Source organism: Zingiber officinale, chromosome 4B, assembly GCF_018446385.1.
Source record: "Zingiber officinale cultivar Zhangliang chromosome 4B, Zo_v1.1, whole genome shotgun sequence".
NCBI lineage: Eukaryota > Viridiplantae > Streptophyta > Magnoliopsida > Zingiberales > Zingiberaceae > Zingiber > Zingiber officinale.
This window is the reverse complement of record NC_055993.1, coordinates 103,726,765-103,870,943: the sequence shown is the minus strand read 5'-3', so window position 1 is coordinate 103,870,943 and position 144,179 is coordinate 103,726,765. Positions and strand designations below refer to the sequence as shown.

Below are 144,179 nucleotides of genomic sequence, written 5' to 3'. Positions count from 1 at the left end.
GTCTGGCTTCACTCACCAGGACTTCCTTATTGTCTAGCTTCACTCACTAGGGCTTTTACTTGACTTCCTCACTAGGGCTTTCACCTAACTTCACTCACCAAGATTTCCATCTACCTAGCTTCACTCACTAGGGCTTTCACCTGACTTCACTCACCAGGATTTTCCATCTGCCTAGCTTCACTCACTAGGTCTTCACTTAGCTTCACTTACTAGGATTTTTTCATCTACCTAGCTTCAATCACTAGGTCTTTCACCTGGCTTCATCTTTCACTTAGCTTCACTCACCGGGATTTCCCTTCTGCTTGGCTTCACTCACCAAGACTTTCCCACCAAATGTCCGGTCAAGACTGACCCACTTGGATTTTCATCTTCTGTCAACCTTCCCGTTGGACTTCCCAATTAAGTATCCGGTTAACCTTCACCTACTTGACTCTTCTTCATATTAAACTGGTCAACCTTGACCAATCTTCCCAAACGGACGATTGCTCCTGTAATCTCTCTACATTGTCAAAACAATCTTCATATATTGTCAAACATTGAAACTCGCACATTACGACTCAAGCTTGAGCTAATTCAAGTTTAGTCAACATGGTCAACCTTGACTTAGGAAAATTGCACCAACAGTTATAATGTTGTAATAGCTATGATTTCATAGTTGCTATTGTAATTATAACAGTTATCATTTAATAACTACTATAACTTAGATTAATGTTATTCAATAATATTCATGTTTTAGCAGTTAGAAAACTATAGTTATAATATATTATAGTAACTACAATTTTATTGATGCTATTGTAGTTATAACGATTATTATTTCATAATTGTGACAACGTAAAATTTTTTAATAAGACAAGTCTAAATTATATTAATTATGAAATTATAATTACTATAACTACAATTACACTTACAAAATCATAACTACCATAATACTATAATAATTACGATTTTCTAACTTCTGCAATGCGGACTTCTATCGATTCAAAATTGAATGCATCCATCAAGTTTGTTAGGAGATAACAATATTGAACCGTGTACTCAAGAACTGTATCATTTTATGGGAGCGATGGGGTAGGATATTCTTTTAATAAAAAAAAGGAAAGGTGTGTCACCTTGATAATTAAAAAAAAACGCTCCTTCATTTTTCCCAATATTTTTGTCCATTTTATCCTTTGTCTAAAATATAATTTTCTTTCCCCCCAAATCAAATTACTCACATTCCATAAAAAAACTTAAAATATAATCATCTAAATCAAATATTTATTTTCATAATTCTATTAAACTTTGCTATTTTCTTTTCTTTTATTCATTGAGTAGAATTTGACAAATCTTTACTAAATTCATAAATGAAACGCTCAAAAAAAAATTATGACTTGTATATTAATTTTTTTTAACAATATGATTAATACAATCAATCAATCAACCATTGATGTATTATCGAAGGCTTTGTGTCTCCTCGGGACGGTGCGATGATTAAAGTATGGAGTGTTGCCACATGAGATCTTGGGGTCAAAACTCGGCGTGACCGAGCATAATTTCCCTCATGTCTTGGCCATTTGCACTAATGGCTAGTAGCCATCCGTGATTTACTTCCTCCGAGTTGGTCTAGGGACGGATTGACGGGGGCGCTAGGGGCGAGCGAATCGCCTTTTGTCACATTATCGAAGGCTTTGTATATAAATGGACAAATTCACAATACTAATTAATTGAATTTGTATATTACAATAATTTATCAGTATGTAAATTTTTAAATTTACTAAAAGGCATACGTTATTTTATTACTTATCAAAAAGCGTACATTTTCAAATGTCATTCCTATTTTACACTTTTGACAATCTGACTTTTTCTACCATTTTTCTTTTCTCCACTATTTTTCTCTCTTCTCTTTTTAACCAGCATGCAGAATATATGAATAATATGTAAATACAAGATTTAGTCAATTTTTTAATAGCATTTTAATACATTTAAAAAAGTCAAAATCAATAATGGATAGCATATTTGAACTCCTTGCCATCTCAGAAATCCACTGGAACTGAAATGAGTATAATCGGAGCTCTCTAGGTCCATTAGTGGATTTTGGTTCAAACCCACTGATGGACTTAGAGAGCTCCGATTATACTCATTTCAATTCCTATGGATTTTTAAGGTTACAAGGAGTTCAAATATAGTGTCCATTATTTATTTCGACTTTTCATAGATATTAACATGTAAAATAAAAGAATCATAAAAAATGTCTACGTTGGACTTGATATAGAATCATATTAGGTTCGACGTGGACCTGATATGAAATCATATTAGACCCAATATGGACTTGATATAAAATGAAGGTTAAAAATCTTTATTCGGATGAGCAAAAAGGACACACCTACTTACGATATTAGAGATAGAAATTGTATAGCAGTCCTATAAGTATAGACCGATAGGAATATGTCACGGCTAATTCGCTATATCCACTTAATATTGAACAATATATCACATACAAAGTATCCGCTAACGAATTAAAGTGAGTCAAATTTTATAATGTTTAAGTTTATTTGATAAAATAATTAAATTAAATCAATATTTAACTGTTGAAATGATTATTTAAGTTTGATTTTTTTTTTTTTTTTTTTATGAGCTTGAGTTTAGTTTAATTTGACAAAAGATGATATTATTCATCCTAAGTGGTCTATATCATCGGCCCCATGGTGAGATACAAGTATGTAGGTAATTAAATTATGGTACATAATGGCCTTCTTAGGTGTGAGAGTATAAACCAGGGCGATGAAGCCCCCAAGAATCGACTCATACCCAATTCGATAAGTCTACCACCTGAGCATCAATTGTGCTACATCTGTGGGGGCAACTTAAGTTTTGTTTATTTAATTGTTATTGAGCTATCAATTTAGGCATGTTTAATTATTTAAAATGTTTACCAATTTAAACTATTGATTATTAACTCACTATTTAGGAGAAGGGTAGGGAAAGAGAGAGAAGGGTAAACCGGAAGAAGGGAAACTAGAAACATATTTGGGAGGAAATGAATTACGGAAAGGAAAGGTAAGGAAGGGTAAATTTTAACCTTCCATACCCATGAAACGAAAGAATTTCTTATACTCCAATTTGAGGTGTAAGGAAGGGTAAAAAAATTAAAAAAATTTATGTTCCAATTTTATCTTTATTTTATTATATTAATTCCTAAAACTATTATTTTATGTATTCTTTACGTCGCAATGAAAAATACTTGCACAGTCTGACTCACACCACCCGACGCTCGCACTCCACCGATGCCAATGCCGACGCCGACGTCAAAGCCGGCGCCGAGGCTAACGCCGATGCCGGCGCTGAGGCTGATGACTACGTTGGCGCCGAGGCTGACGTCGATGCTAGTAGGGGTGTCAAAAAATGAACCCAACCCGAGTCGATCCGAAAAAAATCAAGTTCGGGTTGGGCATTTTCGGGTTCAAGTTTGAGGGTTACAAATTTTTGGATTGAGTCGGGTCGGGTTCGGGTTGACCCGGGACGACCAAAATATAGGATTTAGTGGATTTTTTTAGTTAAATAAAATTTTATTTTGAAAATTAAGATATTTTTATGTATATTAATATCATATTTGTATGATAATGATGAAGTATTGAGACAAAAGCGAAAAATTATAGGGAAAATAGCCAAACAAGTCATTTTGAATTGGATTTTTGGATTATCCGGGTCGGGTTGGTCGGGTTCGAGTTTAGGGGTTTTAGGTTGAACTCGGGTTCAAGTTGGGTTAAAAAAAAACTCAACTCGACCCACCCCACCCGACCCACCCAAATTGACACTCTTAGATGTCGGCACCGAGGTTGATGCCGATGCCGACGCCAAAGCTAGCCCTTGTAGTATCTCTTATGTGCAAATGTAAAATGTTATTAGATGTAAATATACTTTGATAAACAATTTCTACTTATCTCTTAATCATAACTAGCGTATCATATGTTTAGAGGGGGTTGGATGACCTTCCTAGTACTGTTTTGTTAATTTACAAGATTGTCAAAACTTCATTTTAAAAGTTTCATGATTAGAAGACTTTAATAAATGAGCTACAATTATTTGAACGCGTAAGTCTTAACCAATAAATGTATGCAAGATGCATTAAGTTCTTGAACGTATAGGTCTTTAACAAAAGTGAGGATAATTTTATAACTTTATATATTTAACCTTCATTACCTTCACTTTACTCCCAATGAATCTTCCCTCCCTCCCAAACAAGGAGAATATAAATATTTTACTTCCCCTCCCTTCCCCTTCTATTAATGAACCTTCAATCACCTCATCCCAATAAAGGGTAAGTTTGATAGTATGAGATTATTTGTTCATTTTAAAAGTTTTTTATTTATTTCTCATGTTGATAAAAATTTTATTAATGAACATGATTCGCAAGCTTTGTTTATGAACATTATTCAAAAATATTGTTCACGGATAGTTCATAATCCTTATTCATTGTTACGATCTAGAAATTTTACCACAATGATGCGGCGGTAGACATTGATCTCAGTATGAAGAACTATGACATTAAGGCTTTCTCCCGATATCTTCCCGTAGAGTCACGATTTCTGCAAAAAAATAACAAACATCAAAGGTTTTACCGGGAGGAGTCCCGGCGAAACCACTCTGATACCTAAATTAGCATGGAAATTTTGGTAGTAGCCGAAATAAGGTAGAAGAATAGAAAAAAAAAAAATCTAATTCTAGAATCCTCTCGTACCTTCTCTTTCCCTTACTTTTGTAGAGAGAAAACTCTAAAGTCTTTCCCCATTAAGGGGTCATAGGGGTCATGAGAAGAAAACCCTAGAACCTCCCCCCATTAAGGGGCCATAATTTCTATGTTGACCAAGTCCTCTTTGTGCAAGCAACCTGATCCCCTTTTGACCAGGTCAAGGGCCCATAACGTGGATCCTTACTTACCATCCACATAATAAATATTCCCATCAAGTCTAGTCGAAGGAAGATGTAGGCCGACTAACTGGACAAGTATTATGTTTAATGGTTGTCCGAGTCCATGTGGTTGAGTACTTTGAGGTAGAACTATCGATGATTAGAAGAGAAATCAATCCACGATTGAATCCTAGTCGGGGGAATAAGCGACGATTCCATCCCCAATAAAGGAAATACTCAATCCACGACTATACACAAGTCTAGAGAGAATAATAAAGTCAATCTCATGATTCCCAAGTACCGGTAGAACAAACTCACAACTCTCGAGCATCAATGGAGTCAGAGAGAGAATAGCTCAATCCGCGACTATGTCTAAGTAGAGAGAGAATAATAAGCTCGATCCTGTGACTCCCAATCGAGTACCAGTAGAGTCTGAGAGAGAATAAGTCAATCAATGGCTATGTCCGAGTCAGGAAAGAAAGCTCGATCTCATGACTCCCGAGTACCGGTGGAGTTGAAGAGAGAATGACTCAATCCGTGACTATGTTTGAGTCAGAAAAGAATAATAAGCTTTATCTCACAACTCCTAAGTATTGATGGAGTCATAAAGAGAATGGTTTGATCAATGACTATTTCCAAGTCAGGAGAGAATAGTAAGCTCTCTCATGACTCCCAAGCACCAGTAGAATCGGAGAAAGAATGATTCCATCTGCGACTATGTCCGAGCCAAGAGAATAATAAGCTCGATCTCATGACTCCCAAATACCAATGAAGTTAGAGACAGAATGACTCGATCCGTGACTACGTATGAGTCAAAAGAGAATAATAATTGCGCTTAGGAGAGGCTTACTGATATAGATAACAGCATGCTCGATCTGTGACCCCCAAGTATCCACAGAGTCAAGGAGCGGCTTATCAACATTTTACTTACGGGAGGCTTATAGGCATATATATGAGCTCGATCTCAACTATGTTCGAGTTAGGAAGAGAGTAAGCCCTGAAAAGGACAAGACGATATAGTAATCGCTCGATCCTTATACGAAAGGGAGTTTACTACCGTAACCTGGATCTCGACCTCGGCTATGTCTGAGTCGGGGGGAGTCTAGGCCCTAAAAAGGAAACGATGATATGATACTTGCTCGATTCTTGTGTGAAGAGGAGTCTACTATCGTAGTCGAGAGGATCTTGATCCCAACTATGTCAGAGTTGAGGAAGTCTGGGCCCTCAAAAGGACACGCTGCTCGCTCAACCCTTGTCCGAAGGGGAGTCCGCTATCGTGACCGAGAGGACCTCGACCCCAACTATGTTCGAGTTAAGGGAGTCTAGGCCCTAAAAAGAACACGGTGATATGGTATTCGCTCGGTACTTGTGCGAATGGAGTCCACTACTGTATCCTAGAGGATCTCAACCCCGACTATATCAGAGTCGGGGGAGTTTGAGCCTTGAAAAGTACAAGGCAATGTAGTATTCACTCAACCCTTGTGAGAAGGGGAGTCCACTACCACAACTGAGAGGATCTTGACCCTGAATATGTCCGAGTCAGGAGAGTTTAAACCGTGAAAAGAACACGACGATACGGTACTTGCTCGACCCTTGTGCGAAGGGGAGTTCGCTACTATAGTCAAGAGGATCTCGACCCAGACTATGTCAGAGTCGGGAGAGTCTGGATCCTGAAATGGACATGATGATACAGTACTCACTCGACCCTTATACGAAGGGAAGTCCGCTACCGTAGCTAAGAGGATCGCTATTGGAATGTGGTGGACCGGCTAGAGGGGGATAAATAGCCTGCAATTTATGTTAGATATTTCTCTTGTTTTCTATTTAGCAAGGACACTTAAACATTAATTAATCAAAATAATAAACAATATTAAATGAAATAAGAGGTCAGAGATTACCTGGTTACAATATATGTGGTTGTTAATCTAAGACAAGTGAAAGTGCACTAAAGATTTCCTTCGATGAAGGAGGAATAACCTCTTACAGACTTTGGAATCTCAAAATAGAATATAGAAATGAAATACAAGTTGTGTTGTTGAACTCCTAGCTCTAGGGTACTATTTATAGCATTCTAAAAAAAGTTACTATTTATCGACGTGGCTTGGAGGCACCTCCAAAGGCATCCAGGGCACCTCCAAATGAATAAAATCTTATCTTCACACAACGGCAGCTTAACGACTATTGTTCATTGGAGACGTCTTTGATCAGCTGAAGGTGTCTCTGCTACTATTCATCCAAGGCGCTTCCAAGCCATTAGAGGCGCCTTCAGCGCTATTCATCCAAGCTAAGGCACCTCTAGTCTGATATGACACGCCTCGAGTACTATTCTATATGTACCCCATGGTAGTTTGATGTGATCAACCAAGTCGATTTAGGTCCAGTTATTTTTTTATCCCTGTGTCTAAATGTGCAGGAACTTAGGAGCAGAAGAAGTCATGCGAAAAATGCAACTAGTGAGAAGGTGGCACCGAAAGGAGTCGAAGGGCTCAGTGCATCCGAGAGACGAGGTGATATGGAAGAGTACACTGGTTGACGAGAAGGAAGCACGCGATGTTTTTGAGGGACGAAAAGCTAGAGTGGAAGATTGCTCGAGAAGGTCGGAAGATGAGTTCGGGTGAACCTAATTTCGGATGATCTAAATCACCGAAGCGAGCGGAGTCAGAGTGGAAGCTCAGACAAAAAGTCAACTTGGAGTTGACTCTTGTCCGAGCGTCCAGAATAGCTCCAAGCGCCCAGACCACTTTGGTGCCAGTCGGGGTGCTTCGACTCCTCGGTGATATGGATAAGCATCAGCAAGGGTATGAGCACTCGGAGTGGGATAAAATTTTATTCTACGTGCATAGCTATTTGTGAGAAGATGAGATTTGACACGCTGGGGGTGCTCGGAGAGGGTCTAGGCACCCAGATCGTGCCACATCAGCAAACGGTCAGTTTCAACCAATAGGCTATAAATAGAATCCTGGTCTTCTCTATTTCGAACAACACACTCTGTACTTCGAATCTCTTTCTATTTTTCACTTTTATTTCAATGTACGAGGTTTCTCCACCTCCGATGTTTTGTTTAAGAAGGAGATTTCATAGTGAGCTTATTTTCCTTTGAGTAGCAATTCTTTGATTGCCAACCAAGTAAATTATTTGTTTCGTACTCCTTCCAACTAGGAGACCCAGGTGATAGCACTTCTCGCCGCCCCTCGGACCTGGCTCCCACGATTCGCCTTAATGATACACTTGTCAGGTGCATTCTTCCCCCTGCGAGTGAAGGCGATGTCCCAAATGGCATGGGGACCTCCCAAGGACAGTAGTAATCAGAAGACACCCGCCTAGATTTGAATTTAGTTGGCCCTATGGTTGGGCGGTGCGCAAAGCGTGAAGAGGCAACAACAGGACTCTCCTTCAGTAATCTAGCTGACGATCTCCTAAATATTAGTGCTGACCATATGTCCCGACTAGTTGTATTCAGTCAGCAACTCCCCAAGTTGTGGCAAGGTCTCTTAGAGATGTTACCATATTCTTGGAAATAAATAGTCATTTATTACCCCTTTATTTGGGAGTAAACAGCTATGTTTTTCACTATTTTCTCAATCATGGTTGCGTGATCCACGTCCCCCCCTGAATATCGATTTGTCTAGGAACTTAGTCAAGGGTTGGGAGTCGGGAGTTGTTAGCCGAGAGTTAGGAGTCGATAGTTGAGAGATTGAAGTTGGTATTCGGGAGTCAGTAGGTAGGAGTCTGGAGTCGATAGTCGGGAGCCAGGAGTCGGTAGCTGAAAAGTCAGTAGCAAAGAGTTATGAGTCAGTAGTTGATAGCCAGGAGCCTATATCCGAGAGCCTGTATCCAGAAGTCTAGAGTTGGTAGCTAAGAGTCAGTAACAAGGAGTCGGTAACCGAGAGTCTAGAGCTAGGAGTTGGTATCACACTTGATTGACTTTGCTAGCCAACATGATGTGATTGTTGACTCTTTTAACCACATGGCCTTGGGAAAATCCCCTGTCACTCATAAATCAAGAATTATCAATTGAGAATAGGATGGATTTAAAATAGTTTAAAGAAAATGAATATCTTATCTAGAGATGTTAAGATTTGACAAAAGACAGATCTAAACTTTAGCTTCTACCATATCCCTTTTAACAGATCCAAACTTTAGCTTCTACCATATCCCTTTTAAGCTTCAGGAGAAACTATAATTTAATATTTTTTTGATTGCTCCATCGGTTGCTTTCCCCATTATAGGAAACGTACCACACCAATACTCCATCACCATAAAAACTCATATGACCAGTATGTTGTCGCCACCTTGTTAATCCTTGTCTTGTATAAACTCTGGATTCGCCGGTTGCCATAGAAACCCAATTAAATAATCTAATAGATAGAATGTATCAGATAAATCTAAGTCAAAATGAAATAAACATAAAAAAAAAAAAAATCACTGCTACTGCAGCAGATAGATTCTAAGGTTGCGGAAAGCCCTGAGTTAAAAAGTAAGTCCGAAAAACAAGAACAAGGGCATCCTCGAGGAATGAGAAGAGGGCCACTGGCTCGGCATTGGCGTACCTCGAAAATCCTAAGACATGATAATCTAATCTCATAATGATAAAAGATAAATACGTTCGTTCTTAGTATTTTTGTCAATTCGTCCCAGGTTAACACGGAGGAGATAAATCACGGATGGCTACTAACTTTTGGAATAATGACTAACACATAAGGAAGGTATTATTTCGGTTTTATCGAGATTCGAACCCCGAATCTCATGATGGCAACATCACATTCGCTAGCCACTAGACCGTCCCGAGGGTGCATGATAGTCCAATCTCACCTATATGAGAGGGGATTGTCCAACGAAGGAAACTGATGATCTTTTTCACAGCATCCACTATTCGTGGAGAAGGATTTTTGGAACTTGTTGTTAGATCGATACGCACGAGTAATGATAATAATATAAATAATCTCTAAACAATTTCAATCAATTGAAATTTATTATATTTGGTACAATTAAAATCGACATGAATCAAATAGGAAGAATAATATTTTCAAATCTATTATATCACTATATTGATGCTCCACCAATTCATTTTTTTTCTACAGTTACTCCATTTTCTTAATTAATTCCTCTTAATTATTCCCTTCTTTTTTTTACTGTTGCTTTCTGTTTTTTTTTCCTCCTTTCTCACTAACAGTACCAACTACTATTTTTCTCTTCTTCTGATATTTTTTTTTCTTCCTCTCATAATCTCTCATTCCTTCCTCGTTTCTTCTATCCAACCACCACGTAAGTCTTCCTCTTCTCTATTCCTCCTCTATTCTAGCCAGCAGCCTTCTTTTTTTTTCCAGCAATTTGATCAACTGCCCTCACGGAACATAAGCAATTTCTTTCCAACAATTTGTCATTAATAGCAGCAGTATCTTTCGCTTCTAGCAACTTCGTTTCTCTTCTTCCATTTTCTACACTCACGAAACAGAACCTTTATCCCTCATCGTTCTTTTTTTTTATTTTCTTTATCTCTCGGTTTTTTTTTTTTTTTTTTTTTTTTTTTTTTTTTTTGCCATTCATCAACTGAAGATCTCGTTGTGTCGTTGGACAGCAAAGTTCAATGACAAGTATTATTTTCAGCTATCAAAACTTTTTTTCCAACCAAGTCTATTACTATCAAGGGATGAGTTATTTATTTTTGATGTCAGATACTCAACGACATTAAGCTGGCCAAAAGTAAAGTTTAAATCGATGTCAAATTTATCACATCGTTGGTCATACTGGTATTCATTGCTCTAGAAAATTTGATTGGTCTTATAGTCAGAGAAGATGTCAATTTTCTCTCTGAGTTGAACATATTGGTATTCAATATCCTAAAAGATTTGATTCAATTTTTGCTAGTTGTCCTGCAGCATTGGGACAACCAACTATTTCATAAGGAAGACATGCATCTTCAAATCGATCATCACCTTCTTGGCATTCTACAGCTCAGTCATCTCATTCTGGAGCATTCTCACATTCTATCTCTCCAAATATAGTTTCATTGACACTTGAGAACTCAGGATGACATTCGGATTCTGGAGCAACTCATCATGTTACACCGGAATATAATATTCTCACAGAAGCTTCGCCTTATGATGAATCCGATATGGTATAAATAGGTAATGGCTCAGGTTTGCAAATTATTTACATTGGAAACATATGTTTTCACTCATGCAGTCATACTTTTTGCATGTGCAACATTCTTCATGTTCCTTTTATTACTAAAAAATTACTTTCCGTCTGTCAATTTGCTCTTAATAATAATGTGTTCTTTGAATTTTATCTTCATCATTGTCTGGTGAAGGATCCCATAACAGGAAATATTCTACTTCGAAGAAATATTAAAGACGGTCTTTATCATCACTACAAGAAAACAGAGTTTCAGAAACAGATTTTTAAAATGGAAATAAGATCCGTTTTAAATTTTAGTAAATTATAAACGGATTTGACACAAAATTATTATCTATTTCATTTTTTTAATAAAAATAATATAGAAAAAAAATTAAAACAAAATTTAAAATAAATTAGAAACAGAATTTATAAATAAATTTTTATAAACAAAAATAAATACGGAATAACAACGAAATTTGATACAAAATTTTATTTGTTTATAAATCTGTTTAAAAATATTTTAAACAGAAAAACAATCTGTTTATAATTTATATAATTTGAAAAAAAAATATTAAGTAATTAGAAAAATACTTTATTTTAATTCATTAAAAACCCTAACCCTTTGCAATTTCTCCCAAATTCCACCCGACGCGTCTCTGTTCCCAAATCACGCACGCGATGCGATCTTCTTCTCCAGTCCCAAATCGCGCACGCGATCTTCTTCTCCAATCCCAAATCGCGCAGGACTCCAAGGTAGGCACGACTCCAAGTTAAGGCGCACGCGATCTTCTTCTCCTGTCCCAAATCGCCACGGCTCGAAGGTAGGCGCGACTCCAACTTAAGGCGCACACGATCTGTTGGTTGCTTCTCGGAAAACCTAGAGGTTCCACTGTACAAAAATTTTGTACAAAGGTCTGAACCTTTTCCTAGCTACCATGTGTTCTTTTAAATTAAATATTGGATCGCCTGCAGAACTTAACACGTTTGATCCAAAACTTAATTTATTTGTTCTTTTAGGTTTTGACTTGGATCTCCTGCGGAACTTAACACGTTCGACCCAAATCACCTTAAGTTATTAATTCCATTAAATATTAATTTCCATAATTGGTTCCCAGTACTGACGTGGCGAGGCACATGGTCTTCTTGGATATGGGAGCAACCACCACCGACTAGACAAAACCTTTTATAGAAAGCTAATATTTAATTTCCTAAAATAACTTTAGGTTAACCGAAAGGAACAATCAAATCACAAAGAAAAGAAAAAAAATAAAAGAACACAACATCGAAAAACATATTCGAAATCCTAGAATCGTAAGCCTCTTGTATTTGGTATTATTTCCAAAAATAACTAGTATGATGCGGAAAGAAAAATTACTAGTTATACCTTTTAGAAAGACCTCTTGATCTTCTACCGTATTCCTCTTCTAACCTCGGACGTTGTGTGGGCAACGATCTTCCGAGATGAGAAACCACCAACCACCTTCTTCTCCTCCTAGCTAGGTTCGGCCACAACAAGGAAGCTTTACCAAGGATGAAGAACAAAACACCAACCAAGCACCAAGAGATGCAAGCTTTCTCTCCTTCTTCTTCTTCTTCTTCTTCAAGTAGTATCCGGCAACCGCAAGAGCTCCAAGGGAGATGAAGGATTCGGCCACCACAAGAGGAAGAGAGGGAGAGGATGATGGCCGGCCACAACACCAAAGAAAGGAGGAAGAGAAATAATAGAAGTTGTAACCCATGAAGGCACCCCTACCCCTTCTTTTATATTCCTTGGCTTTGGCAAATAAGAAAATTTATTTATAATAAAATTTCCTTAACTTTCCTTGACAACAATTAATTAAGAAAAATTAAATAAATTTTCCTAATTAATTGTATGTGGTCGGCCACCTCATGTAGAGCAAATAGGATAATTTTAATCAACAATTAAAACTTCCTTATTTGTCTTTGGAAATTTTAAAAAATAAAATTTCCTTTTAAAATCCCTTCATGGTTGATAAAAATAAATTTCTATAATTTTAATTTTCAACATGTGAATAATTTTTCAAAGAGAAAAAATAAAATATCTTTCCAATCTACAAATAAGGAAAGATATCTAATCTATTTCTTTTAATCTTTTGTAGATCTTTTAAAGAGAGATATTTTAATTTTAATTCTCTGTAATAAATTATATCTTCCACATAATAAAAATTAAAATTAAAATTAAAATTCTTTTTTAATTTAATGGGGGCCGGCCACCTAAGCTTGGGTTCAAGCTAGGGCCGGCCACCCATGAACCAAGGCTTGGCCGGCCCTAGCTTGAACCACAAGCTAGCTTGGCCGTCCCCTTTCTCATGGGTATGAAGGTGGGTATAGGTGGGTATAGTACTCTATAAATAAGAGGCTACGATAGGGACCGAGAGGAGGAATTGGTTTTGGTCTCCCGATAAAATTAAGCATCCCGTGTTCGCCCCGAACACACAACTTAATTTTATCAATAATAATTCATTCCACCAAAGAACTATTATTGAACTACCGCACCAATCCCAAATTACATTTTTGGACTCCTTCTTATTATGAGTGTGTTAGTCTCCCTGTGTTTAAGATGTCGAATGTCCACTAATTAAGTGAGTTACTGACAACTCATTTAATTAATATCTTAATCCAAGAATAGTACCACTCAACCTTATCGTCATGTCGGACTAAGTCGACCTGCAGGGTTTAACATGACAATCTTTATGAGCTCATCTTGGGGACATTATCAACCTAGATTACTAGGACACAGTTTCCTTCTATAATCAACAACACACACTATAAGTAATATCATTTCCCAACTTATCGAGCTTATTGATTCATCGAACTAAATCTCACCCATTGATAAATTAAAGAAATAAATATCAAATATGTGTGTTTGTTATTATATTAGGATTAAGAGCACACACTTCCATAATAACTGAGGTATTTGTTCCTTTATAAAGACAGTATAAAAGAAACGACCTCAAATGGTCCTACTCAATACACTCTAACTGTACTAGTGTAATTATATAGTCAAGATAAACTAACTCCTAATTACACTATGACCTTCCAATGGTTTGTTCCTTTCCATTTTGGTCATGAGCTACTGTTTATAATTTATAAGGTATTGATAACATCATCTTCTGTATGTGACACCACATACTATGTTATCTACAATATAAATTAATTGAACAACTACAACAAATGTAGATGATTTGACCAAATGTGATTCTTTATTCAAAATAAATGTTTACAAAAGCTTAGGCTTTCAGTATACACTCTAACACGATCTTCTTCCCCGATCCCAAATCACGCACGACTCCAAGGTACGCAAGGCTCTTGCTTAAGGCGAATGCGATCTTCTTCTCCGGCGTTCTTTCCATGATCCACCTAACGTGATCTATTTTTAGTTGTAGGTAGATATGAGATTGATCGCATGGAGGTGAACCTAAGAAGGAAAGGGTCCTTCACGTCTTTGAGAGAGGATCTGAGGGAGACATTCTTGCCAAAGGATCCATTTCGGTACCGTTTGGCTGAGGCAGAGTGTCACCAGTCCTCGAGATCTACGCTAATGCTCACGTACTTGGTAACCATTCTGGAATGGGGGCCAAAATATAACCTTGCTAAGTTCCAATGCGATCTCCTCGTCGGCTTCACCGTCGCCATCCTCGCTATCCCGCAAAGGCATCAGCTACGCTTGCCTTGCCTACCTTCACCCTTTCATCGGCCTCTGTACTATGATCTACTTAATTAATTCGGAATCCATTACATGCGTGATTAATTAATTAAGTAATTAATCACTATTTGTCCCTGTTTCAGATTCGAGTTTCATCCCACCGTTAATCTATGCGATATTTGGTAGCTCCACAAACATGGCTATGGGGGGCACCACCGCCGTCTAGCTGTTTCTTGCTTCGGCCATCAGAGCAAAAGTATCGTCGGTTGACCACCCGGAGTTGGACACGCATTTGCTCTTCACCGCCGCCTTCTTCACTGGACTCTTTCAAGCGGTGCTCGGCATCTTCAGGTAATAAATTATAATTGACCATGCAGAGTTTCTATTTATTAATAGTTTTTCCTCGCTTGATGAGAATTAAAGTGCGTTAATTTCTAGTGTACGTAAGCTGCAAAAAAAGTCGATAATGTTTTCAGTAATCATATATATATATATCTCGATGGATGAATACGTGCATATGTAGGCTGAGTGGTGGAGTTCTTCTCACATTCGATGATCACTGGTTTCATGGGAGGTACAACGGTCATCTTCATCATGCAACAACTCAAAGGGATGCTGGGATTGAAACATTTCACCACAAACACTGATCTCGTCTCTATCATTTGCTTTATCAACTCCCACAGAGATGAGTTTGATACTTAATTAATTACTTGAAAATTAATTATAAATCATCTGGGACTGCTAGCTATTGCTGATAGTTTAAAGTTTCAGTGAAGATGGGAAAGCGCTGCTCATGGGAGATACTTGATTACCATTTTGCTCCTCAATAGTCATGTGGTTATGATAACATATGCTTCATATTCTTCAGCGACAGTCAACAAAAGGTCAACAAAAGGCACGCTTTAAAGCGTGTTAAGCTAGTTTTATTATTATTATTATGTCTTCTATTTAACTTGTTCATCTCCATTTACTGAACTTCATACTACAGTAATAAAAAATAAATATCATACATCATATACCAGCATTGCTTCTTATAACATTTTATATCTAGACTGTCATTAACATTCTTAATATGTTAATTGTCCTAAGTTTGATTATCTCATTTCTCCCCTAGGTTGTGGTCCAAATCTCAATGGAGATAATATAAATTTGTACTGTTGGTAAGTAATCATTTTTTTATATAGGTTATTTCATTGCATGCTTGTTTTTTATATTTATTAAACTTACTCATTTCATGTTTTGATTTTGCTAGATTGTCTCAACAAACTTGGTTGGTTCATTAATCCGTATGAAGTAATTCATCTCATGGAGTTCGAGACAAGGGAGGGCAAAGGGAAAAAATCATAGACATGCATGCTACTAGCAAGAGGATAGATGAAGACATTATTGAAAGTAAAAAAGTGTTGAACTTCTTATCACAAAAAATAGATAGAGGGAAGAAAAGTTTATCAACTAAGGTAGGCAAAGCAAAGAAAAGGAGAAGGTTTGTAAAATGATTTAAGAGGTGAAATATTCAAATCATTTATATCTAGGAGGATATGATCCTTGTGATCATGAGCGTCGTGATAGAATGTAAAGATTAGATTACTTAAGGTGAGATTTAAAAATTTATACATTTGATTAGATGATGTAAATATTTATTTATCCCAATGTTAATTTTATGATACTTTTGGATTAGAAATTAGTTATTTGAAATGTGTGTGTGTTTCTTGTAGTAGATAAGAATATAGAAATATAATATAATAAAAAATAGAAATAAATTTATAAATAAAATTAAATATAGATTTATAAATATATAATAAACAGATTTATAAATAGATTAAAATTATTTTTTATATGTTATTTAAAACAGATTAATGACGGATTTAAAACAAAATTTAGAGACAGATTTTGTATTTGAAATTTATTTTATTTGGTTAATTTAAAAACAGATTTATAAACGACTTTTTAATCTGTTTCTAAATTAGAGACGGAATATTTCCGTCTCTTAAATTAGCAACGGGGCTTTCAATAACGGATTTTAGATACGGAATATTCTGTCTCAAATTTTTTTTAGAAACTGAAAAGTGACTTTTAGAAATTGATTTTTTCGTCTCTGAAACCATGTTTTCTTGTAGTGCATCTTCAGCCCACCTATACTAATGCGTTTGTTGGAGAACACACTGATAAATTCTCTTGGCACTCACGTCTTGGTCATCCGTCTCTACGTGTTATTCAAAATATTATTAACACCAATTTCTTTAGCCTCCTCTTCTCATTTATGTGAAGCTTGCATGAAAGCAAAATCTCATAAATTACCTTTTGTGTCTTCTTCTCGCACTTCTAGTTTTCCTTTAGAAATTATTCACTCTGATGTGTGCGGTCCTGCTCCTATTCTATCTAATCAAGGTTTTCTTTATTTTATTATTTTTATTGACAATTTCAGCAAGTTTACTTAGATTTTTCTTATGAAAAGAAAGTCTGATCTCTTGATATTTTTTGTCGCTTTCAAAAACATGTTGAGCGCTATTTTGATCGTAAAATTCTCTCCCTTCATTATGATTGGGGTGAAGAGTATCAAGCGCTTCATCGTTATCTTAATCATCCATCGAGTCTCTTGTCCTCACACTCCTGAACAAAATGGATCCGTCGAGAGAAAACATCATCATGTGGTTGAAACTGCCTTAGCTCTTAATCATACCTCGGTTCCACTTAAAGTTTGGGATGATGTCGTCCAAACCGCAGTCTACCTTATCAATCATTTACCCACTCTCCTACTTCAAAATAAGTGTCCTTTGGAAAGATATTATAATTGTCTTCCAGATTACTCCTTTCGTATCTTTGGTTGTGCATGTTATCCATGACTACGACCTTACTCTAAGCACAAGTTAAACCCTCGCTCTTTACAATGTGTTTTCCTTGGTTATAGTAATTTACATCATAGGTATCGTTGCCTCCATATTTCAACCGGTCGAATGTATATTTCTAGACATATTATTTTTGATGAATCTCTATTTCCATTTGCAATTGCTACCTCAGATTCTCCTTCAGATAATCAAGACAAATATCTAATATCACCAAGCAATATACTAGAGCTCCACATATTGATTCATCAGGACATATTGAAAGTACAAGGCAGATGGTATCTTGGGTCATGCTCCATCTTAACAAGTTCCTGTAGATTCGGCGGCTAGTGGTGATCCACTCTCTAGTTCTGATTCTCATCCGTTTGACCACTCATCTCCGAGTAGCTCTGATGATGATATTCCTCGGCGGATGCTTCCTCTAAGCGATATTTATGCACGATGTTAACCAGTTTCCACTCATTATTCTCTTCCACGTGCTCTTATTGCTTCTTTAAATTTTGTTGAACCTTCTAGTTTTACACAGACAGTCAAAGATCCAAATTGGTGTGCTGCGATGACTACAGAATTTAATGCTCTTCTTCTTAATGTAACCTGGCGCTTAGTCCCTCGTACCCCATCTATGAATATTGTGGGCTCTAAATGGGTTTATCGAATTAAGTATCGTGCAGATGGTTCTATTGAACGTTACAAAGTTCGCCTTGTTGCTAAAAGCTTTAATCAACAGTCAAGTATTGACTTCAATGATACTTTTAGTTCAGTCGTCAAAATTACAACTATCAAATTGCTACTATCTATAGTTGTAAGCTCCAGTTAGCCAATACACCAATTATATGTTTCCAATGCTTTCCTTCAAGGATACCTTGAAGAAATTGTTTATATGGAGCAACCTCCTCGATTCATCCACCCGCAACTTTCAACACATGTGTGTCAACTTCAGAAGTTTATATATGGTCTTCAACAAGCACCTCGTGCATGGTTTCATCGTTTATCTACCTGACTTCATACTTAAGGATTTTCTAGCTCAAAAACAAACTCTTCCCTATTCTACAAATGTAATGAGAAATTTCAATATTTGTTCTGATTTTTGTGGATGATATATTAATAATTGGTAGTGATCAAAACGGCATTACTGCTTTACTACATCTTCTCCGTCAAGAGTTTTCTATTTGTGATCTTGGCAATGCTCATTTTTTCTTTGGCATAGATTTTTTCTCACATTCTGAAGGTTATCTTCTCTCTCAAAGAAAATACATTACTAGGCTCCTACAATGAGCTAAAATGGATGGTGCACGTCCTATCTCCACACCAATCATTGAGGGTGGTTTCACTGCACCTTTATCCTCCTCTTCGATGTTTGACCCCCTGATCTACCATAATATTATTGGTGCTCTACAATATGTCACAATTACACAACCCGATATTGGTTTTGTTGTGAATCGTGTCTGTCAATTATGCATACTCCTACTGAATATCATTGGAAATGTGTTAAGAGAATTCTTCGATATCTCAAAGGTACTATTCTACATGGTCTTCTTTTATATCGTCAGTCTTCATGAGAGTTGATTGTCTACAGTGATGCAAATTGGGTTGGATCTCCCGAAGATAGACGTTCTACTAGTGGATATGCTATATTTCTTGGGTGAAATATTATTTCTTGGCTTTCAAAAAAGCAACCTACAGTCTCTCACTCGAGTACTGAAGCTAAATATAAAGTTATCGCCAACGCAACGTCAGAAATTATTTGGCTATGATCTCTTCTTTCAGAATTACACTTTTTCCCAACTTCTACGCCTAAAATATGGTGTGATAATATTTGAGCAACTTATCTTGCGGCAAATCCTGTTTTTCATGCTCGTACCAAGCATGTAGAAATTGATTTTCATTTTGTTCACGAGCGTGTGGCGACTCGACAGCTTTCAGTTTCTTATATCTCTACAGAAGATCAAATTGCTGATATATTTACTAAGTCATTATCTTGACAACTTTTTACCAAGTTAGCACTCAAATTCAACGTTCAGGCACTCCTATTGAGTTTGTCGGGGGTAATGACAATAATGAAAATAATCTCTAATTAATTTAAATCAATTGAGATTTATTATATTTGGCACACAATCAAGATCGACATGAATCAAATAGGAAAAATAATATTTTCAAGTCTATTATATTACTATGTTTATAATTATTATAATTGTATGCCTTATTTAATCTTTCCATTATTATTTTGGATAATTTGTATAAATAAGTCTATATGCTTTAGTAATAAGATGATCAAAAAGCTTTTTGTTATTTCTTTCCTCTACCTATTATTTTCATCAGTGAGAGAGGGGTAAATCAAGTGGTTTTCAAAAACTTGTTTTCTCGTTTTTAAAAACGTGAGTATGCGCAGCGGAAAACATGAACGAAGTCGAAAGACACAAAAAAAAAACATTGGTGATTTTACTTGGTTTAGAGCTTTCAGCGACTCCTACACCAAGACCTAGGTCTCACAGACCTATCGATGGATAATTTACTAAAAATCTCTTCCGGTACCTCCGGAAGAGGGAATCGAGTACAAGAATATTAGAACAAGTGCAACACACTGCACTTGTCTTTTTGCAATAAATAAGTACACAAATCTCTAATTAATTTAAATCAATTGAGATTTATTATATTTGGCACACAATCAAGATCGACATGAATCAAATAGGAAAAATAATATTTTCAAGTCTATTATACTATTATGTTTATAATTATTATAATTGTATGCCTTATTTAATCTTTCCATTATTATTTTGGATAATTTGTATAAATAAGTCCATTGGCTTTAGTAATAAGATGATCAAAAAGCTTTTTGTTATTTCTTTCCTCTACCTATTATTTTCATCAGTGAGAGAGGGGTAAATCAAGTGGTTTTCAAAAACTTGTTTTCTCGTTTTTAAAATCGTGAGTATGCGCAGCGGAAAACATGAACGAAGTCGAAAGACACAAAAAAAAACATAGGTGATTTTACTTGGTTTAGAGCTTTTGGCGACTCCTACACCAAGACCTAGGTCTCACAGACCTATCGATGGGTAATTTACTAAAAACCTCTTCCGGTACCTCCGGAAGAGGGAATCGAGTACAAGAATATTAGAACAAGTGCAACACACTGCACTTGTCTTTTTGCAATAAATAAGTACACAAATAGAACTTGTTACCGACACGTAGGATCAAACGTGGGAACGTTCATGTACCGTTGTCGGTCTACCAGCCACGATCGGAAGTTCTCGGAACAGTTGTTTGGGCACAGTAGCTTTGCAACAGAGCCATAGTAGAAGCCCGGAGCAGTCGAAAGCTCAAAACGATGCGCAGAAGCTCGTATATCGATGTTCTTCCAATGCCTTCTTGAGACAGCCTTATAAAAGGCATGGAAGGTGCCTTCCATAGCCAAGGAAGGCACCTCCAATGAGGCAACTTTGATCTCAAATAGCCTGGCACTTATCCACGACTTCGGCAAAAATTTATCCTGCGGAAGGCGTCTTCAATGAACAGTATGAAGGCACCTTCATTGCGCCTTCACTGCTTGAAGGCGCCTCGGGCACTGTTTATTCGAATACAACTTTTCTCCTTTTGTCCTGCAAAATAACGTTAGCCCAAATAACCTGTAAAACAAGTATTAGGCCAATTTAATAATAATAAAGAGTAGTAATTAGTTAATATCCTCTCAGGACCAGGAACTAGTCAAGGTTTCAGTTTAGGGACCTAAATGTACCTAAACTGAACCGATGCCTACTGTCCCTCAAATCAGGACGCGTCCTCATAAAGACACTCTCCTCCAGTGACTTACTTTAACTTACCACTTTGCCAGTTGTCCGGTTCGTAGACCCTGGTCGGTCCGTTGATCTATCTGGATTCCCTCAGACCTGTCAACTCCTCCACACTGGGTTAGTACAATAGATAAAATAGTAAAGTAAAACAGTGTCAATATATTTCAGGATTCGTTGGCCCGGTCGACCGCACGCGGTCGACCGGAAACCAGTCGATCACACATTACCTATAGTTACCTCCCTAGGGTTGCTTAGCTTCACTCACTAGGACTTTCACTGTCTGGCTTCTCTCACCAGAACGTCCTCCACCTAGCTTCACTCACAAGGGCTCGACTTCACTCACTAGGGCTCGGCTTCACTCTCCAAAACTTCCATTGCCTGGTTTGACTCACCAAAACTTCCTCCACCTAGCTTCACTCAGTAAGGCCCGGCTTAACTCACCAGGACTTCCACCGCCTAGCGTCACTCACTAGTGTCCGGCTTCACTCACCAGAACTTCCATCACCTAGCTTCACTCATTAGGGTCCGACTTCACTCACCAGGACTTCCACTTACCTAACCTCTCGTTAGGACTTCTCACTTGTCTATCCTTCGATTAGGACTTACCCTTGCTAGTCATCTAGTCCTGACTAGACTACTCTCTTTCAAACATCAAGTCCTATTTGGATTAACCCTTGGTCAAACTATCCAAACTTAGGTGCATTGTTAAACATCGAAACCCTAGAGGCCAATTGCACCAACACTTGTCACAGCGAAGAGAAGAAAAATAGATTTGATAAAAATAATAATTAAATTCCATGAGATCTATATGAAGGATATGTTTTAGTTGGACGTAGGAAAAGATCATGAAAGTAGTCACTCAATGTCTCTCTCTTACATTTCCATTGACGATGTTAATTTGTTCGAATCGAGAAATCTCACCCTGATGATGCGACAGCAGAAATCCATCCTAGCGCGAAGAAAGATGACATTGAGATCTTCTTCCAGATTTCTTCCAGCGATGTCCCAATTTCCTACGAAGAGTAACATATATCAAAGGGTTCATCGGGAGGAGCTTCAGCGAAACTACTCCGATGCCTAAATTAGCATGGAGGTTTTCGTAGTAGCCTAAATAAGGTAGAAAAATAGAGGAAAAAACCTAATTTGAGAATCCCCTCGTACCTTCTTTTTCCCTTCTTTTATAGAGAGAAAACCCTATAGTCTCTCCCCATTAACGAGTCATTAATGGGTCGTTAAAGGGTTATGAGAAGAAATCCCTACCCATTAAGAGGTTATTAATGGGTCGTTAAAGGATCATAAGAAGAAAATCCTAGAACATCCCCCATTAGGGGCCATTAATGAGTCGTTAAAGGGTCATGATAAGAAAACTTTAGAACTTCTCCCATAAGGGGTTATAATCTCTGTGTTGATCAAGTCCTCGTTGTGCAAGCATCCTGGTCCCCCTATTGACCGGGTCTAGGATCCAACACGTGGACCTTTATTTACCATCTGCATCATTTTTTTTTTTAATCCAAGTATTTGGCTTGCGTCCAACTAGTCATGGAGGTGGACAACTTTCCCCTTGGTTCGTCCATTGGGTAAATCTGGAAATGTGAGTAGCTTCTGACACGACAACCCAATTGTCCCAATAGTTGGAGCACTACAGACATAGGGTATCATGTATGAGAATTGAACCCTGAGTGATTGAGTAATCAACCGTGCTTCTTACCACTATGTTGTGTCGGGAGCAAATCCTTATTCATGAACATTAACGAACTAAACACATGTATTCAACCTTGTTCATTCAATTTGCTAAGTTATTTAAACTTATTCATTTAATTGACTTTATGTGTACTGAATGAACATAAATAAACTCTTACTAAATCAAACACTAAATTTGCTCATGAATATTTAATTCATTTACAACCCTACTACCGGTGGGTACAAAAGAATTTGAAGCACATCACTTAAAAAAAAAATAATCCTAGTTAGTCTCATTGACTATCCCTGGAGTGATTGACTTGGCCCTATAGAAGTTTTCTACCGACCATCGGATAAATCGAGAAGCGCACCATGGTACAAAGAATTTGAAGCACATCATACCAGAGGAAGTACTATGTGATTATTAATATAATAATTAATTTTTAATAATAATTAAACAATTATCAAATAATTATACAATATTATGAATAATCCATACCAATTCTTATATAGTATCAGTTTTTTAATATAAAACCAATACCATACATACTACTAATAAATAATTTCTTATATATATTTAAATACTATTCTATTAAATATTTATAACTAATTAATTATCTTAAATACTCGATATAATACTAAGCAAATTAAAGCATATGGAAGATAGTTAATGATGTTAATTAATGTTTGTTAAAGTGGGAGGAGTTAGAAGATATATTAGGAATAAAACTAAATTACTATTCGTATAAAGTTAGTTTAATTTTTTATATTAGTTATTAAATTGATAAAAATAGATAATATATTTGATTTTAATCGAATTAAGAAAGACATATTTTTTAATATCATTGACCTAACATATTTATAGAAGTTTCTTTATTGTGATGTTAATTTTAAGATGAGGAACTAAAGATAATCATGACTATGTATATTTTTAATATAAAAAATAATTAGAAAAAATTATTAATAAATTTTACAGAATATTAATATAATCTAATTTTAGACTTTATTAGAATTAATTATTAAAAATTTAGACTCTTAATTAAATAATATAATAGTAAGATATATGAATACTTTTTAATAATATAATGATAAAGTTTATAATTTTTTTTATCTTCGTAGCAAAATTTGGAAATTTATATCTGTTAAACTGATCTGGTTCTTATCCGCCAAAAGCTACGCTTAACCCTTTGCTAGTGAAGATTTGGCAATCAAGGCAGAGGCGAGCGGAGAAAAGCCATCGATCGACATCGCCTTTCCGGTCCCCGCCGCCCTTCATCCTCCTGTGAGCGAGAGCTTGGGGCGAACCCCGTGGAGTTGGTGGTGGTGCGCTTGTTGAACGGAAAGAGGGGGAGTTGGGAGCGGAGGCGTAAAGGAGGTTCCTTTCCGGCTGGTTTTTGAGATCCCTGAATCCTTTTCCGACTCGAAGGTGAGGCCTTTTGGTTGGATGATTGGAACTACGCGTTAAGTATGCGATTTTTTGAGTCTTTGTTTTTGTTGCGTCCGTTAATTAGGGGAAGTAACGATCGCCGGATTTGTCTTGGGGTTTGATGGCGTGGTCATTGTTTTGAACTGCCAGTGCTATTTGTTCTTGATTGCATCGTTTCTAGATTGGGGTCCCCTAACCTTTTCAGAACGAAGATAAGAATCATGACTAATGGGAGGTGATCGCTTATTTTAGGTCATAGTTTGGCTCGCGTATACCTTCTGAGTATTCTTAATCTGGCATGTCATTGTGTAAAAGTTTAGATTGATTTTACATGAGAGAATTGGGCATCTGTTGTATTGTTTATGTAATGGTTTTTATGAAAGATCTATCTTAACTTTGGAGGTTGATCTAAGGAAAGATGTACGACAAACTTCGGAATATCTGATCAAATTATAGAGTTTGGGGTGATACCAATGTAATGGATATGGATATACATCTAATTACTAGTTAATACAGATACAAAGCATATTTTTTACTGGATAATTATCAGTTTTGTTGGGAAATTGTTTACAAATGGAGATGATTGTTATCATTAAGCTCATAGATCTTTTCCTCAAGTAGTCCACTCTAATTGTGTATGTCAAAACCAATTTATCTTAGGTTCAAGACCTTCAAACTTCATATTAACTGGATATTGAAAATGTAAGGAATTTGAGTCGTCATGAACATCTACCTAGGTAATGCGCAACATGGTAACGTATGCAATTTCAGTGAATGAGGATTGAAAATTTTACAATATTTTGTATAATGACTAAGGGCTGGTGACTTATTATAGGTCTAATGATTTGTTATCCATATAGCAATTGAGTCTAGGTTTTTCACAACAAGTATGTATGGATTTGCTCTGTACTTGGTTCAAACAATTTTGTTTGTTAGGTTCAAGCATTTATTTTGACTTCCACAAACTGATAAAAAAACATGTCTTTACGATTGAGAAATCTTATGAGTTACTCAATTTTCTTGAAATTGTTGATTGATGTCTTTTATTCCAATTAATTTGCCTTTTCCATATGTTCACCTTACAGGAAGGACTCTCTTCTCATATAAAAGCTTATTTATTGGTAGTGGTTAGCACATTTTACAGAGGTTGCAGTTGTGATAAGAAGCTAAGGAGTAGTTTTTAGCCCTTGGAGGTTTTTGGTTTTGATCAAGCATCCAGTTCAACCCACTTAGTGATGTATCAACATACACCCTTGAAGGGATTTTTCAATGATTCACAAGATAACCATGAGTTACATGGAAACTTACTGTCTCCCACCGACAATAACCTAGGTGGAAGTTTCACTGGTCCAAAAACTGCTAGCTTAAGTATATGGGATCCACTCGCGCCTAGCTCCAGCATGCCTCCAGCTAACCTAGGTAGCCATGAGCAAATAAAAACAGAAAGTGGTTTGGCACTAAGTTCTTCTACAAATAATGAAGCAACTGGATCGTGGATAAGAGAAAGTGTATCTGAAGCAAACAATTGGTCGCCTTTTGTTAGTGAATATGTAGGACTTTCCAACAGTTATGAAAACGATGGAGTGCCGTTCCCGCCATTTTATGATGTTAATGATCTCTGTGCCTATTCTTGCAGCAATGCAGAGCCAGTTGGAATTGGTAGCCAGGTTCTTGAACCAGGGCTTCCAGAAGAATCGTGTAATAGAGGTTTATTGCAAAGGCCACATGTTTCTCTCAATGAAAGCCCTTCAAGAACCTTTGAGAATTCTTTCAGAGTTACTGATTTCTTTTCCAAGGACAATGGAGGAAGACAAAATGTTAAACTTGGTGATACAAACTCTTCGCACAAGAGAAAAAATGTCGATGTAGTTTGTGGGGAGTCTTCGCCTATTATAAGTTCTACAACTTTCAATGATGGTGAGATTAATTTGTTGCCCTTTATCTTACTTTTTTTAATGTTATTTTGGAAAAGTATGTCTCATCTCTCTTCCTCATCAGGTATAACGGCTAGAATTGTAGCTTCTGAAGACCGGTCTTTGGTTTCTGGTGTTGGAAATGAAGTAGGTTCCAAGAGGAACACACGTAGAAGAATCACCCATGCAGATCAAGCTACTACATCTACACCTAATCTTTATCTAGAAGAGAATTCCTTTGCTCTCTGTGATCCTTGGCCTTCTATTGAAATATCCTTTTTAGATGTTCCATCAAATCCTTCAGTGCACTCTAGGTTGACTGGTAGAAATGTGACACCAAATAGGCAGCATCTTGCACATGCAATTCCTGGCTCAACTTTGGATCTCTGTCCTCCTTTCCATGTATTAGGAAGTTCCACCAGTGAAGTAGGAAGTTCTTCACAGTCTCCAATGCCTTGTATTGATGAAGCTTCTGAGGAACTAAACTTTGTTAGTGGTTCAAGTACTACCACACATCGATTTTTTACTTCTCATAACAGAATGGGACCAGTGCAAGACCAGTCAAACAGGGGTTTGGCCAGAAGTAGCACAATTTTATCTGGAAATGCAGTACCTACATCACAGGTTGGCACCAACTTGGCGTTCCATCAATTGACAGGAGAGAACTGTGCTGCTCACCTACACCATCGTCGTGCATTAAATCAAGGAGCTGTACTTGAGCCCTTTAACTTTGATCTGCATCATGATCATCCATCCAAGTTGGTGGAGAACGTGCATCATGAATTAGGACCTGTTAACCGTGTTTATCCTCATTCATTCACGAGAACACTAAATATGTTGCCAAGGCAAAATGGTGGTGTTTCAGGTGTTCCCTTGTCCGCAAGTGGTCATGCAACTGCAAGAAGAGAAGGAAGAAGCAGGATTTTAGAGGTATAAAATGAATGGATTATTGTTTTTAAGGCTGTTCAACTTCTGTTTTTCCTTTTCTACAATTAATCCTTTTATTCCCTTTTAAGTGCCAATCACCTGTTAGTTTTCATACTTAACTACATCAAAGCATAGATTTCATACTTCTATTTCTCCGTTAGCTACATGGATAGGTACACTCTAAAAGTATATGTTTTCTATAAGAATATTTTTCGTAGAATATTGGTTAGACAAATTCTTTCCCAGCACATGCATTTCATCAAAAGAATGAATCTTAGTTGTGTCGGACACATGTCTGAAAATAATGTATCTTTTGAAACATTTCTGTCACTGTAAATGATTTTGTTTCAATTATAACCAGTGTCAAACGGTGCCTGGTTGTGCTATAGTGTACTCTATCGAAACGTACAGAAAATAAATTTCAACGAGGAGGTTGAGACTTGCATAGTTGAAAAATAGGCATTTGCAGTCCTTTAACCTATGAACAAACACGGATGTCAGGGATGAATGTCACAATAAGGTTCCTTATAAATTGGTCCCTTCATTCATCTGAAAAAAATCTTTTTAATTGTAAAATTTTTGTTACAGTTTAATTAATCAAACCTTTATTTTGTAACTTGTAAATATACAAGGAAGTAATTGGAAAATTGCAATTGGGTGATATACATATATAGGGCTAGAAATAGGATCCCTGGATACGATGGCATTCGACTTATTAACATTTTTTGTCTGCAGGGTCCCCAGGTTTTTGAGTCGGCAGTCCATTGGGTCAGGCATTCGCATGACAGGTATCGAGATATGCGGATGGACATCGATGATATGTCTTATGAGGTAATAAACTCAGTCTTTTCTTGTTCCTTAGAGCAAGGATTATTCGAACTTTCAACCATAAAAACATCACACGTGCAGGAACTGCTGGCTTTAGGAGAGCGTATCGGTAATGTCAACTGTGGTCTCAGTGAGGAAAAAATCCTGAGCGGCCTACGGCAACGCAAGTATATATCTAGTTCATTGGAACCATCAGAGGATGCTGAACAATGCTCCATCTGTCGGGTATGATTATGCAATGCCTTCAGTGTGTTTGGCACCAACTCACCGGTTGAAGTATTTTCTTTCGAATAGCTACCTAAATCATGTTGCTCCCTTTATTGACAGGAAGAGTATGTTGAAGGACAGGAACTAAGCCGGCTCGATTGTGATCATGATTTCCACACCGTCTGCATCAAGAAATGGCTAGGGATCAAGAATTTGTGCCCTATCTGTAAAGCCACTGGCATTCAAGGTGCCTGATAAGTTTCAGAATGGATAGAAAAAGATGAGTTTGAGTGGCTTTTTCTTTGCTAAATTAATTATGTGACCGGCAGCATTTTTCTATTTCTTCCTTTAAAATGCATGCACAGTGGTGCTACTTTTTATGTTCATATTTTGTTTTGCTTGAAATGGATGTTCCTGATGAATTCCAAAGTACTTCTACACTGAATAGTGGATGCTAGAACTAATTATATCACCCACGGGTATTTGATTCTTGGTCATGAATGTTTATGCTGCTGCCTCTAATATACATGAAACACAAGATAGAATTGTAAATTACTTACCGTGATCTCTCGAGAAGAAATTGAAAAAGACGCCGGTAAAGATGTTGCTGCTATCGCTTAGAAGATCATCGTTTGCGGCTTCCTCAGATTTTTCACAAACCAAATTCCGATAGAATGTTCTCTTTGCCCACCATCGTTTCCACAGTGCACTCTCCGATCCTTCCTGATTGCTCTTGGACGAATCAATATATAGGAGGAGAATCTATTGATATACAATCGATGCATTAATGGCACATAATGGAGGAAGATAAAGGTGAATGGGCACCCCTTCATCTTCCTAACATTGTAACTCATGCAATGTCCAACATTTTTCACTCATCCAAGTCAATCCATAAAAGTTATATGGTCACAAAATCCATGTAAGTCACATAGACTACGAGATGATTATGTCACAAATTCAGAGCAAGACATTAATTGGTCACAAAAATCAAATAAGTCACATAGACTTTATGATGACCAGGTCACAAAGATCATAGCATCAAATAATTAGTTACAAAGACCAAATAAGAACATTCATTCCATATATTAGGAAAAATAGTTCGTGCGACAGCAAGAACAATGAGTATTCATTGCTAAGAAGATTGTTACACCTTACATAGTTGCTCTATAGAATGAATCAGGTCACCGGGCCTATGGTGCCACAGTAGGACATCCAGATTGTCACTCAGGCACCCGCGGTTCGAATCCCAGCTATGGCGTATTTGCAGAAATTTTTCCTCCAAATGGGGGCACAATCAAAAGGATGTTGGGTTTCTGGGCTAACCGCCGCATGTGCTTCCCTATTTACCTTGGTGGGCGGTGGGAAATTTTCGTGGGACCGGGCCGGTCACCCCTAGGGATAGTCAATGAGGCTAACTGGAATTATTATTTTTTTTATAAAACGAATCAGAGACATCAAAACTTGCCTTTACCTTAGATTAAATTATTTACATCAATATAAACATCTCTAATCCCTCATAATGACTATTTTGTCAAGAGCATGTTCAACATCTCCAATCAATACAATGATTCATTCCAAATAAGAACATCAAATATGAACAATTATTATCAGGACATCCAGATTGTCACTCAGGCACTCGCGGTTCGAATCCCAGCTATGACGTATTTACAGAAATTTTTCCCCCAAATGGGGGCACAATCAAAAGGATATTGGGTTTCTGGGCTAACCGCCGCATGTGCTTCCCTATTTACCTTGGTGGGCGGTGGGAAATTTTCGTGGGACCGGGCCGGTCACCCCTAGGGATAGTTAATGAGGCTAACTGGAATTATCATTTTTTTTATAAAACGAATCAGAGACATCAAAACTTGTCTTTACCTCAGATTAAATTATTTACATCAATATGAACATCTCTAATTCCTCATAATGACTATTTTGTCAAGAGCATGTTCAACATCTCCAATCAATACAATTATTCACAATTATATTTTATATACTGAACTAAAAATATAACTGGTACCAGTAAATAAATGTCATAGATATAAATCAGTCTTATCTTCCTTTTTAGCTAGAATCTAGTCATTCTAATCAGTCGCTTTCCTAGTTATGCTCCATAGACCGAATCACCATAGCCAATAGAAAACATGCTAAAGTAGCATACACTGATCAGAACTTTAAGTAAACAGCTAAATAGTCACTTAGGGCAAGATTGAAATTAACTTATAATCTCAAGGGTATCACATACTAGAGAAACAAAGATCTATTTTCCTACTACCCTTCTTGTCGTCATAGCATATGTGGTATGAATCACATGCTACGATGTTATTCTCTTTATTAAAAAGAGCGCATGTTTTTCTCAAAATTTAACATCGTATAGATTTCAACCTAGACATACCTAATATCTAATCCTAAATTCAACATATGAATTCTAATCTAGCCTTAAGCAGATTCAGTAAATGGTGGATTCATTTACTCTGATCATTACATAAATAATCTCATCTTGACACAATTATCAAGGCGACCTTAACTTATGGGTATGTCTCTATTCACAACAACATAAGTTGTCTCATAAGCAACGGTCTTACCTCTATTTATACTTAACAAACAAAGATGATTGTCCATGTGAGTGGACCAATCTCAATCTGTTAACATGTTTATCGAGACTTTTATTCAAATGTAACAAAGACATATACACTGAATAGATTATGACATTTTCATTTATCTAAATGTCTTTACAATATATTACATTCTTCGAAGTCCCAAAGATTTCACATGTCCTTGAAATGACTCTTTAGTCAATGACTTAGTAAAAGGATCGGCAAACATATCACGTGTGGGGATATACTCGAGAATTATTTTTTTCTTGTCAATAATATTCCTTACAAAATTATACTTAATTTTTATATACTTGCCTTTGTTGTGATATTTGGGATCCTTGGAAAAAGTTATAGCAACTTGACTGTCACAATACACTGTAACAGGACTCCCACTGTTCTCAGCAATCATTAGATACTTCAGGAACCTTCTTAGCCAGACAATCTCTTGCATAGACGTTGCACAAGTCACATACTTAGTTTCCATTGTCGACAAGGCTACACAAGCCTCTGCTTCTTGTTGTTCCATGAGATGGCACCACATTCAGCAAGAAGGTATAGCTAGATATGGATTTTCTATCATCAAGGTCCATGCCCAATCTGTATCTGTGTAGCCACTTAAGCTCATATCTGATCTTTGAAAATAGAGGCAATAATCTGCTGTCCCTTTGAGATATCTGAATATCCTCTTCACCACTTTCCAGTGTCTCGATCCTAAGTTTAACTGGAAACAACTAACTAAGCCAACAACATAGTTTATATCAGGACGAGTACATAACATATTGTACATTAAACTACAAATAGCATTGGCATATGATTTTTTCTTTATTCGGCTATTTCCTCTGGAGTCTGGAATACATACTTTTGCTCAAAACAGTTTCTCTCGCTATAGGTGTCTGTTCAATGTTGTAACATCTTAGTGATATAAACTTCTTGAGACAAACCTAAGAGCCTTTTTGATCGATCTCGAATGATCTTCACTCCTAATATGTACTTTGCTTCTCCCATATCTATTATGTCAAATGGTGATGAAAGCCAGGATTTGACTTCTATCACATGCTTTATGTCACTTCCAGCTATTAGCATATTATCAACATATAATGATATAATGACAAATTTTCTTTTTTCCTTTATTAAGTAAACACAATAATCCTCATTGATCATTTTGGAACCATAAGACAAAATGTCTTCATTAAATCCTATATTTCATTGTCTTAATACTTGTTTTAGCCCATATATAGATTTCTTAAGTCTACATACTCTATTTTCTTAGCCTTTAGCCATGTAAACTTCTGGTTGTGCCATATAGATTTTTTCATCAAAATTATCATTAAGAAAAATTATTTTGCAACCATTTGATGTAATTTCATGTCAAATTGGGCTACTATAGCTAGGATGACATGTACCGACACAAACTTCACAACTGGGAAGAATGTCTCTTCAAAATCAATACCCTCCAGTTGGGTATATCCTTTTGCAACTAAACGAGTCTTATATCAATTAATCGAACCATCTTCTTTCCTCTTTATCTTAAGAATCCACTTATTTTCAATAGCCCTTCAGCCCAGAGGAAGGTCGATTAAATCCCAAACTTAATTTTTTTTTCTTATTGACTCCATCTCCTCATCTATTGCAATTTTTCATTTTTTTTTTCTTACTGAGCTTCTCAAAGCTTCCTCAACTGTTCGAGGTTCCTTATCGTCAATTGGGAGAATCATCAATACCTCATTCTCAATATCAAACCTTCTCCAAGGAATAATCTGACGACTACTTCAAAGGTTAGACTGTTGAGAAACTGACTCATTCAGTGGTAAATTACTCTCATTAGGTTGACTAGATTTAGGCATCTTTTGATTTATTGATAAAGGAACATTATTTTCCTCCTCTATCTCATATAGAGGAATAGCCTTATCAACTTCACCTCGTGTTGGGAATTCAGTTTCAAGACAAGTAGCATCTCTTGACTCTATTTCAGATATGGTTTCATCTTGTCGCTCACCAATAAAGACATAACCCTTAGAAGTCTCAGAATACCTTATAAAGATACACTTCTTACCTCTGGGTCCTAATTTTTCATATTCGTGAGTCTTATCATAAACATAGGCAACTGACCCCCAAGGTCTCAAATTACTTAAATTCGACTTTCTGCCTGTCCAATGTTCATGTGGGGTAGATGAAATTGACTATAAAGGCACTTTGTTAAATATATAGGTCGCAACTAATAATGCATCTCTCCAATAGGAAATTGGTAAATTAGCCTGCGCCATCATAGACCTAAACATTTCAAGAAGAGTCATATTTCTTCTTTCAGCAACCCCATTGTACTATGGAGTTCTAGGGATAGTTAGTTGTTTAATGATCTCTTTCTCATTACACATTGTCTTGAATTGATCAGACAAATATTCACCTCCACGTTCAGTGCGCAAGGTTTTTGTTGGGACCTTGACGTCCGCTAGAGGGGGGGTGAATAGCGTCTCACCCAAAACTTTACTTCCTATAATGTTAGTGCACAGCGGAATACAAAAGCAAACTAACAAATACGAAAGTTAACCTAAAACAAGAAGGAAGAAGACAACAAACCCTAACACAAGGCGTGTACGTGGTTCGGAGATAACTTGCTCCTACTCCACGGCGTGTCCGTAAGGTGGACGATCCCTCAATCCGTCGGTGGATTAGTCCCCGGCAAACTCCGGCTAGCTCAACCTCCTTGTGGGTGGAGAAACCTCACCACAACTCCAACCAAGACCTCTTGGCACACAAAGATCTCTTGAGCACTTTGGTGACTACTAATTAGGCTTTAACCAAGTCTAATTTCGTCACCTTGGCCGGCCATCCCAAGCTCCTTCTTATAGAGCTTGGAGCAAATCAGAAAGCTGATTTGCCCGTTACCAGTCGACTGGTCAATGCACCAGTCGACTGGTGCTAACGACTATCTCAACGACTCTCTGCTACAGTGCATCAGTCGACTGCTACAATCATCAGTTGACTGCTACAGTACTGCTACAGTACGCTACAGTAAACCCTAATTTTGGGATTTTGCCTCGAGTACATTCACTCAGCACTCGTTCTCTCCCGACCAACCTAGACCTAGCCTTCTAGCCTCCTCCATCAGCCTCGCGTCCCTCGGATGTCTCCCCATCCTTCACGTCTTGCCTTCTGGAGCTTCCTTCGGCCTTGTCCATATTGTCGGGTCTTCCTTTGCCAAGAGGCTCCTCACCTCCGGGGCTTCATCCATTGCCAAGTCACACTTGGACTTACGTTGCCAAGACTACATGCTTGGACTTACACCGCCAAGACTCATTCTTGGACTTTCCTCCTTTGCCAAGATCACACTTGGACTTTTCTTGTTGTACTTGTATCCTGCACACTCACAATGCATATCAAATACAACAATAAACCTAACTTAAACCTTTGCCCAAACATCAAAACCTAGGGCACCTAGATTGCTCCAACAATCTCCCCCTTTTTGATGTTTGGCAACCTGTTTAAGTTAGGGAAACATAAATGCAATACATATGCAAATAAATATGCAAATCAACTCATGCATAAATAATAGAACCTAAATCCCTAGGCTCCCACTTCACCTAAGCTCCCCCTTGAGCTAGGATTTCTCGCAAAGGTAAACTTCTCCCCCTTTGCCTAAACAATCGCTCCCCCTTTACCTAAGCTCCCCCTTGAGTTAGGATTTCTTGCAAAGGTGTATAGATTTCCCACTTAAACCTAGACTTCTCCCCCTTTGCCATACATCAAAAAGAGCTCCAACAATATCCCAATTGTTGAAAACATGTCATCCAAATTGACCCTAAACTCATGTATTTATCCCCCATTGATCTCATACATTTAAACGAGTTGACACGGTCAAGAACAATGTCGAAAAACACTTTTAGGCTGGTATCAGTCGACTGAACTAGGTACCAGTCGACTGCCCCCTTCGACAGAACCTCACAGAAACATTCTGTGGTCGAAATCTACTGTTACCAGTCGACTGGTATCGGCACCAGTCGACTGGTATCAACAAAATGAGCTTACAGAAACATTCTTTGCTCAAAAACACTGTTACCAGTCGACTGGTATCTGTACCAGTCGACTGGTACCCTATTTCTGAAAAAATCAACCTTTTCAGGCCAACTTCAGAAATGCACCAGAAATTCCACAGACCTCCAAAAATTTCCAAATTTTGTGGAGAGGTCTATTGTACCCATGTCTACTTGGGAAAAATATATATAAAAATATATTTAGCACAGATCCCAAGATTGACACAAAATTCAAAACTAGCTAAATGGTTCAATTAAACCTTGACCTAAAGTCCTAGTTTTGGCTTCCTCTTGATGTATCTGCCCATACTAAACCATAATGCATTACTAGAATTAGTTTATATGGCATCTCTACATCAAAAACTAATTTTCATGCAATATGAACCCAATTCATATTTCTATGCATGAAACTCAACTCAATTGTGTCAACCCACTATGTTAGAGACTTAAGTCCGTCTCCTAACCACTTGGCACATTTGATAACCCATCTACCATGGGTCCCAAAGGCTCTTCCTAACCTTAGGAATCTTAACCTTAGTCACCTCCCTTGGTGATTCATCCACTATGGCTAGGCCACTTCGGTGCACCTCGGGTGACACTTGGCCTACAAAACTCACCTTCTTAACCTTAGACACATTGTCTTTGGTTAATTTCTTCTTGTCCTTAACCTTGGACATCCCATCCTTGCCATAATTATATGCCACCCTAGCATATTCCTTCTTATTGGCCTTAGATGACTCTCCCTTATCCTTGGTCACACCTCCTTACCAATGTCATGTGCTACCTTAGCACTTGACCTCTTTTTGGTCTTGGAGGGACCTAATTTGACATTTTTAGGTTTTTGACTACCCAAATACATGTCAAGTCCTTTAGGTCCAATAATGAACCTCTCTAGGACTTTCTCCATTTCCTCAAGCTTTGCTTTCAAGACTTGATTTTCTAATTCTAGGGTTCTAACCCTAAAGTCAACATGTCCACCTTGGACATGCCTAGACCTACCCACCTTCCTAGGCATATGTCTCCCTTTCTTGGGATTAATGCTTAGGTTTTCACCCACTTTCCTTCCCTTAGGCAAAGTGGTTTGGGTCTTAATAGGTCTACCCTTAGTGTATGATTTCTTAGGGTTATCTACCATGTTAACCCTATTCCTATCATTATACCTAAATCCATGATTATGCTTGGGTAAATAATCTACATTATTTCTAACAAGCATATAAGAATTAGAGCTTGGATCAAGCTTCAAAATAGAAATTACCTTCCCTTTTACCTTTGAAGCTCCCCCTTGACTTGTGCTCCTCTTCTTTTCCCATTTTTTCAAGTGCGCCAATTTCTTAAGCTCTCCTCTCCTTGGGCACTTTGTGTGGTAGTGACCCCACTCACCACATGTAAAGCACCTAATGTGCTTCTTCTCCTTCTTCTTCCTACAACTCACATTAGTTTCTAAATTAACTTTAGTGAGTTTAGGGTTTACCTCCTTTACCTTCTTGAGCGAAGAACACCTACTCTTGTAGTGCCCCATCTTACCACACTCAAAGCATTTGATGTGGTCCTTTTTGCTCTTCTTGGTAGTTGAGGTGGAGGGTTGAACTTCCAAGATCTCCTCTTCCTTGGATTGCTCTTCTTCCTCTTCACTTGAAGATGTGGATGGTTCCACTTCTTCCTCCCTTGAAGATGTGGATGATACCTCCTCATCTTCCTTCTCCTCCTCGGATGTTGAGCTTGTGTCAACATTCGATTGGTCCTTCTCTTCTTGGACCAATGAGTCCTTCTCCTTGGGTTCCTCCTCTTCTTGGATTTGTGTAGGACTCTCATGAAGCGCAATTACCTTTTTCCAAAGGTCACTTGCATTCTCGTATTCACCTACATTCAATATCGCATTAGGAGGTAATAAATTAATTAAAATTCTAGTTACCTCCTTGTCCGTCTCCGATTGCTCCCTTTGCTCCTTGGTCCAATATCGACGTCGGAGACGTTTTCCCTTCTTGTCAGTTGGAGTTTTAAACGGTTCCTCCAACGCAATCCATTGGTCCCAATTCATTTGGAACCACATCTCCATGCGCTTCCTCCAATAGTCGAAGTCCTCGCGCTCGTATGGAGGTGGGATTCGGATGTCCCATCCGAGAGGTCCCTCCGACTCCATCTTCTTCCTCTAGCCGCTCTCTTGGCGATTAGTCCAACAAGAGCTCACCTTGCTCTGATACCACTTGTTGGGACCTTGACGTCCGCTAGAGGGGGGGTGAATAGCGTCTCACCCAAAACTTTACTTCCTATAATGTTAGTGCACAGCGGAATACAAAAGCAAACTAACAAATACGAAAGTTAACCTAAAACAAGAAGGAAGAAGACAACAAACCAAACACAAACCCTAACACAAGGCGTGTACGTGGTTCGGAGATAACTTGCTCCTACTCCACGGCGTGTCCGTAAGGTGGACGATCCCTCAATCCGTCGGTGGATTAGTCCCCGGCAAACTCCGGCTAGCTCAACCTCCTTATGGGTGGAGAAACCTCACCACAACTCCAACCAAGACCTCTTGGCACACAAAGATCTCTTGAGCACTTTGGTGACTACTAATTAGGCTTTAACCAAGTCTAATTTCGTCACCTTGGCCGGCCATCCCAAGCTCCTTCTTATAGAGCTTGGAGCAAATCAGAAAGCTGATTTGCCCGTTACCAGTCGACTAGTGCCAACGGCTATCTCAACGACTCTCTGCTACAGTGCATCAGTCGACTGCTACAATCATCAGTCGACTGCTACAATCATCAGTCGACTGCTACAGTACTGCTACAGTAACGCTACAGTACTGCTACAGTACGCTACAGTAAACCCTAATTTTAGGATTTTGCCTCGAGTACATTCACTCAGCACTCGTTCTCTCCCGACCAACCTAGACCTAGCCTTCTAGCCTCCTCCATCAGCCTCGCGTCCCTCGGATGTCTCCCCATCCTTCACGTCTTGCCTTCTGGAGCTTCCTTCGGCCTTGTCCATATTGTCGGGTCTTCCTTTGCCAAGAGGCTCCTCACCTCCGGGGCTTCATCCATTGCCAAGTCACACTTGGACTTACGTTGCCAAGACTACATGCTTGGACTTACACCGCCAAGACTCATTCTTGGACTTTCCTCCTTTGCCAAGATCACACTTGGACTTTTCTTGTTGTACTTGTATCCTGCACACTCACAATGCATATCAAATACAACAATAAACCTAACTTAAACCTTTGCCCAAACATCAAAACCTAGGGCACCTAGATTGCTCCAACAGTTTTAACCTTACATTCCAATTGATTCTCAATTTCGTTCAAGTAACGAATGAAGCAATCTAATGCTTCAGATTTGTGAGAAATCAAATACACATGACCAAAACATGTGAAATCATCAATAAATGTAATGAAATAAGAACTCTCATTTCTAGCCTTCAGATTCATTGGACCACAAATATCCGAATGAATTAATTACAATGGTGATTCAGCCCTAATAGTCTTTCCAAATAGTTTCCTAGTTGTATTTCCAACAAGACAATATTCACATATAGACAAGTTAATCTTAGCATGAATGCCTAAAAGGCTCTCCTTAGCTAATCTTTTTATTCGTTCTTGTCCTATATGTCCGAGTTTAGCATGCCAAATTTCATCATTAATATCAGCATTACTAGTAAGAGCAATGTTTGAAAAACAATCATCATTATTATTTTGTTCTACATAAAGAACCATTAAACCATTTGTTAAATAACCATGCCCAATTAACACTGAGTTAATCTAAAGTTCCATACAACGGCTATAAAAAATTACATAATAACCTAAATCAAAAAGACAAGTGATGGAAACCAGATTTCGTCGAATCTCAGGAGCATACAGGACATCATGTAGAAATAAGGTTCGGCCACCACGTAGGTTGAGCTTGCAAGTGTCAATTCCTTTGACTTCAATTATTGTATTGTTTCCCACATATATCTATTCGTTACCAGCTGGTACTTGACGGTACTCCATATATGTAGCTCAATCACGAGCTACATGGTTCGTTGCTCCTGAATCTACAATCCACAAAGAATAAGAATTAACTAACAACACTGTACTTGCAACATAATGCTCATGGAAAGAAAATAAAGATGGATCTATATTTTTAAGCTCAGTACAATCCGGACAAAATAGTCCTTTTTGCCACAGTTGTAGCAAGTCAACTTGCTCTTAGGTCTTTGTCCATATTTCTTTCCTTTCTTCTTGATTTGATTTTTCGCAGCAACATCACTAGTCTCCTTTCCTTTCTTAAACCATTTTTTTTATTTTTGAAACCAGAACCTTCAGCTACAAAAGCTTGACCAGAATTTTTTGCAGATTCAATCCTCTCCGCCTCAAGTTCAACATGGCGTGAGGCATCAGTGAAAGTCTTAATACTTTCACTCTGAGTCAAATTTTGTTTCATCATTTCCCAAGAATCAGGAAGGGAACGGATAACTACCTGAACCTATTGTTCATTGGTCAACTCATAACCGACAGCTTTTAAGTCTCGAATCATGTTATCCATCTCCCTAAGATGTTGAGCCATGGTAACATTCGAGCATTTTTTACAGCTATCAAACTTGATTATTAGCTGACGGAGCTTATTTAGACCTACTCCACTGTACTTCTCTCTAAGAGATGCCCAGACAACATGAGCCGATAGTAATGACTCATATTCAAATACTAGGTCATTCACCATTGAACTAATCAAGATTTCCTTAGTAGTGGAGTCGTTCCTATTCCATGCCTTATAGGCATCAAGATCACGTCTGTGTTGTGCTGTAAAACCATCAGTCGGTTCGTCCATGAATTGATTTACAGTCTCTAGAACTTCTTGTTCATCAAGAACATATTATATCTTGAGGTGAATATTTTATAGTTATCCCGATATAATTTATCTCCTTTATTGAGTTCAGCTATAATGTTTTCACGAGATCCATCTCTAAATCCTCGGCGGGATCCATTACTGGACCCTCCTTCAATTCTTCAAGGTCCATTTCTGGATCCTCAAATTCTTCAAGGTCCATTTCTGGATCCTCCTCAAATTCTTTAAGGTCCATTTCTACAGAATCTGTAGGATCCATTTCTTCGAGATCTGGATCCTCTTCAGATTCTTCAGGATTTCATTACAATTAAAGTAACTATCGGCACATCTTCGAATATGAGATGCGCCTTCAGAGTAATCTCATAGTTGGTGTACTATATCATTGAGATGTTCTGGTAGTGACTGAACAAGAGCTCATCTTCTGTCTTTGTCCTAGAGTAGATACTCTTCTTGCTCAAGTTTTCAAAATAGTCTATCAAGTCGTCTAACATGTCCGTTGATTCCATAAGCAAAGTTATACTATATCTCTTGAATCTCCTCCCGGAGCTGGTTTTGCCGCACTTCGCGATGAGTCAATGCGGTAATCGTCCGTACCATCTGAAAAATTGAATTTAAACAAGTCAGTATAAAACTGACTAATCAGTACAAAACTAGTTTAATTCAATTTATACAAGCATAGAACCATCATTGTAAATCAAGAAATACAAATCTTCTCGATTTTCACAAGTTTAAGTCGACTAACCCATTAGATTAGTCGATCATGAATCTAGATCCTAAGCTTAGTTCATTGTCCTTATTAAAACTAATCTAATTGGACAGTGATTTCTAACCTATATTCTATTATTGTTTTAATCTAAGCTTATTTAAATCAATCTCAACCTTTTTGATCAAACTCAAGTCTGTTTGATTAATCAAATGTTCATTCGATTAACTTTGACCCATTAGAATAAATCTAATCTTTTTATAAAATATGACACAATAGAACTAATCTAATCATATTTGATCAGCCCAACTTATGTAATCAAAATCACCCCAATTAATTCAATAATAAATTGATCTGGTTAAACCAACAAATGATTTAAGTCGGATCTAGGTATTATTGAATCAAACTGATTTATTTAAATCAACTAATGATTTAAATCAGACTTGAGTTTGATTTGATAAGTTGGTCTCATTTAATTTTTAATTAATTGAACTATAAATTAATTAAATATGTATTTATTAATTAATAATATATTTCTATAGACATATAATTAATAAATAAATATATTTAATTAAATTTAATCAAACATGCAAAACACTAGTTTTTTAATTCATTACACGTGTTTTGAAAGAGGAATTTCTTTTTCTTTTTATTTAATAAAATCAAAAAAAATTCAAAGACAGTATTTGAACCGTAGTTAATACTGTTTTTAATCGATTACTTAGATCGATTAAAAATCCATTTAATCGATTATAGGTGTGCTTGAATTGATTACACCAATTGAATATATAAATTTATTATGCTTCATCAGTTTAATTGATTACATAGATTTTAAATCGATTAAGATCTAATTGCTTCATCTTTTTCTCTTCTCTGTCGCGATCACGACACTCTTTTCTTCTTCTGCGACGAGCGCGGTTACCACGACTATCAATCGTCAACCTCTGAACATGGTTGTCAACACTCTCCGGCCATGGAAGTCGATAGCCAACAATCTCTCGGGGCTCAATAACTGCAGTAAATCGCGACTGATCTCGCCTGACGACGATGGAAAAGACATTTCTTTTCAACGAAGAAATATGTTTCATGCTTAAACATCGCTCTGATAGTATTACTGCCTCTAATATACGTGAAACACAAAATAAAACTGTAAACCACTCACAATGATCTCCTGAGAAGAAATCAAAGAAGACGTCACCGAAGATGCTACTGCTGCCGCTGAGAAGATCATCGTTTAGAACTTTCTCAGATTTTCTATCAACTAAATCCCGATAGAATATTCCCTTTGCCTATTGTCGCCTTTACTGTGCACTTTTTGATCCTTTCCGATTGTTCTGGGACTCATCAATATATAAGAGAATTTATTGATATATAATCGATGCATTAATAATGTATAATAGAGAAAGATGAAGATAAATAGACCCTTTATCTTCTTAATATTGTAACTCATACAATGTCCAACATATGCAACGAGATAATGAAGTTTGAATCATTTAAGCCCAATGTAAACGATTTTTAAAATAGTTTATTATTTATGGTCTCTAAAGTTCCGATAATTGATTGACTGTGGAAGCGTGATTGATATAATAATTTGTCTTTTCGGGAGGATCTAATAACTAACGTATGAGGTGTTATCATTATAAGGTCTGAGATTCGAATCTCAACAAAGTTGAGATAAATATTTTCCTTATGTGCTAATCACTATTCTAAATATTAGTAACCGTCCATAATTTACCTTTTCTGTGTTGACCCTGAAATGAATTAACGGAAATACTGAAGATAAACGTATTCACTTTTTATCACCGTGATTGATATAATAATCAACTAGTATTATAAAAGTGGAGCATCTATCATTTTAGATGGTTCTTACTTGCTTCATTGTCAAACAAAAGTAAGAGGAGAATGGGATATATGAAACAAATGGTAAAAAATTAAGATTATTGACTATTTTTTGAGTGACTCGTTTGGTCTTATGAAAAGTTTTTATTGATAATTAGTGTAAATTAAGAAGTGCATGAGATGATCAATTCAGAAATCTAACATCTTTTGATTACATCTTTTATCTAGAGAAAAATTCTTGTAAATACGAAACACATAAGCCACCAGAGTTGGAGTAGATATTCATTAAAAATTGTGAAAATACTTTAAATTTTTTGATATATTCTACCAAACTTGGTGAATACATTAATATTCTAAGATTTGTGATGTCTTGTAAAAACAAATTGATGTTTAATGATATTTTTTATGTTACGTTGTTAAGAGTTGGTGTGACTAAATTTTTTTTCAATTTGAATTTTTTTTACGGTTAATACTATAATTTAATCTATAAATCTTAAAAATAAAATCGGATTGTCATGAGCTCAATAAAAAATAATAAATAATAAATATATAGAGAGATTTGATATCTTATACATCCTTATCTTGTACATTCATAAGCGATTGAATATAAATCCGGCCACTTAAAAGCCCATCTAAACGCTCCAATAAAAGTAAATCGAGGGTACATATTTACACTCAATTGTCAATGCGACAAAAGGTTCACCCACAACGCCTCCATCAATCTATCCCTAAGTCAACACGAAAGAAGTAAATCACGGGTGACTATTAATGTCACGCCCTGGGGGAGTCCCTACCGAGGAAATTTCAGCAGTATCTCTTCTATGCAGATGATAATCTGAAACATTACTACAAAGCCCTCAGGGCTCACACTCATCAGCCAACATGGTTGGAATATATATGACATACAAAAATAAACAATCCACGCAGTTATAATATATCAGCCTCCGAATGTCATCACAATATGAAAAGAAATCGAAAACAACATCCAAACTTACCTCTTCTGCCTACCGGCTGGTGCGTAGCTAAACATACCAAATAGAAAATCCACCAAGCAAGCAAAAGTTCAACCATTACAATGCCTTAAAACAAAACACCCAAAATCCAGAGTGCAAAACTAGAACAAGTCTGAAACATAGCTCTAAGCAAATAAACAGAAAACCAAAAGACCAAAGCGAAAATCCTTGTGGCAAGGGGACTAGCAACTAGAACCTCCTGACAGTTTCAACCTGAAATAAGAATAATCAACAGGGTGAGTTCAAGAACTCAGTGGATACCGGATAAACATGCATAATAAGGCATAACTAACAGTAATAATTATGCGGTTCAGTTTCTTGAACAAAAGTAGGAAATGAAGACTGAAAAGACTGAAGAAACTGTACCAGAACCTCCTATCCGGAAATAAGGGTCGTCAGACCAGATACAAAATATCACCTGTATGCATGTCATTCATATGCAACCACCAAAATGCATCATACATAATGCAGCAAGCACAAATAATAAATGTAATTCATACATATGATATAAAAATGGCATGGTCACCTCTGACACCAGTCAACCATCTCACACGCGATGGTGAGACTGGGTGGGTAGGGCTATGATAACTGTGCACTCTGTTATCACTGTTCCTGAGTGACCGAGTGGATAGGATGTTGTCGGAGTACACCTATCCTCCTACCCCAAACGGAGTGGGGGAGCTCAATGCTCTCATCTCCCTGTATCATGGTCAAGGGGAGGAATCCGTGCCCGCTACACGCTGCAGTCATCGCTGCCCATGAGTGGACCAGCGGAGCCCTGATAGAGCAAACTGCACACACCCTGCCTGATTTACAACTAACCCATAAGTGGTGTGTCTAGATTATGTAACTGGCGATGTGCTCAACAATAATAGAGCCGACAATCGCTCAGCATGCAATCATGCAAGATGGTGCATGACACTAAGCATGTAGATACTGACAGTATACACCTCCATATAAAATGTACAAAAAGGAAATAAATCATATAATGATTTAGGAATCATAAATCTAAGTACACAAATCAGATATGGCAAATAACAAGTCTACTACACAATAGGTCAATGTATGTCACTATTTCTAAGAACAGGAGTACACATGGCAACAATCAATATGATATAAGCATGAATGTATAACAGATACGAATATAGACATACTACAAGAACCAAATAGTGGCATACTAAAACAAATGCAAACATAATCATTGTTACTAGCTATATACTATTATGCATATTTAAAACGACTATATCAAAGAGATAAGTCAGAAGTATTCGTCTTTATCAGTCGATCATGACCAGAAATCTTACGTCAAGACGCCCATCTAGAATCAATATCCTGCGATGACATAAATGTATTTAGCTAATTACACATATAGCAAATAGCTAAATAAAATCTCAAAACCTATATAGGATAACTCCAATCAAAATATGATCGTCGTTTAACCCCCAATATATGTTTAGGTCTCGGTAAAACAATTTTACCGCCTAAACTTGAGTTAATCCAACTTTAACCCTAAGCATGCCATAATCAACTTAGGATAAACAAACTTGAATCAATTCCAATAACTCACCCAAATCTCAAAGCTCTATTGTAGGGCTCGCAGCCGAAGAACCTTGCTGCTCACCTTTCCTTCTCCTCCTAATTTAACAGCCCCAAATTCTAAACAGAATTAAGATAGAGCAACAATGCTTAGGTTAAGAATTTGATTACCTTCTGTTTCTTGTTCTCCGATGAGTAGCGACTACTCACGGTGACTAGTGAAACCATCTAAGATATGGGTTGTGACGTCCCGTGGCAAAGAGAGAAAAGAAAGGCAATGGCCTCACTGGATTCGGGTTAGGGCACAGGCGATGGTTGCCGCCGGTAGAGCAGTGTCCGCGGTGCTCGCGTGGACGATGGTCGGCTTCACACGGTTCTGTGGAGAAGGGTGGGCGGTTGCAATCACAGGGCACCTGCGTCTCACACTCAGCCGCTGACTACGGCGATCGGAGCTCGTAGCTGTCGACGTCGAAGCTCTCGATCCTGGCCGGGGAGAAGGTCGGCGGCAATCGGGAGCTAGGGTAGAGGGAGGCCGTCGGCGCTAGGGCAGAGGAAGTAGACGGTGGTGGCTTCGGTTTCCGGCGAGTGCTTGGCGTCCGCGATGAGAAGAGGAGGCAGCGCTGCGGCTTCAAGGTTCCAAGGGCGTCGTCGGCTGAGGAGACGACGCAAGGGAGAGGGTAGTGGCTGGATCCGCGCCGGTGACGCAGAGGAGGGGAAGAGATCAGCCGATGAGGAGGACATCGGGGAAGGAGAGGGGCTCGACGTCGAGTTGGGAAGGAGAGTCGGCTACGGCACGATGAGGAGGGGTCGGTGCGCGCGAGGAGTCAGGAGGAAAAAAGTGGAGGAAATAAAATGAATTTAACTTAGGTTTTGCTTAATCAAACCTTAGGTACATTCCTCAATCAACTCTCACTTATTAGTATTTCAAACAGATTTTCCCATGACTAATAATTGATCCCCTTAAATTCGTCATACAAGTTTCGAAAAATTTCGAGAAAAATTTTTAAAAATTCTTAAAAAAATCCGTTAAGATTATTTTCAAATTATCTTATTATTTTATTATTATTTGAGTATCGTATTTTATAATTAACTATTAATACAAATGGTCAAGGTATGGAAAAAAAATATACTTAAATTTCATAGGATAATATTAAATTAAAATTATATATGTTATAAAATTTTAATTTATTTCAATTTTAGCATTTTTAAGAAGCTTTTATATTGCATCGAGTTTTAATTTTATTTCAATTAAAGGGCATACTTCTTATTTGTATTAGAAAATGTTTGTCTTTTATTTAGGAATCATAATCCTAACATCCGTCAATCCAGTCACTAGACCAATTCGATGACTACTAACCATTAATATATATACCCCTAAACTCTAAACTGACAACACCCAGGTTTATCTTGTTAATTTGTGAGAAACCAATTTCTGCCATTTCTTACGTTAACACATTTAACATAAAGTAACCATTTTTAAAAAAAATTATCAACATAAATTGGTGAGAATAATGACATTTAATTTTAATTACAATGTTTTTGCCTTAAAATTAACTGATATTGAAGAAATCGAAATATTCAAATTTGAATCTAATTAATTAAGCAGTATCATACACCAGCAATTAATTTCTACTATTTTACTAAGCCACAATTAAAATACAATAATTATGAAAAAAAAAAGGATCAAAGAAATAAAATCTAGCACATAATCCTTATTCGTAACAGTTGAAACATAAAATTAAATTATTTTTTTATTCTTTTAAAAACCAAAAATCACAGTGGTAAATAACTAGAGTAATTTGATCGAAAAAATCACCAGAAATCATCATTTATCACAACTGGAAATTCACGAACCACCAAAAAGAGTATTGAGTTCAAAATCCAAAATGGTAGAATCAGCACTACATGGAAACATTCCACGGGTTTTTCAAAATAAAAACTACTCAACAAGTAATCTAAAGAACCTTGGTGCCTAACCAATGTCTGAAAAGTGAACATTAAAAACTCAGCGGTTGAACTTAAGCAAATTACACAATTGCATTTGCTGCACTTGCAATCCTTGGCCACAGGTCTGCGCATTCCTTGCCAATTGGTCCAGTGATTGCAGATCCTGACACAATCAAACAGTTAACGAAGTCCTGAAATGATCAAACCACAAAGGGTTCAAGAACCAAACAGCATGGTATAGTACCTTTCATTTCACCCTTTGGATTAACAATCACTCCCGCATTGTCTGTATGATTGGAAAAGCAAAAGCAACAGATAATTGAGAAAATGTCAATGAAAACACTCAAAAAGCAGAATAAAATAATAAGTTACTGGTTTGGAATCAGTCCATGAATAGTTAACAGGCTATAGTGGCAGCAAAAATTAAAAAGAGACAATACAACATGTAAAAAGTGTATCCTACATAGAACAGGGATACATACAGAAATAACTATAACAGAGACGCAAAAATGTAATATTTGGAAAATGGTAAATAAGCCAATGATACATAAAAAAATAATTTACCTATCAATGTGACAAATTGCATATCATACGGATAAACAAACACAATTTATGGGGGAAACCAAGAGTCAAACAATCTTCAGAGTGTAGGAACATAAGCAGTAAACTACCATGTGAAAGGCAAGACGATATTAACAGCACACAGATACGGAAGGTTCAGGGGGTGACGATCCAAATACATATAAAAGCACTATTGGAAGTAGTTTAGGCTTGACCCTCCTATCCCAGACCAGGACACCTTGTCGTTCTTAATGCCAGTGTTTTGTCGCCAATGTTACCAGTGGAAAGAAGTTAAAAAAAAATGATATATTTTCCAGTGTAGAAGCACACACTACCATGTAGAAGTCAAGGTGATGTAAGCAGTAGACAGATACTGAAGGTTGGGGAGGAGACTTTAAAACCTACATAATAACATTGTTGGCAGACACTTATCCTTGTTTCTCCCATCCCTAACGGTAATTGTTACAACCAGGAATCAGCAAACAAAATTATTGCCCTTGAATTAAATCACATCACTACGATCACAAACTTCCACATAAGCTAACTGTAAGAGAGGGTACTTCAGTAAGAAATTGCATAGAACCGAATAAGAAATTAGAGAGAAGACTTAAGGTCATTATCAACTTGTTATTAATCAACCACGTTCAATCCAAGCATAGTGGCATGCAGTCAGTGGATTAAAAAACTATACCTTACAATAAGTTATGAATCAAATATATACAAAAAAATCTACTTGAATATAGAGATCAATCAGCATACCTTCGAAGTACATGTATACGCCGTCCTTTCGGCGCCACGGCTTCCGCTGACGAACAATGACAGCAGGCATGACCTTTTTCCGAAGATCAGGCTTCCCCTTCTTGACGGTAGCCATAACCATGTCCCCGACGCAGGCAGAAGGCAAACGGTTAAGGCGGCCCTTGATCCCCTTCACAGAAATGATGTAGAGGTTCTTCGCTCCGGTGTTATCAGCGCAGTTCACCGTCGCCGCCACTGGTAGACCCAGAGACATCCGGAACTTGTTCCCCGCCGTTCCTCCGCGACCTAAGAAAGGCCGCAAATAGAAATAAAAAACGTCACAAAAACTCAACTTTCTCCACGACGAAGATAATCAACAGCAGATCCCATCAATCACGAGCAGTCCGCAGAGAGATCGAGAGGATTACCTCGCTTCGACATCCTGGAAGAGTATGAAGCGCGGCTGCCACCACGAGAAGATAACAAATGTTGCGCCCTCGCTGGATTTTTATAGAAGGAACGGAATCGACCTAGGGTTTCAATGTTGCATGAATTTACGACAATGCCACTGGGCCTTTGAAATGGTGGGCCTAAGTGGGCCTGCTGATGAAATCGGATCAGTTTATATCAGAAATAAGACCCGACCGACCCGATCCAAAAATTACGTTAACCCACATGTTTTGCAGTTGCATAGGCGGAACCTCATGTTTGACTTTGATTCAGTGGTCACAGTCAATGCCGGAAACAGAAGGGGGTTTCCAAAAAATCGGGTTCGGGAAGTAGCTAGACAATCCAAATCCGATATCGGGTATGAATTTTAGGATCCGATAAGGACACGCACAAAAGGAGAGATCCATCCAGCTTCCGTCTCTCCCCGTGTCCAGCCATGGCGTCGTCTTCCATCTCCTCTTTCGCTCTCCGCCGCGTCGCCTCTCCCAAGCTCCTCCCAAATTCGTCGTCCTCTTTCCCTTCCAACGCCTCCTCCTTCCTTTGCCTATCAAGGTCGCTCCTTTTCTCCTCCCCAATCTCCTTCCAATCTCTCCCAAGATCCTCCCCCATCCCCCTCCGAGCCCAGCAGCAGCAGCAGCGGCAGCAGGACCAAGATTTGGAATCCGTGGACGCCTCCCTCCTCCCTCCCAAGCTGCGCGACATCATCGCCCTCTTCCAGTCGGTCCCCGAGCCGAAAGCCAAGTACCAGCAGCTGCTCCACTACGGCGCCCGGCTGCCGCCGCTCGACCCCGCGTTCAAGACCGACGCCCACCGCGTACGCGGCTGTGTATCCCAGGTCTGGGTCCGCGCCTTCGCCGACCCTGACGACCCGACCGCCGTCCGCTTCGAGGCCGATTCGGACTCCGCCCTCACCAAGGGCCTCGCCGCCCTTCTCGTATTCGGCCTCTCTGGATCCCCCGCCACCGTCATCGCCCGCGTGCCGCCCGACTTCGTCCAACTCCTCGGCCTCCGCCAGAGCCTCACCCCGTCCAGGAACAACGGGTTCCTCAACATGCTCAAGCTCATGCAGCAGAAGGCCGTCCAGCTGTACATCGAATCTGCCGAGACCGGCGAAAGTAAACCTGTAGAATCCAAGACTGCAAGCACAACAAGTAAAGAAGAGAAAAATTCAATTTTGGGTGGCGAAGCCGAGGAAGTCCCCGGAGAATCGGCCTCACGGGTCAACGGTAACTCAAATCTCGCTGATAAGGATGAGACATCGGAAAGGGATGATATTGGTGGAAGAAAGAAGAGAATCGTTAAGAGATTGCAACAAGGGCTATCTCCGTCTGAATTGGAGGTGGAGGATGTATCTTATCTCCACGCAGGCCACGCCGGAGTCAGGGCAAGCACTGATGGAGAGACGCATTTCAATGTCAGGGTGATCTCGAAGGAGTTCGAAGGGAAAAGCTTGGTGAAGAGGCACAGGCTTATCTATGACCTGCTGCAAGAGGAGTTGCAAAGTGGATTGCATGCACTGTCCATTGATGCCAAGACTCCATCAGAAGCTCACTCTGGCTAAAGGTTCTCACTATTCATTTCTTCTTTCTTTTTTTCTTCGTCTACATAGTAATTGTTATTTCTTGTAGATCTCTAGCAAAGAAAAAGAGAAAACGAGAGAGACTAAGCAATAGATGGTATGCATTTAGTGAATATGTGATGTTATTTTCAAGTTTAATGATTGTTGATTGTTGTAATGTTAGTTCATGTTAATGTGCGTTGAGTTTCCAAATATGTATCTTTTCCTTGTTTCTGCTCCAGTTTGTGTATTGTTCTTCAGAGCTTAGTCACTTGCCAACAGCTATGAGATACCTTTGCTGGAATTCTCTTTGGACATTGTAAAAGAACTCAGAATTCATTGAATAAACGCTTCCACGAATGGAAGTGTTCAAATAATAGCCAAAAGCATTCACTAATGATGATACGTTCATTATATGAGCAGTGTGTTTTTGCAGTGTTCTTGGTAAACTCTCTTTTCAGAAAATTTCAAATAAGAACTTCATCGCTTGATTGCAAAATCTTCAGTTGCATAGGACAACACCAAGGTATCAGATACACTGAATAGCAGAGAAGTTTGAAAGCTTCAACTGGTAATGCTAGAAATTGATGCTTGTTTTGAGAGTTTTTGTTCATCAGGGATACATGAATATATGTCCTTTTCTGCAAGAAATGCAAACTTAAGTCAGAATATTTCGCAGTCAAGCACAATGATGGCCCAGATAGTTGATGATCTTTGGGAGACAGTTTATCTGTGTGGAACTCACTTGAAAATGAATTATAAGGCTTAAAGAGCATAACATTTTGAAAGATTGAAGAAAATAAAAACAAGCATGGGTAGAATAAATGGGCCAATCTATGACCAAGATAGACAGAATTAGTGATTCATGAATTGAAATATTATAAGCAGATTCCTCCAAGCTTTAGAATTATTATCGGCGTTATAGTAAAACAGATAAATTGCCTCGTAAACATGTGTTGATGTACATGGAATTTTAGAAGCAAAGCTATTGATCGAGTAGAGAGACATTAATACGGTGTACCATCACACAAGTTGATTTATCAACCATCAAAGTGAAATAAATTTCCAAATAAAGAGAACATGTAATGAGAGTGAGTGGCCAGATCCATCACCAATCAATAACTAAAGATCTGCAAATAAGCCTAATATCAACCATCAATTGATAGAATTGGTCAAATCAAAAAGTACCTTAATTGGTGCAACATGTATTAAGCCTAATATCTCTGACTGGCCAACTGCAACAGCAACACCTCTGTAATGCTGATCAAGTAGTTTCAATAGAGCCTAATATACGAACAAGCATCTTCTCTTTTGCCTTCCCCAAATTGCATCATCGAGCAATCCATCTGTCATTCCTATATGGAAGATAGCATAGAAGGTCCAATTGCTGCTACATTGACTGGGAGGCTTAGACTGGTCACCATACCCACGTTTGTCGCATAACTTTTAGAAAATATTGTAGATTGTGCTCCACTATCAACAAAAGCCTGGAAACATAAGGATAAGATAACTAAAATCAGTCTGAAAGAACAATGATTGTAATACTGAAAAATAAACCATTGTCAAGCCTTCCAGAAGAAAGATTGATGGTTTTTCTATAGGGTAAAATATAGGAGGTTCCATCAGATTATTCAAAGGCATTTTATCTCTATATAACTTTATCACCTGTCAATTATTTTGAAGAAAGTTTAGAGCTCACAGAATTCAAATTAGTACAAGATAAGTATTACATGTCGTTTGAGACCTATATCTCAAATTTGTGTACCAAACACTACAATTCAACAGACCAAATGTATTTTAACTTGAGAGTGACAATGGAAGTGAAGTGGCACTATCTTTCATCCCATGGACAAAAATAGATGGCATATGATTTTCCGATCTTTCCTAGTGATAAACTAATTACGAATGGGTTGCTTATCATTGTAATATGATCTATCCAAAATCCACTTATTTACTGGATTCATCTTCTGCAGAACTAAAAATGAACAACTAAGTCTTTATAGTTTACATTACCTTCAAAGGCACTCCATTAACTTCCATATCTACCTAGAGCATAACCTACAGAGAGACAGATTTGATCAAATGTAAATAGAAATTGATTCTCATTCGATAGCAAAAGTATATAACAAGCATGCCTCATACCACTCTTGAAAAAAGCTTCAGGATCATGTCCTAAAGTGGCTTCCCAATTTTTCATCAATTCCTTTCTGCAATTTAATAATTGATCAGAAAACACTATAGAGAGAAAAAAAAAATCAACAGTCATACATACTATAAGGCGATTAGCAAAGAAAAAGGCGAATGAATAGTTAGTGATCCTCTAGTTTCTAAATTAACATGAAGCTAATATCAAGTCCATATTCTATTTTTGTGCAACAGGTGTGGACCCATGAAATTCAAGAAGTCCAAAAGGGCTTCCACTTAACCATGTGAGATTAATGGGAGGTGGTGACTTTATACTCTCTCATGCCCTCTACATTTCAGCATTACCTGAGGTGGTGTTTCGTTAATTAGTAAAATACAGTTGGCATAACCAGATGAGAAGATACCAGGATGGTTGTCTATACCATTACCGAATTTGTATGAGGACTTTCTGAGAGGTTGCAGAATTAATGATTTTGATTTTTGTATCACTATCATAAATTAACTGGCTCCAAATAGTAGGGACAAATATGGCTTGATGTTGATGACAATGATGTTGTATCATTATCTTAAATGTGATTTCTATTGGTAATGCAAACTTTAGAGATTTCTCCAAGAATATAATACATTAATAATGCAAGCAAATTTTGCTAACGTTTTCATGCAAAAGTTGGATATTTCAGTGATGCGCCTTATGTCCAGAAGAAGATAATTTTCCAATCACCTTGTATAGCCACTAGACTAGCTCAAAATAGCTGAAATTCACAATTTACCCTTGTTGTTCTAGCACCAATGTGCGTGATCCCTAGGTCATTTCCACCAGACAAAAGTGAACTGCCTTCCACTTTTAAGGTTTAAAGATTATAGAAAGGGAGGATGAATAAGAGAAAACTAATGGCTAGGACTGTTAGCAGTTGAAGCAAAAGCAAAAACTAATGTAAAACTTTAGCTGACATCTAAATGAAGAGGATATACTATGAATTGTGAACTAATTGATGTCCTCGAGCTGACTGAGTGTCGCACCGTAACAGTGTGCTTTCGAGGATTGATGGACCCTGTTTAATTAGTACAGCCCCATGGATATTACAAGGAACCTCAGGCTCAGACCATTAATTCTTGACAAACACTGGAAGCATCAGAGATCAGGTCACCAAGGTAAAGTCAGCTGGCGTCAAAAAGCATCAGGATTTTGTGCAAGTTTTATGATCTACAAGCTACAGGGTTTTTGGTCCGTGCCAACTCTGGAACAAGGCTAAGTTTCCACTTCCAAACAGATCCAGGAATGTCATAGGAGATATTGGAGACTACAGCTGGATTCTTTACGTTGAAATATAGACACCATACCTGGTAAAGTTTTTACTTCACATTAGGATTGACTCACTGCACAAAATTTAATCCCTTGCAGAAATTATTACCCAACAAAGTGTTGCAAGGAGCTGAATGAAAACAGTAAACAAAAATAGTCTCAGCTTCCCTTATCACTTGTCCATTAGCAGACCAAAACCTACAGAAAGGTCCTGACTTATCAAAGAGTCCCAAGTGGTTGACTGAGGACTTTTTTTTTATCTTGAAGCATTGCTCTGATTGCAATGTTAGCCTTCTGCAGGTCCCCTCTGCCACATAAGAATGAAATCGTAGAATAGTAGGTAGCAAAGTCGTATCCCTGTGGTTTTACTATCTGATATTCATGAGCTTCCTTGTCTTTGTCTATGTTGAATTTCAAACTAAGTTCATGTTCTGGCCTTGACTCCCTATTACTTTCTGGGTGATGAATACGTGTTCCCTCTGTCTTTTCAGCTTTCATGTCTAACATATCAGAATCATGCAGCTTATTCAGTTTTGTAAACATTCTGTGGCCGTTAAACCTTGTTGAAGAAAAAAACATACAAGAAATTTCATTTAGAATAGGTATGACTTCCTCAATTTTTCCTTGCTCACATGCAACTGATAGAAGATTCTGCAAGGACTCTAGATGGAGTTCATTTCCAGCAGCATTTATCAGCTTTGTAATTTCTTCAGACTTCAACATTTCCCGCAACATGCCTCTTGCTTCTTCCTGCCTTCCCTTGGCAAAGAACCCTTTTATAAGGCTCATGAAGCCCAAGAAATCTGGAAATTGCCCTCTACTCTTGCACTGAATAAAGAAGCTTAGACCACTTTCAACATCCCCTTGTTGACAATATCCACTCATAATAGAAGCAATTGTAAAAGCATCAGGATTCAAACAACTCTTTTCTAGATCTGAGAGAAGTTCCATGGCTTTATCAACCAATCCAAAGCTGCAATAGCCATTTATTAGCTTGTTGTAAACATATGTATTAGGAATAACACCCTTGTTGATCATCCTTTTTAATAGTTTGCTTGCATCATCCAGAAAACCTTGTCTAGACAGAGCACCTATAAGAGTAGAATAAGTAACAATTGTAGGAGGAATTATAAGTTTTTCCAAAGAATCAAAAACCCTAAATGCTTCAGTTAGACATCCCTGTTGACATAGCCCATTGATCACAGAATTGTAGATGACTATATTTGGATGTACTCCTTTCTTTTTCATGATTGCACATAGGTCTAGAGCTTTTTCAAGATAACCCGACTTGCAAAGTCCATCCACCACGATGGAGTAAACAAATAAATCCAACGACACACCATTTTCTTCAGATTGCAATAAAAACTTGTAGGCATCTTCAATTCTACCCTTCTTCTTAAGGGATTCAATTGTTGTGGCAAGGATCCTTCTGCTCTTAAACTTCAAAAAAGGAATAGCTTTGTCTACACTTTTCTTGCAAAGGTAAAGGAAGATTGCATTTGACCTATCAGATGCAAAGGTTCCATATTGTTTGATGAATTCACCCATTATTATTTCAGCTGTGTGTTCATCTCCAATTCGCGAAAGACCTTCCAGAAGCATGTCATATGATTTGCTCTTGACCGGCAAGTATTTCATTCTCAAGAGCATATACACATTCAATGCAATTGGAAAACACCCCTTCTTGCACAAAAAAAGGACAACATCATTACATATTAAAGAGAGAAGCTCAGGGTCTATGTTCTCCACTCTGTGAACAAACCTCCACAAACTATCACCATTACCTTCACTAAATATAGTTTGAATTAGCATCCTACAAGTAGTTGCATCAGGAAATACACTTTTCTCAACAAGGTCTTCAAACACTTTGATAGCAGCTTTTGTCATACCATGCCTACACAATCCTTTAATCATATAATCATGGATGGAAGAACTAGTGAATGTTGAATTCCTTTGGTACTCATTGAACAACATAAGAGCCTTTTCAACCAAACCTTCTTTGAAGTAACCATCAATCACAGTAGAATAAGTAATTGAATTTGGAACCAAACCCATCGAAGGCAATTCATTAAACAGCTTGCAAGCATCTTCTACCATACCTACCATGAAAAAAGACTTGATGAGTACATTGCAAGTAACAATGTCACAAATAACGCCAGATTCATCTAATCTCCTTTTTACCTCCAGGATACCTCCTACATTAGTTTCCTTGAGGTACCCATGTAACAGTATAGAATAGGTAAAATTATCGTTGACAAACCCATTTGAGATCTCATTTGCCTTGTTTATCTGACCAATTTTACACAGAGAATTGATGAGCGTGTTATAGGTCACAGACCCAACCTTTATCTCTTTTTTCTCCATTTCCTCAAGCATATTGAAAGCACCATCTAAGTCCCCCCTCCTACAAAAGCCATCAATCATGATAGAATAAAGGAATTCATCTGCAACAAAACTAAGTTCTTCAGCCTTCCTCAGTAAGCAAAGTGCTTCTTCCAACTTATTCCTCAAGCAGAAACCACGAATTATAGTTGTGTAAGTCACTAAATTGGGTTGTATATCGTGATTCTCCATTTCAGTCAGAAAACCAATCACTTTCTCTACACTCCCCTCCTTACATAGACCGTCAATGATGCTAGTATAACTAACTGCGTCTGGATTTATTCCTGTTTCCATCATGAATTTATGTTTCCGAAGTCCTTCCATGATCTCACCTCTCTTCATATACCCATCAATCAAGCAGGTATATAAAACGACATCAAGCACCATTCCATTGTCTTCCATCTTCCGAACGAGATTGCAAGCCTCATCAATTCTCCCTTCTCTGCATAAAGCATCAACCACCGTAGTAAAGGTGACGAGATTAGGATCCAAGCCAGCAACTTTGGCCCTTTCATAAAACTCCAGACCAAGTGCAGGCACCCCATTCCTTGAAAATCCAGAGATGATGGAACTGCATATGAAATTATCAGTCAAAAATAGATTTTTCTCATCGCCTATGGCCTCCAAGATCTGTACTGCTCTATCAAATCTACCTTGAGAACCGAAAGCCGAAACGACCGCACGATAGATTCCGACAGAGGGGCAAAAATTATGATGCTGAATGCATTCCTGCAGGATCGCTAGGGCTTCATCTGGATTTTGTTCGGCGACGCAAAGGCCATGGATAAGGGACTCGAAGAGGGAGCTCTTGGGAGTGAAACCGAAGTCCGACTCAGCACGGAAAATGAAGCGCTTGGCTTCCTGGAAGCGGCCGGATTGGAGGAGTGTACGGGTGACAAGGGAGTGAGCATAGGGATGGACGAGGATGGAGTTGGAGGTTATTTGAGAGAAAAGATGGAGAGCAAGGCTTGGCTTGCCTGCCCTATGGAGGAAGAGGAGGAGGAGATTGAGTGAGCGAACAGAGGGCCTGAGCAAGCCAGTCTTGATTTGATTCTGTGGCGTTGAGAGCCTGGGCATGTTCGATTGATTTGAGCGCCTTCGCCTGGGTGCCGAAGTAGCAAGGCCGGCGGACGGCGGCGCGACCGCGATCCGTGGTGAGGAGACCGAGGCCGGAGTGCAACGGCGGCGGGGATCAGATTAGGGCCTGTCGTTGGTCGGCCCAAAAATTTGGCTCCATCTATATTTATTCGATAAAAAAATAAAATATGTTAATGAACTATTTTCAGCTCACTGATAGTCCCCCAAAAAAAAAAACATAAATTCTTCACATGCATATGTTGTATAGATTTTAAATCCGTATTGCTTGAGAACAACATCCTATAACTCAGGAGATGGAATCGTCTGTCTCGAAATTTTCGTGGCCTCATGTTTCACGATGTGTTTCACTCATCGTAGTTTGTCCATCGTCGGCATCCATTGACTCCGATTCAAATTATATCCTCAGAAGGTAAACCTAAGAAGATCACTGTAAGCATGATCGTGACTGAAATCTGGACATAGGGTAGTCAGGTTGTAAATTTCTGATCCCCGTGTCTTTCTTTTCATTGCATGCTAGTTTTTCTAATTATCGTGATTAATTTCTCTCATGATGACCTTAGATAAAGTACGATGGGAACGCTGCTGAGACGAGTGTTATGAACTTTTTGCCCAGTGACTGAAATCCGGTCGCTATCGGACCCACTTTCCTCCACTATCGACTCCAACTTCTCCTCTGCCGACTGCCGGTAGACTCCAGTCATAATAGTGTTGACTGTGATCTTCTGGATTCACCGTCCCAGGTATATTTTGGATCAGGCTAACAATCAGATAGATGCCACTGATGGTAGCAAGCTACGGCGAGTGGGACACGTCACATCATATCCTGCACGGGACGGCCAAATCATATTTTCTTCCTAGAAATGGCAATTTGGCAAGGTTTTTAAATGGAAGGCCGAATTTGATTTCAAGACCACGTGAGGTAATGTGGAGCTGTTAGTAGTTCATCTCTAGTAGAATAATCTAAGAAGAATCTTATGAATATGCTAAGCAAAGATTTATCAAGAGACCAAATTATATTATTTATCTTCGAGGATGAGTTTAAAGTCTAATATATTAGAGCAAGTTACTTATAATATTTCATCCCACAATTTATTTTTTTTCATTCATCATTTTCTTAATCTCTCCTTTTTCTTGGTTCATTTTAAACTTAGAGTTTAAAATAAATCGATTTTTTATCAAAAACGAGTCATCATATTTTCTTATTTACTCGCATCCTAATTTTAAAACTATCAAAAATAGTATTATTCTCTTTCTACATTTTCCAGCGACCTCTTAAATTCTCATTTTCTAATGTATCCATCTCTCCAAGATTAAAAAAAGTCTGATATTTTTTTATATCAGACCCACTATCTCATATCAAGCCCACGGTGGGTCTGATATTTTTCCATAACAAGTTAAGTGTGAACTTAATATTTTCTCGGCCCAGCGTGGACCTAATATTTTTCATATCATGCCAGTTTGATATTAGACCATATCAGGCTCACACTGAGTCTAATATTTTCTCATATCTAACTCATGTTGGAAAATAGCGTGGAGAGAGGGGATTTAGGAGATTAGCGGGAGAGGTGGGAAGGGAATAATACTATTTTTATACTCTTTTTGGTAGTTTTAAAACTAGAAAGTTTCTTTTGGTAAATAAAAAAACGTAGCCGCTCCTTTTGATAAAGAACTGATAATAAATTCAACTATTAAATAATTATTCCTTAATCATTAAAAAGATCGATATCTTATTGATTCTGTTCGAAAGTAAATGCGATGGAATGCTAGCTTGCTGACCACTTGTAGACTTCGCTCGGACCTACAACACAAACTATGTCAGTGTCGAGCCAGGGAAAGGATCCTCGGTGTTGGCCTTCCGACACTCAAGTCAGTCATCGGTGATGAAGTATAAGGTGGAGCAACAAGAGAACTGTAGCGCAAACAGTGAATATTGCATACCTCCGTCGATGCTTAAAACCCCCCCCCCTTATATAGAGCTACTGTAGCGCGCGTGAACGCTCCCCGAGATGGGCTTGCTTCCCAAAGTTTTCCATGAAAGACTTGTCAGTAAAGTGTCCCTAACACAATACCTTAATGGGTCGAGCATATCTCTAAAGTGACAGTGGAAGCTTCCGTCGTACAATCTCCTGGTTGTCCATACCCGATGTCGACGACACCAACTCCCAAAAGGATGTCGATGGATATTAGAGGGAGTGTACTGCTAGGTTGATCGGGTGGCGGCTCGGCCAGAATTTCACTGCTCTGGTACCCCGTCCGGTTGGCCAGAACCTCGCTACTCCTGCGCATGTGTCTGCTAGACCGAAATTCCACTTTGCCACTACCGAGTCCTGCTGCCAGGCCGAGCGGGGTAGCCGCTCGACCAAAATTGAACTCTGCCAATGCTAGCCCTGCTCCACTCGGTTCGGCTTCTATACATCGTTTCTATTGAGTGTAGGTCGTTTGACTCCTCCCTCGTGTTGAACACGGGATCGAGGCCTTCTCCCCCGGTCGGGGCATGCGTCGCCCGATCGACTGAGGATTGTTAACCGCCTTGACTTTGACCTCCACCATGGTAGCTATCTTCCGTAGGGTGGGGCCCTCCTCATCACCGCATCACATGCCTCCCCCTTAAGTCTAGTCGAAGGAGGTTGTAAGTCCGATTAACTGGACAATTGTCTGAGCAGTTCTCCACCCGATAGGCCTTCGGCACTACTTGGTCTCTGATCTGGATGTGATCGCTCACTGCCGGTCGACCTGTTGAAGTTTGTGGTTCGACCGTAGGTATGCTCCTTCAATCCGATCGGCACAACGAACATCTATACTTGCGAAATCTTTTCTTGGGTTGTCTCGGGCGAGCATGATCCTGGCTTACGTCACCTAGATTTTTGGAAAATCGTGCAAATCTCTTCGCATTAAGGCTAAGTGCGCCCTCATGCCCTCATTAAATGTCGACATGTAGCGAAGCGCCACGTGTCAGGCCCATTACCGCGCGCACGCCTGACGTGATAAACGGATATCAATTGGTGATGTGACGTTTGACGGTTCAAATTCAACGATCAAATCTCGGTCTAGGTTTCTGCGACCTAGATCGGACGGCTCCGATCGGGCGACCTCTAGGTTTATAAACCCGTGTACATCGTCGCCTTCGGACACTTTGTCTTCAAGTTCTCCGGCAACGCTCCATTTGTGCTCCGGCTACGTTCCTCCTCTCCTGCTCCTCCGGTAACCTTTTTCTCGTAAGCTTCCTCCGACGGCCATTTTATCGTAAACTTCCTCCCAATCGCACCTATCTCAAGGTTTTTGGCTTTTCTTTCTATGTTCCGGCGATATTTCTATCTGTAGGCTTCCTTTCCTTCACATCTCTTCATTATCTTTATTTTTTGTGATGGTGAGTTCCTCACAACCTTTCGTTGACATCCCTGGGCTCTGTTATACCTCTAGCGAGTCTCGGTTTGACGCCGACGAAACTGAGAGTTTGAAAGCCGCTTTTGAGCTTCCTCCTGAATACGAAGTCATCCTTCCTTCTCCTTCCGATCGACCAAATTCTCTGTCGCCCGACTGTATTTGCTTCTTTAGGGACCATTTTACCGTCGGTCTGCGGTTTCCCGTCCACCCCTTTTTTCACCATGTGTAAATATTTCCGAGTCTCCCTTCATCAACTAGTACCGAACTTTTTTCGGCTATTGTGCGGGGGTGGTGGTTCTTTTTCGCCTACACGACATTCTTCTTACTCCCTGACTCTTTCATTACATTTATTATCCCAAGTCATTCGAGCCGGGGACTTTTCTTTTCCAAGCCCGAGTGAGCTTAGTTTTTTTTTGATAAAATGTCGACCTCCAACAAACACTGGAAGAAGTACTTCTTTTTTATGCGCTTTCTCGAGCGGTCGGACTTCCCAACCTTCTGGCAGCTCGACGTGGTGACCCAACCTCCCTTAAAGATGTACAAGAGCCAATCGGACTACCTCAAGGCAGTTTCGATGTTGATCGGTCAGAATTATGACATCCACAAGCTGCTACTGAAGGGTGTCCTCTATATTTTCGGCTTGAGTCTGATCCGTACCCGACTTCCATTCAGCGTAGGTATGCGACTTCTTTACTCCTTCCTTTGATTCTAATTGATTTTTCTTCCTCTTTTGCAGCCGAAGTCATGTTATGCGCACATCTGGCCGGCAAGGCGAAGCTTGCAGATGCTACGATCAATGCGGTTGCTGTGAAAGAACTGGAGAGCCGCGCCTTGCAGTCGGTTGCCTCACAAGAAGAGTCTCAAGATGAAAGCGAAGCGGCTCCCATCTTGATAAGTGGTGGAGCGACTGGTGGCTCACAACCTCCTTCCGAACGACTGCTAGTCATTCAAGTTGAGGGGGCTTCAGGCTCAGCCTCCTCAACTAAGCCACTGATCAGGCACGAGAGGCGCCGAGCGGAGCCTTCATCACGCTCCACCACTTAGGGGGGTGTGGTCTGCCGGACGGGTCGAGACGTCAACCCCCGCTACCGTCCAAGAGTCCGCTGCTCCTGAGTTGTTAGATCATACTCCCTCCCTATCCGGTTTGCAACAAGGTACAGTTTGCACCCCTGCCAGTGGCTTTCATGCCACCAAAATCGAAGGCCAAGAAGTTGGACATTCGGTTGACATCTTCATCACGACCATTTGGGCGAGCTACTTTTGCACAATCAACCCCGAGCGGCCAACGCCATATTACGGCGATTCTTCACCTACCGACCGAAGAGTGGTGCGAGTCTAGAGCCGAATCTCGAGCTCCCGAGCACCAAATTATCATCCAAGGGCCGCTTGCCCAAATCTGGGATGATGCCCCGGCCCATGTAGCGATGATGCCTCCGGGGGCGCTCGCAGACAGCCATACCCAGATATCTACTGGAGTAAGTTTTGCATTTTCATAGTTTATTTTTGATCGGTGCTTATATTCTCTTTCCTGCTTGCAGTACTGAGTGGAGAGTCTGACCATATGTCAAAGGCTAGCATTTTTGGAGGAGGAAGTGAAGAAGATGAAGACGTCGAGCGGCCAATCCTCCGTCGCTCAAGAGCATACGAACGCCGAGGTGGCTAAACTGCGGACCGATCTAGAGAAGAGTAACCAGCTCCTAGAAGTCGAGCGGGATAAAAGCACAGGGCAGACCACTATGTTGGCTCGACTCAATAAGCAGGTCGCCACCTTCGACAACAAGATCGAGTCGGCCAATGCGAGGAAAAATCGGGCCATCGAAGACCTCAAACTAAAGAATAAGGAAGCCCGAGCTCTCGCCCAGAAACTCAAGGAAGCTAAGGATTTCCTAGTCGCCGAGCGAAACAACTGATTGGCCGAAGAAGTTGCTCTTCGAGGCCAACTCACGACCAAAAACAATGAGCTAGCCACCGTTAAGGATGAGTTGGAGGCCTCTCGAGTGGCCTTGACAACTTATCAAGATGTCGAGCCCAGCCGCTTTGAGGTTATGAAGAAGAATTACATCCATTCAAACTCTTTCAACAAGAAGGTCACTGATCATGCTCTGCACCTTTTTGATCTGGCCATTGACGGGACGATCAACCAACTCAGAAAGGTAGGTTACTTGTTGGTAGCTCTGACCAGTAACATCATAAGTCGAGACAAGCTTATCACGTCATTGCCTGATGACGTCCTGGATTACCTTGAGTGAGATTAAGAGCTCTTGTAAAATTTTTGAAGTTTTAATAAATGCTTGTCCGCTTAGACAAGCTTTATCTCCTTGTATGTTTTTTCAACTCTTCTTTTGAGCATTGCAAGAACTCGTGGTCTCGTCACTCCGATCGCCCATGATTAGTCCATCCAGCCGACCGATCCCTTTTGTATTCAGAGTTCCATTATAATTTTGCGAACTTCTGATCGACCCTAGGAGCATTCTGAGGAATAGTGTCGAACGATACTACACTTTGAAGACTTCGAGCTTTTGAGTAGCCCGGGTTCACGATTGGTTATTCATCAACGCTTGCCCGCTCACTGAGCTAAGGGTTTAAGGTCGTCGCTCGACTGTTGAGGTGGTTCTGGGTTTAAGGTCACCCGCTCGACCGTTGAGGTGGTTTAATTTCGGGTTTAAGGTCGCCGCTCGACCGTTGAGGTGGTTTCAGGTTTAAGGTTGCCGCTCGACCATTGATGTAAACCCGGGTTTAAGGTCGTTGCTCGACAGTTGATAGAGACAAGAGTTTAAGGTCGTCGCTCGACCGTTGTTATAGACCCGAGTTTAAGGTCGCTACTCGACTGTTAATGGAGACAAGAGTTTAAGGTCGCTGTTCGACCGTTGATAGAGATAAGAGTTTAAGGTTACCGCTCGACTGCTAACGAATACTAGAGTTTAAGGTCGCAGCTCGACTGTTGACGATGACTCGAGTTTAAGGTCATCGATCGACCGTTGATGGAGACAAGTTTAAGGTCGCTACTCAACCGTTGATGGAGACAAGAGTTTAAGGTCGCCTATCGACCATTGATGGAGACAAGAGTTTAAAGTCGTCGCTCGAGCTTGAACAAGCATATCGAGCTCTTCCTGGGTGAGCGCCACGGTGGTGAGTCGCTTAGCGTCCTCCATCTTCTCGGCTCGGTTGCAGACTACCTTCCCACAGACGACGCTAAATATGATCCTGTCCGAAAGTCGATGAGATGGAATGTTGGGGATGTGGCGCTCCTGCTAACCATCTGTAGACTCTTCTTAAACCTACAACACAAACTACGTCAGTGCCGAGCCAGGGAAGGGGTCCCCAGCGTTGGCCCTCCGACGCTTAAGTCAGTCACCAACGATGAAGTATAAGGTGGAGCAATAAGAAGACTGTAGCGCAAGCAGTGAATATTGCATACCTCCGTCGATTCTTGGACTCCCCTTATATAGAGCTCCTGTAGCACGCGTGTACGCTTCTCGAGACGAGCACACTTCCTAAAATTTTTCCTGAAAACTTGTCAGTAAAGTGTCTCTGACACAGTACTTTAATGAGCCGAGCATATCTCTGAATTGACAGTGGAAGCTTCCGCCATACGATCTCCTGACTATCCATATCCGGTATCGACGACACCAACTCCCAAAATGATGTCGATGGATATTAGAGGGAGGTATTGCTAGCCCGAGCGGGTGGCCGCTCAACCTAAATTTCGTCACTCTGGTGCCCCATCCGGTCTCCCAGAACCTTGCTACTCTTGCGCGGGTGTCCACTTGACCGAAGTTTCACTTTGCCACTACCGAGTCCTACTGCCAGGCTGAGCGGGGTAGCCGTTCGACCGAAGTTGAACTTTGCCAATGCTAGCTAGCCCTGCTACCTCACTGAGCGGGGAAGCCGCTCGGTTCGGCTTTTGCACATTGTCTCTATTGAGCGTTGGTCGTTTGACTCCTCCCTCGTGTCGAACGCGGGATCGGGGCCTTCTCCCCCGGTCGGGACATGCTTCACCCGATTGCCCGAGGATAGTTGTCGCCTTGACTTTGACTTTCATCATGACAACTATCTTCCATGAAGTAGGTCCCTCCTCATTACTGCATCACTTATATTATCTGTGTTTAATTATTTTTCCCGTTCACTTATTTTAAATCTCAATGGGTAACTCTAAAGATAAATTCCTAAAAATTCTCATTAATATATATAACTATAAAACTCATCCATTCACAACACTTAAACTTTGTATGCATAGAAATTAAGTAGGACAAAGATTTATTACCGCTCATTCTCACACAAAATTTCATCTTCTCTTCACAATTTACTTGACTTTTGAATTGCCCAAAAATATATTTTTTTAAACGGCTCTAATTTTTTTTAATCTCTTATCGATTTAAACCTTTATTTTGGCAGAATTTTTTGTTATATAAAATTTTAATTTATTATATACATCGTGGAAGGTATTAGCATGGTAAATACTGATTTTTTTTTTATGATGCATGTCTTAGAAAACTTTGTTAATTAAAATGATTAATTTTAAATTACTTATGGGACTATGGGAGTATAAGTAATGTGTTAGGATCGATGATCACGGCTAGTGAGGGGGGGTATGAATAATCATCCCAAATCGTTCGTTTCTTTCTATAAATCAAGGTTAGCGCAGCGGAAAAATAATAACAGAAATGTAAATGGAGAAATCAAACCTCAAACACGATGATGTAACGAGGTTCGGAGATGATACTCCTACTCCTCGGCGTGTCCGTAAGGTGAACGAAGCCTATCAATCCGTCGGTGGATGAGACCCCGGAAAACCGGCTAATCACAACTCCTTCTGGGTGGAGAAACCTCGCCACAATAACTTGCAACAACAAGATGGAAATACAGCAAGAACTACAAACAATATGAATCTAAAACACATTGCTTGCCTTCGACTGGTTTCCGTTATCGAAGCAGCAACTTCACGGAAGAACAGCAGCAGCTGACCAGCCGGGGAAGCTCACACGAAGCTTCACGAATCAGAGAGCTCAGCAAAGCTCAAGTGCAGCAAGAATCAGGGGCAAGAAGGAAGAAGTAACTCTTTGAACAGTAGCTCCTCAACCCCTTTTATAACCTGCGAAGAAGACACAGAAGAAACTAGCCGTTGCGTAGCAACGTCTAGAACCATCGCTCATCTCGATCGGTCCACAAGGGTCTGATCGGTCACAAGACCGATCAGGCCCTTCCGATCGGTCATGGTGATCGATCAGGTCCTTCCTGATCGGTCCCATGACCGATCAGGACCTTCCCTGATCGTCGGATCCTCCCGATCGGTCCACGACCGATCGAATAAGCGAGACAAGTTCAGACACTTGATCGGTCACCGGACCGATCGATAACCCGGTATCGGATCGGTCACGGACCGATCGGTTTAGAGCTCCGACCTAAACCCTACTTGGTCACGAGCGAGCTGAGCCCTCTCCGACTTGGTCCGGTCCAGAGAGCTACCGAGCCCTCTCGACCTAGTCCGGAGAACGAGTGCCGAGCCCTCTCCGACTTCCCGGTCCCAGAACGAGCTGAGCCCTCTCGACCTAGTCAGGAGAACAGTGCCAAGCCCTCTCCGACTTCGTCCGGTCCAGAACGAGCTACCCTCTCCGACCTAGTCAGGAGAACGAGCTACCGAGCCCTCTCCGACTTCGCATGCCAAGCTTCCATACTTGGACTTTTCCATGCCAAGCTCCTGCTTGGACTTTTCCGTGCCAAGTCTCCATACTTGGACTTTACCTGCGCCAAGTCTCCATACTGGACTTTTCACCGGATGTCCGGTCAACCTTGACCCATCTGGATTTCCCTTGGCTTCACTCACGGGACTTCAACCGCCTAGCTTCACTCACTAGGTCTTTCCCCGGCTTCACTCACTGTGTCTTTCCCAATTGCCTAGCTTCACTCACCAGGACTTTCCCCTCACTAGGACTTCCATTGCTGGCTTCACTCACCAGACTTTCCAACATGGCTTCACTCACTGGCTTCACTCACCAGGACTTTCCGAACTGCCTAACATCCCAGTTAGGACTTCCTAGTCAAGTATCCGGTCAACCTTGACCTACTTGACTCTTCTTCATCCAACCTGATCAGACCCTGATCAGTATCTCTCCGCATGGACAACTGCACCTGCATTATCCATGTCTACATATCTTTCTGTATTGTCAAATATCGAAACCATGATCAAAATTTACGCTTGGTTAACTAGATCAACTTTGACCTACTGAAAATTGCACCAACATAATGAACTCCTAAAGTATTGTTAAATAAATAAAGAAGGCGTTTGTTTTTTCAAATCATGGCCGTCCTACTTGATTTTTTAACTGCCTTTCATATTGTTCAGTACGTTTATTTTACACATAAATTTTCCATTTAATTTTTTAATTAATCGGATATGTTATGAAAATTATAAAATAGTATTAAATACTATTAGAGAGCAGCCGGATAATTATCCATCACTTCCCTTTATAGAAAAAGATAATTAAGCTCAACTTAAATACTGTCGCAACTCGTCAGTAAATTATATGAAAAAAAATAAATTATAAAATAAAATAAAATTATAATTGATCGAGTAATTTTTTTTTCAAGAATAACTTTTATTAAAGATTGATCTATATTTTATTATAATAAATTTCGAGGATGTTAATAAAAAAGCTTTGTTAAAATAATTATAAAAAAAATTAAACCCCCTAGTAAAATATAACTGTTCAGCAGCATTTCAGATTTTTGTTTTGAAGATATTTATTTAACGTTTTTTTCTTAATTTTGTTATTGTATAACATTTTTGAAAACTCGTTTTTTTTATTATTTACATAAATTTAAAAGTCCGGTAAAGGGTTTTAGGAGATCCTCCCTCAGCCTTCTCCTCCGTCTATACATCTTCCGCCGCCGCCTACACTTTAACTTCTGCCGACCGCCGCTTCTGCCGACCGCCTGTTTACCTTTCTTCCGCCGCCCACCTTACCGCCGCGACTTCCCCACCTGCGACGTTTCCTGGTGATCGCCTCGCCCAAGCTTTCTTCACGATGACCGACGCTCGAAACGAAGAGGTTTGTTTTTAAAATTCCCTTTCCATCTTCCCACAAAGTAGTTTAAAAACTGATACTTTGGAAAATTTGATCTAGTTTATTGTTATTTATTTGCCTTTACATATTTATTTGTTTTCGTTTCTGTGTTTCATATCCCTTTTGTTCTATATTAGTTACTCAGTTCAGGAACCGATATTTGAATTTTGGAGCAAACAGTTTGTTTCTTTATTTTTTATTTTTAGTTTTTTGATATTGTACAAAACAAACATAAACTGATGCTGTTCTTAACTGGTTCAGTGTTGTTTCGTCCTTGAGAATTTTTGTCTGTTTCTGTAAACTCCTGTTCCTTTTTGCTCGAGAAATTAATGCAATTTCTTTCTTTGCTTACACGCAGGCAGCTTCAGCAGTTATTGATTCTGTTCATTTTAGTTTTTACACCCCAGAAGAGGTACGTAGGTTAAGTGTCAAAAAGATCACCAATGAATATCTCCTTGATGCGAAGAATAGTCCTATTCCAGATGGATTATATGATCCTGCAATGGGTCCACTTAATGATACTGACCCGTGAGTATTACTTCCATTGATCCTCTATTAAGGAAAAAAGAATTTGTTGTACAGTTGATGTTTAGCTAGATTGTTAATAAGTCAAGTATACAATTTATATTTAATAACATACAACATATTAAAAATGCAACTATTAATTAACTAAATGTAATATAATTTAATGAATATGAAATTATATGAAAATGGTTTAGGTTTTTTTTAAAAGAGCTGAAAACTTGCCCTAAATTGAAATATAGAATATTGAACCCCTGAAATCTGACTTGAAAAACTTTGAGTTTTTCTGTTTAGTTTGATTCAATTTTTGGTTCATATTGTTAGGTTCTTTTGCCCATCCTTGCATATAAGACGGAAGGGATTACCTAGTGTTCTGATTTTACTCACTAATTCACATAATTGAAGGAACATATTATTGAACAAGTGTCTCATATTTCTGGTGGATGCATTGTTACTACGAAGTATCATGTTTTGAGTGACTTCTCAAATTGCCTAAGTTTGCAAACACTTTTACTTTTTGTTTTTGGGATGAACTAACTTATCCTCAGCCACATTCATTTTGTATTTTGTATTTTATTGAATTAGTGTTAGCACAAGCAAGTCTATTATTTTTAATTTATATCATGATACTGAAGGTGCCTGATTTTTGCTGCCTTATATCTAAGGAGATAGAGATGTAAGAATTGACATTTCCTTATTCTGGAGAAAATCCTTTGTAATTCATCTTTGTGTTTCTTTATATATATTTATTTGATGAGTTCCACATTGCCCTTTTATCTTGTTATAGCCTTCTTTTATTATTGTTCACCACCAGATGTTGCTTCACACGAACTTGCATTTTCATTTGATTTTTTTTCTGTCAATCCTGATTTGCTGCTGTCTTGTTATGCGCATAATTGTTGACAAATATTTTTCAAGTAACATAAAGTTTTTAATTTGTTCCTGGTTGATGATTTTAGTTGCAAGTCCTGTGGGCAGCTTTCTGTTCGTTGCCCAGGTCACTGTGGTCATATTGACCTTGCAAAACCAATTTATAACCCATTACTATTCAAGATCCTCCAGAACCTACTTCAAGTCACCTGCTTCTTTTGTCATAAGTTCAGAAAAAATGAAGACAAGGTGATTCCATATTATTTTAATTCTACTTCCCTGTTTATCTGCCTGTTTACTTTGTGTTTTTCATATTCTCATAGGATATTTCGCCTCAAAACTATTTTCAGGTAAAGCACTGCGTTGAACAATTGCGTCTTATTGTGAAAGGTGACATTGCTGGGGCTAGAAATTTGGAAGCCCACTCATCAAGTGAGGCATTTTTTTCCCAAGAAGAAAGTGCAGAATCTGTAACATCAGTTGCATCAGATATTGAAGTAGCAAGTTCAGAGCATAAAACCTGGACATCACTTCAACATTCCGAGTCTCGTGCTGTTTTATATAACTTTATGAGTGATAAGCGAAAAAATTGTGATAATTGTGGTAGAAAGAATCCATCCATCACCAGTCCTGTTTTTGGTTGGTTCAACAAGGTATACCTGATGAACTAAAACTTTATCAACTTAGATATTGTTGTTATCGTCAAAATTTGTTCCACATATTTGTAGTCTATCTTTGATGTAGATGTATATATACTTTCAGGAAGGTGAGGTTTTTGAGAAACTTGACATAGGAACGTGATTATCACTGAAATATTGGGTTTTTGAATTGTGAGTATAAACTTCATGCAACTTTAGATCTGTTAACTTCACAATCATTCCTCAATAAGGAAGAGGATGACAAAACAAACATATATGCAGATGGGTTCAATTGTGGAATCCAGATGTCTATGCAAAATACTCTCATCTCATGGACGTTGGACTTATTTCACTTTCATGATTTCTGTATGTTGTTGTTGGCCTAATCATCTTACTTCTCTCATTTCTTTTCATTGAGACTATGTAAGCCTTTTCTTAGTAGCTTATCCTGTTGAGGGAAGTACCACCCAATCAAAATTAATTTGGTCAGACGAGGTTGTGTGCTTGCCGGAGCCAGTAATTTAAAAATATAGTTTGGTTAGTTTGAATTATTGCATATGTTGGTTTTAGGCCCTAAGCCCAGTCCACCTAATCACATGTTAGGCGCTGTTGAGATATACAGTTTCACACTGTTGTTCCCTTTCACACCTTTTTCAGTTAAGTGGTCACTCTATCAAAACTTCAGAAAAAATATTTAGTTAACATTGGTAGTAATTGCTTCTAAGCATTTTTGCTGATTTATTACTTAGCATCTATGCTAGTCTTCTAGAACTTGACTTACCTGATGATTTGGACCAGTTTTTTGTTTTTTTTTTATGTATTAACTAACTGAAGTTGGAGTGGGGGATTTCTTGTGTAGTTATGTTACACATTTGCAATTTGAAAGCTAAATAAAAGGGGAAGGTTCTTACAATAATAACCTTTGCATTTTGTAGAGGTGGGCATGAGTTAGGATGGAAAAGCAGAGGCCAAAACCTAAATTCGAGAATATTGACATGCCAGTCACATTTCAATTTCCCCAAATTTCATATTTTAAAAGTACTTATTAAGTTATTATAAAATGAATTAAAGTTGGAATAAGGTATCGTACTAGGCTGTTTTTTTTTGTGTGGCATTGGTTTCACACCCAAGGGATGAAGGAAGTTCACTGGCGGGGAAAGGGGGGCTTATTGGAATGGACTTGTTGATAGGCCATGTGTCAGTGCTCTACACCATCTTCTTCCCCAGTCAATGATGGCTCGTGTTACATTGCCAATGGGAATAAGACGATGAGGTTCCATTGTGAAGGAACTCATCAAGGTGTAAATTTGATAGATATTTGTGCTAGCACAATAAAGAATGCGCTGAACTTTTTGAAACATCACTGCACAAATTTTTAGCAGGAAATTGCTTACCAATTTCCCACATGGTTCATAATCCCATTCAATTCATATATTACACTAAAAATTAATTTATGAAAAATCATCTCATTCAAATTTGGAATTAATAATACAAAACCACAACCCTCATAGTAATGGATCCTCAAATACCCTCATTATTAATCTTCTTCCTTTAAAAGGCATGCATTGCTTGCATTGCATAATATGAAGGAGTGAATTGTGAATGATTGCTGATGCAAGGTGACATTCAAGAAGATGACACTCAAGACGATGAAGAAGGTGATCATAAAAAATGTAAGCGAGTTGAACACACGATCTGACATGAAGTGGCACATGATTGTATATGGGCTACCAGGGGAGGAGGTGCAGGTGGTGGAGGCATGATTGCTGATGCAAAACTTGATGTGGGTGCTTGGGCGACTGAGATGGAATTTGAGATGGAGCAAAGCAAGAAAATGATGAAATCAAAAGGCATTTGTGTGGTGACATGTCCGAAAGCTGTCACATTAGCAACACGTTTGCTGTTAACAAGACTCACCAACAGCAATCTAATGTGGAGAAAAAACATGTGTTTGGCTGCTGAGAATGGTCACAAGTGTTGTCTCCAAGATTACCCAAGTCTACTAATGGACCATGAAAGTTTAGGTAGGAAAGGCTTGGTTCTTTGCAAGTTTGATAACAAAACCCCTAAACATGACATGAAATATCAAATCAGAACAAAGGAAATATAGACTTGTCATTGAAAACCATTTTTTTTTTGGTTGTTGCCCTTTTATACGTAGATTAGAGCTAAAGTTGGACAGGTTTTTTTGAAGCCCTTTTTGGTTGTTAAATTGGTAAAAATGAAATAATTTCTCCTTATCTTGAGATTTTAATTTGCACATATAATGTTATTTTTCTCATGGGGTTTCCTGCTAACACCTTGTTTTGGTTGGATCAGTAGTAGTTGATCAAACATCTAATGGTGTCTCTGCTTTGCAATAATACTTGTAGGGACTACGAGCTTCTGATATAAAAGCCAATATTCTATTGGGGTACAATGTGGGTCCAACATCCAGTGAGTCAAAAAATTCAACTGTTACTCATTCAAGGGGAGAGAGTGGCTCTGAAATGGCTGATGAACTTTCTTCACTGGAACAAAAAACAAAAGAAAAAATCAAATTAGATGATTTGCCTCCTGAAGTCATCAAGCTGATGCAATCTTCTGGACCAAAGCATTTGCTGCCTTCTGAGGTTTAGCACCTAACCTGGCTTCTTTGATATATCTATTTTAATTCAGGTATTCTTGATACTTGTTATAATATCTTCAGGTAGAACTTATTTTAAAAGATCTGTGGAAAAATGAGGCTGATCTCTGCCTACTAATGTTAGACCTTCAATGTCGAAGCCAGAGTCCCATGGAGAGGGGCTATGAGATTTTTTTCCTGAAGGCTATTCTTGTACCACCAAACAAGTTCCGTCCTGCTGCCGCCAGTACTGCTCGTGGGGTAAGCTCTTGCACATATCTTGTTACTTAGTAGAACCTTTTGGTTATGTGTATGACTAAGAAATATAAGTGTCATGATCTTATGAAACTGTAATTATTTTCCTAGGAAGTATGTACCACTAATTTGTAATATTATTTATAGCTCTCCCATACATTGCAATGAACAGTCTGACATTTGTTTTTCACTCCCCTGTTTTTTTGGAGCAAGACTGCTGTTATTTGTTTTGGGCCTTGCTTAAGATCTTTGCTTCTTTTCTGTCTGTTTTTGTATGACCTTTGGATTTCATATTAGGGCTATATAAATCAGAGTTTCATTGTCAATAAAATGTGATCATGTAATTTTTAATTTTTGATCTTTTGTACATGTATATCAGTGAATCTTTAGATCCTGCTGGAAAGAAGACCCTCAGCTCTTGGCTTGAAGGATTTTTTCCCTTGATTTTTTTTTTCATCTCATTCAAAATTAATATCTGCTTTTTGTAATTTTGTTTTGTTCTTCCAGAATGCTACCCTAAATGTATATTCATTTAGATAAATCTGTCCTCCTTTTGTATTTGAGATCTTTGATCCAAAACAACTGGTAGCTCGATGATGGTTCATTCTTTTATTGTTTATTTTGTACTTGTGATTTATATCCAGTATCTCTTCATCACTGTAGGTAATGGAACATCCTCAAAATACTTTGCTGAACAAAGTCCAACAAGCTAACATTGCTTTAAAGAGTTGCACTGGTGATTCTAATAATACTGATATTTTGCGGAGGTGGATGGATCTTCAAAGAAGTGTGAACGTGTTGTATGATAGTACCAAGGGTTTAGGTGCGCGTGTTATTCCCGTATTTTTCATCAAGTTTTCTTACCTTTGTTGAACTTCTTTTAGTGCTTATGAGAACATAAATTAAAAGGAAATATAGCTCCTATCTAGTCATGTAGGAAAATTTTCTGACCTTAATCCCTTATGGAAGTGGACTGACTATTGGTGCTGATTTTGTGAAATTTGGGTGGCAAAACTGAGAATTCAAAAGAATATGTAGACATTGCTAGTATGTATTCTGTCCACATCAATTTCATTCACATGTTGTTGGTCTGGAAAGTTAGTTTGGAACAGAAACGTCCTAAAGATTCAAATTTATACTAGATTAAAGTTCAGTTTTGGTGATTATAGGTGTCTACATCTTGTATTCACAATTTATTTAAACTTAACAATCTAGATTTTAATTTCACTGAGGCATAGCATGCAAGTGCCACAGTGTGAGCAGATGATAACACCAAGGATCAAGGTAGTAGATAATGGCTAGCAATTATGTCAGGGTTTTCATATTTGTGAGGTTGGTTGGAAGGGGAGGAGATGCAAGAACATCAGTGGCAGAAGATCCATGCTAGATGAACCCATAGGACACTTGAGTTGGTAACTTAAGCTGACAGTGGTTGCCAGTGGTGCAATTGGTCTTTGGCAATGACAAAATGACATTGTGGCTCAAGAGTTGGTGTGTGTGTGTGTGTGTGTGTGTGTGTTGTCAATCTATTTTGCTATGGAGCCTGCTGAACTATGTCCACTCGAAGCTCGTCATGGGGGCACAAAGTATTCCTGCAAAGCTCGTCATGATGCACTAGAGCACTATTCTTCTGACTTAATTGGCAATCTCTTGGTGAAAGAGAAGTACTGAATAAAAGAGGCTGTCATTTTGCTTGAATTAACTACAGAATGAGGTGGACTCAGCCAAAAGTATGCGCCAAATAAGATCTTTGAATCTGTTTATTATATTAGGCTAGTTAGTATTAGATCAACTTATTTTATTTGCACCGAAAGGATCAGCTCTCAAAATATTCTATATTAGTACTAGATCTGTTGAAAATCAGCCTGGAGTGACCCATTAAACTGTCTGAATAGGAACTGATTCATATCTACAAAACTGTAATCTTAAACCAGTGAAACTGTATCATAAAAGGTGAAAACTACTCTAAGCTGATCAACTCCATATGGAATGATTGACACTTGTTTTTTATTTTTTTTTTTACTTTTTCTATTTTCAAAGGTGGTATGACCAGATTCAAAGAAGACCAACATAGAGATGATAACATTTTCGATATCATTGTTCATTTTTTATTTATGATAATTCATACTATTTTTATTATTTATGTTCATATTATACTATTGTTGAATAAAGAATTAATCAATTCTTTTATATCTTGAGATTACTTTTATTCAATATATATTATTGCTTAATAAATCATATCGATGAATTAAAAATGCATTATCATCGTTAAGCCATGTTTGTTCTAACTATTTAGCTGTCGACTATATGAATTTCATCTTTTCATTCGACTTTATGCAAGACTTATTATTCGTGTATATAGATTTAGCCAATTTCTTTGCTAATGCAACCCTCAACCTTTTTGAGGATTACATTTTTGATATCATTGTTCATTTTTGATTTTATGATCACTCATACTATTTTTTATTATTTATATTCATATTATACTATTGTTGAGTAAGGAATTAATCAATACTTTTATATCTCAAGATTACTTTTATTCAATATATATTATTGCTTAATAAACCATATCGTTGAATTAAAAATAGCATTATCATCATTAGGCCATGTTTATTCTAACTATTTAACCGTCAACTATATGAATTTCATCTTTTCATTCGACTTTATGCCAGGCTTAAAATTTGTGTATATAGATTTAGCCAATTTCTTTGCTAATGCAACCCTCAACCCTTTTGAGGATTGGGATTAACAGTGTTTAAAGTTATGCATTGGTCTGAATAATTTTATGATTTATTGTTATTTATTTTTGAATAATATTCTAATAAATAATATCAATAATAGCACATTGTTAAGTATCTTTAGTTGAGTCAGTTAGGTATATTTATTGTTACACTTCTTTTTAAATTTCAATTTGTATGTATGATACATATCATTTCCCTGGTGAATCATAACTTATTGTAAGAATTGAATTGCGAAGCATATGGTTCTACTTCTAACCACAATGCTCACGTGCAAAAATAAAATCCTTATTCTGCCATCATTCCCTTCATGCACTAAGAAATCTGCACCATGCTTTTCCTCTTCTCAAATGTTCATGGCTCACTCCTGAATCTTTTCCCTCGCTACTTTACTGCAGATAAACTTCCTCTGTTGATCCTCAGCCTTTTTGCTACCATGCCACAACTTGAATGACCAAAAACTCATATTTTTTCTTGCAACATTATGCCTCAACTTTGATTAAGCGCTCAAGAAATCTGGAAATATTAGATCAGATATGACCAATCCCGATAAAATGTGATTGATCCATATCTAGGATGAGCAAATTTGTCAAACCACTACCTGTATTACAAGTACATGTTTGTCTCACTTTCTCTATCGCATCTCTTCTTATTCCACTGACTTGAAAGGTTTGGATTATGTATCAAGGGCATTCAAGTTTTCTACATGGTTTTCTCTTTTAATCTCTGTGTCTACGTGTGAGATAAACTAACAGTTTCCTTGAGAAAATAACTTGATGGGCAAATCAATAGTGGTGAATTAGTCAATATAGTGATCATCCTTCTATTGCCTCGTTCGACATATAAATGGGAGAAGGCAAATATTTGAATTGATGAATTTGAGCATTCGTTCTTCAAAATAGATCTGTGAAAACCAAGAAAAGACTAATTAAGAATTTATTGTATTTTAAAAGTTTTTAATCCTCTCAAGTTAACAACTAAACAGGTAGCTTCTTTCTCATCCTCTCCTTGCTTCCATCATTCGTGTCTTTACATATGTACACCTTTGAAGTATCTTCCCTCTAAGAAAACCGACCATAAAGGTTCCCTCACATGTTGCTGCATATACTTTTTAAAGTTTGAGTGCTTTCTTTAACCTGGTTGCAAGCCTGCATATCCTTTTTAAAGTTTCTGAGTGCTTTCTTTAACCTGATTGCAAGCCTGCATGTACTTTTTAAAGTTTCTGAGTGCTTTCTTTAACCTGGTTGCAAGCCTCAATGTTCTGTAATGATTTTGATACTTGACTGCAAAAAATTTAGGAACTTGTATACAGAACTTTTCTTTCAGCTCTAAATTTCATTGCATTTATCAAGTTTATCAGGTTACTGGTTGTGTAAGCACACATGTTTTATTATATGTTCTTTTGTTTGCAGGGAAAAGCGAAAAAGAATCTAATGGTATACGCCAATTGTTGGAAAAAAAGTCAGGTATCCTACGACAGAAAATGATGGGGAAGAGAGTGAATTTTGCATGTCGTTCTGTCATATCTCCTGATCCATACTTAGCTGTCAATGAAATTGGCATTCCTCCTTACTTCGCATTGAGATTGACATATCCCGAGGTATCTTTTAATTAGCTTCAATTAATTAACATCTGTAGAGATTTTCACTTTCTCTTTAGTCCGCAATGCTCATTTTGATATTTTGTAGTGCACAAATGATTTCGCAAAAAAAAAAAAATTAAGATCCAGTTTGAAGACTGAGGCATGTGCCTTTTTCTCTTTCATTTGTGGTTAACTGTTGGTTCATATCTGGAGGTTTCTTGTTTTGTTCCACTGTATGTTAATCTAAGAGACATCTATGAAGATCTACCATTGTTGAGGACAAATACTGTTCCTTGTTCTTCTGTGTTTTTTTTTCCAGTTAGAAAATTATGTGAATTGCACTATTGAATGATCTTTTTCCTTGTTCTTTCACATTATGCTCTGAGTAAACATACACCACTTCTTGTTTTCAGAGTTACTGATTTCTTCTCCTTGTTATCAATATACTTGTTCTTGTTATCTCATTGTACAGTAATATTTTTTTCTTTAGCGAGTGACACCTTGGAATGTTAAAAAGCTGCGGCTTGCTGTAATGAATGGTGCCGATATTCATCCTGGAGCTACACACTACAAGGACAGGGATAGAATGTACAAGCTGCAAGCAAGCAAAGATATGCGCAATGTGATCTCAAGGAAATTGCCAACATCAAGAGCTGTCACTGCCCAACATGGAATGGGTCCAGAATCAGATTTTGAAGGCAAGGTTGTCTATCGCCATTTACAAGATGGAGACATTGTGCTTGTTAACCGACAGGTATAATCATATTATATATTGCTTTCTTAATAATCACTTTTCTCAAAATGGTGATCGAAATAAATTACGGCTTCTAGTGGCGATTAGAACTTGCATTGACTTTTCTTTATACTTTGTTTACTCAATCAATTTTTTTTTCCTAAATCCCTTTTCCATTACTCAATCACTGATTTTCTCTAAATCCCTTTTCCATTAGTGTCATTTTTTTCCCTAAATCCCTTTTCCATTACTCAAATCACTGATTTTGTCTGAATCCCTTTTCTATTGGTGTCAATTTATTATTATTTTCACTGATTTTTCAAGATTTCATTTTTTTTGGCATTCCTCAGTTTCCCCACCTAGTGGGAAAAGGCTTGGTTATTGTTGTTGTTGTTGTGTATTCCTCAGTTTCCATCCACAAAATCTTACTGTTTTTTAATCAACGTGTTGCTGTTAGTAGTACATTGGTATTAACTTTTACTTGTAATGGATGATGACAAGCTTAATGCCATGGGTGACACATTGTCTAGGTTACAATTTATTAGTATTGTGATGCCTGCTTACTGAAGCAAACCCGCATAATTACATTGCTTGCTTAGTGAATTGCTTGACTTGTGAAGTTTTGATTTTCGAGGTTCTCTGTTAGCTTCATCTGGTTACCTTTTATCACTTCATTTTGATGTGCATTTTGGTATGGCCTCTTGTAGGTAAAACACCATGCATGTGTATTTTGAAATTCTGTATCAGAATTTCTCCAGATAATGACATTAATAACAGAAATGGTTAATTATCTGTCAAGCTAGCCTTGTCTAAATTATAGATGAATTCTACAGAAATTATAGGAAATGCTTTTGTAAAGAAATTGAAAGGATCTTTTAAAGAACATGTCTTTCTGTATGTTGATGAAACCTATTTTCTTCAAATTTGAAATATTTGATCCCAAGAACATTGCAAAGAGTCAAATTAGTCCTAACAACAAAGCTATCTAGGGAAGGCACATTGGTACTTTGATAAATTAAGGGTTGTAACTTGTAAGCATTTTGGGGGTTAAGCAGGGTTTAAGTAAAAGTTAAAATATTTGATTCTAGGCAAGTTGCAAAGAGTTTAAGTAGGTCTACCAGCTGATCTAGCTAAGTTTCATTAGCAACTTTGATGGATTAAGACTTCATAGTTTTAACTATACTATTCTAATTTGTAGCTATACAGGGGTTTAATTTCAGATCATGCTGCTTAGTACAGGCAAAATTTACTGATTTTAAATTGGGCTTTGCTTTTAGCATACATTTGAATTTGTTTTTTTTATTCATTTTAGTTTGTTTTTATTTTTTGCCCCTGTAGTTTTGCTATGTGACTTTTACTTTGGTTTTTTTACATGACTTCATGCTGTTTTTGATTTGATGTTGGTATTCCCTTTGAGATTAATATAATCTTTTGTGAAAGCCATTTGCATACCTTTTTTTCTTGCAAAATATCTGGTTGATTCATATAGTTCTAGTTGTTTATTGCGAACTTTCTGAATCTACATCCGGTAGCTTTCTTTCTTCACTCTTTTCTGGTTTGTTCAGTAACCTTTGGACAATTAACACTATATTATCTTGATGTGCATTATACTATGATACCACAGTTTCTGTAGAACTTTTTGAAGCACAGTATAAAGTTTAATTGTTGCCTGAGCCTAGCTTACTGGAACATGTTTCATTTAAATGAATCTGCAACTTAATTAGAACATCAAGCAAATGAAACTGGTAACCAAAAATGAGACTACTTCGGTTTCCAAGATCATTATTGTATCTAGATAAAATTTTCTTCCCATGGACTTTTGGTTCTGTGGAAACTCTGATGTAGAAGTACAACATTCAAGAAGTTCAATACTCTTTGCATATAGCATTCAAGAAGTTTGATATTCTTTTGATTGTTTGAGAATGGGATTTTGATGGTAAATGATTTTTCAACTCACGATTTCAAATGTCTAATATTTTGCAGCCTACCCTTCATAAACCGAGTATGATGGCTCATGTCGTTCGTGTGTTGAAAGGGGAGAAGACAATTCGTATGCACTATGCAAATTGCAGGTTCCATAACATGTTAATTATAATTTGAGATTTACCTTTTGGATTGGTATTCAACCTGGAAGGTATATATTTATTGTTGCAGCACCTACAATGCGGATTTTGATGGTGATGAAATGAATGTACACCTCCCACAAGATGAAATTTCACGTTCTGAAGCTCTTAACATTGCTAATGCAAACAAACAATATATTGTTCCCACAAGTGGATCCCCTATTAGAGGACTTATTCAGGTAGAGGAGTTTTATTTTATTTTATTTTAAAATTATTCTGTATGAATCATTTCAATTTGATTTATTCTTTTGCAACTTGCATAAATGTGTATCTGATGGGTCTTCAGGATCATATTGTGAGTGCTGTCCTGTTGACAAAGTTAGACACTTTTTTAACCCGCGAAGAGTATCATCAACTTATATATGTTTCTTGTATGCCTCCTACATCATATGCTCAAAATAGATATGGTGAAAAGGCTTCTCTCTCATGGTCTGAGAATGAGATTCAGCCTCTTCCTCCTGCTATATGGAAACCAATACCATTGTGGACAGGAAAACAGGTTTGTACTACATAAAACAACACACTTTCTTTTCAAGCTTCTTAGCATGACTACACTCTTACCTAAATGCAAAAGATTGGAAGAAACTGCATCAACTTTTATGCTGATGGTTTTGTTATTTTGTAGGTTATTACTGCAATCCTTAACTATGTCACACGAGGTTGCCTTCCTTTTACTATTGAAAAGAAAGGAAGAATACAAAAAGAGTATATTGGGAATGATAGTGCTCAACTTGTTTTGCATATTTACAATAATGAGCTAATACACGGAATGATCGATAAGGCTCAATTTGGAACATATGGTTTAGTTCATGCAGTCCATGAACTTTATGGTCCAGATGTTGCAGGAACTCTGCTTTCTGTATTTAGCCGATTATTTACTTCCTTTCTTCAGGTACATTCTCCCAAGTTGTTTCATTGTTCTTCTAGTATTTTTTTTAAAAAAAATCGGAGGTATAAAAAGTGTCTATTCTGTTTTCAGATGCATGGGTTCACTTGTGGAGTAGACGACCTTTTACTTAAAAGGAGTTCAGACATGGAAAGGGATAGGATATTAGAAAAAAGCGAAATGTTAAGTGAAGAAGTCCATAGGCGCTTTACGAGAATGAAAGATGATGATAAAGGTGTTTACTATAAGTCCTTTAGTATACTGTAGGCATAATAAATATCAACTATATGGCAATAATTGCTATTGATGATTTCACATTCATATACTGCTCTGTCTCTTTTCAAGTCACCTAAAGTCAGAAATATGGGTCATCTCAAACCACCTATTTGTTCATCTGGTTTGTATAAAAAAATATAAGTGATACTGATTACTAATAACTTTTGGCCTAAGATTGATACCATTTTTGCTAATATATATTTGATTTATGCAACAATTAAGAGTTTAGTTTACTGATTTACTTCTTTACATCCATGTATTCACATTCTTCATATACTTCTGTCTTTGCATGCACAGATCCTATGAAGTTGCAAGGTGAGATTGAAAAAGTTCTACGTGGTCATGGAGAATCAGCAACTGCTCTTTTGGATAGGATGATGTCAAATGCCATGAATAGTCTGACTTCCGAGATAAATCAGACCCTCTTTCCTAGTGGACTGTCAAAGTCATTTTTAACGAACTGTCTCTCTCTTATGACAGCCACTGGAGCAAAAGGTGGTCTGGTGAGTTGTTAACTATTGTCTAATCTAACCATGATTTAAAATGTTGTTCTGTGCCAGTCAATATCTGAACTTCCACCCTGTCGTGTAGTATCCCTCCCTGACTCCCCAATTCTTCTCACGTGGGTTAAGGAAGTACATCATGGTCCTTGATTCGCCTTCTCCTTAGTTTCTTTAGTACAGTGTGTCATTGCATCTGACACGGCTCCAATCTAGTATTGTCTTGTTCGGGTAGGGACCAAAGCCTCAGCTCGGAACAAATTTGAAACCTTAAATCTTACCACTATCCCAATTAAATTTAGTTTGCTAATCTGTTAATGCTAAGAAATTTTCATTTCAAATCTTTTTTATAATGCAATGGTAGACTTAGGTTGTGACCCTAAGCATTAACTAAGCTATTTTTGTAGCAGCCATAGAACGATTCTACCACTGGAACATTCTTTACTTGTTTGTTGGCTATATTGCATATACGCATTCAATTCCCAAAAGCCACACTGATCTTTTTGATATAATATCATTTTTGTGTTCTTTATTTACATAATATATTGGTTATCTAAATGGATTTCAGGGTTGCTCCAATGAATGATAAAATGAGAGAAATTAGATTGAGATGATATAGAGATGTGTGAGGCAATCAATAAGTTGATGTCACAAAAATTATTCAATTGATTTAGATATTATTAATTATATAGCCCTGCATTGAACTTAATGAGTAATAAGATTTATGTAGCTGATCCAAATATTTGAGACAAACATAGTTTTTTTTATTAATGTGATGATGTTGGTTATCTTGATTGTTAATATTTCATTCCTTACAAGCATCTTGCTTTTAACTCTGTATCATCTTTCTCTTTTTGCTCATTCATCCCTATTTTTTGTCATCTTGCTTTGAATTATTTTTCTCCTACATCATTTTACACTTCTAATCTTGTTTTCTTAATGAATTGTGATTTTAGATAAATCTCGATTTCTTGATAACTTGCTACAGACCTAAACACTTATTTTTATACATCATTTTTGCTCATTATTATGGCTCACAAATGTAAACCTGTGCTATTGTATTTGCTAAACAATCCTATGTTTCTTATTGGTACAGAAGCACCTATCTTTCTTGTCATTTTTTTTTCCTTGGCAGTTTGAGGAGTAAAAAAATTGATGTGACCTATTTCTAGTGGGAATTCGATGCACAGCAGAGTGGTCTAGACTTGTCTGCAAAAAAAAAAAAAAAAGAACTTGAAGTTTTGTAGCTCTTAACTTGCTTTGTAGATGTTGTATCATGGAAAGCCAGTTTGTAGATTTGTTTGTTTGTTCAAGGAAAAGCTTTTTCTTTTCTCTATTTATTTTTTCTGACAGATGTATATATCCTTTGTAGGTCAATATGACACAAATATCTTCTTTGTTGGGCCAACAAGAATTGGAAGGGAAACGGGTGCCACGTATGGTATCTGGTAAAACTTTACCTTGCTTTCCTCCTTGGGATGTTTCAAGCCGATCTGGAGGCTTCATTAGCGATCGTTTTTTGACTGGTCTACGACCCCAAGAATACTATTTCCACTGCATGGCTGGGCGTGACGGGTATATTAATAGTTATATTTTATGCAATTCAAACCTTAGTGGTAGCATCCCAGTTAATTTAATTTTAGTAGGATACTTTTCTAATTCATATTTTTTCCTTCTTTATCTAATATACTTCTATGAATATAGGTTATAATAAATGATAATAGTTTTCATTTGGACATCTATTCTTATAAATTGACTGCACAAACAACCCTATGTCATGGTTGTGTATTCAGAACCTGTTTTCTTGATCCCTACCTATAGATGAATGTATTCAATGAATTCAATTTTCCTAACATATTAATTAATGAATGTATTAATTAACATATTAATGGATGTGTGGACATACGAAGATGGACAAAATAAGAAATGAGAGCATTAGAGAGAAAGTCGGAGTTGTATCTATTGAGGAAAAACTCCGAGAGACACGTTTAAGATGGTACGGACATGTACTTAGACGACCAATAAATGCTCCAATTAGGCGATGTGAAACTATGATAAACATGCATATCAAACGAGGAAGAGGAAGACCAAAAAAAATTTGGTTAGCAACAATAAAACAAGATAAAATTTATTTAAATATAGATGATGATATAATAGGAGATAGAGCTCAATGGCGTAAAAGGATTCATACAGCCGACCCCACCTAGTGGGAAAAGGCTTGGTTGTTGTTGTTGTTGTTGTGTATTAATTAATTTACAATTATATAAATCTCATGAACATCCTGCTCTTTAATTTATCTTCTTGATATCTTTTCACATGTTGACATATATGTACTTGCAGCTTGGTGGATACAGCCATCAAAACATCGCGTAGTGGGTACTTGCAGCGGTGCCTTGTCAAGAATCTTGAGTGTCTGAAAGTCTCATATGATTATACAGTACGAGATGCTGATGGATCTGTTGTCCAATTCATTTACGGGGAAGATGGGGTTGATGTTCTTAAGTCAAGTTATATTTCTGAGTTTAAAATGCTTTCTGACGTAAGTAATTACGTTCCGTAGCTCCTATGCATGTTCTTTATGTTTAGTTTTCAGCTATATCTAATATAACAATCTTTAATTACAGAATCAAAAAGTCGTTTTGCAAAAGTTTAATGACCAAATGGTGGATGCCACTTTAGAAAAATCAAATATTTTTATAAACAAATTGCCAAGTTCTCTGAAAGAGGGTGCAATTGATTTTATTTCTAAGAATCAAAAGAGGTCTCCTCATCAAATTAAGAAAAAGACCTTTATGAAGTTAATGAAGCAAAAGTACCTCACAAGTCTTGCCGATCCGGGTGAGTCTGTTGGTGTCATTGCCGCACAGTCTGTTGGAGAACCATCAACACAAATGACGTGAGACATCTAACTTTGTTCGATAAGCTTTTAAACTGCTTGTTTATTAAAATTATTTTTAGTGAGAAATCAAATTTAGCTCAACATTTTTGAAAATATTTCTCTACTATTGTAGGAAACTACAAATTAGGAGTGAAGTTGCAGTTAACAATACACATCCATTTCATGATTGTACTATAACTAATGTTTAATGTACATCATAACAAATTTGATGGTATCCATTATCGCCATATGGCACATGATAACAAATTATGAATTCTTGTTTACAGGCTCAATACATTTCATTTGGCTGGCAAGGGAGACATGAATGTTACACTTGGAATACCCCGTTTACAAGAAATCTTGATGACTGCTTCAAAGGATATCCGAACTCCTCTCATGAACTGTCCCCTACATGCTTGGAAGACGAAGTAAGTGAAGAACCTCTGCCTTGGTGTCTTTAACTAGAAGTAATCAAGTGTGAATGTTCTGAAATGGATTTTTTATAAATGATACGATGATTTATCTATCATCTTTTGCAGAGATGACGCTGAACGTCTTTCTGCCAAGTTAAGGAGAGTCTATGTGGCTGATGTTGTGGAGAAGATGGAAGTCTGCACTGTTCCATTTTCCATTTATGGGAATGAGATCGCAACTATTTATAAGCTGAAAATGACTCTTTATCCAAGCAAACTCTATCCGGCCTTTTATGAGCTAACATTAGAAGATTGCATGGAGGTTATTAGGACAACATTTGTTGATGCCATGGAAGAAGCCATTACAAAACACTTGGATATGATACACAGGATCAGCGACATCAATGTTGCTTCCGGCAAGGAAGAAAATGATTTCGAGGAAGGGTTTGAGGAGGATGAATCTAGAAACGTAGCAACGACCGCAGAGGCAAACAATGATGGTGGCAATGGCCGTGATGACGATGACGACGATGATAGTGATGATGATGATGGAACTGGTGCTAAAAAGTCAAAACAAGCACGTGATGAAGTGGAGTATGAGGATGGTATCGAGAATGAGAAATTTGCCACAACAACAGGTGAGCATGATGACGAGATCCGATCAGGGTTTGAGAGTGGAGTTGATCAGATTGAAGAAGATGAAGATTATGTTATGGGAGGTGAAAACCCTCCTGATTCGGACACAGACACTGAAGCTCCTGAAACTCCGACTAAAGGACATTCTACACCCATGCCAGTTGATAGCAAGAAATCAAAATTCACAAACAAAGGAGAGGAAAGCCTATCTAAAGCCGAGTCTACTACTGTGTCAAAAGATAAAAAAAAGAAATCAAAAGGGAAGAGTGAAAAATTAGAGGTGAAAAAGAAACTTAATAAGCCCAAAAGAAGCAGCAAGAAAATCAAAAGAGCAATTTCTTGCAAATTTGAGGGATTGAACTTTGAGGTTCAGTTTGTCTTCAGAAAGGAACCCCGTATTCTGTTGGCTGAGGTACTTTCAACTCGAGACAACAAAAAGCTGTGATTTGTCTATTGTCTATTGTCTATTGTCTATACTTTCTGGAAGTCCTAACTCATTTCCTCTGTGCAGATTGCGCAAAAGACATCAAAGTGTGTGTACGTCAAGCAATGCAAGAACATCGACAAGTGTACAGTGAAAGAAAATAAAAACAATACCGATCCATTCACACTGCAGATCGCGGGAGTGGACTTTGCTACACTTTGGAATTTGTATGAGCATCTGGATGTCAATCAAATTTATACGAACGATGTACATGCAATGCTTAACACATATGGTGTAGAAGCAGCCAGAGCAACCATCATCAAGGAGGTCACTAATGTGTTTGGGTTATATGGTATAAATGTAAACATCCGGCATCTGAGCCTAATTGCTGATTTCATGACCTTTCACGGTGGATACCGACCTATGAACAGACTTGGTATGGGTGGGTTCAACACTTCGCCCTTTGGTAGGATGACATTTGAGACCGCCACCAAGTTCATCGTCGAGTCAGCCTTGCACGGGGAAGTGGACACATTAGAATCTCCATCAGCCAGTGTATGCCTTGGCCAGCCCGTCAAATATGGAACTGGTTGTTTCGACTTGATGCAGAATTTGCCTATGTGAGGACCTCCCCACTGCTATTTGTCATTGATTGGCTGTCCTATTGTATGTTTAGGTCGGTCACTATCATAATCATATCGAAAGGCACATGCTTAATTCTGTATGATTGTTCTTTTTGATAGAAATATCTGAGCGTTTCTTATTGTACTGAGGCTTGTTGTTGATATGGGTATGTGATTTCTCACAAGTTATAATATTTCAAGACAGTAATAGAGGTTCAGTAGAAACCTTTTACTCCAACAATGTTGAAAGATAACATTTTTATAAGTAATCACAATAATGTAATGTGTTGTTCACTCTTTCAAAAAGGAACACTGTAGCTGGAGATCAAAATGGTTAAGGTGACACAATAGCTTTTATCGACCACATTCACTACGTAGTGAATAAACTTATCAAACACAATGGCTATAACGTTACTCTGTTGGGAAATTATCATAATACTAAACTTTCAAGCTTATCTTTGCCATTTTGACTTGAGCTCAAAAAACTTCATTGTCATCTGAACATAGATCCAGTCACAAATCTTGTCCAACTGGAAGAGAGCAACTCTTATGGACTTTTTCATGATAATCATGCCAAAACATGCCCAAAAGCCAACTACGAATCCCATGAGAATGAAGTCATAGTCCAGAATGGTTTCATGATTGTCACCATCTTCATCATCTGCTGCTTGAGATGGTGAATGATTAGCTTCACCAGAGGCCCTTGTTGCTAGCATAGATAAAAGCTGTTGAAGGTTGAAAATTGAACTCCTGTTGAATTCTTCCTGACAAGTGTTGGCAGAGATTCAAGGAGCTGATTTTTTTTTTTTTTAAAGCAGATAGATTGGAAGGAATTTCTCCTCTACTGTTCATCGACAAGTCAAGAGACCACTCTGCCACGATGTTGATATTTTCTGGAATCCTTTCTGTCAAATGGTGGTTGGATAAGTTGAGGAAGCACAATTCATGTAGCTTTGTGGTCTTTTTTGGAATTTCATTAGAAATCTTATTGTTTGACAAGTCCATGCTTCCTCTAGAGGCCATCTTTTGAATTGGTCACCAATTCTTTTCAATGTCATTTAGCCTCACTAATGCTTCCACTTTACACATTTGACGAACTAGGTGGTTCTTGAATGAATTCATGATTGTTTCTATCAATGATATCCTGGTGTGTATCGATTTAGCCTCACTATATCATGATTATTTTTTTTTTACAATCGAATCAGGGGTGCTCTGGTTATAACATTATATCCTTTGACTGAGGTGCCAAGTTCGAGCACCCCTTGCGCAGGATTTTATCAATTAAGTGGTACTGTTCACCCAAAAATCCCTTCGGGGGTTTCTGATAAGGGGCCGTTTCGGCGGTGGTATCGGTCACTATAAAAAGTTTATCCATACAGTTTTGACCCCGCGGGTCATCTAAGTTGGTATGTGGCGGGTGTTGCCACAATGAGGTCGCAGGTCATCCGAGTTGGTATGTGGCGGGTGTTACCACAATGAGGTCGCAGGGTCGATCCTCGGGGCAGCTGAGAAATAAATCCCCTATCCCTGTATTACACCCTGTCAGTCACATGCTCGCTCGGATGCTGCGATTTACCTCCCTCGTGATGACCTTGGGTCGAATACGACGGGGACGCTGGGGACGAGCGTTTCACCTTTTGTCACAATTTAGAAGTTGGGTACGTGGAGTACCTCCGATTGTTCATGAGAAGTTGCTAAGTGTTCTCTTTCTAGCATCAGTGGTCTCCAAAGGATGATATTTCTAGTAATCCACAGAAAATAGAGGTCATCATTAAATGAAGACAACACAAGATAGTGTAGGTCAGTAATTTCTTAGGACTTCTAGGTTATTATCTCTTCGTTGAAGAATTTCCTAGGATACCAACACCCCTGACTCGACTCTAGTGACAAAGAAAGGGATCAAGTCAACTAGGATAAACTCTTGCAAGATAAGTTTTCAAGAGCTAAAGCCCCCAATGCCTAAGATGGTTTTGTTTTGTACACCAATGCTTCTAGTGGCAATTGCTGAAGATCTCATTTCATTATTTATACAAGGTGACCTTTGAGATCTTCACTGTCGATGCTGAAGATGTTTCCAAGTAGGAAGTCCAAAATGAAATGTTGGCCCACCTGAGAATTGCAGTGTTAGAGGTAATTAGTTAGTCAATTTTCACAGCTAAATCTAGTGGCAATTGCTCAACTTAGCATCACATTTTAGGGCCACTTGTAGCACAATCACCTGTGGTGCTGGTGCAACACATTAAAACCAACAAGTCAGACAGTCGTCACGTTCATATCATCAGCACATAAAGGATCTAGACCACTATCATTAATCAGTTATCAAAAACTACATTGATTCAACAAATCATGACATCTTTTTTTTTCTACAGCCAGTAGCATACAAGGTGCAGAGGTCCTAGTTGCTGTGAATCTTTCAATTATCAAGCTCATTTTTGCCATTTGGACTTCAACTGTGCAAACTTGAGTGAGAGCTTCACACAGATCCAGTCGTAGATCTTGTCCATCATCTGGAATAGAGTATCTCTTATCGACTTTTTCAGTATTATGATGGCAAAGTATGCCCAGAAGCCAACTATAAATCCCATCACAATGAAAACAAATTTAAGTAATGTTTCAAGCTTTTCACGGTCTTCATCTGCTACCTGTGGTGTTAGAGATTGATGACAGGCTTCATCACAAGGACACTCTGACAGTGGCACACCACAAAGATCCTTGTTACCAACATAGATTGAAGGGTCGTTAAAGGTTGAAAATTGATTGCCTGTTGGGATTCTTCCCGACAAGTTATTGTATGAGAGATTTAAGTGGCTGAGAAAGTCTAGAACAGATAAGGTTGAGGGAATGACTCCTATGAAATTGTTCATAGACAAGTCTAAAGATTCTAACTCTGTCAAGACACCAATAATTTCTGGAATTGTACCATTCAAGCGATTGTCAGACAAGCTTAGGAATTGCAAACCAAGGAGATTCATCATCTCTTTTGGGATCTCTCCGGAAAGTTTATTGTGTGATAGGTCTATGCTTGTTACAAGTGCGAGAATCTTAGTGTACTCGATGGTTAGCCCTTTTGCATTTATTATCATCTTATCATTGGGGGAATACCGACTCGAATTCATTTTTTTGGGTGACAAAGGATGACCTGAGTTCATACACTGAATAGTATTGCTGTTGCATGCATTGGAGTAGGTATAATTTCGTTTGGCAAACATTGAGCTAAAATTTCCTACAGATGGAGGTATCCTACCACAAAGACTATTGAAAGAAAGATCCAAAACTTGTAGAGAAGTGAGATGTCCTATATTCTCTGGGATGATACCGGTGAAAAAATTCGACCTTAGACTTATGAACTTCAAAGATTGGAGGTGTTCTCCTACCCATGTAGGTATTTCACCAGAGAATTTATTCTCACTGAGATCAAGAGTGAGCAACCGGTCACAAGTTTTCAGGAAAGAAGGAAATCGACCGGAGATGCTATTGTTGTTCAAATGCAATGACTGCAAAAAGAACAGGAATACACTTTTGCATTGTGGTAATCTACCTGATAAGTAGTTGTTGGACAAATCAATGACAATTAAGGAAGTTAAATTGCATAAGAAGGCCGGAAAACTACCATCGATATGATTATTAGACAATGTTAAGATTTGAAGGTAGTTTGCATTTGCTAAGGTCAATGGAATTGGCCCTTCAAACAAGTTATTAGAAAGATCTGTAAATGGAGAAAGAGTAGAAGGCAACGGACCATTCAAATTATTTGAGCTCAAGTCAAGATTTTGAAGTGAAACTTCTGAAATGAAATTCGAGAACCAAAGTGGAATTGTTCCTGAGAGTCCTACACCGGAAAGATATAGCGTATCCAAATGTGTTTGGGACCGTATCCATGAAGGAAACATACCTCCCAGATGACAAAAGCTCATATCAATTATATAGGCACTGAAAGAAGCATGCCAATCATTCGGTAGAGCTACATTCAAGGAATTGAAAGATATATTCAAATGCATCAAATTCATAAGTCGGGAAAAATGAGCTTCAGTTATGTTGCCTTGCATAGAATTTGAAGAGAGGTCTAATTCCTCTAAATGAGCCAATAATCCAAAGTTCAATGGAATAACTCCACTCAATTCATTGTCAGCAATGAGTAAAGATGATAGCATTGCTCCTTGTGGACAATTAGATAAGCCATCAAGTAGATCTGTTAACTCTCCATTTAGATCATTTATCGACAAATGTAGTGTGCTTATGTTACATAGGCCACCAAAAGTCTTCGGTATTTCTCCTATTAAATGGTTCTCCGATGCATCCAAATACCACAAGGTGGGAATTCTACCAATCATTTTCGGTATTTGCCCATTGATAGAGTTGGCATGTAAATCTAGAACCAACAAATTTTGAAGTTCTCCGAAACTTTTTGGTATTTCACCAGAAATATTATTTTCAGAGATATCCAATTCCTCCAAGTGAACAAAATTACCAAAACTCTCAGGTATTGATCCATTGATATCGTTCCCCCTCAAATATAGAACTACCAAATTTGTAAGGTTTCCGAGGTTCAATGGTATCTCTCCTGTTATATGGTTTTGAGACAAATCAAGATACTCCAAATGGACAAGTTCCCCTACTTTTCTTGGAATATCTCCTGTTATTTGAGTGTTTCTCATACTCAAGTGTCTCAATCTCGTGCAATTCCCTAACATCTGCGGAAATCTTCCATATATGTCATTCATTTCTAATGATAAGAACTCCAATTGGCGCGGAAGGCTCCAAAACATTGTTGAAATTTCTCCGGATAATGAATTCCAGCTCAAATCTAGATGTTGCAACATCTTGCTAACGTTCTTCATTATTATAGAAATTTCTCCTTGTAACTTATTATCAAACAAAACTAGCTTCCTCAAATTATGTAGAGCTCCCAAAGCAACTTGTAGCCCCATGAAATCAAGAGTACCAAGGCCGCGCCGAGATAAATCAAGTTGTTCTAGGTTGCTAGCATTAGACAACCACCTCATCATTGAATCACTGATGTTCCATTCATATTGAAAGAGATCGAACACGACGATGGATGTGAGGTTGAAGGCGGGCAAAGGAGACGGAACAGGCGGGAGCATTGCAGACTTCAAAAGTAACACTTGTAGAGTAGGAACCAAATTAATTTGGTGGAGCCAAGAGCTTGCTCTATAGAGATTCACACAACTCATGTCGAGATATTTCAAAGAAGTTATGTGGGAGAGCCAACTCAGATCATCTGAGCTTAGTACCGAATACGAATTGCAACATCCAAGGTCAAGGGAATGGAGTTGGGAAAGGTTCCCAAGTTGTGGAGGAACTGATCCGATAAACAAAGCATTTGACAGGTTGAGATATTCCAAGTGCACAAGTGAGACAATCATGTTTGGCACAGGGGCAGAGAAGTTGTTCAAGCTCAAATCCAAGTATTTTAAGTACTTCAATTCAGCCAAAAAAGTGTTTACCTTGCTCACGCCGATAATTTCCTCCAGTGGATCATATTCATAGGGGTAGTGCAGGTCAAGACTAGTGACATGACCGTTAGAACTTTCACAAGCGACTCCTCTCCACTTGCAACAGTCATGGCCGATCCAAGAAGATAACCAATCGGCAGAATCATACATGTCAGATTTGATGGCAAGCAAAGCTCTCCTTTCAGTTTCTAAGCAATTGTTGCCCACTTTTTCTCGTCGGTGATCGTCACAACATACTCTTACAAGTAGTAAGGCAATTAAGACGACAATAGCTTGCTTTGAGGAATTAGAAATGCTCCTGAAGTAGCACATAGGAGCCATTTATCGATTGATTCCCTCTTTAGGAAAAAGGGGAAGAGTGGCTAAGTTGTGTAATTAAGTCGGAGGAAAGACTATCTATTGTGTATATATAATGCAAAAATAATGTGATAAGAAAATTGAATGAGTCAAGTCAAGTTAGGCAACTAGAAGAAACATATCTAACAATAGCTAAGTATGTAATGGACGAGAAGTTCCTAACAAAGTCATCTCCATCTCTAGTTTCCATGTGAAATAGTTAGATTTTGGCACAGACAAATGTACACCAATTAAGACATCGCGGTGCATGCTTTGAGGAAATTGAAACACCCTTGCAACCCTTGTCATCCGCCATTTCTTGTATGGCCTAACACTCGAGAATAAAATTCAAACAAAGGGGTTCACATGGAGTTTTCTATGAATACGAGTGAAGGCCCCGTTTCAATTAGTCGATCAAAATCTCTAAGTGTGAATACTAGTGAAGGTAAGTCAAGCATTAATTGAATATTGACATTAATGGTGACATTGATAGTTTTATATGTCGATCTTTAGCTACAATATGATGGTGTTGACAAACCAAGAACGTAACTATTCTGCTGGCCATGTTAGAGATCGAACTTCCCTTGCTCTTTAATTTCACAAATTTCTTAAAGATTTTTTTTATTAAATCCTTCCTACAACTCTTTTTATTACTAATATACATACTACTCATCCCAAGCATACATCATCCCGGGGCCCACAGCGATATAAGGGAGTAAATCATGATGACCGAATATTAATCAATTAGGTGGGAGTAATTTTATTCTCCAAGAGATTGTACCTTGGAGATTTGATTCTTGCTCTCATGTGAAAATCTATCATCTAAGTACCGACTTGGTTATGTCCGTGGGAGGTAATATTCATTGACTCCTGCTCTAACGCTTGATTTCAACGATTTATTTATTTATTTTCAACTTAAATCTAAATTCCTTGCCAAATACCAAATGTTGGAAATTTGAATGAAAACAAGAAAGGTGGAAAAGATAGAGATTCCATTGTGGATTGAATTTTAGTCTCATATTGATAGGTTCATGACTTTATGGTTGATTTAAGATGTATCACAAGTATTAAAATTGTGAACCTATGCATGAGAAGAGTCTCTCTGACTTGTAAGAGTACAAATTTCGGGCTCAGATTGTACTAAATTAAGTCAACTCATGTGCGAACACAATTTGCACGAGTCAAATGCTGAAAGGATATTTACATATTTGATATTGTCCACTTTGAGCCGCTCTTATGTTTTATTTTTAAGTTCTACTCAAAAGGTTTCATGTCAATGAAAATATCTTACATCATTTTAAACTAATAAATCGCAAGTCTCAATTTTTTTTCCTGACTTGGTGACCCGCTCTAACTCAGTCGACTTAGTAATTGGGAGACGACAAACCGCTCGGCCATTCGGCAATTCGGTCAGATATGCTCTCGACAATTCGACCGACTCGACTTCCCACTCGAACTTGGAAAGCACTCGAGAGCATTTGACACTCAGTCAACTCGACACTTGATGACTCGGGTAAGTCGCTGCTTGACGTTTGGTAGGTCAGGCACTTGGCAGCCCTCCCAACTCGACAAACTTGGCCGACTCGGACTTGACACTCCGATCCACTTTCTGCTTGAGCTCGGGAAGCAATATTTGAGAGTGCTTGACTCACCAACAACGACGTCTCACTTTACTTGGACAACTGAAAGCTCAGCTGAACCAATCTCGTTCGTAATTTAAGATTATGAGTTCATGCCTATTTAACGGATAAGACTAAATTATAAGACTAAATTGATCATGTAATTTCATATTCCTTATATGTAAAGATTGTCTAACACCATAATCTCTGTCTATTTGGTTTGTTAATCGTCTAACAAAATTATTCAACTTCTCACACGTCGGAAGACTTCAGGTCAATCTAAAGGTTGAAATGTGGGGAATCCACGACGTTGATAAAATGATTGTTAGACACCAAATAATCCGTTGTCGGAGATTTTATGGGGTATTAGCTGAATTTAAATTACATTAAATTAAATTCAACTTACAGTAGAGATGACCTGAGCGGATAATCTCAGGCTGCCAGCAGGGGCTGGTTTATGCTTCGAGCCGAAGAATTGCAGAGCAAGAAGATCGGCTGAGCCACTAGTCTGTGTTGCCGAGATGAGATCGGCCGGTCGGTCGGCCGGTCGGTCGGTCGGCCGGTTGGCCGGTCGGTCGGTCGGCCAGTCGGTCGGTCGGTTGAATCGGTCGGATCGGCAGGTCGGGTCGGTCGGTTGGCTGAGTGGAGGTTAGATCGGCAAGTCGGGTCGGTCGGTTGACCGGGTCGGTCGGTTGACCGGGTCTGTCAGATCGGCAGGTCGGGTCGGTCGATCGGTCGGTCGGAGGTCGATTCGGTCGAACTGCAGGTCGGTCGGTTGGTCGGTCGGTCGGTCGGGTCGGTCGGGCAGCAGGTCGGTCAACCGAGCAGCAGGTTGGGAGGATGACCGAGGCCTGCGAGTCGCAGTTTCCTTGAAACAGATTCGCCCCCACCTCCGGCTGTGCTTCGAGGCTTAGTTGGGTAGTCTGTTTCCCAGGATACAACGGTCTGACCGTGAACTCCACCAAGCACGGATGGTCACGGCGAACTGAGTGGTACCCGAATGAGGAGAAGGGAATGAGGAGGAGAGCTTCTGCTTGCTTTCGCTGTGTTATCAACGTAACCTTTTGCCTGTGGTCGCAGCCTCTTTATATAGGAGCTCAAGACCAAAGGACAATAGTAATAATCAATTAATGATCATTACTCAACGCCAGCTTTTCACTTGGCCGTTTTGATTCTGTATTAATCTTTCTTTAATGCATCCGTTACACAAGCAGCAAAAAGATATATGTGGCAAAATGTTGGTTGTTTCACTTGGACAAATTTTGCCCCGACCGGTCCGACATTCGTGTGTACAGTCAACTTGGTTCAGTACAATTCGGGCCCTGGATTTGCACCCTCTGTGCACCCACGCGTGAGAGAGAGTCTCTCCCCATGCATTTGTTCACATCCTCAATGTATGTGAATCAATATAAACCAACAAAGATGTCAAGAAACTCCCAATGTGGGACTAAAGTCCCATGCACAATAGAGCTTCTTCTCTTCCTTCTCTTCTCTATTCACACTTATTCAACAATCCCCCACATGAATGGAGATAGGGTATGTGATAACATTCAGCAGTCGAGTCAAGTATAGGATAGGTAGGTTTTAACCTTTGAACCTTCCCTTGTGAAGATCTAGTTGCTTATTAGCTGATAGTAGACACGATGTCCTTGAACTATACTGTCGTTTGTGTAAGCAGTGACAAATCTTACCCAAGAATCTCCCTGATACAACTCAGTTCTCATGAGTGTGTTCATTCTTGGCCATGAACACGCCTGGTTCTGTGAGAAGCTCTAAGAATTATGCCTCTAATTCTCTTCGAAGCGGCCCCACTTCTTTCTCACATAGGTGATCCCTCAAGAGTTCCATCTACTCTTTTTTATCATTAAAAACCCATTGGCTTACCCTCGTCTAGTCACTGTTTCATTGGGCTACCCCTCACAGTGTGTCTAGTCAATGCAGATTAGTTGTCCATTTGAACCTAGTTCTTGGGATCTCCAGTCAGCATAGGTTGAGTGTCCTCTGCACTAATCGCTGACATCGACATCAAACCCATTCCTCTTGATGAGCTTGCAACTAACTCTCGATTTAACCCCTTAGTTAGCGAATCCGCTAGGTTATCCTTTGACTTCACATAGTTAACAGTGATAACTCCCGTTGAGAGTAGTTGTCTAATGGTATTATGTCTATGATGTATATGTCTAGACTTACCATTATACAGATGACTTTATGCCCGACCGATTGCTGATTGACTATCGCAATGTATGCAAATCGCCGGCACTGGTTTCGGCCATCGTGGAATATCTTCTAAGAATTGTCGTAGCCATTCAGCCTCTTCACCACATCTGTCAAGAGCTACAAACTCAGATTCCATCGTTGATCTGATTATTACGGTTTGCTTAGAAGATTTCCAGGAAATGACTACACCTGCTAGAGTGAAGACATATCCACTCGTAGACTTAGAGTCTTTTATATCAGATATCCAACTCGCATCGTTGTATCCTTCGATCATAGCAAGATATCTTGTATAGTGCAGTCCATATTCACGAGTATACCTCAAGTACCTCAGTACTCTTGTTATCCCTTTCCAGTGCTCAACACCGGGATTACTCGTGTATCTACTCAGTTTGCTTACTGCGTAGGCCAAGTCTGGTCGTGTACAACTCATCAAGTACATCAGACTTCCAATTATTCGAGAATACTCTATCTGAGAGATACTTTCACCTCGATTTTTCGATAGATGTTGGCTCGTATCTATCGGCGTTCGTGCCAACGCAGTATCACCCTTGGTGAATTTCTCAAGAATCTTATCCACGTAATGGGTCTAACTAAGAACAAGTCCTTCTGTCGTTCTAAGAATTTTGATTCCTAGAATCACATCAGCTAGACCCATGTTTTTCATGTCAAATCTTGAGTTCAACATATCTTTAGTGGATTTGATTATCTTATCATTGCTCCCAATGATAAGTATGTCATCTACATAGAGGCACAAGATGACATAGTCACTCTCTATGGCTCTCATGTAGACACATTTATCACATTCATTGATCTTGAATCTACATTCCTTTATGGCATTATCGAATTTCTCATGCCACTGCTTTGGTGCTTGTTTTAAGCCATATAATGACTTCACCAATCTACAGACCTTGTTTTTCTGTCCTGACACAGAAAACCCCTCAGGTTGGTCCATGTAGATTTCCTCTTCTAAATTTCCGTTTAGAAAAGTTGTCCTTATATCCATTTGATGTATTTCGAGATTCCATAGAGTGGCAATAGCCAACAATACTCTAATGGAAGTTATTCTCGATACCGGAGAGTATGTATTGAAGTAATCAAGGCCTTCTCGTTGTCGGTATCCTTTGATTACCAATTTGGCCTTGTATTTATCGATTGTGCCATCTGATTTCATTTTCTTCTTGAAGATCCACTTGCAACCTAGTGGTTTACTTCCCGGAGGAAGATCCACAAGTTCCCAAGTGTGATTTTGTAAGATAGATTCTATCTCAGATGCAATTGTCTCTTTCCAGTGAGATCCATCAGAAGAGCCTACAGCTTCTGAGTAACTTCGGGGCTCACTCTCCAACATGAAAGTGATCAAATCCGATCCATAGGATTTTTCTACCCGAGCTCTTTTGCTCCGTCTAGGCTCAACCTCCACGGGTTCCTCGTCATCATCATCTTCTTCTTTGCCTTGTGTTTCGGTTACCCGTTTTGAGGAGTTAACATCCTCACGGGTCTTATACGGAAACACATGCTTGAAGAACGAGGCATTTCTCGATTCAATTATCGAGTTCTTGTGTATCTCTGGTATGTGTGACTCATATACACAAAATTGATAGACACTGCAGTTATGTGCATATCCAATAAATATGCAATCAACAGTCTTTGGTCCTATCTTAATCCTTTTCGGATCAGGCACCAATACTTTGGCAAGACACCCCCATATTCGTAAGTATTTGTAGGACGGTTGTCTTCCATTCCACAACTCATATGGGCTCTTATCTATTTTCTTTCGGGGTACCTTATTTAAAAGCTAATTAGCTGTTTACATAGCTTCCCCCCACATGGACTTTGGCAATCCAGAGCTCAATAGAAGAGCATTCATCATCTCCTTTAGAGTTCGATTCTTTCGCTCAGCAACTCCATTTTGCTGAGGAGTATAAGGAGCTGTTGTTTCGTGTCTGATCCCATGTTCAGCACACAACTCAGCGAACGGTGACACATATTCACCTCCTCGGTCACTTCGAACCACCTTAATTTTCCTATTAAGTTGGTTTTCAACCTCATTCTTATAGAGAGCAAATTTCTCTATAGCTTCATCCTTACTTTTGAGAAGATACACATAACAATATTTTGTGTTATCATCTACAAAAATGATGAAGTATTTATTACCACCACGTGTTGGTGAACCTTTTAGGTCGCACACATCAGTGTGTATTAGGTCAAGTGGTTCATTACTTCTTTCAATATGTTGAAAGGATGACCTTGTCATTTTCGTTTCAACACAAATCTCACACTTGTGTTTTGGGTCAAGGTGGAATGTAGGTATGCTTTGCATATTAATTAATCTACGCAATACATCGTAGTTAACATGTCCTAGTCTACCATGCCACAAACACGAAGACTCAAACATATAAGTGGAAGAGCTTTCAATTTTATTTATCTTAGGCCTAATCGCCATTACATTGAGCTTAAACAGGCCATCAGATGCATAGCCCATTCCTACAAACACTCCATTCTTGGACAATACAACTCTGTCCGACTCAAAGACAATGCGAAAGCCATGCTTGCTTAACAGAGATCCGGACACTAGATTCTTTCGAATCTCCGGAACACACAACACATTGTTCAGAGTGAGATCCTTGCCTGAGGTCATCTTTAGCACTACTTTTCCTTGCCCATGATGTCCGAGGTTGCTGAGTTCTCCATGAACAGTTTGTCTCCAGTGGCTTCCTCGAAGTTGTGGAGCAGCTCCTTATTGCAGCACACATGTCTGGTGGCTCCAGTATTGATCCACCATTGTCGCGGATTTGAACCGATCAGGTTCAACTCAGAGACCACAGCGCAGAGGTCGTCCATTTCTGGTCCCTCGTTCAGGTTGGTCTCTTGCTTCTTCTTCGGCTTTCTGCACTCCGAAGATTTGTGACCCACTTTGTCACAGTTGAAGCACTTCCCAGAGAACTTCTTCTTGCTGATGCCTCCTCTGGGTCCCATCTTGGAAGACTTGGGGTTCTTCTGTTTCGAGCTTTGACCATGCTCGACCACGTTGGCTTTCACAGTAGCCGGAGAGAACAGTTTCCTCTCTGAACTCTTGTTGTCTTCTTCGATGTGAAGTCGAACAATGAGTTCCTCCACATTCATCTCCTTCCGCTTGTGCTTCAGGTAGTTCTTGAAGTCTTTCCAGCCGGGAGGAAGCTTCTCAATGATAGTAGCCACCTGGAAGGTTTCACTCAGAACCATCCCTTCTGAGTGGATCTCGTGCAAAATCACCTGAAGCTCCTAGACTTGGCTGATCACCGTCTTAGAGTCAACCATCTTGTAGTCCAGGAATCGACCCACAATGAACTTCTTTGCCCCTGCATCCTCTGTCTTGTATTTCTTGTCCAGGGACTCCCACAGCTCCTTAGTCGTTCTCTTCATGCTATACACAGCGTACAATGAGCCGGCAAGGTAGTTGAAGATGTAGTTTCGGCAAAGGAACTCAGAATGAGTCCATGCCTCCACTGTACTGATGGTCTGCGCATCAGCATCCTCAGCTCGCTTGGGAGGGTCCTCGGTCAAGAACCGAGCCAGATTGAGCGTGGTCTGGTAGAAGAGCATCTTCTGCTGCCACCTCTTGAAGTTCAGTCCACTGAACTTCTCTGGCTTTTCCCCATGACTGATTGACACAGTTCCAATCGGGGCGGAGGGGGACTGCACTTGTTGAGTCTGTTGCACCTCAACATTTTGTTCCGTGGCCATCTCAACAGAATCGAATCTGTTTCAAGATTGTTAGACACCAAACAATCTGTTGCCAGAGATTTTACGGGGTATTAGCTGAATTTAAATTGCACTGAATTAAATTCAACTTACAGTAGAGATGACCTGAGCGGATAATTTTAGGCTGCCAGCAGGGGCTGGTTTATGCTCCGAGCCGAAAAATTGCAGAGCAAGAAGATCGCCTGAGCCACTAGTCTGTGTTGCCGAGATGAGGTCGGTTGGTCGGCTGGGTCAGTCGGATCGGCAGGTCTGGTTGGTCGGTCGGTCCGTCGGTCGATCAGTCGGTCAGCCGGGTCGATCGGCCGAGTGGAGGTCGGATCGGCAGGTCGGGTCGGTCGGCCGATCGGTCGGTCGGCCGGGTCGGTCGGATCGGCATGTCGGGTCGGTCGGATCGGCATGTCGGGTCGGTCGGATCGGCATGTCGGGTCGGTCGGTCGGTCGGTCGGAGGTCGGTTCGATCGAACTGCAGGTCGGTCCGTCGATCGGACTGTAGGTCGGTCGATCGGACTGTAGGTCGGTCGGTCGGGTCGGTCGGTCAGCAGGTCGGTCGACCGAGCAGCAGGTTTGGAGGATGACCGAGGCCTGCGAGTCGCAATTTCCTTGAAACAGATTCACCCCCACCTCCGGCTGTGCTTCGAGGCTTAGTTGGGTGGTCTGTTTCCCAGGATACAACGGTCTGACCGTGAACTCCACCAAGCACCGGTGGTCATGGCGAACTGAGTGGTACCCGAATTCTACTGCGGTAATCTGCCGAGCAGGAGTTGCACGACAGAGAAGGGAATGAGGAGGAGTGTTTCTGCTTGCTTTCGCTGTGTTATCGGCGTAAGCTTTTGCCTGTGGTCGCAACCTCTTTATATAGGAGCTCAAGACCAAAGGACAGTAGTAATGATCAATTAATGATCATTACTCAACGCCAGCTTCTCACTTGGCCGTTTTGATTCTGAATTAATCTTTCTTTAATGCATCCATTACACAAGCAGCAAAAAGATATATGTGGTAAAATGTTGGTTGTTTTGCTTGGGCAAATTTTGTCCCGACCGGTCCGACATTCGTGTGCGCAATCAACTTGGTTCAGTACAATCTGGGGCATGGATTTGCACCCCCTACGCACCCACGCATGAGAGAGAGCCTCTCCCCATGCATTTGTTCACATTCTCAATATATGTGAATCAATATAAACCAACAAAGATGCCAAAAAACTCCCAATATGAAACTAAAATCTCATGCACAATAAAACTTCTTCTCTTCTTCTTTTTCTCCATTCACATTTATTCAACAATGACAAATCAGGAGAGTCAACGAATTGAATATTACAAATAAACAATCAAACTTGATTTTTTTTTTCTCTCTTTTCCCTCTCGATTCTGATTTTTTATGTCTGATGAGATTTAGAGATGCACCCAAAAAAAAAAAAACACCAAAACCGACAAGCTTTCCCTCTTAAGATGCCACGTGGAACTCGATGATCTCGATTATTTAACGATCAAATTAATTGGATCTTAAATCCTCCAACTCTATTAATAGTTAATTTGCTAAAAATGGATGGTGAAGAACGATCGATCGCCTGAAGAAATGGTCAACAAACAAGCCACAACCAGGAACGCCGAGGACGTCCCTTGTATTTAAGGATCCAATCTCTTCCCTGTTTCATATCATCGATTTGGTTCTCTTTCCTCTCCTAATTCAATAAAGAGAGAGAGGGAGAGCCGCCTCCGATTGATCAATAGTCGTCCGCTCACAATGGCCAGGCTCCTCTCCTCCGCCCTGCTCCTCGCCGCCCTCGCCGCCTCCGCCGCGGCCGCTTCCCCCCGCCGCATCGCCACCCAGGTCGCCTCCGCCTGCGAGTTCGTCACCGTGCCGCAGCTCTGCACCAGCATCGCCTTCAAGTCCGGCGCCACCACCCTGGGCGAGCTCACTAAGGCCGCCATCGACGAGTCCCTGTCCAGCACGCAGTCGGCGCGCAGCGTCACGCAGAAGGCCCTGGGCGCGCACAGCGGCGACGAGCGGCTGCGGAAGAACCTGGCGGTGTGCGACGAGGCGTTCGCAAACGCGGTGGCGAGCCTGCAGGAGGCCCAGCAGAAGCAGGGGGCGGCGATCAGCGACGGGAAGGCGCACACCGAGGTGACCGGCGCCATCTCCACCGCACTGGTCTACGTCGGAAGGTACCGTAAACGAAAATATACACGAAAATAATTCTATAAAAATCATTCTAAATAACTTTATTAATTCGTCGTACAGTTGCAACGACGCATTCAGCGAGAACCCGGGACTGGTGTCGCCGGTGGCGGACGCCACCAGCATCGTCAAGAAGTTGACCAGCAATTGTCTCTCGTTGGCCGTGGCGTTCCAGGTCAAGAACGGCGCATATTAATTGATCAAGGAACTCCATGAGGAGTATGGAAGGAGAGTCCTGTATCATTTGATTTATTTCGTTAATTAAAAAAAGAGATATCGATGCATTGCAATGAGTGTTCTATCAATCTCACATGACTTTATCTTGCACTTTTTATTCCTCTTCTTATCTAACACCAAAAAGAAAGCTTAGAAGGGTCCCTAGGGAATTAAATCTCCCACATTTAAAGAGATATTGCTCCATCATCGTTATTTATTTCTCTCCCAAATGCTTTGGGACGGACGTGTAGTGGCACTTGGGATGACCGCATCATCTTTTCCCATAAGATGCCTATAACAATGACCGCAAGGCAATGATAGTTCAAATCTCTCATAGGGCATATCAAACTTCTGCCCATTCCGCTATGACTATCTACGCTTCCCAAATTTATCCTTGTGGCTACTAAGAAACTTTTGCGGAATCAAACTAAATTAGTAGGTTTGAAAAGTTAGATATCCGATCAGGGCTAGTCCTTACTTTTAGGGACCTTGGCGAAAAGATAAAAAAGAGGTCTTATAATTTTTTTTTACTAACATACAATTTGAATAGAGTTTAATAATAAAATTTAAAAAATAATATATTTTATTTAAAATATGATGAACTCCATATAAAATATATTTCTCAAGATTTCTAAAAAAAAAATACAACACATACAAAATATATTTCCCAAGTTTCTCCAAAAAGTGCGTCCCTACAAATACAAAAACAAAATAAGTATCAAATAATCATTGAAAAAATTTAGATCTTCTAGCATTTTGGGAATCAAAATCATCAATAAGTTCTTCCAAATCAAGTTTTTCTAACACCTCATTTTCAATACATAAAATTATCAAGTCATTTAATCTTTCTTGAGACATAGTTGAACGCAAGTGCGATTTTATCAATTTTAGTTTAGAAAAACTTCTTTCTGTTGATGCTACAATAATGAGTATAGTTAACAAAACTCTATAAGTAATGGAAATATTAGGAAAATAATATAAGATTTTTACAAACTCAAGAACTTCAAAAGCTAACTTTGTTTCTGTTGGTAAACACATTTGTAGCACTTGCAATTCAGAAAATAAATCATCAACATCAATATCAGACTTGTCATTATATTTTAGAGCAACTTGAAGATTATTACAACACTCATGCAATCTATTATCATTCATTGAATGAAACTTTTTAGGATTGAATAAAAAATCAAAAATGTTTTCAAAGATTTCTAATTGTTCAAATATACTTTTTAAAGAGGAAATAGCAATATCACCGACAACAATAAAATAATTAATCCTAAAAGATTCCTCAACAGATTGTGAAATCTCTTCATGATAATTTTCATCAAATTATTTCTTTCTATGAGTTGTACGTTTTTGGGGGAAAATAGGATCAATTTCCATTTTTAATGCAATCTCTTTCGTTAATATCATAGCAGATTGGAAACCTTTCTCCCTATAGCTTTCAAAATAAGAAATCAATCCTCTCAAAATCTTTATTGCAATATCAATTTGCATATCTTTAGATTGCAACTTTTTACTAATCAATTCAACTTTTTTCAAAATGTTATGCCATATAGTCAACAAAAATTCAAAACTTTCAAGTTCATGTGTTACTAAAGATTCAACCTCACTCCTAGTCTTAGCATCTTCACTAACTTTCAATAATTCATATAAAGTTTCTCTTATCTCATTTGGCTGAGTTATTATGGCTGTGATACTATTAACATGACTTTCCCATCTTGTTGTTGACAATGACTTTAGAGTTAATTGATGAACATAATCTTGTAAAATCTTCCACCTTTTTGTAGGACTAGCAAATAAAGTATTCATGCATTGCATAACTCCAAAAAATGATATAGCCTTAACACAAGAATTTGTCATATCACAAATTGTTAAATTAAGAGAATGACAAGCACATGGCATATAAAATGCTCTTGGATTTATTCCAAGAAATCTCTTTTGTACACCTTGATTTTTACCTTTCATATTAGAACCATTATCATAACCTTGCCCCCTCACATTATCAATATCAAGTCCAAGGGGTTCTAAAACATATTATAATTCATTAAAAAAATCCTAATCTAGATGTATAATCCACTTTTAAAACTCTATAAAATACTCATTTACCTTTATAGGACAAGCTAAGACATCCACTCATCGAATTATCAAAGTCATTTGCTTATGGCAACTTGCATCTGAAGTACAATCAAATATCACTGAAAAATATTTTGCCTCTTTTTATTTTTTCAATTATAGTACTTCTGACTTTAGAACCTAATATAAAAATCAACTCATTTTGAATCTTATGACTAAGGTAATAATAATGAATCTCATTATTTTGAATACGTCTAAAATGCTCTTGCATTACCAAATCAAAATTTGCAATTAATTCAAGTAGCCCCAAAAAGTTACCATTACTACTTTGGTAAATTTTTTCATTATGCTACGAAAAGCCAAATTATGTTTAGCAAGACATTTCACAACAGAAATAATCCTAGCTAAAACAAGTTTCCAATGTTCTTTCTCTTTCTTAATTTGCACTTGGATCTCTTTGTCAATTGTTTCATTCTTTTTCAATCTAATTTCCAAATCAATCCAAGTTCTCATGTTAGTAATATGCTCAATACCATTTCCATGTTGTCTAAGTCTATCACTTAAACGTTTCCAATCATTCAGACCTTCATTTTCCAACAAACTTTTATTTTTCACCGATTTAAACAATTTGCAACAAAAACAATATACTTTGTTTGCATCTTTCGAGTATACAAGCCATTTTTTGTCTTGATTCTCTCCATTTGGTAATTTTCTTGTGTAATAAGAATATGAAAAATGTCTCAAAAGCTCATCTACAGTGAACTTAAGATTACTTTCTCTTATAGGACTTTTCTCTACCAAAAGATCTCTTGTTTTATTATCAATGTTATCCCAAGATCTTGGATCATATATATCCAAAACATGATTAGTTTTCTCTAACTCATTTTCATTCTCAATTATATTACCAACTTCTACATTCAAATCATTATCATCATTTTCTCTCAATTCTTCTTGCTCATTCATTACATGATTATTGTCATCATTTTCTATCACTTCTTTCTACTCATTGATTGCATGATTATTAAGTTTTTCTTGATTACTCAATTGTTGTTCATTTGTTGCATAATCATTTAGTTCTTCTTGATTACTTAGGTGTTGCTCATCTATTGCATAATCATTTAGTTCTTGATTTTCTTCTTGTAATTCATCAATTGAATCTTCAATTGAACAGCTAGTTTTAAAAAATTTATGAAGAGTACCTTTCTGAGTTTTAATAATGTCTTCTACTTTTTTTCTGACTCCCAAATAAATATTTTTTTGAAAACATGCTTGTAATACAAATTTCAAATGAAAATAAAACACACAAAACTAGCAACAAAGCTAGCAAGTAGCAAAGAAATAAAGACATTAGTGAAAATAATAGTAAAAGAGCAATAAAACCTGATTTGTGCTTGAAGCAATCGATAGACGTTACTTTTACAATAATTTCCAGCTGAACCACAGATCTAGGGCAAGGATCACTGAGAGATGGAACTCACAGCAGTTTTACTCTTCGAGCATAGATCCAAACACTTCTTCCCTAGAGGAACTCAAACATGAGTTACTGACTCGACCATCAAAAAAACCAAAGCTATGAAAGGGAGAAAGAAAATCAATAAATCACCTCCACTGTAGATGAAAATTCCAAAAATGATCTCTAAATCCTGTTGACACTTGACCGTGATCAGATTCAGAAGCTGCAGTTTTTATTTTTTAAGCACAAATCCAAACTGATTTTTCTCATATGGAATTGTGTTTGGCAACTCTCCTCCTTCAAAATCGACAGCTTTCTTGATCAACAAGATCTCTTACAGGCTACAAACTACAGAGTGCGAACTTGCATTTACGAGGATAGAACCACATGACCATGATCGATCGAGAAGACAGGAAGAAAAATCTTGCAAAATAACAGTGCGAAAGGATAAAAGAAAAAAAGAAAATGAGAGATAGTACCAGGCGAAGCTTCCTTCATCTTTTTTCACAGCACCTTATTGCTGCTTCAAAGCAAGGATGAAAGGTGCTGCTTCAAAGCTTCAAAGCAAAGGACGGTTCAATATCACTATGTTGCCTTGGAAAGGAAACATGCTACACATTCTTTTTTTCTTTTCATTTTTTTGAAAGTATTTTCTTAAATTTTAATAGTATATACTCAATGTTTATTAAAAAATTCATATATATATATATATATATATATATATATTTTATGTTTGTAGAATTTGGTGCCCCTAAAAATCAGGAGCCTTGTGCCGTCGCCCCGGTGACATGCCTCAGGCCGGCCCTGACCCCGATTAACAAAAAGAAAAGAAAAAAAATTACAAGAACAGTCGATAGGAAATTAATTCTTCCATAGCCATCAAAATCTTAATCTTGCACTGCAAGTTATAACTTCTCTAAAGTCTAAACAACAAAAGGTTCAGCATCACATGGAATGTTGATATTGCAATTACTGCAGTTGGTTTTCTCCAGAACACGGTCGATCAAACCGACTAGATCTCCAGGACCGTGAATTTTCGAACCCAACGAAGTGATGAAATCAAAGAAAGCAGAGTCAGTTTCAGAGTCTCGTGTTATTTCCGTCAGTGAACCTTCTTTCAATTTAGTGTTGATGCATTCATACGTCATCCTTAATGCACTGCTCAGATCCTGAAATTCTCGCTCATGCATGATTTTCTGGATAGAGAAGGCATTCAGATTTTCTTCCGAACAGCTATTTATATTTTCTTCAGTGAATGCCTCGGCGAATTTCATTTTCGTGGCAACAGAGCGTACTGAGATAAGGTTGGCGATGAAAAGGTTAGATCTGGTGACTGAGCTGTTAAGAGAGCCTTCCTCATGTCTGAGATGAAAAAGTTGAACTATATTGCCGAGGGTGAATCTTGTGATAAAAATCATGAAATCATAGAAGTTCATGCCTGCAAAAGATCATAATGATATGAAAGTGGAGCTCGATAACTGAAATATATCACACACTCTCATCATAAACATTAGTGTTGCAACCTGTGTTTGCAGCAAGATTTCGCTGACAAAGGCCTTCAAAATTATCACAGATATCCCTGATATCTTCTATGTATTCCTTAGCAACGTTGTAGTCTCTCAACAGCAAATTCCACTGGTTGAAGCAGTGAAAGACATACATAAACATCGATATTTTCAAGCAGTTGGGCAGAGATATTAAATAATTAGTTTCTATACTGACCACCCAGGAAAGGTTATAGGCATTGAACCAGTTGTGGTTTATGGAAATGGTGTCTTCCTAAAATATCCAAGGAAAAGTAAGAAACAAAGCTGAAATAAGGACAGTGAGGATTTGCAATATCTGAACATGCATAAAAAAATATATAAACAATGTTAAACAACTCGTTGATCAAAAAAAAAAAATACAATTATCACAATGCCAGAAACCTGAGTGTTAAAAATAAAATTGAAATATTTTAGACTGTATTTAATGTTCTTTGTGAATCGAAAGTCTGTACGTGCTAGATGATTATGAGTGTAGCAACGGAACTTTGAACTTCCCAGCATGCTTTTCCACGGGCATAATAGACTCCACGACCTTGACTTAAACAACATATCAGCTATATGCAATGCAAGATAGTAGCAGCTGCAAGATTTGAGCTTGGAAACAACCTCTTCAAATAAAGTTACATTAACAATTTAAATTGAGCTAGCTGAGATTTATATTACATGTCTAGCATGAATGAAAAGGCTTGAATATCCAAGATCAAATGCCAGGGTAACATTTTACACCATGTCTTCAGTAGGAATTGATGAACTATACTCAGAATCCACACTAATTCACATTGGAAACTAACAAATCCTCACTTGGTTAATCAACATAAACACTAGCTTCAAGTTTGAAAGTCGCAAAAGAATTTATATAGAGATCTGCATGCTAGAAATAAGTTTATATATAAGTTTATATATATATATATGAAGACTAACTTTGTCCTAAAAGTGATTCAAACATTATTCAATTTAATAAGTAGTCATGCCAGCCCATTTATGTGAACTCCAGTCAAAATCACCATTTTTTTACATCCAAAATGCAAAGTTTCAATTGAGGATTGTAGATTGGCTAAAAAGGTTTTAAATTTGTTGTATATTTCTTTATAATGAACTTACACGTGTCTAACATAACAGGACTATAAATTCAAATCGGATGTAATACATTAAATAGAATCGTGGCTCTTTGTGGAAGATGATTAATAAAAATAAGTCCAGTATATGTGTGTATAAAGTAGGCAAGCAAGACTAATGGAAAAGGGTAATTATGCATCGCTATTAAAGTAAAAAAATGATTACTTAGCACAATAATAACTTAACACAATAGTGTTTACCAAATTATGGACTTGATGATACCATCCACTGGGTACAAAAACAATCTCATTTTGTTCTTGAATACACTCTAACCAAATTGTCTGCATGTAAAATTTTTGCAGTCACGATGGCACAGATATAACAAGTTAACAACATAAAATATATCATTAGGATATATTACTACCTTTCTAAATCCAGGGAACTTTTTCTCAGAGACATCATCATAAATACTATATACTGACGATCTTAGGTATCTACATGATCAAGAAAAGAGCCATTAAAATAATCCCAAATGATGCACTCACACGATGAACAAGAAAAATCACCTCACAAATGTAACTTGGTAGTATACAAGAGTGAAGATGAATCATATAAAAACAACAAAAGCAACAAAGAGAAATCTCTATTTCATACAATAATTAAGATGCTTATAATAAATAATATAACCAACAGCCTGCAACTATTAGATCAAACTTGAAGGTGAAGATTAAATTGTTACGCTTAGGGAGATAAATGAACCAAACGTTCGTGAACAAGTTTGGTGTTTGGCATGATAAGAGCTTGTTTATGTTTGTTCAATATACATAAGATCAATTAAATGAACAAGCTTGAACAACTCGTTTAACTAAATGAGCAAGCTTGAACACATATGCGTTTAGCTCGTTAACGTTCATGAACAATATTCGTGAACCATGCCCACCAATAAAACTCTTATCAACTTGCTAAATAAATAAAGAAACTTTCAAAATGAATAAACAAATTTGTATTATCAAGTTCAATAACTAATCAAATAAGTTGAAAATATAAAAGTTTCAACCAATCAAATAAACTTGAATTGAGAGCTTGATAATATCTAAACGAACCAAGCTCAAGCTCATAAAAAAGAAACCAAGCCAAGCTTGAACAATCATTTTAATGACTTAGTTCATTTTAATCTCGACTCGGCTTGGTTACTTTATCAAATAAGCTTGAATACCACAAAGCTTGACTCGTCTTGGCTTGTTTACAACCTTAGTTATGCTAGTATGTAGCCACTCATAAGAATGAAAGCAATAGAAACAGACAAACATTCTAGCCTACATATCAAGAATATAAAGCATATAGCATGTAGTAGAATAGTATAATTTAAAAAAGGAATAAAAAATTCAAAGGCATACAAAACCAGTTCTACTTGAGAAGCTCACTTGTCTAATTAGCTTGATGCACATTTATGAAATTTAACTACAAGTTTATTTTAAGCGTCCAAACTTGCATAATGCATATAAAACTCCAACATAAGACATCATTTGTTAGACACACCCTTTGCATTAAAGTGTTGGGCAATTATGAAACACACAAAAAGTTGCTATGATTGAACATAAAAATAAACAAGTATACTAGCTTAAACTTTGATAATATAAAACAAATACCGTGTGATATTGAAGTATAATTTTGAAAACAAAAAACAATTAAAATGCACCTACTGCTTGCTCTACTTGAGAAACTCAGTATGTTCATTAGCTTGATGGACATCTATGAAATTCAAGGGCAAACTAATGTAAGAGTTCAATCTAGCATGGTGTATGCAGAGTTCGAATTTAAGACACTATTATGATTAGATTAATAATATGAGTAAAAGACGTGCTCATCAATTATGAAAGCAACACCAAATTATTAATACTTAACATAAAGAAGATAAAAATGTTGAGATGTATAGGTGAGATTATAAGCAAGATAAACTAAATATTAATAATATTATCTCATAATAGTTGAGTTGCGTAAAAACAGGTTATGACATTATGGACATATTCGAAAGGTGAATTAGAAAAGATAAATGAATTAGAATTTAATACATGAGATAGAGGGAGATAGAATAAAAATTAATTTAATTAGAAAATCTATATAGCCCATGTATTTCTAATGATATGGCTTTCTATGGAGTTTGAAGTCAGAAAAAGGTCCATGTATTAACCCCAACTATGGCTTCTTACAATTGTTGCATTTACAAATGGAAACAACTGAAGATGAAAGAAAAAGTACCTATCAAACACAAGATGACACTGGGAAGGTGGTAGAAAGAACCAATGTTTTCTCCCACAAACATTTCCAGACCAACTGTACGACCTAAAAACATCTGCATGAAGAGGAGTCCATGTGCCTGAAATATGAATAGGGGGAAATTGGCACCGCATTGTAAAACAAAAAAGTAAAAGAACGAAAAAGGATTTTCCCAATGCTTATAGTTCAACAATATGAATTAGCACACAAGCAATTACAAATAGTAGATGATAATTGCTTTTATGCAGCAACATAACCAAACCGTGAACGTGCACATGGTGCACCAACTCATCAAGTGTACCTTTTGGTCCCATGTAAACAAAACGGTAGTCTGCACAATTAGCTTCATTTTTATCACGGTGAATGTCTGAATCTCTATGTATCAAGTGACTATCAAGATATAGATTGAGCCAGTCATCAGTGAAAAATGGAGGGGTCGTATAAGCCACATAATCAGGGTATTCCTAAAATTTAACATTGAAATAAAAAATATAAATGAATAAGAAACTAAATGCCAAAAAAAAAAAAAAACTGATTCTAAGTATGATAATTGTGGGTATATTCAATCATTAATTCATTACCACTGGAAATACAGCATCAAAACATTGTTACAGTGATTAATACTTGGAATCCACATCATTCTAACATATAAAGCTTAGCATAGAGCAAAACTAGTACCTTGTTGAAATGCCAATCTTTAAGATATAGCAAAGGTTTGCTTTCATCATTACACAAGACACTCCTTCCTTTTTCCAATGAAAGTTTGAGCCAATAGCTGATGAACTCCGCCACAGTCATCTCTTGCCGTTTCTGATCTGTAAACTCTTTTGTAGAACAATCAGCAACCTACACAAGATATGAATTTGTAGCATTAGATAGAAATGAGAATCAACATTAGAGGCATCTAACCAGCTCAACAAAGTAGACATACGCAATAAGAAACTATGGTCCAGTTTTCAAGTGACAAAGCAGATTATTTGGGGGACTGCAACAAACAAACAAAATATTGGGGAGAAATTCCCTAGAAAATTATTGCAAACAAGTAATAACAAACAAATGCTGATAGATTGGACACCTAAGAATCCATGGGTACAAAGCCAAATAAAAATGTTTCTTGAGAGAATCAGAATATCAGATTTTTGTATATATACACTTTATATTATCTTCCATTTCTCCATTACTAAATCCTCATTTGTACTTTTTGTGTTCTCAATTGTCCATTGAATTTTAATTGATCTACACGGATATAAACAGCTCCCAGCCTCATCAGTTTCGAACACTAGGAAGGAAAAAGGGAAAAAAAAAATGTTGTGCACCAATTGTACATATTTTGTTTTGCACATAAGATGGTCAGATGAACTACTAGCGTGTAATAAGAATCGCCGGAAATTCTCAACTTGTAAACCAGTACACGAGTCATAAACAAAGGGAGATAGTTGAAGCGGCAGAAGAGGATCCGACCTGGACGACGGATTTACCGAAGTGATCGGCGAAGAAATGGAGGTTCGGGCCGCGACCGTCGGGGGAAAGCCAGTCGGCTGCGGCCCTCCAGTCGTCCATGAGTCCGGTGAGGACGACGGGGCGGTTGGGCTTCAGATAGCGCTCCACGAACTCGTCATAGCTCAGAGTCCTGCCGTCTATGCGTTCCACCTCTCCGCTGATAGCGACCGCCGGCCTTCCTAACCCTTTCCTCGGCTCCATTTGCTTCTGTTCCGCCTCGTCGCCTACGGGTCTATTTGGTAATCAAACTAAGAAAGAGGAGCAAACAGAAAATTTGCAAAATCTGCTGAAGCGTTCATGTCGGGGTAATATTGAAAATGTGCTCCCGTGTAACGGTGTAACGTGTTTACCACCTTAACCCCTAGACTTTTCTAATTTGTTGGCAAATCTATCTTAGAAAAAAAACAATGAGGATCGTTATGAGTGATTATAAGCTTGTGATAGCAAAATTTTCAATGATTGGGTTAAAATGCGTCTTAACTTTTTTTATAATTTATTTATGAGATAAATGTAAATTATATCTTATAAATTTAAATTTATTTATTAGATAAATTTAAATGATTTAAAAGTGAATCTCATTTATCCATAAAAAAAAAAAAATCAAATTTTGATTTTTTTATTATTTTATTTATAGATCATCTTGTGTTGCAAATTTTCAAATCAATAAATAACATCTATATTTCTAATGTCCCATAATAAATGCCACAACAAGCCTAGACAAAGATGAAGAATTTAATATTTAACCTGAATGGTAACTCGATTAAATAATTAGATAATTAAAATATGAGTATTTGAATAATTAAGTATACAGATGGATATAACAAATCAATTATATTCATATAATCTGAATATCTAATTAAATAATATATATATATTTTAAAAAAATCTCAAAACTCACTAATTATTTTTTGTTGATATTTAATATGTGTTTTATTTATTTATTTATTATTATATTTTATTAATACAATGTCAATTCTAATATTTTTATGAATAATGAAAAAAATATTAATATAAAGGACTTGTGATCCCTATGAGTATGAGAATAAAGAAAAAGTTGAAAAATCTTATGAGCATGAGGATAAAGAAAAAGCCGACTCAACTCCCATTCATTATCATCCATAACTCTAGCCCCATGATTGAGTTTTGTAAACCAAGTCATGGCATGTCTTATTCATACTAATGTTCTATAAAGTAATATTAAATTATAAATCAGATTAATAATTATAACAAAAGATAAAGAAGATCATTTTTATAGTCCAATCACAATCATATCATAATTAAGGCATTTGAAAGTTTCTTATGCATACATATCAATTTATTAATAATTTAAGGAAATTAAAACAAATCCTTTCTTCACGGTAATCTTTTATAGAAAAAAAATGAGGATTGTTATGAGTAATTTAGCGTGTGATAATTTATAATTTTTTCAAAGATTGGATTAGAATATGTCATTATTATTTTTATATAATTTAGTTGTTCGAATTTCTCCTAATTAATTTTGAAATTAGATGGCTTTCTTCCTAATTTATGAATTAGATAAATTTAAAATATAATTTATACACGTTCAAAATGAATATTTACCCTATTTAAAATTTAAATTCATCCACTTAAATAGCATCTATATTTCTAATTTACTTGGAATAAATGCTAAAAACAGACTTGACTAAACCAAGCACTGAAGGAGACGTTGACTTTACTCTAACCACATGACTGGATTTTGTAAACCAAGACCCGGGCATGTCCTATTCGTTCTTAAATGTGCTAACCACATGTCTGGATTTTGAGTTCGAGTTCGAAACATACAGATATTGAAATTCGATTTGAAGTTCAAAAATATAATTAATTTTAGTTTGATCTCGATTTAAAATAAAATTTGAGCATGATTTCAATTCGAATTATTTGAACTTTCATTCAAGTAGAATTGAATTATAATTCGAGTTAAGTTTAAATTATTTAAATCTTAATTTAAATATATTTAAATTGAAATTATATAAAATAATCAAAGTTTTATTTGAATTCGATTTATAAATAATCAAACAAAATTTAAATTCAGTTCGAATAAATTATCGAACATATTCAAGTTCGGCTCGAATTCCATAATTTCAAATATAATTAAATATTTTTTTGAATCAACTTGAAAGACATATCTTATTCAAGTAGACTTTGACTCTACTCATACCACATGACTAGGTTAATTAGTCCAATCACAATTATTATAAATCAAATCAATAATTGTAACAAAAGATAACGAAGATTATTTCTAGTCCAATCACAATCATAATTAACGAATTTGAAAGTTTTTTATGCCTATCTATTAATTTATTAATATTTTATAAAAATAAATCAAACCTCTTCTTCACAATATAATCTATTATAATTGTTATGAGTAATTAAGCCGGTAATAATTTATAAAATTTTAAAAGAGGATTAGAATGTGTCATTATTATTATTTTTATGTAATTTAGGTGTTCAACTTCATCCGATTAATTTTGAAATTAAATAATCTTCTTCCTAATTTATCTATTAGATAAAGTTAAAATATAATTATACACGTTCAAAATGAATATATTTATCCAATTTAAAATTTAAATTCATCCACTTATTATAAGGTTGCTTGTAGGTTTCCAAATAAATAAACATCTATATTTCTAATTTCCTTGGAATAAATGTTACAAAAAGACTTGACTAAACAAAGGACTCAAGGAGACATTGACTTTACTCTAACCACATGACTGGGTTTTGTAAACCAAGACAAGGGCATGTCCTATTCATACTTAAATGTGCTATAGAGAAATATTAAATTATAAATCGAATTAATAATTATAGCAAAATATATATATTTTTAATCCCAACCAAAATCACAATTAAGACATTTGAATTAAAGTTTGTTATGCATATCTACCAATTTATAAATATTTTGTGGAAGTTAAAGCAAATCCCTTCTCCACGGTATAATCAACCTGTCATGGTCATATCAACAAAGTCATCCAATTCATTTTCCAAAAAAAACAAAAAAACAAAATCAAACTTACTTCCGCACACAATTGGAAGGACCTTGTGTGTGTGTATATATACATTCTAGGTATGGTTTTTTTCTTCAGCCTATGATTCAATCTAGCTACTCTTCCATAATCACTAGCTCTATGGCTATTAGTTGTGGTTGCAAGGGCAGCTATGATTCTTCTAAGCATGCTACTCTCTTCCTAGTCATCTTATTATTTAGCGCTAGAGCATGCTGCGATGATCATTCAGATGCATCTAAGAGGATCAGTTGCTTGGAGAGTGAAAGGAGTGCTCTACTTGCCATCAAGTCTGATTTGTATAACTCTGACCACTGACTTTCTTCTTGGACCGGTTATGACTGTTGCAACTGGAGTGGAGTTGCTTGTGACAACACCACTAGCCATGTCATTATGCTTGATGTTCACTACCCATTTGATCAATATGCTTCATATCCTGACAAAAGTAAGGTAAATCCTTCTTTGTTTAACTTGAAGCATTTAAAATACCTGAATTTAAGCTTCAACAACTTCTCAACCCATGTGCCAAGTATAATTTCCTCGCTTGTCCATTTGGAACATCTTGACCTTTCCAATGCCAACTTTAATGGATTAATTCCACAACAACTAGGCAGCCTTTCTAACCTACGCTACCTCAATCTTAGTTGTTGTGATTATTGGTATTTTTCACTATGGTCAAATGACCTGAGTTGGCTTTCCCACTTAACTTCTCTAGAATATCTAGACATGAGTTGTGTCGATCTCTCTTTAGCCAATAGTTGGCTTCACCAAATTAATTATAATAGCCTAGAGCATCTTGCTTTATCATATTGTGGGCTACAAGATGCAACAGGAGGAGCTGGCACAAATAAATTATCAAGTAATCAAATAGAAGGAAATATTTCAGTGAATGCCACTGGAAAGTTGAAGCATTTGGAATTAGCTGATAATTCTTTAACAAAAGTTCCACTAAATATGGGAAGTCTTTTTCATCTTGAATATCTAGATTTATCTTGGAATTATATAACTGATGTGATACTTTTGAGCATGGTCAACCTTTGTTGCTTGGAGCATTTAGATTTGCAGGGTAATCATATCATTGGAGAGATACCTCTAAGCATGGGCAATTTTATCCACTTGAAGTATTTATATTTGTTGGATAATTATATCACTGGAGAGATGCCTCTCAGCATGGGCAACCTCTCTAGCTTATTAAATTTGGATGTGTCGAATAATGAATTTTCTGGACTTATACCGGATGCTTTGGGCAACCTCACTACCTTGACACGTTTGGATATGTCATCTAATGAATTTTATGGATGTATACCAAGTGCTTTGGGTAATCTCGTCAATTTGGAGGAATTACACTTATTTGATAACAATATTTCTGGTCAAATACCAGAAAACATTGGCAGACTTCACAACTTGATGTATTTTGATGCAACAATGAATAACTTGATGGGACAACTACCGTTGAGTTTAGCTGATCTATGCAACTTGGAGAATCTGGATTTGTCAAAGAATAATATTGGTGGAGAACTAACAAATCTACTTGATGGTTTGTCTAAATGTCCACAAGGATCCAAGTTACAATACTTTGCAATGAGTGACAATAAGTTCATTGGATCAATCCCTTCCAGTCTCGGACAATTAACTCAACTGGAATTCCTGGTTATCTCATCAAATTTATTACAGGGCAACATGACAGATTCTCACTTTTCCCAGCTCACCAACTTAAAGAGTTTGGATATCTCTTATAACTCCTTGAATTTGATTTTATTAGATGATTGGCTTCCTCCTTTTCATGCTTACCAGATTTATATGAGCTATTGCCATTTGGGAACTAGAATTCCTTCGTGGATTCAAACACAAACAACTTTGAGATTTTTATCTTTATCTGGAGTTGGACTTTATGGAAATATTCCAAGTTGGTTCTCAGATTTCATTTTCAATACTTCACTAGTTTACCTTGACATAAGCTCAAACACTTTGACTGGTCAATTACCTTCTAGTTTATCTATTTATATGGATCTATCAAATAACTCTTTTGAAGGAACAATTCCATTGAATTATAGAAATCCGGAAGCTGTTCACATATTATTGTTGTCTAATAATTATATCAATGGTTGTTTGCCGGCCTTCTTTTGCAATTTCACTATGTTAAGGATACTACACCTATCCAACAATTACTTGTCGGGCGAGGTCCCAAATTGCAATGGCTCATATCCAATTAGTTTGCACTCCTTGCACATGAACAATAACAATTTGTCAGGACCATTTCCTTCTGTCTTAAGAAATTATAAAGAATTAGTAACTCTTGATCTTGGTGGGAATATATTTTCTGGTAAAATACCAAATTGGGTGGGAAGGAGCTTCCCGTTGCTAAAGTTTCTTCGTTTGAGCTTAAACTCATTCGATCATGCTATTCCAACAAATATTGGAAATCTTACTTCCCTCCAAGTTTTGGATCTTTCGTTCAACAATCTTATTGGCACTATACCTTCCTCTATCTCAAATTTCAGTTCTATGATTGTGAAGCAAAACTATACTGATCACCTATTGTATGTTGAGATTCAATATAATAATCCTTATCACTATCTGTTTTATCGGGGTGGGGCTCCCCTGATGGGAAATAGTTTCAAGGATAACATTATAATAACTGCAAAAGGGTTAACCAATGAATACACTAGTGCTCTTAGTGCAGTGGCAAGCATAGACTTATCAAACAATAATATTTCTGGTGAGATTCCGAAAGAGATCACGAAGCTGCATGGATTGGACTTCCTCAACTTATCCAACAACCATTTGACAGGAAGGATTCCAGAAAATATTGGTGCCATGAAGGAATTGGAGTCTCTTGATTTGTCAATGAACTATCTCATGGGAGAAATTCCTGCCGAACTATCTACTCTAAGCTTTCTAGAATCCTTGAATCTTTCCCACAATAATTTGTCAGGAAGAATCCCAACAGGCGGTCAATTGTCAACCTTCAATGACTTGATCTATGTTGGCAATGAGGGCCTTTGTGGTGTGCCACTTCCAGAGTGTCTCGATGATGACGATAATCATTCACCATATCAAGCAGAAGATGATGACAAGCTTGATAGAGTTCTAGATTATGCTATTATTATTATGGGATTTATAGTTGGATTCTGGGCATATTTGGGCGTAATATCCATTAAAAAGAGGACAAGGATTACTCTCTTTCAGATGGTGGACAATATGTATGACTGGATGCTCTTACTGAAGTTTACAAAGCTGAAGTTGAAATGGCAAGAAAAGAGTTTAAGCACTTGAATTTTCGAGGAGAGAAGAGGGAATGCTTCCTAATATAGTCGGTCATATTGAGTTGTGAATGTGATTGTGTACGATGAAAGTGTGGTGTGAAATTGTGGTGAAGTTCACATGGTGTGGTGATGTTATCCCATGATGTAATTTAAGATTTTGAACATCTTTATATAATGGTCATTTTGGTAATCAATAATCAGGCAACATATTATGTATTATATACACTACTTTGGTGTATCATTAACTAATTTCTTTTAAGCGGAAAAAAAAATCAAACTGAACTTAAAACATAACAAAAAAGTCTGGTTAGAGTACATGCTGTGATTAACTTTAGATCAAATGTCTGAAATAGATCCATGCATTTTCTCCAAAGCTCTCTGTGGTTTCTGCAGTGCACCACCATCTACCCTTGCATATTAATTTCCACAACCCAAAAAGATGAAGAGTAGTTGATTCCTGACCATGACAAACAGCACATGCTTCTTGACTTAAGGGTAAACCAGATTTCTGGTCTGATTCCATTGGAAAAACTGAGGATCTACGTAGCAAATCAAACAGAGACTTCAAAAGATCCGGTCCTATTACATGAGTTCAATTTGAATACTGACGTAGCTTAAGACATGGGAAAATGTCAAGTTCTTTATCCCTTTGTGAAATATGTAAATACCCGTGATAATTTTGGTATGATAAACTAAGTAAGTTAGATCCTGTTGTATTTGACTTTGTGTTTAAGTGTATAGGAACTTAGGAGCACAAGAAGTCGAGCGAAAGACGCAGCTAGCGAGAAGGATGACACGAGACAGAGTCGACGGACTCAGTGCGTCCGAGGAACAAGGTGCTAGGGAAGAGTACGCTGGTGGACGAGAAGGAAGCGCACGACGATTCCGAGAGATGAGAAGCTGGAGCGGAAGATTGCTAGAGGATGAAGATCAGCTAAAGAGCTGATCTGCCTCTTAGAAGGTGCCTTCCAAACGATGGAAGGTGCCTTCGATAAACAGTGTCATTACCCGAGGATAAAGTTTTATCCTCGGCTGATAAAATCTATCCGATGGAAGGCGTCTTGGACTACTTTGAAGGCGCCTTTAAGCTGGGATTAACATTTTCCAAGAGCTATAAAAAGACCCTTAGAGTTAGGAAATATTCAACAACTCTTATATTGATTTCCTAGTTTATTTCTGAGCATTCAACGAGTATAAAAGATTTCTCCACCTTCAATGAAGGAAATTTTTTAAGTGCTTTTCATTTGCTTTGAATTAACAACCACCAATATTGTAACCAAATAATTCCGGTCTTCATTCATCAAAAAAAAAAAAAAAGTAATTCTAGTCTTCTCACTTATTTCTCTTTAAGTTGTTCCTTTTATTTCATCTTTAATTTAATTGTGTTTTCTAACGAAGTTGAAAGATCGGGAAAGGATTATTTTTAATTTACAGCAATTCACCCCCTTTTACTTGGCGCATTGGGACCGACAAGTGGTAGCAAAGCTTAACCGCTTCAAAAGGACTAACCACCGACCGAAGCACAAAAGGCGATGGCCAGAACAAGTATCCACCTGCCTAAATTCAATGGAGACTTCATCGACTGGAAAAAGAAAATGGAGTATATTTCAAAACCGATTTCAATATCTTTTTAATTTTAAAAAATAGTTTTGCAACGACGAATTAAAGAATGAGGAAAACTGGACAAAAAAAGAAACAAGCCGAGTTTGTGGCCAATGGAAAAAACAGAATTCCATTTGTTGAGTGCGCTATCACCACAAGAGCTCAACAAGATTGGAAACTGCAAGTCTGTGAAAGATCTCTAGGAAAAATTCTTGGAGCTTCACGAAAGATCTTTCGAAGTCAAGCTCGTAAGAAGAGATCTACTTCGTAACCAATTGACTAATCTTCAACTGAAGGAAGGTGAAACAGTTCCTCAACCCCACGCCAAGCTAAAGGAGATAATCACCAAACTCACGAATATCTGAGAAAAGGTAACTAACCGAGATTCGCTAAGGTAGACTCTTAACACTTTTTCAAGAACACCAGATTGGTCAACCTTAGTAAATATATACTACATCTCTAGGGGCCTAGAGATAAGTAATCTAGAAGAATTGTTTTCTACTATCTAAATTCATGAATCTAGATGTGTAGGACTAAAGAAGGAGCCGGATCAGAACATTACCTTAAAGGAAAAAATGGACAAACCAGATTCCGAAACATCCCTCGACGATGATGAAAAGGCATTAATGGTAAGAAAGTTTTAAAAAAAATTTAGAGCTAATAAATTCAATCAAGTGTAGGCCAAGAAAAGAAAATGGAAAGTGAGATGTTATTACTGCAATGAAGAAGAGTACCTCAAAGACATCTACCCAAAACTGAAGAACAAGGACAAGGACAAAGGACTGATCCACAAAAAAACACAAGAACTTAAAAGTGACATGAGACGAAACACTGTCAAAATCAGAGATTAAAGCCTACGCCGTGTTGGGACTTTCGGGCCGCAAAAACCACTTTTTGCGTTGCGGAAACCCCGAAGTCTTGCCGCCGGATCCGTGCGAAGGTTAAAAATTTTACATGTACATGTTTGTAATCCTAGATCTACCTTAGATCTACATGAAAGAAAGTATACCTTTGATGCGAAGCCCTTTGCTTATCCCACTCGTCCAAGGTTCTTCGGATCTCAAATGTGTTCAAGTGTACACACCTCTAGAAGTATCCACACGGGACAAGAGATGGAAGAAAAACACCTAGAGTGTGCTAGCACTCTTGGATGTTTCGGCCAAGGAGGATGAGAGGGAGAGAAGAGAAGAAGAGAGGAGGAAGAAGCTGAAATCAATTGCCTTGAATAACCAAAAATGTAACTCCTCTCCCTTTTAAGTGGCCGACCACTCTTGGGATACCAAGAGTCATGCCTCTGGTTTTTCTCCATGAGGTGGCACACACATAATGTAGCCATGATGATGTGGAACACCATCATTGACCGGCCCCATGCCATGTGGCTTTGGTCAAGTCAAACTTGACTAATGAAGTGGCATTTGGTCAAGTCAAACTTAACCTTTCATCTTCCCTCTCAAGTCAAGTCAAACTTGACTTAAATTCTCCCATGGTTGATCAAATCTAACAATTGATTCAAGCCAATTTGATTTAATGAATCTCTATTCATTAAATTAAATTGATTCAATGAGTCATAATCTAAATTAGACTCATTCAACACATGAATCAAATTGAATCCAACTTAATTACCCTAATTTGGATTACTCTTAATCCAATTTGGTTCATCATATGAACTTAATCCTCTTGGTTCATCATATGAACCCATTCTCCATCTAATTGTCCTTTGTGTGTGACCCTATAGGTTCTTGTAACGTTGGCAATGCTCCTAAACTCATTTAGAAGCATAAGTAATGAGCAGTATCTAGCAACACATCATTACTATCCAAGTTACAAGAATGTTGAGATCCAACATCACCTTGTGACTATTAATTGTGACCCTTCACAATATATGATAATGTCCTTCTATTTTTGACATCTAGATTGATCAAATGAGGCATAGACCGTGTCATCCTCTAATCAATCTATATCTTGAACTCCAAGTATACTCACTCTAATCAAATGAGCTCAATATCTCATATTGACTTATTTGGGCATGACCATGCACTTAGTGGTCTCACTCTATCAAGAATAATGATGTCACTCCCGTCATATAGGAGGGATATATCCCATCTACATCACTCACATCCCTCCGCATAATTTGTTACACACCCAGTAATCGCCTTTATAGTCCACCCAGTTACGGGTGACGTTTGACGAAGCCAAAGTATGTAACTCCTTATATAGGGAACCATGGTGACTTCAGGTCCAAGGGCTAATAGTCATACTAATAGCCACATGAGAAAGTATATGACACTCATATAACGATCCATGATACTTTCTCATGGCGGGTCATTCAGTATACATTCTCCAATGCATATCCATGTGTCAACTTGATATCTCTATATCCATGACTTATGAGATCAAGTCATCGAGTTGACCTATATTCTAGTCTCGTCGCATTAACATTATCCCTGAATGTTAATACTTGACTAGGAATGATTAAGAGTAGTGTTCTCTATATCATCTCACTATTGATTCAACCAATTGATTGATATAGATAAGAACCTTCTACTCAAGGACGCTATTATACTTAGTTATTTAACACCAATACAAGTAAGTATAATAACCATAAAGAAATGCCTTTATTAATATATAGGAATATGATACAAGAAGTTCATACAACAATCATCACATGATTAGCTCTAGGGCTCTAACTAACAATCTCCCACTAGCACTAGTGTCAATCAGTATAGGCTCTAAGGCCCAATGACCTAGTGTGGCCATCATGCTTTCTCTGTGCCAAAGCTTTGGTCAAGGGATCAGCGATGTTAGCCTCTGTGGGTACTCTGCAAATCTTCACATCTCCTCTATCGATGATATCTCGAATGAGATGGAAGCGCCGTAGTATGTGTTTGGTCCGCTGGTGTGAGTGAGGTTCCTTAGCCTGCGCAATTGTTCCATTGTTGTCACAATAGAGAGCTCAATAGGATCTGTAATGCTAGGAACCACCCCAAGCTCAGTAATGAACTTGCGGATTCAAACTGCCTCCTTTGCTGCTTTTGATGCAACAATATACTCGGCCTCTGTTATAGAATTAGCAACTGTATCCTACTTCGAACTCTTCCAGCTCACAGCACCATCATTCAAGCAAAACACGAACCCAGACTGTGATCTATAGTCATCCTGGTCAGTTTGGAAGCTAACATCACTGTAAACCTTTACAGTTAGCTCATCATCGCCTCCATATATCAAGAAATATTCTTTAGTCCTTCTCAAGTACTTAAGAATATTCTTGATCGCTATTCAGTGACACTCACCTGGATTTGACTGGTATCTGCTCGTCATGCTCAAAGCATACGAAACATCAAGACGAGTACATAGCATGACGTACATGATAGATCCTATGGATGAAGCATAAGGGATCTTATCCATGCGGTCTCTATCCTCTCTAGAAGAGAGACTTTGAGTCTTCGAAAGACTCACACCATGTGACATCGACAGAAAACCTTTCTTGGAATTCTGCATGGCAAACCGTAGTAATACCTTGTTAATGTATGTACTCTGACTTAGGTCAAGCAATCTATTAGATCTATCTCTATAGATCTTAATGCCTAGAATACAGGCTGCTTCACCTAAGTCCTTCATTGAGAAATAATTCCCCAGCCAAGTCTTAACAGACTGCAACAAAGGGATGTCGTTCCCAATGAGTAGTATGTCATCCACATACAATACAAGGAAGACAACTGTGTTCTCCACAACATTCTTGTAGACACAGGGTTCATCTTCATTCTTGATGAAGCCAAACTATTTGATCGCATCATCGAATCGAAGATTCCAGCTCTGAGAAGCTTGCTTTAGTCCATAAATGGACTTATGCAGCTTGCATACTCTGCCAGTATGTCGTGGATCTACAAAACCCTCAGGTTGTGTTATGTACACATCCTCGAGCAAGTTTTCATTCAGAAATGCAGTTTTGACATCCATCTGCCAGATCTCATAATCGTGTATGCTGCAATAGCAAGCATGATCTGAATGGACTTAAACATCGCTACTGGAGAAAAAGTTTCATCATAGTCAATACCATGAATTTGTTTGAAACCTTTAGCTACCATACAACCCTTATATATAAGTCCATCCATGTCAGTCTTTCTTTTAAAGACCCACTTACACCCAATGGGTTTGACCCTTTCAGGTGGATCAACCAAAGTCCATACTTGGTTGGTGTACATGGATTCCATCTAGGATTTCATAGCCTCTAGCCATTTCTCAGAATATGATCTCATCACAGTTTCCTGATAGGAGGTAGGCTCATTCTCAACGAGCATAATGTCATCATGGTCAGACAAGAGAAATGAGTATCTCTTAGGCTGACGACGTACCCTATCAGACCTACGAAAAGGTATGCCCACTTGAACTGGTTGTTGTTCCTCAACTCCTTGTGGAACAATCTCATTATCCACAACACTTTGTGGTTCCAGTTCAACTTCCATCAAGACTTCAGTGCTATGGTCCATATCTTGAACTTTTTCAAGATTGAACGTACTCCCATTAATTTTTTTAGAAACAAAGTCTCTTTCTAGAAATACCCCAGTCTTAACCACAACTACTTTGTGTTGACTGGGAATGTAGAAGTAATATCCCTTCGTTTCCTTGGGATATCCTATAAAATAACACTTATCGGATTTGTGTCTCAGTTTGTATGAGACTTGACGTTGAACGTAAACCTCACAACCCCAAATCCTCATAAAAGACACCTGGGCATCTCTCCCAGTCCATATCCTATATGGTGTCTTTATCACAGCCTTGGATGGAACACGGTTGAGTATGAAGGCTGCTGTGTCCAGAGCATAGTCCCAAAGAGATATAGGAAGATCTGTGTGACTCATCATAGACCGTACCATATCTAATAGAGTACGATTCCTCTTTTCGAATACACCATCCATTGTGGTGTTCCAGGAGGAGAGAGTTGGGATAGAATCCCACACTCAGCTAGATAGTCACGAAACTCATGGCTAAGGTATTCTGCACCTCGATCTGATCGAAGTATCTTAATACTCTTGCTAAGCTGGTTTTGTACTTCATTCTTGAATGCTTTGAACTTTTCAAAGGATTCTGACTTATGTGTCATCAAATACACATAACCATATCTACTGAAGTCATCAGTAAAGGTAATGAAGTACCTATAACCACCTTTGGCAGCGACATTGAAAGGGCCACATACATCACTATGTATAAGTCCTAACAAGTCAGTCGCTCTTTCGCCGTGTCCACTAAAGGGAGTCTTGGTCATCTTGCCCAATAGGCATGACTCGCATGTCTCATATGATTCAAAATCAAATGAGTCCAGCAAACCATCTTTATGGAGCTAGGATAAGCGTTTGTCATTTATATGATCTAAGCGACAGTGCCAGAGATAGGTTTGATTCATTTCATTTGATTTGAACCTTTTGGTATTTATGTTATAGATGAGGTTCTCCAAGTCTAGAATATAGAGTCCGTTCATCAATGGTGCACTATAATAGAACATATCGTTTAAATAGATAGAACAACATTTGTTCTTTATGATAAACGAAAAGCCTTTCTTGTCCAAACAAGAAACTGAAATTATGTTCTTAGTAAGAGCAGACACATAACAACATTCATCTAATTCTAGTACAAGCCCAGAGGGCAGAGATAGAAAGTAAGTCCCTACAGCAACAGTAGCAACCCGTGCTCCATTGCCTACTCGTAGGTCCACCTCGCCCTTCGTCAATGCCCTGCTATTTCTCAATGCCTGCATATTAGTACAAATGTGAGAAATACATCCGGTATCTAATACCCATGATGAAGAAATAGAGAGATTAACTTCTATAACATATATACCTGAAGTAGAAGTCTCACTTCTCTTCTTCTTAAGATCTTCCAAGTAAACTTTGCAGTTCCTCTTCTAGTGCCCGGTTTGACCGCAGTGGAAGCAGGTAGCATCCTTGGCGACCCCTCCTTTGAGTTTCAGTGCCTTGCCTTTGCCCTTGGGTTGGGACTTTCCCTTACCTTTAGGCTTGCCCTTGCCTTTGTGCCTTTGTACCATCAAAATAGAGTTGGACTTAACCTTCTTAAGATTGAGTTCAGCAGTTCTCAACATACTCAGAAGCTCAGGCAGTGGCTTGTCAATTTCATTCATATTGTAGTTCATGACAAATTGACTGTAGCTCTCTGGTAAGGATTGCAAGACCAAGTCAGTGGCCAGCTCTTGGCTAAGTGGGAATCCCAACCTTTGTAGGTTTTCTATGTACCCAATCATCTTGAGCACATAGGGTCCTACGGGAGTCCCATCTTGCATTTTGCACTGAAACAGTGCCTTGGAGATCTCGAATCTCTCGTGCGTGCCTCGCTTGTCCTTGATATAGTTGACGAAGATGTTCAACCATATCATAAACACCCATCAACTCGTGTTGCTTCTGAAGCTCAGAGTTCATGGTTGCGAGCATGAGACATGACACATCTAATGCATCATCTTGATGCTTCTTGTAAGCATCTCGGTCAGCTCGCGTGGCAGTGGCAGGAGGTGCCTCGGGAATGGGCTGCTCCAGGACGTAAAGTTTTCTTTCTTGATTGAGAATTATTCTTAGATTCCTGTACCCATCCAGGAAATTAGCTCCATTGAGCTTGTCCTTATCAAGGACAGAACGCAGAGAGAAGGTGTTTATGTTTATCGACATGACAATCTACAATAGAAAAATACATAAAATAAATATCATATTCCACTAATAATTTAATTAGGCCTTTAATTAAATGATGCTCCCACTGAATTATAGAACTTTTGTAGAATCGAGTCATGGATGTGGTCAAACCACCCTCACTAGATTCTAACCAATTAGCTATAATTCTTGCGAGACAAGATCAACATCATACAATGCCTTGAGTTAGCTTTGGCTAAATCGCCCAAGACATAGTATGATCGGTAGGTAACTAATTACCAATTACATCTCTATGCAACTCTTGTTTATAGGATCAAGATCCGCATGTATATTAAAACTTGAGTTAGCTTTGGCTAAATCGCCCAAGAGTTAATATAAATGTGATTTTGACCTATCTTCCAACCATTGAAAGAATGCCTATAGTTAAACCCGATCCAATTGAGTTAACTAGTTTTACTCAATCTAATTGAGTTTGTACTCATCCAAGCTTTGATAGGCAGGACCAAGATTGTCCCTCTGCACCCTACCAAGGTAATATGCGTTGCTCTGCTTTGACAGATTCAACAACAACATGTGATCGAGATAGTGATGGGTATCAAAACGTGGTAGACATTTCGAGTTGACGCGATTAAGATCTAATCTAATCTAATTGTTAATGTGTATCATATACGCGATTAAGATCTAATCTAATCGTTAAGATGTATCATATACGCGATTAAGATCTAATCTAATCGTTAAGGCACTAATTAATTACTCTACTCTAACATGCATCACATACACACAAGAAATTAATTAAATTTTGATTAGGTCATGACCTTACTACGATCTTCTCAAGCTAATAAGAAGATCGGACGGTCAACCTAGGGTCAACAACTTCTCCAAGCTCCTCCCTTTGACCACCATGTGTTGCTCGCACCCTCCTCGTCGTTCCTTCTCGAGTGGACCTTCCACCGCTCCATTTTTTTTTGTACATTACAGAAATGAAACTCGAGTTACATTCGAGTCTAAAACTATATTACAACAAGAATATAAAAGAGAGGTACAACGCGCAAGTTGCATATAACAAATACAACACGCACAATCACACAAAATGGCGCGAAGGCCATATTATGAATTACAACACATTTAGTCCAATCAAATTGGGTTTTTGGGCCATGATCATCACAAAATCATACATAATTCTAAATTATGTATTTATATAAATTTCTGCAATTTTACTACTGTTTTTATAATTTTATGAGTTATAATTTCCCGGCGGTCCCGTTTAGCGATTTTCGAGCGCGATCGTGGGACAATGCCCCTTGCGGGGTTAGGGGCAACACCCCTTCTCGTGAAATGAGTCTCACGAGTGTCCTATTACGATCTTACAACGCCTTAAGCTGTTGTTCCAAAACTATTTGGGCGAAACCTTGCCGTTTTGGAAGGTTTTTCTCGGTATACGAAGCCTACAAGTGTCCAAGCACTTGTTGCTTTGCATCTCCAAGAAAAATACTCATAAAATCTATAAAAATCATAAATTTATGGAAACTTATAGATCTGATATTTTTCATAAAAAAATACGAACACTACAACAAAAACCTTCATAGACATCGGTTTTCCACCGGTGTCTATTTCATTTTCGACCGATGTCTATGAAGCCGATGTTAAAAGTCTGCCATTTTAGACATCGGGTTAAAACTGATGTAGTATCACTTAACGACACCGGTCTTCGAATCGGTTATTAACCGGTGTAGTATCACTTAACGACACTGTTTCATCAACGGTGTAAAACCGATGTAATATTGTATGTTAATAACACCAGTTTTGGCAGCGGTAAATGACCGATGTAATATTAGTTAATAACACCGGTTTTACAGCGGTGGAAAACCGATGTAATATGTATATTTTTTAACAGCACAATTTGATTTCCGAAACAATGAAAAACCGACAATAACAAAAAAAAAACACAAATATTCACAATTTATACAAATATTCTTCATTCAATAATATCCATAAAATACACAAATATTCACAAATTATATAAATAATCTTCTTACAATAATATCCATAAAATACCCAAACATTCTTTTTACATCAAAAGCTAGCTAATAGATATCAAAATCAAGGTAGAACATTCTTTTAACACATCAAGGTAGAACCGCACTTCAAATGTAATCTAGCATGCATTCAGCCCACTCGAACCATACTTCATCAATTTCAACTCTGGAATAGTTGAGATTTGTAAACTGTAAAAACACATAAATCCACCATATGTCAAATAACTAAAACAAATGTGTACATGTATCAAATAAAATAGAATACTGAGTTTTTAAAGGCTGCTGTGGAAGATAACGAATATAACATAGAATCTAAAACTTTCATATATGACACTTAGTATATGCTGCTTAGAATATAACATAGATAATTTGCTCCTTCTAATTCAAGTGTACAGATTGATAAGAACCGACAGCATCATACAACAACTTACTAGGCATGATAATGGTTGAACAAAGAAATATGACTACACAACAAATCCAGTGAAGGAAGCATAGAAGAACAAAGCTACCTCTGATGAAGAGATATACTATTTATTGTACTACCTCTGATGCCATCTTGGTATCCTGAATATCCTCCAGGCAGAGATAATTCTCCAGAACTGATGCTTCTTCCCATGTTACCACTGCCAACAATGTTGCCTATAGAGCTTGTAAGTCTTAGCCCTACATTACCCAATACTGGAGAAACTCCCAAACCAGGAACAGAACTACGATTCCCAGAAGCTGAACTTGAGGAAATACCAGTTATTGACCCAGTGACTTCATTAATATTACTACTACTAAAAGCATGATTTCCAACAACATTAATACCCCCTCTATTTGTGACACCAGAGCCATGAGGCATCTGCATGAAAAAAAATCCAGAATCAATACTATAAAACACATTCAAAGGACCATATGATGCAGTGAAGTAATGTGGAAATAAACTCATGCCAGACCTAAGATAATGCAACCAAAAGATTGTTTGATGAGAACCGTCCACTAGGAATGCTTCCTCCTGGTTGCTGAACACCACCTGATGGTACAACACCCATTGCGGCCTCTCTGGATGCAAGCGAACCAGGCACATTTGGCAGGTTGAAGCTTCCATGAATATTATGCAATCCTTGAAGACCATCTATTTTTTTACAAACCATAATCAAAATTCCACATACAAGCAAAATTTCACATGAATATGTTAATAAAGTTTATGTAGGAATGTCTAACCAGAAGGATGGAACCCAGGCACTGCCGCAGACTGGCCAGAAAACAATGTGGTATAGGGTCGGCCTGAGAGTCCGCAAGATTAGATGTTGAACCATTAAGAGTTGACTGTACCAAGAGACCCAGTAATTTGATCTGCAAAAGCAAGACTAGTAAAAGCACAGGGCATGGGCTAGGTGCTAACAAACTTGGTATGCTAACCAACAAGAAAGAAACAACCGCGTCAAGTTAGTATTTACATAAACTGTATTGAACATCTGCATCAAACAACAAAAGCTACTCATCTCTAACAATTGAAACTAAGATAAGAATAAGGAATTATATTATTAATACCAAGAGTAAAATTACATCAGATACAAATCCCATACATAAAATAACAGATAGGTAATTTGGGATGAATATTGAAGTCTATAACTATTTATTCTACTTCTCTCCATCAAGCTAGAACATAATGGAGCATAGACATTGATGGTGCTTAGTTTGTCAAGTTGTACTCAATAAAGATTTGAGTAGCACTTTAGATATTAAGTTAGCAAATCATATGAAGTGGCTACACTGGTAGCCGCTAGAAGAATAAATGATGCTAGTCATACTATAAATACTGAAGACTTGTTTAAAGTACTACTAAAAAATTTCTTAGAAATAAAGATTATAATGCAATGTTTTTATCTTCAAAGGAGAAACTGTAACCATAAGATGTAAGTGATTGGCTTCAGAGCCTAATTACAACCTAACCAAAAGTGATTCCTTCTTCCTTTTTTTTCCCCCATGAAGAATAAATTAAGCGAGTTAGAAAGACAAGATTTTATCTGGAAACACTCCCAAAGTAAAGCAGGCATGCATTTGTATTAATTTAAGATGGCAATCTATGGCAAGCCCAAAGACAACTAACAAATAAAGGTTTTATCCTATACTCATGCATTATCACACTCCATGAGTCTAACCTCTGGCCTTTATACTCATGAAGCCAACATCACTAATAAACAAGATATCAAATATAAAAATGTTTCTAAAACTTCAAGCATACCAAGATAAAACCCTGACGAAGGGTAAGGTAGTCAGCCTATACGACCGACTTTCCAAACTGACGAAAGAAATAAGTCTGCATAATGTGATGTGACGATATTAATAAAGGAAACAAGTAAGATACATTCCTAGGCTCTATAAGATCATTTAGGCAAAGAGCATTTACACCTATCATCCATAAACTGGAGTTAGGTGTTACCTTTGATAAGGAGTCTTATGTTGCTAGAGATTCTTGTATGCTTTTCCTAGTGTATTAAAAGTTCATACAAAATTTTGGATTAAAGGAACTTACCACCCAAATGACAAAGCTATTTCTGCTCCAAGAATTTGACGAGTGGAACTTCATAAAGCTTGACTGTCTTCTCATTGTCAATGCCTGCATCAACACTCTTATTAAATGTTTCATTTGCTTGACAGAGCACTAGAAGAAAGATACTTTCTTTGAAGAACAAAATGGCTTCAACTAGAGATGATTAATCACCTTTAATCGCTGATTTAGTTTTCCTATAGGCAAGTAGTAATTAGGCAAGCTACCTACTGAATAAATCACATTCATTCTACTTTACTGCAGGGCTGAAAAACTCACACTGCCTTATATCCTAATTCAATAATCAAAGTAAAAAACTGCAAGCCATCATAGCAAAAAAAAATTAACAAGGTTGTGTAATACCACAAACTTGGTGAAGGATCAATACACACAAGAGAAGATATAGAAACAAATTATTCAAACCATACAATTGGAAGAAGCGATTCTAACTTAAAAAATATGGGCATCAGACAAGTATTTGAGGAACAATAAAAGCAACTAAGCAAGATTCATCAAGAGGCTGAACTAATAATCACACTCACCTAAGGTCCTGAACAACTAAACTAAAATATAGAAAGCCAAGTGAATCCTCAGGCAGCAGTCCTTGGCAAAAATTGCCAAAAAAAGTACGAATATTCTCGGTGCACCTCATCATACTGTCCTAGTTTTTTCCTCTACCTTCATGTAGCTAACTCTTCAGATTAAATAATCTAAAAGAAGATTGAAGGAATAACTATAAACTTGATTGTTCTTCAGTCATTTCTTCTTCGTGGGTGGAATTCAGTTCTTAAGAGAGATTTCACTACTATATTATTTATATATGGTAGATCCAACTCAATAGTCAAAGTTTTCTAGTTCAACATAAATCAAAGAAGATCAGATAGAACAATTTAATTAGATACCGCTAATATGCATTTTGATCAAATGAAATCACTGGCATAAATATATAAAATGGCGAGCATGTAAGAAAGCGCAACGATCGATAGTGCTAAAGAGATAAGGAAACAAACGGATTCGTGTGATCAGGATGTCAAAAGCAGAGAATCGTGGCTTGGATGTCGTCATCGGGGGAAGGGAGAAGGTTAAGATCAAACGGAAGTGTATGCCGGTATGTGGAAGCAATGTCACGCTCGTCGTCAACGACGGAGGCCGATGACCCGCAGTCACTGTGGCAGTTTTCATCGTTGTCTGGAATTCTCTGGGGAAGTGGTTTGGCCTTCTTCTCTAGCTGCGACACACATCGGCGGCTCAGCGTCGCGAACGCAGGCGCAGGAAGACGTGGCCTACCGAAGTACTCCACGGTGCTGCTGTGGCTGCTCGACGTCGGTCGTTGCAGAGAGGACGGCGGGGGGTCATGGTGGTCGTCGTAGAAGGGAAACCGGGCGGAGGGAGGGCAGCGGAATGCAGGAGTAGGGGTGGGAGATGCAGCAGCGGCGGCGGCGAGGGGAAAGTTGGTCTTGGCCTTGGAACCACGGGTCTCCGCTACTGCCGCCGCCGGCTCCACCAGAACTCGGCCTTTCTTCATCTGGCCAACAGATCGACGGAATGAAAAGGAACAAAAGAAGGGGGAAGAGGGAGCGAGAGATGGGATCAAAGGAAGAGGAGTGCTGATTTCGCCATGTCGAATTGTTCAAAATTGGGGAGATAAATTGGCTGGTTGCTTCATCCACACGAACCAGTAGACCGCGACAGCGCCGACGACGACCGCCGTCCACATCGCCGTCGAGATCCATTACTCGTCTTTCAAATGGTAACTCCTAAAAGGAGGATGTCGGAGGATTAGGGTTTCGATTTACGGTGGGCGAGGAGAAACCCAAAAGAAAGGGCGCTAAGAAAGTCCGCCAGAATTTTGGTTCATAGACACCGGTTTTAAAAATCGCGGTTAAAATCGGTGTCTATTAATGAAAAAAAGACGCTCATAGACATCGGCTAAAAAAACCAATGTCTATGAGCGAAAATTTGCGCTCATAGACACCGGTTTTTGGAAAAACCGGTGTAAAATACTCAAAGACATCGGTTTTTGCTTAAAACTGTTGTTGTTCCACTGATGTCTATGAGGGTTTTTCTTGTAGTGGAATGAAACATGTACACGCTTCGCACGTGACTCTGATACCACTGTTGACACTTTCGGGCCGCAAAAATCGCATTTTGCGTTGTGGAAACCCCGAAGTCTTGCCACCGGATCCGTGCGAAGGTTAAAAATTTTACATGTACATGTTTGTAATCCTAGATCTACTTTAGATCTACATGAAAGAAAGTATACCTTTGATGCGAAGCCCTTCGCTTATCCCGCTCGTCCAAGGTTATTCGGATCTCAAGTGTGTTCAAGTGTATACACTTGTAGAAATATCCACACGGGACAAGAGATGGAAGAAAACACCTAGAGTGTGCTAGCACTCTTGGATGTTTCGGCCAAGGAGGATGAGAGGAAGAGAAGAGAGGAAGAGAGGAGGAAGAAGCTGAAATCAATTGCCTTGAATAACCAAAAATGTAACTCCTCTCCCTTTTAAGTGGCTGGCCACTCTTGGGATACCAAGAGTCATACCTCTTGGTTTTTCTCTATGAGGTGGCACACACATAATATAGCCATGATGATGTGAAACACCATCATTGACCGGCCCCATGTCATGTGGCTTTGGTCAAGTCAAACTTGACTAATGAAGTGGCATTTGGTCAAGTCAAACTTGACCTTTCATCTTCCCTCTCAAGTCAAGTCAAACTTGACTTAAATTCTCCTATGGTTGATCAAATCTAACCATTGATTCAAGCCAATTTGATTTAATGAATCTCTATTCATTAAATTAAATTGATTCAATGAGTCATAATCTAAATTAGACTCATTCAACACATGAATCAAATTGAGTCCAACTCAATTAGCCTAATTTGGATTACGCTTAATCCAATTTGGTTCATCATATGAACTTAATCCTCTTGGTTCATCATATGAATCCATTCTCCATCTAATTGCCTTTTGTGTGTGACCCTATAGGTTCTTGTAACGTTGACAATGCTCCTAAATCCATTTAGAAGCATAAGTAATGAGCGGTATCTAGCAACACATCATTACTACCCAAGTTACAAGAATGTTGAGATCCAACATCACTTTGTGACTACTAATTGTGACCCTTCACAATATATGATAATGTCCTTCTATCCTTGACATCTAGATTGATCAAATGAGGCATAGATCGTGTCATCCTCTAATCAATCTATATCTTGAACTCCAAGTAGACTCACTCTAATCAAATGAGCTCAATATCTCATATTGACTCATTTGGGCATGACCATGCACTTAGTGGTCTCACTCTATCAAGAATGATGATGTCACTCCCGTCATATAGGAGCGATAGATCCCATCTACATCACTCACATCCCTCCGCATAATTTGTTATACACCCAATAATCACCTTTATAGTCCACCCAGTTACGGGTGACGTTTGACGAAGCCAAAGTATGTAACTCCTTATGTAGGGAACCATGATGACTTCAGGTCCAAGGACTAATAGTTATACTAATAGCCACATGAGAAAGTATATGACACTCATATAATGATCCATGATACTTTCTCATGGCGGGTCATTCAGTATACATTCTCCAATGCATACCCATGTGTCAACTTGATATCTCTATATCCATGACTTGTGAGATCAAGTCATCGAGTTGACCTACATGCTAGTCTTGTCGCATTAACATTGTCTCTAAATGTTAATACTTGACTAGGAATGATTAAGAGTAGTGTTCTCTATATCATCTCACTATCGATTCAACCAATCGATTGATATAGATAAGAACCTTCTACTTAAGGGCGCTATTATACTTAGTTATTTGACACCAATACAAGTAAGTATAATAACCATAAAGAAATGCCTTTATTAATATATAGGAATATGATACAACGAGTCCATACAACAATTATCACATGATTGACTCTAGGGCTCTAACTAACACGTCGGACTTGTATTAATGGTAAGTCATCAAGAAGACGATGAAACAAATTCATCTGAATGAGCATCGAGAGAATCGATGAAGAGGGAGCAACATCAGAGGAAAGCAACATTATAGGGGAGCATCAGAACTTGAGACCGACAAGGTAAGTCAGGTACGGTCTTTGACTCTTGACCAGTTATACAAGTTTATTAAAATACTATCAAAAAATTTCTGTAAATTAGAAAATGATAATGAAAAATTATTAAAAAAAAACAAAGAGCTAAAATAAACTTTAGAAAAATGTTTTCGATTAAAATATTTTGACAAGATAAAAATAAAAAATAAAAAAGTAAAAAAACAAATAGAAAATTTGAAAAATTCTGCATGTTCGAATTTTAATACTTCAAATGTTAAAAATTATCAAAGACTAAATTGACGTTTTAGATATCATCATATTAGAAAAATTCACTAAAATTTGTTTCTAGAAGTATTTAGTTAATTCAGTAGAAAGGAATCTATATTGGATTCCAAAATCATGCGTAGATTAAATCCTTATACATGTTTTAATTAATTTAATTTTGTATGTCTAATATTTTCAAATAAATTATTTCATATCATTTCTGTTTGGAATTAATTTGATCTTAATTTTTACGAGAAATAGAATTTCATTACTTATTTGTAAAAAAAATTTAAAATTTTTTGACCGTTGTATTAATTTTTATGAATATTTTAACAAAAATCATATTTTTAAATTTAAAATTATTAATCAAAGTTATTTTATAAAAATTTATTTTTCCTGTGATAATATACTATGTTCTCTATAAAAAAATATTTTCAAAATATTTTGACCATTAATTAAATTTTAATGATTTTTTTTATCAAAATACTCATTTTAAATATTTTAAATTCTTGAACATTTAATTTTTATTTTTATTTTACAATAATACATGCTATTTTACATTTTTAGAAAAATTTTCAAGTTTTTTAAACTCGGAAATTATTTTAAAGATTTTTTTATAAAAAATATACATATTTCTGTCAAAAATAATTTATTACTGCTTATATCAATTTTTGAAGGGAAGCTTTAGTGGAATCGTAATGTTATTGCTGTTCGAATCCTGAAAATAGTCTCTTGCAAAAAAAAATAGGCTAAGACAGACTGCATACAATGATTTAAGTTAGGATTAAAAAATAATTTTCAAATTATTTCTTCCCAAATTGGTTTATAAATTGCAAAAATTCAAATTTTCAAAATTTAAGCTTCAAATTTTTTTTTCTGAGTCATGATTTAAATTACCCTTAGAATTTTTACTCCTATTTTTATTATGATCAAAGGGGGAGAATATTAGATTAAGTCTAGGGAAAAGTATAATCTTTGCATGTTAATTATTTTAATTTATCAATTGCATTGTATGGTTAATAATTTAACTATAATGTTATTATTTTTTTTAATCCTAACTTAACTTTGGTTGATCACATCAGAAAGGAAGAGATTTTAAATACCTCGTGGTAGTTTTGGTGTGATTAACGAAGTCAAGTTAGGTTCTGTTATATTTGACTTTGTGTCTAAGTGTACAGGAACTTAGGAGTACAATAAATCGAGCGAAAGACGCAGCTAGCGAGAAGGATGACACGGAACAAAGTCGACAGGTTCGGTGCGTCCGAGGAATGAGGTGCTACAAAAGAGTATGCCGGCGGATGAGAAGGTAGCGCACGGAGATTTCAAGGGACGAGAAGACGGAACAGAAGATTACTCGAGAATAAAGATCAACTAAGGAGCTGATCTGCTTATCACTTAAAAAAAAAAATTGGATTTTTAGAATAATCTTAAAAGGAACAACACCACGGAAATAATAAAAGAGAGATTTTGGATGTCAATTTGGAGTATTGAAGTGTCAATGCTTGAATTTGTGTTAAAAGGGTTCTCTCACACGCAACTCAGTTTTGCCCATAGAATCACAAGAATTTTGAAGAAGTATCAATATGTTATACATAAAGCACTTACCCTAATTCTATGTGGTTAGTGACAAATATCAGCACATTACTGACATGTGAGGTTTTAATATTTACACAGCGCAGAAACCATGCCATCCTAGAATTTCATACAATAGTAGTGGCAAGAATAACATTTCTGAACCCAACATCAATGCGTATCCAAAGTAGAGATCCCTCCTTTTTGTGTGATTGATGCTTAATTTAAGCTGAAAAAAAGGAACTATAAATCAAACTTGCAAATCTACACGGCTCATGCATAAACTAAGCAGACCCAACAGTTAGTTTTTAAAACTTAACTTCAAAACTGGTGACAGAGCAAAATATATTTTAGTTAAGTCTTTGCTGCTCAATCCTTTATTGTTGCCCAATATGTTGATCCACCCATTATGTTATCGTTTGGCCATCAACCAATTAGGGGAGGACAAAGAACACTGCCACATAATGAATATGTATTTGCTCTTAGGCCAAACTAATGTGTCTATAATAAATCATAGGCTGTAGTACTTAGACATCCTAGGGTTTCATCTTTGTTCAGTTATTCACGACCACATATAGAATAATATACTACTGATGGAGAATGGCTTGAAACGGTAGGATACCACGTATAGAATAATTATTATTATTTGTTTTTCTTAAAAGAAAAAAAAGAAGACAAACGGTAGGAGACACTCCTGCTATAATATTATTACATTAAGTCTAGTCCAAATTACAAAGTATCAAACGAAAATAAGAAGCTGAACTTAAAACAGGAACAATGGAGAGAGTATTTCTGACCATTCCCAACTTGAATAGTCTGATTAGTGTTTCCACAACCAAGTGTACGTAAATCAAGTAGTTGCATTTGTTCCAAGTTTAAATTTTCAATTTTTTTAAGGGGAAAAAAAAAACACTGAATTCATCAGCAGCCATCATCACTGAAAGCCATATATATCACATGCAATAGAAGAATCAACTAGGAAGATGTCTCCTGGATTTTAGTTCAACCTTAAGTGGCTAGAGCTCTCTAAGATCTTTTATAATAAGCATCCAAACAATTCTATTTTGGCCATTTTTAGTGTTCTAAAAAGCACGAGGTGATAGACAGTAGGCGGGCGGACACCCGCCGACTAGCGGCTAGGCGACGCTTAGACAGTCCTAGACAGGGCCGTTTAGAACGCTACTTTTAATGGATCAATTGAATAATACATTTAGTTGATTGAAAGATCAAAAATAATTTCTAAAAGCAATTTGTAAATAGACTGATCTACCTTCACGTCGTTTGGGATTATTGTCAAAACAAAATGATCTTGCTCAGACCTATGCCTAATCAACTAATTAGTTAATTGACATATCCAGTTGACAACTTGAGCAATCCCTTCTTTACTAGCTAACACTCCAACGTAATCTTATGCAATGGTCTAGGATAGATCTAGTAGACATGCTATAATTTGGGATCTACCTTTTTTTTTCCCCCTAAATGGTTATCTTAGTTTGAAGATGTCAAGAATAAGAAGAAGAATAAGAATAAAAATAAAAATAAAATTGAAGAAGTTAGAATCAACAACACTTTAAGTATGTAATATCTCTGTATATATTGTATATCTTATAGATAAATTAATCAAGAAATTTATTTTATTATCTTTTCTTTCTCATCTAGTCAATTTTAACAAGGGTAGGTATAACTGAATACTTGTGGGAGGTCTGAAGCAAGTCAAGATGATCGGATGCTCGTGGGAAAGGCTCTAAGTAGGTCAAAAGTGACCAGATGCTTACGGGAAGACTCGGATCATGAGAGCAATGATGATCCTTCACTTGAGGAGAGGATTGTTAATATTCAATCAAAGTCCCACGTTGAAAAGATTTGGAAAAGATTATGAGTTCAAAAGATATAAGATATCTCCATTGATACGAGACATTTTGGATAAAGCCCAAGAGCAAAGCGGGCTTAGGTCCAAAATAGAAAATATCATGTCATTATTAAGATATATAAATATCCGTTGAGAACAACATCCATTAACCAATTGTGATAGTTGTTGTAATCTTTTGTTGCTTTGGAATCCCGTAATGAGATGGCCTTCCTGGTCTCAGGTTCAAGTTGTTAGGACTTAGGGTCACCAAGAGAGTGCGTGAATGAGGCTTACTTTGCTCTGCTGAAATCGATACTACAATGAATGACTTCTGAAGTAACATCCACCTCTTTTGCTGATAGAGAATGGAAGACAAACTATTATCTTTGATTTACGACCGTCGTTTTGAATTGATGCCATCAACTTGGAGGTTTGTTCTGTTGAATTATAAAGTGATGTTTTATTTTTTTGGTTCGTAATTTTTTAGTTAAGATTTAAATATTTTATTTTATAATTTGAAAGGTTAATCATTGTCGAGTCTTTAATTAGGATAATCTTGTCCGAGTCTTTAGGTGATTAGAATTTATCTTTGTGATCATAATTTATAGGATCTGGTCTTATATGATCCTATTTTATAGGATCTAGCGATAGTTTGTAAAGCCTATTTATAGGCTCCTTCTTTTCTGAATTTTAATATAAGAGAGTTTTTATTATTCCATCGTCCAGTTTTTTATCTCTTAAAATTTCTTCATATCAAGAGCTTCTTCACGGTAAGTCACTTCGATATTCTTGGAGTGACGGAAGTTTCGTCGATTCTGGTTTTTTCTACATGGTATCAGAGCTTTGGTTATTTTCGTGAAGAAGGTTATTGCTCTCTCGATATGGAAGGCACTGGTTGTGTAGCAGGACTTGGTTTGGAATTGTTGAATCAGTCCAACTACCGGATCTGGAAGACGTGTATGGAGTCGTATCTAGTCAGTGAAGATTTGTGGGATGTCGTTTCCACTAATGGAGTTGTCGCTCCGACAAATATCATCGAAAATGCAGAAGCGTTTAAGAAATGGAAGCAACAAAATGCTAAGGCAGAATTTGTTTTGAAGAGATCCATTTCTCATGGAATATTTGAGCATATAATCAGATGTGAGTCTGCTTGTGAAATTTGGCAAACTCTCGATCGATTGTTCAATAAAAAGAATGAGGCTCGGTTGCAAATGCTCGAAAATGAGTTGGCAGTTACGAAGCAAGAAGGTATCTCTATTTCTGAATATTTTCTCAAAGTAAAAAATTTATGTTCAGAAATCTCTCTTATAAATCCTGAAGAACGAATCTCGGAAGCAAGAAAGAAGCGATATATTATTCGGGGTCTTCAACCTGAGTATACTCCGTTTATCACTTCAATTCAAGGATGGGCTCAACAACCATCACTAGAAGAACTTGAAAATCTTCTCTCGTCGCAGGAATCATTGGCCAAGCAAATGGCTACAACGAGTATTAAGGAGGAGCCAAAGAGTGCCTTGTTTGTTAAAAAAGGCAATTTTTATAAAGGAAAGGGTAAGATAGAAGAAAGTACTCCAGATCATTCAAATGCACCTAAGAAGACGTTCAAATGTTATAGGTGCGGCAAACTCGGTCATACTAGAAAAAATTGTCGAGTTAAATTAAAGTCAGAAAATTATGCAAATTTGGCCGATGTGGACAAAAAGCTTGAAAAAGAAGATGATTGGAAGAATTGCTTTCTTACTGATATTGTTGATACTCAACGAGGAACATGCTTAGTAGCAAAAGAAACTTCTCACACAAAGCATCCAACCAATAATGAATGGATTGTAGATTCGGGTTGTGGTCATCATCTTACAGGAGACGAATCAACTTTTTCATGCTCTCAGTTACATGATAGCGGCAAGGGTATTATCACCGCTGATAATACAATTCATAAAATTCAAAAAGAAGGCACCGTTGTTATTGATAATAATCGTGGAGAATCAATAACACTAAACAGTGTATATCACGTGCCTGGGATACAAAAGAACCTTTTCTCTGTTGCAAATGCGGTGGATGCTGGAAACTTCGTGCTCTTTGAACCGCGAGATGTGAAGTTTCTTCGGAACGTCAAAGAAATTAAAGCCGACGTTGTTCATACTGGTACGCGTGTGAATGATTTATTTGTTCTATCTGCATCAAATTCATACATTGAAAAGATGAGCAGCAATGATAATTCCTCTTTGTGGTATGCAAGACTTGGTCATTTAAACATGACTAAGTTGAAGGTTATGATTCAAAGAAAATCAGTTGATGGTTTGCCCGATCTATCAAAAGTTGAGGATGAAAAAATTTGTGAAGGTTGTCAGTTTGGAAAGGCACATAGACTTCCTTTCAAAAGTTCAAATTCACGATGCACAACTCCTTTGGAACGAATACATAGTGATTTGATGGGTCCCACTCTAACTGTTTCTTATTCCGGATGTCACTATATGTTGCTGTTTGTGGATGATTATACGCGGTTCACATGGGTTTATTTTGTGAAACACAAATCAGAGGTATTTTCAAAGTTTCTAAAATTCAAGGAAACTGTGGAAGGAGAATTGTGTCGAAAAATCAAGATTTTACGGACAGATAACGGAGGGGAATTCTGTTCAAATGAATTTTTCTCATTTTGTCGAAATAATGGCATTAAAAGAGAATTATCTTGTCCGGAGACACCACAACAAAATGGCGTGGCTGAGCGAAAAATTAGACACCTTGTGGAGACTTGCAAGTGTTGGTTGCATGCGAAGAATTTATCCAAGGCATTATGGGCAGAAGGCATAAAATGTGCAGCTTATGTTATTAATCGGGTGCCACTCAGATCAAGCAATAATAAGGCACCTTATGAATTGCTTTTTGATGCTAAACCAAACGTGAAGTATCTTCGAGTCTTTGGTTCAATCTGCTACGTTCATGTGTCTGATTCTCAAAGAAGTAAGTTGGATGCTAAAGCAATCAAATGCATTTTCGTCGGTTATGACGAACAAAGAAAGGGCTGGCGGTGTATGGATCCTACGACTAATAAATGTGTTGTTTCTCGCGATGTTATCTTTGATGAGATTTCTTCCCATGATTCTGCAGATATCAACAAGGAAGAAAATAATATGATAACTTTGCCATTATCCCACTTCTCAGAAGACATATCTAAAGAAAATCAAGGAGGAAAGGAGAGCTTGTGTCCAAACCAAGATGATGGCTCTCCGGAGGAAATAACCAACCAACGTCTGAGATGAAATATTGTGCGACCATCTCGTTATAGAGATGATAATTTTGTTACAAATTTTTCTTGCTTATTTGCTAATCCTATTGATGATGATGAACCTTCCTCTTATGATGATGCTAAAGGAGTAAAAGAATGGGAAGCTGCTATGAAAGAAGAAATGGATGCCTTGCAGAAAAATCAGACATGGGACTTGGTTCCTAAACCTCCTGAAGTGCAACCAGTTTCGTGCAAATGGGTCTTTCGAATAAAGAGGAAGGCTGATGGGAGCATAGACCGATTCAAAGCAAGGCTAGTAGCTCGAGGTTTCTCTCAAAAGTACGGGGAAGATTATGAAGAAACATTTAGTCCCGTGGCAAAAATGACTTCGGTACGTACTGTTCTAGCACTAGCGGCTAGCCTGGATTGGAAATTGTGGCAGTTGGACGTCAAAAATGCCTTCTTATATGGAGAGCTTGATAGACATATTTATATGGATCAACCGCTTGGATTTGTGTCCGAGTACCATCCGGATTTTGTGTGTAAATTAAAGAAGGCCCTCTACGGATTAAAGCAAGCTCCACGTGCGTGGTACGGAAAAATTGCAGAATATTTAAGATTCTGTGGCTACGCAACTTCTGAAGCAGATTCAAGTCTCTTTATCAAGAAACGTCAAGGACTCATGGTGATCGTTCTGTTGTATGTGGATGACATAATTCTAACAGACAGCAATTATGCAGAGGTCACTCGTCTTCAGGAAGAACTTTCGTTGCGATTTGATATGAAGAAACTTGGGGAGCTTAGTAATTTTCTTGGGTTGCAAATTGAAAATCTGGATAAAGGAATTTATGTGTCTCAGTTCAGTTATGCTAAACGACTCATTGAGAAATTTGGTTTGATTGATGGAAAGAAGCGATCTACACCACTTGATGTAAATACAAGACTTCGTCGTGACGAAGGAACATGTTTGTTGGACCCTCGTCCCTTTCGTACACTTGTGGGAAGTCTTATTTATTTGACAATAACAAGGCCGGATATTGCCTTCTCTGTTGGTATGGTCAGTCGATCCATGCAAGAGCCAAGGAAGCCACACTTCGAAGAGGCTAAGAAGATCTTAAAATATGTTAATTCTACTCTTAACTTGGGTCTACTCTATGAGAAGGGTGTAGAGTTTTCTTTACAAGGATTTGCAGATGCTGATTTTGGTGGAGACTTGGATGATCGGAGATCAACTTCCGGTTTTGTATTTCTGCGAGGAGCAACAAGTATATCATGGTGTAGCAAAAAGCAAAGTTCAGTATCTCTATCCACGACTGAAGCAGAGTACAAAGCATCTGCTCAGGCTACTCAAGAGTGTATGTGGCTTCGTAGACTCTTTGAAGATCTGCACGTACCCATTGATCAACCCATTCCTATTCATGGAGATAATCTGAGTGCAATCAAACTTACGTCTAATCCTGTCTTCCACGCGAGGACAAAACATATTGAACTTGAGCATCATTTCATTCGTGAGAAAGTGCTCGATGGAATTATTGATATGGTCGCAGTTAAGAGTGAAGACAACATTGCTGACATTTTTACAAAAACACTTCCAAAGGGTGCATTCGAAGATCTGCGATCAAAGCTCGGATTAGTTCTGAGAACATCACTTTAAGGGGGAGTGTTGAATTATAAAGTGATGTTTTATTTTTTTTGGTTCGTAATTTTTTAGTTAAGATTTAAATATTTTATTTTATAATTTGAAAGGTTAATCATTGTCCGAGTCTTTAATTAAGATAATCTTGTCCGAGTCTTTAGGTGATTAGAATTTATCTTTGTGATCCTAATTTATAGGATCTGGTCTTACGTGATCCTATTTTATAGGATCTAGCGATAGTTTGTAAAGCCTATTTATAGGCTCCTTCTTTTCTGAATTTTAATGTAAAAGAGTTTTTATTATTCCATCGTCCAGTTTTTTATCTCTTAAAATTTCTTCATATCAAGAGCTTCTTCACGGTAAGTCACTTCGATATTCTTGGAGTGACGGAAGTTTCGTCGATTCTGGTTTTTTCTACATGTTCTAGCTCCCGAAATAGCTTGCATCTTGCTGCACACTCTTCTACATTTTAAAAAACTTTGGACCAAATGCTTAGTTATCAAACTCGAGAAGCTCTGAACTCATCATGCTAGTTGGATACTTAATGTAGGTAAAAGAAAATAGGACAAGAAATCAGCTTGGCTGAGTAGATGCATAGATGCACCAGATTGACATAAGAAGGTT

At 37.8% G+C, this 144,179-nt stretch overlaps 11 protein-coding genes, 2 long non-coding RNA genes and 1 pseudogene across 18 annotated transcripts; 6 read left to right on the top strand and 8 right to left on the bottom strand.

The window, feature by feature from the left end:
* Nucleotides 1–15,541: 15,541 nt before the first annotated feature.
* LOC121977788 lies at nucleotides 15,542–16,285 on the top strand. Its single transcript, XR_006111042.1, has 3 exons — nucleotides 15,542–15,558; nucleotides 15,789–15,834; nucleotides 15,927–16,285. It is a non-coding gene; the product is annotated as an uncharacterized LOC121977788 (long non-coding RNA).
* A 7,855-nt stretch (nucleotides 16,286–24,140) lies between these two features.
* On the top strand, nucleotides 24,141–28,758 carry LOC121975840 (probable E3 ubiquitin-protein ligase HIP1). Its single transcript, XM_042527731.1, has 6 exons — nucleotides 24,141–24,411; nucleotides 25,497–26,328; nucleotides 26,410–27,254; nucleotides 27,987–28,082; nucleotides 28,161–28,304; nucleotides 28,407–28,758. Exons 2-6 carry the CDS (start codon nucleotides 25,647–25,649, stop codon nucleotides 28,539–28,541), a joined length of 1,902 nt encoding a protein of 633 aa, XP_042383665.1. The 5' UTR covers nucleotides 24,141–24,411; nucleotides 25,497–25,646; the 3' UTR covers nucleotides 28,542–28,758.
* Nucleotides 28,759–43,184: 14,426 nt separating this feature from the next.
* LOC121975839 lies at nucleotides 43,185–45,690 on the bottom strand. 2 transcript variants are annotated; one of them, XR_006110445.1, is made up of 3 exons: nucleotides 44,994–45,687; nucleotides 44,854–44,921; nucleotides 43,185–44,618 (listed from the first exon to the last, which is right to left on the bottom strand). It is a non-coding gene; the product is annotated as an uncharacterized LOC121975839 (long non-coding RNA). The 2 variants fall into 2 exon arrangements; XR_006110446.1 differs by having other exon boundaries at nucleotides 43,185–44,921; nucleotides 44,994–45,690.
* A 977-nt stretch (nucleotides 45,691–46,667) lies between these two features.
* Nucleotides 46,668–48,654, bottom strand: LOC121975838 (60S ribosomal protein L23). The gene is made up of 4 exons (XM_042527730.1): nucleotides 48,497–48,654; nucleotides 48,090–48,374; nucleotides 47,014–47,055; nucleotides 46,668–46,932 (listed from the first exon to the last, which is right to left on the bottom strand). Exons 1-4 carry the CDS (start codon nucleotides 48,507–48,509, stop codon nucleotides 46,850–46,852), a joined length of 423 nt encoding a protein of 140 aa, XP_042383664.1. The 5' UTR covers nucleotides 48,510–48,654; the 3' UTR covers nucleotides 46,668–46,849.
* Nucleotides 48,655–48,922: 268 nt separating this feature from the next.
* LOC121975837 (sufE-like protein 1, chloroplastic/mitochondrial) lies at nucleotides 48,923–50,308 on the top strand. Its single transcript, XM_042527727.1, has 2 exons — nucleotides 48,923–50,081; nucleotides 50,147–50,308. Exon 1 carries the CDS (start codon nucleotides 48,955–48,957, stop codon nucleotides 50,077–50,079), a length of 1,125 nt encoding a protein of 374 aa, XP_042383661.1. The 5' UTR covers nucleotides 48,923–48,954; the 3' UTR covers nucleotides 50,080–50,081; nucleotides 50,147–50,308.
* Nucleotides 50,309–50,451: 143 nt separating this feature from the next.
* On the bottom strand, nucleotides 50,452–57,135 carry LOC121975835 (pentatricopeptide repeat-containing protein At5g57250, mitochondrial-like). 5 transcript variants are annotated; one of them, XM_042527724.1, is made up of 5 exons: nucleotides 52,992–57,135; nucleotides 52,219–52,283; nucleotides 52,090–52,134; nucleotides 51,265–51,563; nucleotides 50,452–50,717 (listed from the first exon to the last, which is right to left on the bottom strand). In XM_042527724.1, the coding sequence occupies exon 1, from the start codon at nucleotides 56,981–56,983 to the stop codon at nucleotides 53,744–53,746; it is 3,240 nt and encodes a 1,079-aa protein (XP_042383658.1). In that variant the 5' UTR covers nucleotides 56,984–57,135; the 3' UTR covers nucleotides 50,452–50,717; nucleotides 51,265–51,563; nucleotides 52,090–52,134; nucleotides 52,219–52,283; nucleotides 52,992–53,743. The 5 variants fall into 5 exon arrangements, with proteins under 5 accessions (XP_042383658.1, XP_042383657.1, XP_042383659.1 ...); XM_042527723.1 differs by having other exon boundaries at nucleotides 53,194–57,135; XM_042527725.1 differs by having other exon boundaries at nucleotides 53,242–57,135.
* Nucleotides 57,136–67,228: 10,093 nt separating this feature from the next.
* Nucleotides 67,229–86,379, top strand: LOC121975834 (DNA-directed RNA polymerase I subunit 1-like). Its single transcript, XM_042527721.1, has 21 exons — nucleotides 67,229–67,437; nucleotides 67,811–67,980; nucleotides 68,934–69,093; nucleotides 69,195–69,497; nucleotides 71,855–72,094; nucleotides 72,172–72,348; nucleotides 73,006–73,165; nucleotides 76,493–76,680; nucleotides 77,153–77,416; nucleotides 79,379–79,467; nucleotides 79,550–79,697; nucleotides 79,805–80,017; nucleotides 80,144–80,410; nucleotides 80,498–80,639; nucleotides 80,978–81,183; nucleotides 82,553–82,755; nucleotides 83,521–83,719; nucleotides 83,805–84,076; nucleotides 84,346–84,486; nucleotides 84,598–85,519; nucleotides 85,619–86,379. Exons 1-21 carry the CDS (start codon nucleotides 67,414–67,416, stop codon nucleotides 86,153–86,155), a joined length of 5,025 nt encoding a protein of 1,674 aa, XP_042383655.1. The 5' UTR covers nucleotides 67,229–67,413; the 3' UTR covers nucleotides 86,156–86,379.
* Nucleotides 86,380–86,606: 227 nt separating this feature from the next.
* On the bottom strand, nucleotides 86,607–87,177 carry LOC121978493 (receptor-like protein EIX2). The gene is made up of 2 exons (XM_042530834.1): nucleotides 87,000–87,177; nucleotides 86,607–86,863 (listed from the first exon to the last, which is right to left on the bottom strand). Exons 1-2 carry the CDS (start codon nucleotides 87,175–87,177, stop codon nucleotides 86,607–86,609), a joined length of 435 nt encoding a protein of 144 aa, XP_042386768.1.
* Nucleotides 87,178–88,464: 1,287 nt separating this feature from the next.
* LOC121977787 (receptor-like protein 12) lies at nucleotides 88,465–91,949 on the bottom strand. Its single transcript, XM_042530209.1, has one exon. It carries the CDS (start codon nucleotides 91,947–91,949, stop codon nucleotides 88,581–88,583), a length of 3,369 nt encoding a protein of 1,122 aa, XP_042386143.1. The 3' UTR covers nucleotides 88,465–88,580.
* Nucleotides 91,950–101,177: 9,228 nt separating this feature from the next.
* Nucleotides 101,178–101,948, top strand: LOC121977786. The gene is made up of 2 exons (XM_042530208.1): nucleotides 101,178–101,703; nucleotides 101,780–101,948. Exons 1-2 carry the CDS (start codon nucleotides 101,282–101,284, stop codon nucleotides 101,910–101,912), a joined length of 555 nt encoding a protein of 184 aa, XP_042386142.1. The 5' UTR covers nucleotides 101,178–101,281; the 3' UTR covers nucleotides 101,913–101,948.
* Nucleotides 101,949–103,721: 1,773 nt separating this feature from the next.
* Nucleotides 103,722–104,968, bottom strand: LOC121978492 (annotated as a pseudogene).
* A 1,344-nt stretch (nucleotides 104,969–106,312) lies between these two features.
* Nucleotides 106,313–112,128, bottom strand: LOC121975833 (2-oxoglutarate and iron-dependent oxygenase JMJD4-like). Its single transcript, XM_042527720.1, has 9 exons — nucleotides 111,800–112,128; nucleotides 111,017–111,184; nucleotides 110,640–110,802; nucleotides 110,321–110,438; nucleotides 108,486–108,555; nucleotides 108,322–108,402; nucleotides 107,181–107,237; nucleotides 106,982–107,093; nucleotides 106,313–106,896 (listed from the first exon to the last, which is right to left on the bottom strand). The coding sequence occupies exons 1-9, from the start codon at nucleotides 112,037–112,039 to the stop codon at nucleotides 106,382–106,384; spliced, it is 1,524 nt and encodes a 507-aa protein (XP_042383654.1). The 5' UTR covers nucleotides 112,040–112,128; the 3' UTR covers nucleotides 106,313–106,381.
* A 3,888-nt stretch (nucleotides 112,129–116,016) lies between these two features.
* On the top strand, nucleotides 116,017–118,139 carry LOC121978491 (receptor-like protein EIX2). The gene has a single exon (XM_042530833.1). It carries the CDS (start codon nucleotides 116,017–116,019, stop codon nucleotides 118,132–118,134), a length of 2,118 nt encoding a protein of 705 aa, XP_042386767.1. The 3' UTR covers nucleotides 118,135–118,139.
* A 13,839-nt stretch (nucleotides 118,140–131,978) lies between these two features.
* On the bottom strand, nucleotides 131,979–132,473 carry LOC121978490 (ethylene-responsive transcription factor 3-like). The gene has a single exon (XM_042530832.1). It carries the CDS (start codon nucleotides 132,471–132,473, stop codon nucleotides 131,979–131,981), a length of 495 nt encoding a protein of 164 aa, XP_042386766.1.
* Nucleotides 132,474–144,179: the final 11,706 nt, after the last annotated feature.

Excerpts from the sequence above, each read along its gene's own strand:
- LOC121975835 (XM_042527722.1), bottom strand. The coding sequence starts at position 56,983 with ATGCCCAGGCTCTCAACGCCACAGAATCAAATCAAGACTGGCTTGCTC.
- LOC121975838 (XM_042527730.1), bottom strand. Across the intron at positions 47,056-48,089 it reads CGTATACATGTACTTCGAAG|ACAATGCGGGAGTGATTGTT; the intron begins GTATGCTGATTG and ends CCAATCATACAG. Across the intron at positions 46,933-47,013 it reads TCCAAAGGGTGAAATGAAAG|GATCTGCAATCACTGGACCA; the intron begins GTACTATACCAT and ends TGATTGTGTCAG.
- LOC121977786 (XM_042530208.1), top strand. The coding sequence starts at position 101,282 with ATGGCCAGGCTCCTCTCCTCCGCCCTGCTCCTCGCCGCCCTCGCCGCC. Across the intron at positions 101,704-101,779 it reads GCACTGGTCTACGTCGGAAG|TTGCAACGACGCATTCAGCG; the intron begins GTACCGTAAACG and ends TTCGTCGTACAG.
- LOC121978491 (XM_042530833.1), top strand. The coding sequence starts at position 116,017 with ATGCCTCTCAGCATGGGCAACCTCTCTAGCTTATTAAATTTGGATGTG.
- LOC121978490 (XM_042530832.1), bottom strand. The coding sequence starts at position 132,473 with ATGAAGAAAGGCCGAGTTCTGGTGGAGCCGGCGGCGGCAGTAGCGGAG.
- LOC121975833 (XM_042527720.1), bottom strand. The coding sequence starts at position 112,039 with ATGGAGCCGAGGAAAGGGTTAGGAAGGCCGGCGGTCGCTATCAGCGGA. Across the intron at positions 108,403-108,485 it reads AGTTCCCTGGATTTAGAAAG|ACAATTTGGTTAGAGTGTAT; the intron begins GTAGTAATATAT and ends TTTTACATGCAG. Across the intron at positions 106,897-106,981 it reads AAATCTTGCTGCAAACACAG|GCATGAACTTCTATGATTTC; the intron begins GTTGCAACACTA and ends GATCTTTTGCAG.
- LOC121975837 (XM_042527727.1), top strand. The coding sequence starts at position 48,955 with ATGGCGTCGTCTTCCATCTCCTCTTTCGCTCTCCGCCGCGTCGCCTCT.
- LOC121975840 (XM_042527731.1), top strand. The coding sequence starts at position 25,647 with ATGTATCAACATACACCCTTGAAGGGATTTTTCAATGATTCACAAGAT. Across the intron at positions 26,329-26,409 it reads TTCTACAACTTTCAATGATG|GTATAACGGCTAGAATTGTA; the intron begins GTGAGATTAATT and ends CTTCCTCATCAG. Across the intron at positions 28,305-28,406 it reads AACAATGCTCCATCTGTCGG|GAAGAGTATGTTGAAGGACA; the intron begins GTATGATTATGC and ends CTTTATTGACAG.
- LOC121978493 (XM_042530834.1), bottom strand. The coding sequence starts at position 87,177 with ATGGCCTCTAGAGGAAGCATGGACTTGTCAAACAATAAGATTTCTAAT. Across the intron at positions 86,864-86,999 it reads TCTTGACTTGTCGATGAACA|CAACAAGGGCCTCTGGTGAA; the intron begins GTAGAGGAGAAA and ends TATCTATGCTAG.
- LOC121977787 (XM_042530209.1), bottom strand. The coding sequence starts at position 91,949 with ATGGCTCCTATGTGCTACTTCAGGAGCATTTCTAATTCCTCAAAGCAA.
- LOC121975834 (XM_042527721.1), top strand. The coding sequence starts at position 67,414 with ATGACCGACGCTCGAAACGAAGAG. Across the intron at positions 73,166-76,492 it reads TGATAGTACCAAGGGTTTAG|GGAAAAGCGAAAAAGAATCT; the intron begins GTGCGCGTGTTA and ends TTTTGTTTGCAG. Across the intron at positions 79,468-79,549 it reads ATGCACTATGCAAATTGCAG|CACCTACAATGCGGATTTTG; the intron begins GTTCCATAACAT and ends TTATTGTTGCAG.